The 111752-nt window shown below is 40.3% G+C and overlaps 1 protein-coding gene and 1 pseudogene across 1 annotated transcript; one reads left to right on the top strand and one right to left on the bottom strand.

Moving 5' to 3' along the window:
- Window positions 1–3235: 3235 nt before the first annotated feature.
- LOC143742397 (uncharacterized) lies at window positions 3236–11304 on the bottom strand. Its single transcript, XM_077235253.1, has 4 exons — window positions 10923–11304; window positions 4022–4171; window positions 3621–3799; window positions 3236–3376 (listed from the first exon to the last, which is right to left on the bottom strand). The coding sequence occupies exons 1-4, from the start codon at window positions 11005–11007 to the stop codon at window positions 3236–3238; spliced, it is 555 nt and encodes a 184-aa protein (XP_077091368.1). The 5' UTR covers window positions 11008–11304.
- A 2587-nt stretch (window positions 11305–13891) lies between these two features.
- On the top strand, window positions 13892–64510 carry LOC143742486 (uncharacterized; annotated as a pseudogene).
- The last annotated feature ends 47242 nt before the right edge of the window (window positions 64511–111752 follow it).

The following is a 111752-nucleotide window of genomic DNA, read 5'->3' as shown; positions in this document are numbered from 1 at the left end:
TAGTTCCAGAAATCGAGTATTACAGTAAGAAATTTTGATAGAGGACATCGAAGACACTGACACTGCTTTTGAATATAAGTTGTATTGAAGAAATATAAATTGATAGCCTATATGTTAAATTCACATTCCTAGAGTTTCCGTAGAATATATAAATAGAACTGCAGATTAGGCTATTCATCTGTTACAAGATCACATGTTAATAAATTAAACGTGTAGGTGTTACAAGACAGAAGGGACTGACACAAGGATGCAAGTAATATGATGTTTATTGAGCAACCAGGTGAAAGTTCGGTGGTGCAGGTGAAGGAATGAGGGTGAGAAGAGTTCCAGACGATCAACCACGGATAACACAGTTCGAATACTTGCAGTTGGTGATAATGAAGACAAACTGGAATTTGCGAAGACTCAGGACAATGAACTGATGATTAGGATCAAAGTTGTTGACTCGGAGAAATCACACGGAGACTTGTAAGCAGATATTGGAGTCCAGGAGGTAAGCACAGCGTTAGCGTCTTGATGCAAACGATACCGGACAAAGAGTGAGAGTGAGAGTGAGGATTATAAGCAGGAGGTGATTTGCAGTACTGATGATGTGCAGGTGTGTGATGTGCAGGTGTGTGATCAGTACTCAGGAGAGGGAGTGCGCTGTGATTGTGTGAGGGTAGAGCCTGGCGTGGTTGTGACAGTAGGCCTACCCTATAAGTGATGCAGGTTTGTGTTTACTTATCTAGTGGCACAAAATAAACGAACCCTTAAGAATCAAAAAAACAAAATCGCCCTTACTAAAACAACCTACAGATTATTTATATTTATTTTTTCTGCAGGATATTTGCAGGTATCCGAATGAAGAAATCATGCATGCCATATTGACAACATGCAGGACATTACATTATATATTTTTCACTTGTGCTGCAAGTACAAGGAACTGAAAATGGGACAGTAAATGGTAAACCAAACGAGGAGTAACAAGCTACTTAACAAGGGACAGGTGAATGAGAAAGAAACACATGGGAAAACTGGGTGAGTTGAAAATGAGCAAACAGAAGGTGAAAACAATGGAAACAAAGACAAAACAGAATAGTCTTGGCAATGTGCACCTCATGCAGAAATAAAACAAATGTAGAAGAAGGAAAGTTGTCTTCCTGCAGGGTTTATTTCCTGCAAATGAAAAATAACTTTAAAAAAATGAACAAGAAACAAATAAACCAACACGTTTTGGATTGAATAATGTAAAGACAATAAAAGTCTGATATTTTGCAGTTTTACCATTTTTGTTTAATTAGATTCAAGTACAACTATTTTTTTTATATATAATAGCTGTTGGTAGCAATAAAACAACTAACATTACATACAAATAAATAAATAAATAAATAGTACTACTAGTAGTAGTAGTAAGGGTAAGAATATTATAGGCAGTTATAAAAAACAACCATTACTCACCATTTCAAATTTGTAAATGTATGCAAACATCCAAGACATTTCAACATTCAAGAGGTGAGATACTGTATACACTTTTACCATATATATAAATAATATGCCAATCCAGCTTGTAAACGCACCCTTTTCTACATTTTGCCCTTTTGATAACACTACATGCTCTCCATTACATAGCTTGACATTCTCAGCACTGAATCACAAATGCAAAGCAAACAGTAAACATGCACTACAGATTTTTATCCTTTCCACTGGCAAGAAAACCCTTGGTTTTCAAGACTTCACAATCTCTTAACAAACGATTAAAGAAAATAGTTAATTTCTGTCTTTTTTCTTGGCCCAAACCACTAACAGCCAGAAATAACATGCTTTGCCCTCAGATTAGGGAGTAGCTTGTTGATTGTGACTTGATGTGCACAGCAAAAACGTCAGTGTTATTTCAACTCACATAGTGTTAAATTTAACACTTTCACAGAGTTTATATAATTCTCACCCATCCAGAGTTAAATTAACACTTTGGATAGTGATAATATTTTAACTCCATAATAGTGTTCAAAATGTAACACTCAAGGGTGTTATTTCTTAACACATTTATTAGTAATTTTTACACTACACTTGTGTTATTCCTTGGTGTTAATTCCTAACATTCAGTCACACTTTAATAGTATTTTTAACTCTTAATCGTGTTACTCCCTTACTCTTAAAAGTGTTAATTTAAATCATTCTGTGTTATTATAATAACACTAGTGTATTCAAGATAGTTGTTACAATGTTCTGAAAATGCCTTTTCACTATAGGAAAAAATAAACGTACAAAGAATTCAACTTTTTTTTTTTAATAAAGGCAAAATATCCAAGCACCATACAATTGAACTCTATATGCACATTAACAGAGAAAATAATGGTACAATGTAAAGGCTATCATCTTTACCATAAGCACTTTGTAAGTCAAAAGGCTTATAAATTTGAAGAGAGTCTGCTTTCATCACATCCGTTTCATCACTTTCGAACACATTGTAGGCATGAAAGTGCTCATTAAGTGCTCTTCATCTTCTGAAATACACTTGCTTCATCGGGAGAGTGAACAAGAAATGAAATGGCCTCCCTGCAGGCATCTCCATCTAGTTGCTCAGGCAGTGTGGTTGCTGATCTTTGGCGCTTTGGTCCTTGTGGTTGATACACCGAGGCTTCCTTGAATGGCCGTTTTCCTGCAGTCCTGGAAATGGTTTTGAGGCGCCATGCTAAATATCCAGTGCCCTTTTCCCCATCATAGAAATGCTCCTGTTACATTTAAATGAATAAACACAAATAAATCACAAAATGATCTTACAGAAAGTGCAGATGCAGCATTGTGAAACAAAAGAACAATTACTTATTTAATAGATTTTCTTTTTTCAAATTAATTTGCAATATCCTTATAACCCAAGTAATTTCAAATCAGGGCACTATTATCAATATTGTTGTTGAATTATCAAATCTTTTCACTTTTATAAGCAACTGTAATTACTTTATAATGAAAACTACAACACCAAAGCCCTTTTCTGTAAATTGGGTGCTGTGTTTTCTTAAGGTTTTAAACTTACATAGCCATTTGGAGAAAAAGGATCCTTCAGTGAGGGAAAGAGAGTAATAATTCCCAGGGCATACTTCTCCTTCTGCTGACGGGAAGGAAACCTGCTATAGAGTGAAGAAAGTCAATCTTTAATAATTCCTCTTTATATAGTACAATAAACATTAGTTATATCATAACAAGATTACATCCTTTTTTTTAAATTCCTTTGTAATAAAAACCTTTTTAAATCTTACACATGTCTCTCAGTCATATCACTCGCCAATAGGTTGACAAGCTGTCTCCGAGTGCGGTGCATTAGTGAATTTTCTGACTTGTACTCTTCAAGGATATCCTCTCCTCCAGGCTTCTTAAGCAAGGCCTTTTCTACCATCTACTCACATAACAGGAAAATGAAATTTAAGTTTTAGTGTTCAATTCTTTCTATTAAATAAAATCAGAAAAAAAACATAGCACAACATGTCTGTATGGTAAAAATCTAGGAAGGGGCAAAGTAATAACATTTTCTTTGATAAAGAGTTTGGAACCAAATGCTTCAATTGTTGATAATCTTAATTTAGCATGACACCTTAATTTGATTTACCATCAATTATAAGAAGTTTTCAGCTCTCAATTACCTCCTTTGCCGCCTCTGACACAGAAGCCTTTGTTGCAGAACTGCTCATGTGTTCTTTGCTGGATACATTTCTGCTTGTTGTGGGAATACTCAGTTCTCTACGGTCACTGTCACTTGAAAAGAGGGATGTGGTATCCGTGAGGGAAGATGGTGTTGAAGATGGTGGTAAAGGAGAAAATTCTTTAAAAAGAGAGAATTTGATTAACTTAACTTTTTGTGGCTTTACCCATTTTAGTATAAACATTTTAAGTTGCCCTAAAGTATTTGGATGATATTTTTAGTAATCAGTAACAGACTTGTTCCATCATTGCCCACTGCCTTGTTCGTTCCATAAAGAAAGGTCAATGTCAGCTGCATCAAAGAGCCCCATCCATAAACACAGGTTTTCTTAATGACACCTACCTTCATCTGAAATGCTGTACTGACGTACTGTCAGGCACATGTCTGGATTGGCCTCCAACAGCTCTAGAAGAATGTCTTCCTCTACTGCTGTGTCAGTTTCATCAAAAATGTAAAGTTGAGCCTCATCAGGAAGCCCAAACTTGTTTTTGACTATAAAAAGAGAGAATGTAACAAGATAAAGTCACCTGGAGCAAGTTTTAAATCATCCTACTTAACTCTATTTCCTTGACTTGTAAATGTTAAAGGATCTGCAGCAAAAGTATACTGCCATGTACTAACTAATGTTGATGATTACACTATGAACTGTCAAAAGTAAAGCCCTGCAATTAAAATAAAATGACAACATTTTAATAAACTGTTAAATACAGTGTTAGGATTTTGAGATATTTTGTTGGTATCAACTGTCCTTGTGTGAAGGTTTGTCTTGTTCTCTTTTTCTCTCTGTATGTTAACAAGCTTGTTTCAGATGGGCGTTACCTCTGTTAATCTGTGGAAGACTGTGATTGGACCAGCTATGCACCTGACCTGGATATAAGGACCGCCTCTGACACTCTATCAAGGCCTTTGAGCCTCGCTGATTTTGTGCTTCTGTGTTTTGTGGTTGTACCGTTTAGGTACTTCTCGTTAGCTTTGTTTGTGTCACCATTGTTTGATTGAGTAAGAGTGTCGTGCCAGAGAGATTATTAGTGTTTAGTGAAATTGAGTAAGTGTTTGTTGAATGTAATACTATTTCGGGTTTTCTTCTATCTGATTATTGCCTGATTGATTACCTCTTTGGATTCTGATTCTAACTTGTCAACCTGATACTATTTTAAATGTGTGTAAGCATTCTTGTAATTATTACCATACCAAGGGATGTAGGGGGTTTGACGCCAATTTATTTATATCTATTTTTCACTTTGTATGTGTAAGGGAGTTAGGTAAGTTAAACTGTATTTTCATTTCTTCTTTCTTTTGTTAAAGTTTATTTAGATTCTAAAAAGTAAATTGTTTTGTTTGTTATTTTGGCCTTGTCTGCCCCTGACGATAACCCCTTATGGTCAATAAAAATCATATTACTCTTTATCTCTCTGGTAGTGTGACTCTCTTCCTTTTTCTGTTGCGGCTGACCCCTAGAGGTCGTAACAGAAATTGGGGGCTCGTCTTAAAAATAAGTTTTATTGAAAGAAAAAAAAAAAAACAATTGGAGTTTCGCCACTGTGTGTTAAGAAAAAAGGAGAATTAGGAACTCATGAAATTTGCTTTGTATAGTGTTGTTTGGCTAGTGGTTTTCACTTTGAGGGGGAGGGAATTTGGTATGTCTTTAAAGTTTGCACTAGATAAATTTGCGATTCAACCTACGTCTGAACAGTTAGATATTTGTCGTAAAGATGATTTGGTCACGATTGCGGATTTTTATCAAATCACAGTTCCTCGTGGTGCAGTTAAACAGGAGATTAAGGAGGTAATTTATAAACACTTGATGGAGCGTGGAGTTTTGCAAGAGCGGAGTGAGTCGGCGGGTGTTGCATTTCAGTTGCCGGTTTCTACGAGTGAGGGTGAGCAACCCAAACCTAATGAGCTGGCCAGCATAGATCCCGTCGATTTAGCTTCTCCGCGAGATCCTTTTCTGGCGATCAGACTGAAAGAGTTAGAGGTGGAACTGAGCAGACAGCATTATGAGAGTCAGCTGTTGCATGTACGCACAGTTGAGCTTGAAACCAAGCGAGATATCAAGCTCAAGGAGCTGGAGCTCAAAATTAAATCATCTGTTTTCCCCTCAGCTGTTGATGCGCCTGACATGAACGTGAATGTATCGTCACCTATGATTGTTTCCACTCCGAGTCCTATTCCTGCACCTCGACGCAACTCACAAGTAAGTCAACCTGAATTTGATATTAGTCGTCAGATATCACTAGTGCCACTTTTTCGAGAGACCGAGGTTGACACTTATTTCAACGTGTTTGAACGAATCGCTGGCACGTTGAAATGGCCGCGGAATGTTTGGCCGCTGTTGTTACAATGTAAACTTGTGGGTAAAGCCCAAGAAGTCTGTTCAGCGTTATCGCTTGAGCAAAGTTTGGATTATGAAGTAATGAAAAATGCCGTTTTGCGTGCGTATGAATTAGTCCCTGAAGCCTATCGGCAGAAGTTCCGGAATCATGTGAAAACCCCTAGTCAAACATATGTTGAGTTCGCTAGAGACAAAGCAAGTTTATTTGAGAAATGGTGCGCCGCAAACAAAATAGTCACGTTTGAGCAGCTTAAAGAATTAATATTATTGGAGGAGTTCAAGAATTGTTTACCAGAGAAAATTGTGGTTTACTTAAATGAGCAGAAGGTTTCCGCTCTTTCCGCTGCTGCAGTTTTTTCTGATGAGTTCGTACTTACGCACAGAGTAGTGTTTTCAGCCACGAAACGTAATCTTCCTGATCGTGTTCGTAGTTCTAAGGATTCCTTAGTGGTACCTAAGAACGTTTTGAGAGCAGACTTTACGGAAAACCGTGAATGTTTTTACTGTCATGACGTCGGACATCTAATTTCTGTATGCCCGGTTCTGAAACGTAAAACTGGCAAGAAAGTAAACACTTTCAAAAGCGTTGCATTAGTAGAGCGGCCTATCTTTTCCATCGAGCCAGAGTCTCTGGATTATACGACCGCTGAATCCGCTTTTAAGCCGTTTATCTTTGATGGTGTTGTGTCATTTAATGAAGCAGATTTGGAAACGAAACCTGTTTGTATACTCCGTGATACTGGTGCTGCGCAATCCTTCATTTTAGAGAGTGTGTTACCATTTTCAGAACTTTCAAACTGTGGTTCCAGTGTGCTAGTGCAAGGCATTGATCTTACTGTAGTTAGAGTTCCTTTGCACAATGTTTATTTACGCTCCGGGATTATTTCAGGGAACGTTAAACTGGCAGTTCGGGCTGAATTACCTGTGAAAGGTGTATCACTCATTCTAGGAAATGATTTGGCAGGTGATAAAGTTTTCTGTTTGCCTGAAGTGATAGATGTTCCTGATGTACATAATGAAGATGCACTGCAGAAAGAATTTCCCCAAGTATTTAGTACGTGTGTAGTAACTCGAGCTCAAGCTCATAAGCTAAAAGAAACTGTGGATTTATCTAAAACTTTTCTGTGTGCTGATAATTCTCGTGAGACAGAGGAAAAAGTTGATGCAGCTGAGTTAAAAATGTGTGCACTTCCCAATGTTGATTTTCCATTTGGAAGAACTTTGTTAATTGAGGCACAACGTGCCGATCAAACTCTGTGTCATTGTGCTGAAGCTGTTGTTGAGCCGAGTGTTTTGCCAGAGTGTCCAGTGGCTTACTTCTTTGAAGATGATGTTCTTATGCGTAAGTGGTCTCCAGGTCATGTCAAGGAGGACTGGGGCACTGTTATTCAAGTTGTCGTTCCAAAACCTTATCGAGAACAAGTGTTGAGTGTAGCACATGACCATGAACTGTCGGGTCATGTAGGAGTTCGAAAAACGTATGATAATCTGTTGAAACACTTTTTTTGGCCTTCCATGAAATCAGATGTTTCAACATTCTGTAAATCTTGTCATGCGTGTCAGTTATCCGGTAAACCCAATCAAGTTATTCCTTCAGCACCGTTGAGGCCGATACCTGTGCTTGGCGAACCGTTCGAGCGTATTTTGATTGATTGTGTTGGGCCACTACCCAAAACAAAATCTGGAAATTCCTACTTGTTGACATTAATGTGTATGTCGACTAGGTATCCTGAAGCAATACCACTACGCTCTCTTAAAGCTCATGCAGTTGTTAAAGCAATCATTAAATTCTGCACCACTTTTGGAGTACCGTAATACATTCAGTCCGATCAAGGAACCAATTTTATGTCTAGGGTGTTCGCCAAAGTAATAAAAAAATTAAATATTAAACATCAAGTATCTAGCGCTTCTCATCCTCAGTCACAGGGGGCAATCGAAAGATTTCATCAAACTCTCAAGTCCATGCTTCGAACTTTTTGTGTTGATCAACAGAAAGAATGGGACGAGGAAATCCCACTATTGTTATTCGCAATTCGTACCACGACTCAAGCATCTCTCGGATTCAGCCCTGCTGAATTGATTTTTGGGCATACTGTGCGTGGACCTTTGAAAATTTTGCAGGAGCAGATCCTTTCATCTGATCGTCCTACTCCTGCAACGAACGTCTTAGATTACGTTAGCTCGTTTCGTGAGCGACTTCATAAAGTGTGGAAGTTGGCAAGACGTTCTCTTGATTCCGCTCAAGACCAAATGAAAACTCGATATGATCAAAAAGCTGTGCAGCGATCATTCCAAATTGGAGAGAAAGTTCTCGTTTTACTTCCTATGCCTGGTTCAGCGCTTAAGGCTAGATTTACTGGACCCTATGATATTAAAGAGAAATTAAGTGTCACTGATTATGTTGTTAACACCCCAAATCATAAGAAAAAGTCACGCGTCTGTCATATCAATATGCTGAAGGCATATGTTACGCGGTCTAATTCTGAGACTAAGATCCCTGTTGTCACTGTTGCTCCAGTAGATGTATCACCCTCAGAATATTCACCAGAAATCGATGGTTTGAAGATGAACAGTGCCGCGTTCACAACCGCTCGGTTGCCTAATTCAGAAACTTTGTTAAACTTTTCAGCAAGATTGTCGCACTTGTCTTCATCGGCCCAGGCTGACATTTTAAATTTGATAAAGAGGTATCCGACTTTGTTCAGTGACTCGCCTACAACTACACACGTGTTAAAACACGACATTGATGTTGGTTCACATGCGCCCGTTAAGCAAAGTGCTTACCGAGTAAATCCACTTAAGAAGGAACTGATGAAACAAGAAACTCAGTATTTACTTAAACACAATTTGGCAGCCCCTAGTTCTAGTCCATGGTGTTCACCATGTCTTCTCGTCCCTAAGCCCGATGGTACTTCAAGGTTCTGTACAGATTACAGGAAAGTTAATGCGTTAACTAAGGCTGATTCCTTTCCACTTCCGCGAATGGAAGATTGCATAGATCGTGTGGCTAATGCCAAATTTGTGACTAAACTCGACCTACTAAAAGGTTATTGGCAGGTGCCGCTCACGGAGCGAGCGGCTGAAATTTCTGCATTCGCCACCCCTGAGGTATTTCTACAATACCGGGTTATGCCTTTCGGTCTTCGAAATGCTGGAGCTACCTTTCAGCGGTTAATGTCTATTGTGTTATCCAACATATCTAATTGTGAAGTTTATTTAGATGATGTTGTGTGTTATGCTAGCACTTGGGAAGAACATATTAAGGTTTTAGAGGAAGTCTTTGGACGCCTTAAAAATGCTAATCTTACCTTGAATCTAGCAAAGTGCGAATTCGGTTGTGCTACAGTCACCTATTTGGGTAAGGAGGTTGGTAGCGGTCAGATTTGCCCTTTGAATTCAAAAATTCAAGCTGTTCTTGATTTTTCCATTCCGAACAATAGAAGAGATCTCCGTCGATTTCTCGGAATGACGGGTTATTATCGATGCTTTTGTAAGAACTTCTCATCTGTAGCTAGTCCTCTTACAGAATTACTGCGTAAAGCAGTCTCATTCAAGTGGACTTCTGAATGTCAGTCCGCTTTTGAAGCATTAAAGACTCTGCTCTGTAGTGCTCCTGTACTTGTTGCCCCTCAGTTTGAAAAACCATTCTTGCTAGAAGTTGATGCCAGTGGCACTGGTATCGGAGCGGTTTTGTTGCAGACCGGTGAAGATGATTTGAATCATCCGATTAGTTTCTTTTCAAAGAAATTTCTCAAACATCAAATGAACTATAGTACGATAGAGAAAGAGGCTCTTGCCTTGCAACACTTTGAAGTGTATATTGGTTCGAGTGTATCACCTATTACCATTTTCACTGATCACAATCCTCTTACGTTTCTCCAGCTAATGTCTAATAGCAATCATCGGTTAATGCGATGGTCTCTGATTTGTCAAAGCTACAATATGAAGATCTGTCATAAGAGAGGTATCGAAAATGTACTTGCTGACTCACTGTCCCGTGTCAACTAGTAAAACATTATGTTTTATTTTATGGGTGGGGGTGTTAGGATTTTGAGATATTTTGTGTGTTGGTATCAACTGTCCTTGTGTGAAGGTTTGTCTTGTTCTCTTTTTCTCTCTGTATGTTAACAAGCTTGTTTCAGATGGGCGTTACCTCTGTTAATCTGTGGAAGACTGTGATTGGACCAGCTATGCACCTGACCTGGATATAAGGACCGCCTCTGACACTCTATCAAGGCCTTTGAGCCTCGCTGACTTTGTGCTTCTGTGTTTTGTGGTTGTACCGTTTAGGTACTTCTCGTTAGCTTTGTTTGTGTCACCATTGTTTGATTGAGTAAGAGTGTCGTGCCAGAGAGATTATTAGTGTTTAGTGAAATTGAGTAAGTGTTTGTTGAATGTAATACTATTTCGGGTTTTCTTCTATCTGATTATTGCCTGATTGATTACCTCTTTGGATTCTGATTCTAACTTGTCAACCTGATACTATTTTAAATGTGTGTAAGCATTCTTGTAATTATTACCATACCAAGGGATGTAGGGGGTTTGACGCCAATTTATTTATATCTATTTTTCACTTTGTTTATGTGTAAGGGAGTTAGGTAAGTTAAACTGTATTTTCATTTCTTCTTTCTTTTGTTAAAGGTTATTTAGATTCTAAAGTAAATTGTTTTGTTTGTTATTTTGGCCTTGTCTGCCCCTGACGATAACCCCTTATGGTCAATAAAAATCATATTACTCTTTATCTCTCTGGTAGTGTGACTCTCTTCCTTTTTCTGTTGCGGCTGACCCCTAGAGGGCGTAACAACAGCCAAAAGTATTTAAATAGGTCAACCACAGATAATCATGTACTGTGATTTGTTGCAAAAGTGGCTACATATTTTGTTTGGCCTTTAAAGGATGGCTATTTACCTTCCCTGGTGAATTCTGAATAGGTGAAGCCTGAGTGCAATTTGATGTACTTCTTGACACTACGGTATTTCACCTTCAGCAACATAGTGACATCCTGAAACTGCACCTAGTGGAGAAAAAGTGAGAAGTGGTTCAATCTTAACTGCAAGGATATATGTTAGCTTATGTTTAAGTGGCAAACAAGCAGTGAAAATTGCTAATATAATATGCAATGAAACAAATTAAAAAAATATTCTGGTTTGACACATGATGCCCTGGCAACTTTTTTGAACTTCATTCAGAAACCAAGCATTATTAAAAGTTGTTTCCTTGTCATTTTGCGAACAGACCTGATTTTATTTTTCATCTGGATCATGATGTTGCGGCTTCGGCATACGTTTTACCCATTTAAGAAAGTAAATCACGGCAGAATTAGTTTATTTTGGGTTCATGATTACCACTTGCATGCATCCACCATAGCCCAAAACTCTATTTAGAGAACACACATTTTAAAAGTTGTTTGCTTGTTGTCTTGCGGATGGACCTGATATAGGCTACCGTAGTTCGAATTCAAACGTTTTACAAATCTTCATCACGATGTTTGTATTTCGGCTTAGTTTTATCAGTTTATTGCAATTAAAAAAACAGTTAAATCTGAACCTCAAATAACATTGGCGCTGGAAGCAGCACATATGTTGGCGCCGACGAAAAATTTGAATTTTCCCTGCACGCAGACATGCAACGCATTTTGAACCTAACGACGACACCACATAAAATGACTTTGATTAAACGTTACTATAAGCACACTGACCATACAGTGGTTTTCTTAAATGTAACGTTACAAACACTGTTAAGCACAAGTTGTTAACGTTATATTAAAACGCGCTGGCGTAATTTTACAGTTTTTCAGTTGCTGAACTAGCCTAATTTGACTGTCGATTTGCAAACGTTAAGACTAACATTCTATAAAAGGATAAATGTGGTTCTCACCCTTCTAACCGAATATTCCTAACAGAAATGTCCTCTCACACACGTTCTCTCACACAATGTTCTCAACCATCACCTAACATTAATTTAAAAAAATAAACCGACGACGACCCCCACCATACGTTAACTTAATCCACACGTTTGCAAATCGACTGCATCACACTCCACTTAACGTTAAAACATGGTTTTAATACCGACTAACGTTAACAGCCTTTATAAGTTGATAAATGTGGTACCTTTTAAGCCGAATATCCCAATCGGTAAGTGAAGAGACGAGTGATTCTCCCACTCGTCAATGAGCGCGAAAAAACCGGATGTGGAAAGTAACTCAAAATTAGTGTATGCTCCTGACTCCTTGAAATGACGCCCCCCACAGAGCTTTTTCAGCACTGCAAGTGTTAAAATAACACACAAATCAACACCCATTCACTCGGAATAATTTACACTGGGAATTTAACTCAAATTAACACTACAGATTTTGCTGTGTGGCCAGATGTGAAAAGATTTTAAAATTGAAACACATTCAACATTCCATGACACTGGAATATTCATCAGTTTGGGGTCATTTAGGCCCCGTTTACACAAAGGAAAGACACAGATATTTCCCAGTGGTTTGGCCTGTCATTTACACGAAAACCCCGTTTTTATCACAGAAAAGATTTGTAAATATAGTGCCACCAAATATGTTTTTAACATTTTGTGAGTTGCACTTTGTCATTGAACATTTGTAACCTGGTCTTTAAAACTGTCACAGTGAAAGGATTTCATGAACTTGTATAAATTATCTGGAACATCATTGGTTGAATCAGGACAGTGGAGATTGATAAGATCAAACAAGTCACTCAAAGCCATTTTAGGATGTTTGGATGTCTGAGGCTGGCAAGTATGCACAGTATTGATTCTTCATTAGTGTTAATGGCATTTGAATATATTTTTTCCTCACTGATAACACTCCTCTTTCTCATGTGCTTCCCTCACAAACGACACTGTGGTTTCTGCAATGTAAGTATTGCACTACATGAGACATAAGAAGTGTGCTTCAAAAGAAGTATGAGACTAGATAGACTACATAAAATTATTAAACTGTATTCTCACATGAGTCTCTGGAAAGTTCTCCTCATAAGCAGAAAAGCTTTCCTGTCAGAAATGGTGCTTTTATTCCACATTAAAACATATTTTAACATATAAACATATTTACAAATGTATGCATAAAATAGCATGTTTTTTAGACATCATTTGCGTTAGTTTTAAGTACTTTTCACTTTTTTACTTTTATATTAGCTGAAAAAGGAACATCTGCACGTGACAATTAATAAGCGCAATTTTAAGAAGAGTAACTTTTGAAAAACAAAACTGTATTCTTCTCACATGATCAGGAGAGTTCTTGTAGATTTTCTGACATTTTCACCACTATCATCACTGAAAAAAGTATGAAATAATGAACATACGAGGACATGTTAGACATTGCTTCTTGACAGCATCTGGACATGAATTTATAACCGAAAATGATTTTAGGCCAACATAAAAACCTGGATTACTTAAATTATATCTATATGACTTCAGTCACAGTACGATGTTTACAAGCAAAACTCTTTACTTCCAAAACATGCAAATTTCACCATTCTGATTGTTCACTGAATGATCTTATCTTTTTTGTGCCTGGAGAAAGAGCAGACTTATGTGGATATGTAATTCTCTCTCTCTCTCTCTCTCTCTAAACATTTTTTTATTTCCATTCACCGCCGTGCATAGAGCCTATTGGACTCCACTTCGCTCTGCTCTGACAGTTATAGATTGTGAAAATGCACTGTTTGTGCAGTTATTTTAATTTTTATATATTTATTATATTTATTTATTATAATATATTTATTTATTATATTTAATAAGAATTATGTCTTATTTTCGCTTTGAATGTCACATTTCACTTCTGAAGGCGGGGTTGGCCTTAACGTCACAACTCGACGTAGCCTAATTAATATTTATGAGTCGTGGTCATCAGATTTGGCGGTAATTTCGTTGATGTGAGGTGAGTTTTCTGCTGTGGCATGGAGTCAAAACTGGAACCGTACTTAGATCTTATACAAAGAATGATAAATGATGGACGCACAGACGAGCAAGTGTCAGATTTTCTTCGATTTGAATGTGACGTTTCAAGGGGCGCATCAAAAGCTAACAAACGGGGGTTAAAGAGAGTGCGTGTACAGGATTCCCAACTAGAGGTAGATGTCGCAAAGGCAATTACCGAGGTAAGCAACATAAAAAAATGTAGTAGGCTGTTACATTGCTTTGCATTTTCATAATCATGAACCAAAACGACCAGCTACAAGTAGTAGACTGTATAGGCTACCTGACCCTAATTAGGTGTTCAAGCACAAAGTGATGAAACCCTATTGTAATTGTACTGATTTTTATTATTATTAGGGGCTCAAGTACGAAGTGCTGAAAACCTATTGTAATTGTTAGGATTTTTTTGAAAAAAAAAATCCCCTAAAACGCATCGTGCAGCCCAAACTCGGCCCAAACTTGAAACTAGGCCAGATGGTAGGCCTCAATTTGGGGCGAACCTATCTGAGTATGACCCCGATTGGCTCATAGGTGGCGCTAAAGCAACCAAAAGTACAAAATTTCGCATAACTCCTAGACCATTTGACTTAGAATCAAGGTCTTTACACCGCTGTGATCCTTGGCTCAAATCGGACAAGTTGTATATCTCCAGTTTCGAAAAATTTTCTGCTATGGCGAATTTTGTCGAAAACCTACTTTTGCGAACTAGTCCACTGGAAAAGCTAATGTGGGTTCCGGTTTGAGTGCACGCTGGCGCGTTTAGTTGCCGCTACTCACCGGTGAATTTTAAATGTTTTAAGCTTTGATTTTGTACTTGTATTACTGGATTATGGATTTTCACTCATCCAACCATTAATGCTTAGTGAGAGAACACGTATCTACCTCCGGCTTCTACTTTGCTCTGTTCCTGAAACTGCTTACCATGGGGACCAACACTATCTACGTTTGGTTTGCACTCATCTGGATTCTATCAATAATCCTCCACCAACCTGTTGCTGGTTTGTACCAGTATTCAGTCGCCGAGCTCCTCTGGATTCGCCATCTACCTGGATCTCGATCGGCTCCACTACATCCCGATATGGACAGCGTTCATCCTTTCCGCCGGAGATATATCCACCGCGGGTCACGTAGGAACTATCACTATGGAAACTCCACTGCAATTAAATCCTTCTGGTCCACGTTCGTCGTCGTCCTCACAGGAATTCCAGCCAGGCAGCTGATCATTCTTCGCTGGCCAGCCTAGCCAGGTCGGCTAATACCACGTATGGATGTGGCAACACTACCGTCAACTTTGGCTTCCTTAATATCCGCTCTCTCACTGGAAAGGGTCATTTCATTCACGATCTCATCAATGATCGTGACCTTGATTTTATGTGTTTATCTGAAACCTGGCAACAGCCAAATGACTTTTCCCAAATTAATGACGCTACTCCTCCGGGGTTTGTTTATCATTGCAAACCACGCGGTTCTCGCGGAGGAGGTCTCGCGATAATCCATCGCGAGAAATGGAAAGTCTTGCCGGTGTCTATTCCTGATTTTAATACATTTGAGTCTTTGGTTTTTAAATTACAAGGACCAACCCCAACAATCATCACATCAGTCTACCGTCCCCCTAAGCCACACAAGAACTTTTTGCTTGAATTTTCGACTTTGCTCACTTACTTATCTACACTCTCATCTAATGTAATAGTGCTTGGGGACTTTAACATTCATTTGGACAATAGCAATCTTCTTCTCACCAAAGACTTCTCATCTTGTCTGGACAGCTTTGGATTTAGTCAATACATTAACTGTGCAACTCATTCCAAAGGTCACTGTCTGGATTTACTGTGCTGCTCTGGACTTACTCCTTTTAACTGTGCAGTTGACAATCTCCTTATCACCGATCATTTTTTTATTTCTTTTGGTGTTACACTTCAGCTCTTCTCTACCAAACCAACCCGGTCTATCTACTTTAGGAATATCAAGGACATTAATCCTGATACCTTTTGCTCCTGTATTGATAATATTCCTCTGCTGGTCAATAACTCCTTACCGGATGACCTGGTTACTCACTATAATGATCAATTAGCTTTTATTCTAAACTCTCTTGCTCCAGTTAAAACTTGTTCGGTTTCTTTCACTCAGTCTGCTCCCTGGTTCACTCCTCAACTCCGGACTCTGAAAACTAAATCCAGATTGCTCGAGCACCTTTACAGGAAAACTGGTCTCACTATCCATAAGGAAATGCATAAAGCTCATATATCTTATTACAAGGACTCAATCGCACAAACTAAATCACATTATTACTCTGGTCTCATTACCTCCAATAGAGGCAACACTAAGTCACTGTATTCCATACTTAATAAGATTCACCAGCCTCCTGATTCTTTTCCTTCGCACATGTATTCTACTGCCACTTGTAATCACCTCTTGATATTTTTTAATGATAAGATTCGTAACATCCATTGTCACATTGATCCTAACATCCTTCCGTTTTCTTCATATGATCCTCCCCAACCACTACAATTATTATCCATTTTAAAACTTCCCAGTCTCTCTGAGATCACTGAAACAATTCGTAAGTCAAAGCCTTCTACCTGTCTGTTAGATCCCCTTCCTACTAATTTGGTTAAATCATGCCTCCCCTCCCTGCTCCCCCTTATTTCCATCATTATACATGCATCTCTTACCACTGGTATTGTTCCTTCACTCTTCAAAACTGCTGCTGTCACTCCGATACTTAAAAAGCCTGGTTCAGATCCAAATATGTTCAATAATTTTCGTCCCATTTCTAATTTACCCTTCATTTCTAAAACTTTAGAAAAAATAGTTGCTGCTCAACTCCACACTTACCTCACCCACAACTCGCTCTATGAACCTTTTCAGTCTGGATTTCGACCACTACATAGCACAGAAACTGCACTCCTCAAAATAACTAATGATCTTCTCATTGCAGCTGATTCTGGTCTGTTATCCATCCTGGTTCTCCTTGATCTGAGTGCGGCCTTTGACACAATTTCTCATTCCATCCTCCTCCATAGGTTATCCTCCATTGGCATTGTTAACACTCCTTTACATTGGTTTCAGTCCTACCTATCTGGCCGCACTCAGTTCATCACTATCAAATCCTTTAGTTCCCAGCTGTCTCCAGTTACCTCAGGTGTGCCACAGGGCTCTGTCCTGGGGCCCCTCCTCTTCATCACATACATTTTACCACTTGGCAATATTTTCCGTAGATTTAATATTCAATTTCACTGTTTCGCGGATGACACCCAGCTCTACCTTTCCAGTAAACCAAATTCCATATTTCCTCCCTCTTCCCTCATCTCCTGTATACAAGAAATCAAATCCTGGTTAAGTTCTAATTTCTTAAAATTGAACACCGATAAAACAGAACTTCTTGTCATTGGCACTAAAAATACACTCTCTAAATTTGACAGTTTTTCTCTCCTTATTGATGATACCGCAGTTTTCCCCTCCCCTCAGGTCAAGAGTCTGGGTGTCATCCTCGACAGTACATTATCTTTTCAATCTCACATTAATAGAATCACACGGTCAGCTTATTTCCATCTCCGTAATATCAACCGTCTCTGCGCCTCCCTTACCATTGACTCTGCTTCCATCCTTGTTCACAGCCTGGTTACTTCGCGTATTGACTACTGTAATTCTCTTCTTTTTGGTCTCCTTCATAAAACCCTACATAAGCTCCAGTTGGTCCAGAATTCGGCAGCACGTGTTATAATCAAACCTCCCTTTTCTCACCATATTACTCCTATTCTTCAACAATTACATTGGCTACCGGTTCAACGTAGAATTGAGTTCAAAATATTCGTGCTTACTTACAGGGCCATCCATAATCTTGCTCCTCCTTACATCTCTGATCTCCTCCATGTTGTTACCCTGTCCCGTACTCTCCGATCCTCTTCTTCCACTCATCTCTTTGTTCCTTGTGTCTGCCTCAGTACTATTGGGAGCAGAGCCTTCTGCTGCTCTGCACCCAAACTGTGGAACTCTCTTCCATCTCACATTAGGAACATAAACTCGCTCACAGAATTCAAATCCATACTCAAGACTTACCTGTTCAAAATATCTTATTTACTGTGAAATATCCATTGTCCTGTTTACTTGTATTTGTGCTATGCTTTATGTTTTATTTTATTCTCTTGATTAATTTTACATATTCTGGTGTTTTTTTACTTTGTACAGCGACCTTGAGTGTCCAGAAAGGCGCTTTTAAATAAAATGCATTATTATTATTATTATTATTATTATTAGTCCCTGGTTTTTCACCCAATTGGAACCAAACCAATCTAGGGCAATTCTCTGGACTCTCTAGATCAATAATTATCGGAAAAAAGTTGAACTTTTGCATTTGGGGTGGCTGTAACAGGGTCATTTAGAAAAGGGGCATGACAAACTACACTCAAAAGCCTATAAATCCTAAAGGAAAACAAAGAACTTCACAAAAATTGATGAGCATATGTGTCATAAAATCCTCAACAAGCATTTAAAATTCCAGACAGATCGGACAAAATATCCCTCTATAACAGTTAAAAAGGTGAAAATTAAATGAACATAATGGCATATTAAGCCAACAAGTGGTATTCTACTCCCCCCTGCTGTTTAAAATAGTCATTTTGTCATGCTACTAACTAATATTATTCTATAATTCTTATTTAGACTATATAAAATCACTATTTTAACAATTACACTCACATTTAGTCAAAATTCATCTATTGATGTATTGCTTCTGACTATTGTAGCACATTTAGAAATGTGAATCCTGAAGGAGACTTGCAGTAAACATTTTGTTTTTCCATCACATAGTTCAAATGTCTGTATGTAAAACAGAATATGTGTGTGTAGTCCTAGGTTTCTGAATAAATGCTGAATAATCTGATTAATAGTTTACAAAGACATTATGTTAAATGCTTATCGACCATTAAAGTATATTTTCATAATGACACATCCCAATAGCATTGAAAAAAACAACCGCATTTGTCTTTGTGTGTGTGTGTGTGTGTGTGCTTATGTTTGTGTGTGTGTGTGTGTGTGTGTGTGTGTGTGTGTAAGTGTAAGCATATATCTACATACGAGTGCAAAAGCACCTGTGAAAACACTTTATTAATAAGTATAATGACCAGCAGAGGGCAGTAGAAGACCACTTATTGGCTCACTCTCATTTTTACAGAATTGATTTTCACCAGTATTCTGCACTAAAGCAAATCTGTTTTTCCATGTTAACTATTATAACACAATCATTTTTTGTCAGAGTTTATCACTTCATTTTTATTGACACTTCACATCAATGCAGCAATGTGGCAAATCCTGGTAAATCACGATAGAAACATGGTAAATCATAGTAAATAATACTATTACATGGTGTATCATGACAAATCATGCTAGCAATGTGATGAATCATGGTAAATCATGCTACAATCCTGGTAAATCATTCTGGAATGTATTATATCATGATAAATCATCCTATAACATGGTAAATCATGGTAAACTGGTAAATCATGCTAGAATCATATTAAATCATACTAGAATGTGTTCAATTGTGGTAAACCATGCTAGAACAGGGTAAATCATGGTGAATCATACAGGAACTTGGTATATCATGGTAAACTGTGGTAAATCATGCTAGATTCATAGTAATTCATACTGGAGCATGGTAAATCATGCTAAAACATGGTCTATTCCATCTATGATATCAGTGGTTAAATGCTTGCTACATAAAACTGAATGTCTTTTGATGCTTGTGTGGTTAAAAATCTTCAAAAAAAACATTTTTTAATATGTTATATTAAGCATTTTATATGCAGCAACGGGCTATCCTTAGTAGCATGCATACTGTAAACATCCTTTATTCATATAAAATACCCCAAATCGGACGAAAAACACACAAAGCACATATACTTGAAAACCTAAATTTATTAGCTTATTGTTTCAGATGAATAGATGTGATTTTATCTTGATCTTACTCGAAGCTCAGAATGAGGAAGTGTACACAGGACCGCATCACAGGCTTATGGTGATATGGTCATGTTGGTTGGTTCACGTGAGATGATTGACAGCTGAACAACGAATGATAGAGCGCTGATATAGCTAACGCAAATCAGGAAGAGGAGAGTGATAGAAAACAAAACTGTATTTATTATTTTAATGAAAGAATAATACAATGTTTATTTATTAAAACAATGCATATGAAAATAAGTAATATGAAATAGTAAGAGAAAATTAATCAATGAATTTATTCATTAATTTTTTTTTTAAATAATCACATTAAATGAAAATACATAATTGTGAAGTATTAAGATTTCAAATGACATAATCTAGAAATAAAATGTAAAATAATACATATCAAAATAAAAAAGTTAAATAGTAACCAAAACAAACATAAATTAAATAATAATATTTTTTTAAACAGAGTGTATGAAAAATATCCAATAGTGATAAATATCCATTAATTTATTTCAATTGTTTGCACATATGAAAGTAGAATAGTATTTGTGTTAATATATGTTGAAAACTATATTGCATATTACATAAGAATAATTTTGAAGTATGAAATAATATGTTAAATTATAGAATATAAAAATTAAACAAAAAATATCAACAATAAAAATAAAGCATTCATTCATTCATTCCTTTTAAATTAATCAAAAACATTTTGAAAGCAACAATAACATTCAATAAAAAGTATAGTTGTTAAATAGTACATTAAAGAGGCAATAACCCGTAATTTTTTTTTTACAAAATATAAAAATTATTTTAAAACCTAAAAATATATAAAAATAAAACATTCATTCATTAATGAATTCTTTTAGAATGCATTGAAAAAATGTTTTGAAATAAAAAATATAATTTTCAATAAAGTATAGTAGTTAAAATACATTAAAGAAGCAATATAGAGTAAAAGAGAAATTTACTTAAAATGTGAAATCACATAATATAAAAAAATGCTTACTCATGTAAAGTATATATCATTTCCTATATTTCCAAAGCTGAAAGAGAAATGGGATTGCTCCTAGCTAATGCTCAAAAAGAAGAACACACTCAAGGTAATATGGATGCAAAACAGGCTTTAAGAAAACTAGGAAGTGTGTTTTTACATAATCGAGAGGTCTCCGCTCAAGAGAGTGTGTATCGACTGACTAACATGAAACTAAAAGAAGGATCAAGGAAAGTGGTGTTTATTCCAACTGGTACGAATCAAATAAGAATGAGTATAAAATTGTTTTAAATATCAACAATAAAAAATAAACCATTCATTCATTAATTCATGTCTTTTGAATGCATTGGAGATTTTGCAATTTTAAAAGCAAAAATAACATTCAATAAAGTTAAGTAATGCAGGCCTACATCAATAACAATAAAAAAAAAAACATAACAATAAACAAGAACTTGGGCAAGTGGTGACAGGGAAAGTGAAACTGAACATGATAAGGAAATAAACAGAATACTATTGTGACTTAACATACCACATGACATCACATACCACCAAAAAGTTGTGCTCGTGCTGCAAAATTTTCAACAAAGGCAACAGAGGTTTGCAATGACCAGACAATGAGATCCATTATCTGGCTAAATGTAACAAGACAGAGGAGATAATGGAGGAAGAAGCCAGACAGGATCTGATGGAGGGAGGAGGTTAAGGATGACTTACAGGAGATGATGGAGGTAAGAGGCAGGGTGGAACCAAAAACCAGACTGACATAGGTATAGTTGTGAACAGAGTAGATCCTGGCTAAGATGATGATGATGAAAGAGACTTAAAGCTGTGACCAGCTGTAGGAAAACAGACTTGGAGCTGGGCAGGACCAGCGGTGATGAAGATGACATGGAACTGGACTGAAGCAATGGCAACAAAGACATCTAATGACTGGGCTGAACCAGCAGAGATGAAGATACCTTGTAAGTTGGCTGAACCAGTGGAAACTGAAGCTCTTTTAATGTGGCATAATCCAGCTAATCCCATGACAATAATTCAGTGGGCGCTCAGCTCAGGACAATCGTCAGTGATGACAGGGTGGTCGTGGCTTCAGTCTATGCAGGACAACACCACTACAATTCCATCAATGAAAGACATCACTGGCCTCTGTCAAACACAAAAACTGGAGATAAGCATTTCAGAAAATTCAACACATGGCAATGTAAAATGACTAGATTATGTTGATTTCCTCTTTTCAGAGCCAAGAACAGAAAGCTAAAGCTGCAATGAGCTCAAAGTCACAAAAATAAACTGGGAACAGTGGGAAAATTTACCTTGTACTGTGATGATCTGAATTGACGCTGGACTGAGCCACACAGATGTAGTTGATATCGAAAGCAGGAATCCATGACTTCCCTTGAGTCAACAGTCGACAATGGTGATGGTGGTGTGATGATCTGGACATTGTTGTCTGTAGTCAAGCTGTTTCCTTGATTTGCAGAGTGTGATCTTCAGCTGGTTCTGGAGTTGAATTTTGTCCTTATAATGAAGATAATCTGGTCATCAAAGTAGAGTAAGACATTTGATGTATCTATAGACAAAGAGGATGTGATTAGGATTTTTTTTTACACTTTACAACATATACAAATGAATTATGTACTTATAAAACATTGTGCTTAAAGCAACCATTTATTAATAGAATATCCTTATACCACAAACATAAATAATGAAAGTTATAACCAATTTAAAAGATAAAAATAGTCTTACCTGTTTATCAATACTTGAAGTGTTGGAATATGATGAGAATGAAGCAGCGAAGCTATTGTAATATTTCTTAAAGTTCATCTTCGTCTTTCCTTTCTTCTTTATATATCTTCCCATTTATTTTTTTGCTGCAAATATATATATATATATATTTTTTTTCCTTTATTTTTTTATCTTTTTTTTTTACACCACCTTTTGATTTATAAATTAGCCAACTGTATGATGCAGGTCTTCATACAAATTCATAGTAAAATGACATTACACAGATATTTTGAAAAATAAAATACATAAAATAAATAAATAAAATGAATGAATGAATGAATGAATAAATAAGAAATAATAAAATGTTTGTGTGGGTGTTAAGGCCATTTAATAAATAAAAAAAATATATATATATATATTGACATGTATATTTAAATAATGAAATATTAACAGTTCATTATGATAATTAAACAGGAATATGGAAATATATTGTAAGTGGCTTTAACACCCACCAACAATCCCAATGATTAATTCTGCCTTCACGTGCTACCGGAAATGTCCTATTTCTGTTTTCTTAAGTCATGATTATGAGTTTAAAATGTTCATGTGATTTGTTATACAGAAAAATAGTATTTTTGATAGAATCTATAGTGATTTTTGCCTATTTAATTTTGATCAACATTCTGTTGTTTAAGATTCAATTTTTTTTTTAAATATTGTTACATTTCCAACAATTTTTTATTTACTTACATTCATTCTGATAGCACGTGAAGGTAGCATAATTTCCCACAGAGGCCGTCCAGTGTTCAGCATCCACCTCTGTAACCCCCCCCCCCCCCCTTCTGGATGGACGTTTTATTATAACAGCCACTTCAGCTCAACGCAGTCATGATAACTGAAGTACGTGGGCATTATGTCAATCTTTATTTTATCCAAGTCAATATCTTTTACATATACATGGTCAATTAATGTGCCATTTTCAGTTGTTGCATTTTCAACTATTTGTGTGAAGCCAAAATGCTGCATGAGATCATGAATAGTTGATTTACTGAAAATGTTTTCATTGAAATCTCCTAGAATTATTTTGCAACCTGGTAAGCAGTTTATTTGATTAATTAAGGTAATCAAGTTCTCTCTAAATACTGGTATGTTATATGATGATGGTCTGTATACGACTGCCACAGTTGTGTTTAACTCTTGTACATTGCACATTAGACATTCAATGTTAGTACATGGTAAATCAACTAAAGCAGCTTTTAAATTCTCTCTGTGATATATGCCAACTCCACCATGATTTTCCTCTTTAAGTGTTGCAAAAACATCTTCACTTGTGTCAAATGCAAGACTTCGTGGTTTGTTATGGAAATGATATCCAGAAAGACTGATATCGTTCTCCAAATAGTTTGGCTTTAGCCAAGTCTCTGTTACACAAATCATATCAGCTTGATAATATCTGTTATCTTGTCGAATATCTAAAATATGTGGAATGAGCCCTTGGACATTGTGTAACATCATTTGAAATTTTACATTTTCTGTGGTTTCGCATGGATTAATGAACAAAGGCATTGCCTGTAGAGCTTCCTCAATGTTGTCTTTTGCATAAATAGCTTTTTCTTTGAAATCTTCTATTATGAGTCCATCAAGAGAGGTCACTCGACTTAATGCTACATACGCTTGTCCTGGAGCAAATATCTTTTTCAATGAAACAACAGCTTTGTTCACTGTCAGACCTTGTACTTTGTGAACTGTGGAAGCCCATGCTAATTTCAAAGGAAACTGTCTTCTGACACCACCACTGGTTGTTACTTTCTCTTCTTCAGGCTCGATTGGTGTGCTTTTCTCCAGTCCAGGTTTTAAACATGGATTTTTATCTCTAGCTTCTTTACCAGCTCGTTCATCATCAAATTCAATGTATATTTTTGATGGAAATATTTCATCATTTTCATAACAGAAATGTTTCAGTGTTCCAAACATCCCGTTTACTAAACCATCTGATAAATTGATATTTTTCAGTAGCATTACTCGAGCATCGATCGCTAATTCAAGGGATTTTTCCAAATAACTGTTGTGAACTCTGAGATGAAACCCATCCTTTTTTTCCATTCGGCCAGTTTTAGCATTTCTCTCAAAATCTTGGGCGTTCACAGTAACCGTGTCAGAGCATATTTTGTGCACCATTTTTAGGTTATGTTGATCAACCTCACTACTAGTTGCATAAATATGTATATCTGTACTCTCATCACCATCACCTGTTTCACATGTTTTAAGCATAGCAATATCTTCTTCAAGTATTACGTCATCTTTCTTACGTTGCCTTAAACGATTTAATAATTCTGCAAACTGTTTGTCCTTCTGGCGCATAATCTCTGTAAGTTCAACAAACCTGAAGTTAGTTTCCCAAAGATTCACACTGTTCACTGGTTCGGTGTAAAGTGGTTTTCCTTTCACAGGAGACAGCTGATAAAAATCTCCAACTGCTATGACAGAGACTTTTTCAAATGCAGAGTAATCACCTGTTTGTTTGATTTGTCTCAATCTTCCATGAATATATGCTAGAAGTTTATGATCAACCATTGAAATTTCATCAATTATTAATATTTGCAGTTTTCCAAATTTGGCTCTCAAGGAATTAATTTTTTCATCTCCAAGTGGCTGATATGGCAGTGAAGCATTTATTCCGATGCACAGACTGGAATGTAGTGTAGACCCGTTTATCAGATAGGCGGAGACGCCGGTGAGAGCTGTTAATAGCACATGTGTCTCATCTGGGTTTTCTGTTAACTTTGAAAGTATGCGAGAGGCTTCATAATAGATGGCTTTAATCAGTACTGACTTTCCAACACCTCCTGGACCAGATATGAACACATGAAATGGATCTGGGTTTTCACCATGCACTTTTGCTAAACACCATTGCCGCACTTTGTAAAAGATTTGTGACTGCTTTTCATTCAAAGAACGCAGTAAATCCATGGCATCTTGCTTTTTCATAGCAGATGGATTGTTTTCTATTTTAGAAGTACCCACATTTGGTAATAGATCAGGAATGATATCATCACCTTCTTCAGTTTCTATTTGGTCTTTCTTACTCTCCAGACATTCGAGACGTTCAAGTTCTGCTTCTGGACAGATTTGGGCCCAAGCATCTTCCATTGGTCCATGTTGTTCTAAATCATCTTGAGCTCTTTGTATTGTGTCTGCTTCTTTCTCAAATTTTGCCATGTTAGCGTCCACTATCATTTTCACTGACTCAAGCTCATCATTTAAAATTGTTACAAATCCAGTCTCATAAAAATCCTTATATGTAGTGAAATTTGTTGGTTTCAATTGATCTCGTACAAAATGAGGTAAAAATAATTCTAAAATACTTTGATGATAATTTTCTGAATTTTTAGTGGGTGAAAAACGAGGATATCGCACAATGGCAGAGTCTGTACGAGTTCTTTTTCTCACAAACCCCATGTCATTTTCCAGTCTTACTCTATCTGAACATTTTTCAGAAGCACCCAAAACTCTGTAGTCTGATGCAAAGCTTGCTAAACACATTCCACTGAATTCTGTTGTATGTGGACGGGCTCTGTATCTGTCTGAGATGCTTTTCATCCATATGCCATCACCGTCATCTTCTCCACATTCAGCTTTTGTTTGTATGGTGTTTAAGGGTAAACTCATTCTTATTTGATTCGTACCAGTTGGAATAAACACCACTCTCCTTGATCCTTCTTTTAGTTTCATGTTAGTCAGTCGATACACACTCTCTTGAGCAGAGACCTCTCGATTATGTAAAAACACACTTCCTAGTTTTCTTAAAGCCTGTTTTGCATCCATATTACCTTGATTGTGTGCTTCTTTTTGAGCATTAGCTAGGAGCAATCCCATTTCTCTTTCAGCTTAACAACACTGGTTTTCTTTCTCATTTTATTGTAAGCCATTTCAAATGTCTCTTGATTTATACCAATAGATGCAAACATAGAGTCAACTGAGTCAAAGACAGCATCACTATTCAACAAACATTCTCTCACTCTTTTCATTATAGCTTCAGCTAAGTCCTTTGATATTTGTTGACAGTTGTTTGCCTTTTTGCATTTACCTTCATTTTTTTCATCATCAGTTTCTTTTTCATCCTTATCACTCTTGCTGCTTCTCGTAATGAAAGTATGTTTGCTTGGTGGACGTGGAAAGTTAAATCTACTCACAGTTCCTTTCTTTTTACATGTTTTTGAATGTCTTTTGCTGTGTTGTTGGACAGTGCTCACAATCTCATGCATTTCTTCCTGCTGTTCAGGTGGCATTTCACAAGTGACGTATTGATCAACAAATGCTACGACTTCATCATCGTCATCTCTGTCCACTTGAGGTGCATTTTCAACCCAAAAGAGACAATGTGTGTGAGGGGATCCACGCTGTTGAAATTCTATTCGATAGAAATAATCTATTATTTTTCCGATTGGCTGGGCTGGCGACATGATCACATCTTTTAGAAAGCAATGAAATCGATGATCAAACATTCTGGCAGCAGTAACAGGATTACGTTTGAGCATCCCACATCTATCGGACCAGTCCAGTTCATCAATAGGAGTTTCACAACTTTCTTGTTTCACAATAGATTGCATTAATTCTGACCATCGTAAGTCCGCTGATGAAAATGAGCAAAACCATGTTGGGATACCTAATTGTCTCACCATTGCAAACAAATCTTTTTGAACACTTTGCCAAAAAACAGGACTCCCCTTCACTGGCTTCAAAAATTTATAACCCTGATCAAAATTTAAAATCTTTTGCAATGACTCTTTGTTTGTCAGCATTTCTGCAGTAATTTTTGTTTTGTTGCTTGTGTCATGACCTTTCCTCAAAGCAATAGATACATTTGAGATAACTTGATTAAGCTCAGACAAATATTGTCCATAAAAGATGTAGTCTAAGTTTTGAGCAAAACGTCCATCGGCATTTAGGATTCTATTATTTAAATATCTAGACAACGTTAATATTTCAGGTCGTTGATCATGAAATGTACCTGTTCCTTTTGGGAAGAGAATTGGAAAACATTTGGCTTCATTAGTTTCATCCATTAACATTCTCACTGGATTATTGCCCTCTGCTGGTGCAAGTGACATAATTCCATCAAAATGTTGATCTAAAACCTCTTGTGCAATATCCACTGGCTGTAAACATGAATCCATAAACAAACCGTGTTGTTGTCGATCATGAAGTGTTTCATCAGTGATCTCTTCATCTTCATCTTCATTCTCAATATTGTGCTCTTTATCAACAGACATGTCCTGACATCCACCCAAATCATGTTCAGTGTTTTCACTTGTATCATTGACCTGTTCTTCTGTTTTACTCAGAGGATTAATCCAGGTTTCATTAAACTCTACATCTGTATACCATTTGTTATTTTCTTTTAAGTATGCCAAAGCAGTTTTGACATGATCAGTGTGCACAAATTTATATTCATAATGTCCTTTATACGTTAATTTCCTCTTCAGTTTTACTCGTATCATCAAATCATCATTTTCTGATCTTGGTAAAACATTCACCACATCTGTAACATTAGATGGAACACAAGTCACTGGTCCATGAACACCATTCTGTCCTCCTCGTGGTAATGCCAGCATCTTCATGAAGGGAATATGCTTTGCTATTAGATGTTCTTCAAGAGAGTTTAAACAGCTCAATTCAACAGGAATTGGATCCAGAGCGAGATTCTTTGCTACACTTTCAGCAGGCATTTTACCTTCACTTATTTTTCTATCACATGTGTGACAAATCCACAGACATTCAGCTGGAGTATTTTTATAAACACAATCTTTACTGCAATTGTCATTACACTCATGCAGATAATCTACTGTTATACATTTTTCTGCAATACATCCAGCATGGACTGATTTTTGTAAATATTTACTTATTTTACAGTGTTTGACCTGCATTTTAAAGCAGCAACGATGACAAACTGAACAGACATACTCAGGACCTATAGATATTTTTTCTTTAAATTGTTCAATTACACAGTCAATCTCTTTCCTTTTGATTTGAGCTTCTTGACGAGTTTCAGCATTTCTAAGTTTGATACTACTGGCAAAATTAGTATCATTTTTATATTTTTCTGTGTTGTAATCAATTACCTTAAACTTGTGCATTTTATTTTCATTATATTTTTTAACACTGGACTTTTTGACTGATTCTCTGTGAGATTCAATTTGTTTGTATTTGTCAACACTGGACTTTTTGACTGATTCTCTGTGAGATTCAATTTGTTTGTATTTGTCAACACTGGACTTTTTAACTGATTCTCTGTGAGATTCAATTTGTTTGTATTTGTCAACACTGGACTTTTTGACTGACTGTTTATGCATTTCGTTTTCCTTGTATTTATGAATACTATAGTTTTTCACAGACATTTTGTGTTTCTCATCTGTACTATACTTACATATGCTATATTTTTTCACAGCATTACAATGCAAATGATTTGAATTATATTTATCTGTGCTATATTCTTTTACTTTGTCTCGAAACTGTTCATTTTGCTTGTATTTTTCAATGCTGGATTTAATTTTTTTCTGTCTATACATTTCATGTTCCTGATATCTTCTCTTTGTCTCCATTTTTTTCCCCTCTTTTAAATTCTCATTAATACTGTATTGGACTTTCTGTCTATAAAGCTTACATGGGTCTGAGTTAGCATTTAACGATTCATGAAACATTGAATCTACTAATGATGATTTACAAATGGAAACACAGCTACCATCTGTTCTTTTTACACATACAACAACTTCATAGTGACAGCTATTTACATGTTTCAAGTAAATCCCATTGAAACGACAGCTATGTCTATTTGATGCGACAGTTAAGGCTGAATATTTAAGCCATTTCTCTTCACTGAATGTAAATATGTCCACACCAATTAAATCACTGGCTGCTTGTATTTCCAGCTCTGTTGCCCAAGTTCCGACATACTTCATTCTTGAACTGTCAATGTAGTTTGCAACAGAAGAGTGTTCTCGTCTCAGATACTGACTGTACCTTCCTTCATTCTGGAGTATGTGTGTTACAACAGCGCGTCTCAGTTTTCTGTGTTCTCGTTCACTTCCACTTACAGCATAAGCTACCGATCTGAAAAAGCAGTTACCATCACCTACAATATCTTTGGTTTCACAAGGTTCAGCCATTTCAACAATCTCATCTGGATTGTTTTGATCTTTTACAACATGTACAATGTTCAGCTTCAAGCAAATACTCTTTTCTTGCTGTACTGTTAATGGTCTGAACTGAAAAGAAACAGTGTTAGTTTGTGAAATAAATTCAACATCAGCTTCATTTTCACTTCTTGGGTATAAAGACATTATTGTTTTCTTTTGTGTACATATTTCATTCACAACTTGATCTGTGCTTATGAAATCAGTCAAAGAAACACTGTCAGTTTGCGAAACAAGTTCAACCTCAGATGCATTCTCATTGCTTGACCAATCAAAAGACTTTCCTAGATTCTCTTCTGTACATGATTCATTAACAAGTATTTGATCTGTGCTTACGAAATCAGTCAAAGAGTGACTGCAACTTTCCATTTCTGAGTTTACACCTTTATTCACTATTTCGGCATCAGTATTTTCCTGCACCACTGGATGGTACACCAATTGATCATGCTGACTGTGTTTGTCAATCACATTTGCCTGGACACCAGTTACCTCAAATGGACAATTATATGCCATCAAGGACACACCCAGTCTCCTGAAATGAATGACCAAAGAGTCTATGCTGGGATGAAAAACCACTACACTCTTACCACGATCGGAAACTGTTCCATCACTGAGTCGTGCATGTGGATCAATCACTGCATACCACGAACCTTGTCTGACAGCTGCACACATGGTCTGCCTAATGTTTACCAAACACGCATCATACCTCTGGAATGCTTGATTTAATGCTTCATCAAGTGACATGGCAAAGCCTTGCAGACCTTCATCATATCGATTAATTCCAAACAACCCAGTAAATGGCAAAGAATAGTTTATTGAAAAACAACAATTATTCAGTGTGTGTGTGTCAGGCAGCTCAGCAACTTGTATGAAGCCGTGCAAATGATCGTGGATTTTCCCAGCATCTCTCATGGCACTGTACAGGTTATCTCCAAGCATCAGAACATCATTCAGGTGACTCTGAGTCCATCGCAACACACTTTTAACCTTACACATCAATATTGCAGTTAAACTGTTTGTTGCACATTGCCTGCCACTATTGACGCCAAAACACATCGCTGCCTGATGGAAAGAGCCTCTGATGAAAGATTTCGGTGGACACAAATCAGAAACAACTTTCATGGTCATGTTAGTATTTTTTGTGACACGTATAGATGTAGAGGGAATTTCAGGTTGAATTTCAAAGAATGAAGTCAAGTTTTGTTCAAAGTTGTGATGTACACAACGTTCAGAGTTCTGTTCAGAGTTGTGATGTACACAACGTTCAGAGTTCTGTTCAGAGTTGTGATGTACACAACGTTTAGAGTTTTGTTCAGAGTTGTGATGTACACAACGTTCAGAGTTTTGTTCAGAGTTGTGATGTACACAACGTTCAGAGTTTTGTTCAGAGTTGTGATGTACACAACGTTCAGTTAATTCTGCCAATTTTTTAAGAGGTGGCAGAGCCTCTTCAGGATCAGCAGCCATCCGGTCCGCCATCCTCTTCTTCGCCACCTGGGAGCGGCGAGCTTGCTTTGTACGTGGCATCTGCACACACAAAAACACAATAAGATACATTTACTTACATATTCCTGCATTCTAGTTGATAAACAATATATTAAAAACTTTAAAAAACAAATTAGTGTTAAAATCACATTAAAACAAATTAATTAATGATAATTTATAAACAGTATTTTAAGATTCTCAGGTGGTACAAAAAACTAATCAAATGTAAAATAACAGTGCATTGTTTTATAAATATGACGTACATTACAGATAGTTACAAAGGTTGTTCAATCAAGAACAAGTAAATCAGTGTTTCCCCTAGGATTTTTTTAAGGGGGGGGGTTAGGGGGGCTGCTAGTGTTGCAGAGCGGGCGTGTTACGGATACGTGGTGTAAATCTTTTTGCAATCAAAAAGCATGTCTAATTAATTGAAATCATGTATTATGAATCATTAAACTTATACAACATTTAAATATATATATATATATATATATATATATATATATATATATATATATATATATATATGAAAAAAATGTCACTATTTCTGTGTTGTGTTTTTTTCTGGTAATAAAATGAAGACATAAAGCACAAATTTTATCATCAATTTTAATCATTTGAAATTAAATAAACTTTTTGTCAAATAACATGCTGCACAATAAGCTTTACTGTTAAAATTAAAACATGGATTATTCCTTCATTTCAGTTTTGATGATAATTTATTTGGATTAGTGTTAGTGAATTATTACATTGGGACATATCTAAATTCTATTGTACAACAGTAATATATTTATGTCAAGTTAACCCGAACTCTTATTTTGACGGGTTGCCGTGAAGACCTTTTGAGTTTCTGTGCGTTTATGTCATGATGATATTTTCTCTCAAATGAAGCTGTTAAATGATCACGAAGTTAATTTCAGAGTGGATCTAGAGCCTGGAGAGGAAGTTCATGCATTTGTGTCTTCATATAGGCCAAAAAACAGCGCAAGCGTCACATGTGCTTCAGTGTGTGTGTGGTAAATGAAACTGCGCGTCGGCGGCACCATTCATTCACACAGAACATGCAGGATTCGTATTTAAATAGTCTTTGTGTTTTAATTTTCACACACACTAGTCTACATCGCGATTTGATTTCAAGTGTACTGAACTGCTTTCTATTTATTCCTCAAATTTACAAATTCCGTGAAATTCCGCGTTAATACAGTAAATTCCTTTTATATGACTGGATTTCGTCAGCATTTTAGGGGGGGCGGGGGGTCGTTTTGGGGCGACGGGCCGCCCCCCCAAAACAATGGTAGGGGAAACACAGTAAATTTTGTCTTTTGACTAGTGTTATTATAGAGACAGCCGGTTTTGTCAAGACTTGAACACAGCGCGCGAGCCGTCACGCTTGAATAGTTTAAGATCACATTACGTTCACATTTGTGTGAGCGCGCTCGACTGTGCATACAGCATAGAAAACAGCCCACGAGTCTTATCAAGGTTAAAAGGTTTACAATAATCTGAACAAGCTTTGAATATATGCACAACACACGGCACAGAAAACACAGCGTGAGTCGTCTGGCACTTGAATTGTTTAGTCATGTTGAAATGTTCACAATAGAATCAGTGACAGGAATTGAAATTTTAATTGTATGACAAGTATTCGACTTCCCGCCTCAAACATTTGATTACTACATAATTACATTACACACACAGCACCTACCATACACCGCGTGTCTCACCTTTCCAGAAATTAGACAAAATGGCTTCTTTCTTTTTCCAGTGTTCTTCTTCTTTTTGTAACATTCCGACAGTGTAGACGCTGCTGAGCGTATTACTGCCTTCCACAGGTCAAAGTTTGAATTAAATTCTTAAATACAATCCTGTATCATGCAAGAATTGGAGAACTGCCTTGGAGATCAGTTTATGCTCGTCACTGTGTCCAAACAAAGATAAAACAAAAAAAGCCTTAACTCCATGTCCTGACAGTTTACTAAAGAGTACATTTCTTTCTGCCCCATACTTTCTGCATTGCAGGAAAGCATGCCATACTGTCTCAAGACTCCCACATTCACACAAGCCAGAAACATGCTTCCCTACAATGCACAAAGAATAATTTAACCCACAGGGCCCCAACCTCAATCTGCACATTTTAACTGACTCCCTGCGGAACTAAATGTTACATCTTTTTCCGGTCAAAAGAGAAAGACAATACAGTATCTGGTGGTGGAATTAAAAAAAATTACATTGAAAATGAAAAAGCTGTTGTCAAAACAACACTTGCAGTAAAAAAAGCATATTTATTTAGCCTTTTTGAAATTTAGGCAATAAAGTTAAAACAAAACATATACACATATAAAATAATGAGTTTATACTTGTATTTTTTAGGGGTCTTTCAAAAAAAATTTTTTTGAGAATGATAGTTCACTGCACTGTAAAACCTGATGAGTTAGTTCAACTCAAATCGTTTGAGGAAACCGATTGCCTTAAATCATTTAAGTTTATTAACTCAAACAATTTAAGCATAAAAAAATATTTGATTTGTGTCCAAGTAACTCAATAACTTTATGTTAAGATAACTTGGGTAAATAAAGTTAATAGTACTAATTCCATTCAGTTAATATAACTTAAATCTATTAAGTATTTTTGACTCAAATGTTGCATTTATACAAACTTATTAAAAATGAGTTAATCTAGGTTATCTGTTTAAAGTAAGACTAACTTAAATCCCTTTTCTTTACACAAATGTTACCTCTTAAGTTTAATTTACTCAGTTTATTTCCACTAAAGCAAGTTATTATGTATTAGTTGTGAAAACTTTAAACTCTGTTGTGGCTACTCAATTAATTTGAGGAAACCGATTGCCTTAAACCTTTTAAGTGGCATTAACACAAAAACACACGTTTGACAACTTAAACTATTTATTTAGTTGAATGCTGAATAACATATCAATGTTAAAACATCAGTTTAAAACATCAATGTACACAGTTTAAAACGAAAGGGTTTGTTAGAAACACTATGAAAATAAGACTCACATAAAAATAAAAACAAAATTAAATATATAATTAATGCTATTCCCATGTGTTAATGAGTGTGAAGACAATGAATTAAAGCTAAATAAATTATTAAAAATTAAATATAAATTATTAAATTAATAGATATATTACAAAAACTAATAGAAATAACAAAAGACCATAAAATTAAGAAGACACCACAGAATACCACACAATGCAGACACACATTGTAGTACAAAGAAAACCAGAAAACTTGGTTAGCAAGCAGAAAAGAAAACCAGAAAACAAACCCAAGCTTAGTCAAGTTATAACTATCAAGTTATTTGCAACTATATTGTCGATTTATGTAACATACAGTGTGCTACTGTATACTAGTATGTTTCAATTTGCAAAGTTTGAGTTTATCATTAACAAAAAGTTACAACATTAAGGCAACCTTTAGAAAGAAAGAACATTTACCTCAAAATGTTTAAAAGAAATATAGAGAAACTCTTTAGAGCATCTTTTTTGTTACTAAATTATAGCTTGTGTTTCTCACTTCAGCTTAAGTAGAAAGCCAACCAACCCAGCTGTAATTATGTACACAAGTATCTGTTTCAACTCAAAGAAATCTAAACAGAAACATTTTTGGAATGCAAAGCAAAAAGATACCTTTCAGAACACTACTGATCTTCAACAAAAGAACATGTTAACACTCTAGCTCATTTCTCAAGGCTTGTAACTTAGGTTTGAGCTGCTTTCTTCCATCATCGAGGTTTAAGAGGATAACCTGGATGAACTCAAAGAAGCCACTTAGCTTCTCAGGATAGCTCAAATGAAGAGCATAGATCATTCCAAACAAAATCACCAGTGAATCAGTCCAAGATCTGTGAGACATTACAACCTGATCCTCAAGGACAATTGACACGTGGTGACTTTCAAAGGGAACTCCAGCAGGCACCTCCTCTTCATTCACCACTGCCACCAGAGCCACTGCTCCATCCTGGATTGCCTCCAACTCATCCTGAAAAGGGAATACATGTTCAGTGTGTGGGAGTGTAATTGTTAAAATCATAAACCCAGATAGCAAAAAATATCGGCACGGCTTCTTTTTGCCGCCGGCCCCAAACTGTCGGCTATAGGTGCGCCCCGCTGGCGGAGATGAAACGTTTGCCGCCGAATACGTCACTCCCATTTCTTGCGAGATGCCGCCGGCGAACAGCCGCCGGGCCGCCGACTTCATTCTCTCTGGCGGTTGCCGCCGTCTAAATGAACCACGGCCGGCTGGCGGCAAGCCGCTTTGAAATCGACCAGCCATGTCATTGGCATGAGTGGAACTGACAGCATTTTAACTTTCACATTTAAAGCGATTATAATTATTATGTGAATTATATCAAATTTTGTTGTTGTTGTTGCTCCAAAGTCATTAGGGTTTATAACAGATTTGACTCAGTCTGATTCCATGATAAGGTTTAGGAAAATACATTTAAATTACGTTGAAACTCTGAAGCGATTCAGTGATATGCCTATGTAAAATATATAGAATTATTTTAGTCACTTAAGGTGTCAATTCTTTACATTTCTTTGATTTATGCACAATTGAGATGCACAAATAGTCCAAAAAGAATTCCTTTTGTAAAACTTACTTGGCAATAAATATCTTTCTGATTAGGTTTTAAAATAAATATTTCATTCATGGTATGAACAATTTAGCAGAATAAATGGATGAAGTTAGACTTTTCACCAATGCCTGAAATCAGTGAACAGTGAAAGACATCTGCAACTTGGCCAAAAGCTTGGGTATGCTTTAGATTTTTTTTATTAATTTGCAACCATGGTAATATTTATAATAAACATGAAAATCCCTGTTTTGACCTGAAAGATAAAGTGAAATATTTAGAAATATTTTGTCTCTCTGTCACCCCAGGAAATTTCGTTTATGTCTTTCATTTTTTTACAAGCTCGATTTTTTTATTTATTTGACCTTTTACAGGTATAAGGGATTCATTTGCAATTGCGAGTTTTGCAATCTGTACAAATGTTTAAGAAAGTATTAAAGCACAAACAGAGAAGTACCTCCACCGGCCGAGAGGGGCACATTTTTTATTTATTTATGAGAAGCTTCAGAGAAATGTAATTTGTAACACTTTTTTGGATTTTCAGCTTGGTGTAGGGGATAAAGCATGTTTTAGAGACATGTTCCTGAAGACCATTGTTCAAAGTAAGTTGGATATTTTTTTTAGATTTAAGTAGATGTGTATGTCCTATTGTCCTCATGCAATTCAAATTAAATGACAGATCTGTATTTTCTATATTAGCCATCCGGAAGGACCCGGCAACCCAGGATGCACTGATGAGGCGGTCCAGGTTAACGTTACGCGTTACCTGAAAGGAGCATCTGACCGTGAAGGCAGAAAAAGGCGCCGCACAGCTGAGAGGGACCCACAGCCGACCACTTAAAACTAGACTGACTACTGACACCCCAGAATCACTGACAACTGGAATCCTTTCTTTATCTTGCAGTCAGTAGAATCAAGACCCCTAAAGAAGTCAGAAGTGTCAGACTACACTCACTCACTGTGGAAATTACTTTCTTTTTTTATTTTTCAAATAAAGCTTGTAAATCCTTGTGCCACAGGTCAGCATTGCCGTTATAATGGCCTATTCTACTCCAGAGCTTTACTATAAATTACTACCACTTATCATATTGTTAAAAATGGCTTGTAAATGTAGTTATACTTTTATTTATTTGGTATCTTGCACATTATTTGGTATCAAATATCCTCTTTACTTGTCATAATGTTTACTGGTAATTTTTTACCCTAGAGCTGTCCTTTTTATATGAACACTTATTGTAAGTGTTGTAATTTGCTTGTAAGGCTGTTTAACCAAAATTGAATTGGAAACCTGCATGTTAGTATATTGATTTATTTATTTTTCTGTTATGTTTCAGTGATCTGAAATATCTTGTTTAAATGACAGTTACTGTACTTTGAAATGTGGAATAAAAATGCCAATTGTAAATTTGTCTGGTTTGAGCAATCATTATTCTTGCTAAACTGCATGCTATAAATAAAAAAAAATATATATAGCCAGAATAAGCGGCGGCAGAGCGCTCGAAAATAGTGTTTGCCTCCGGCGGGCCGCGGAAGGACGGCCTTCAATATAAAGGCGGCGGAACGGCGGTTGGCCCGCTGGCCGGCCGCTTAACGAAGGCGGTATGAAGGCGGCTGCCGCTTTTAAAAAGCGGCTGCCGCCGGCGGTGCGCCGTCCAACGTGTTTGCGATGTCGCCATTCTGACGCTTCTACTGCCGCCGGAGAACCGACGGTGGTCCGCCGACTCATTGCTATCTGGGAAGCTTACAAAAAGTCTTAAGGTATAAAAGAAAACATTATTACACCACTGCTTTCAGATTTTTACATGCAGAAGTAATATTAAAAAAGGCCACCATGCAAGTTTAACCAAAAAGATTCTGGTCCATAATTCCATGTATTATTTCAGCAATGTGATGTTTCACTACTAATATCTTGTGACAAACTGAGACTACAAGATTATTTAAGTGGTTTCATACCCTCAATTTACCTGCCCATATAATCAGGAAGAGTTCTAGTCCAGGTATTCACTTGTTACCAAGGTTTAACTCAGTATATCTGATAAAGTTATCAGTTTACAGATAAGGTTTTCTCTTTTTTAACTTCTTCAAGACATGATAAAAGTTACCCTGATTTTATGTTAAAACCCATTGATCTGGACTTAATGTAGAAGCTGTCTGAGTTTATAAAAGCACAAACAAAATACAAAGAGAGATGAGTAGAGATGAGTGGTCTATGGGGTTCACAGTTTTTTTTTTATAAACTTTTAACTTCTGTTACAAATTTGGAAACAGATAATGTGTTAAATGTGTCTATGTTTGTGATGAGACCTGATTTTTAGACACTTTTTAAACATTTGTTTTACCTGAACACCACTTAACCCTTCGGAGTCTTGGGCTATTTTGGCCGTTTTTGAGTACTTTTATTTTTTTTAAATTTTGCAACATAAAAAAATGTTTACCATACCAATGTTTGGTATAATTTTTTTCAGCACAACATCACCTATATGATCAGACAATTAGTTTTTCACTTTGATGTACACCATCAACATACTGGACCCAAAATCACACAAAAAACACAAAATCCGAATAGAAAAATTATAGCTTTTCTACTACAAAAAACACAAACATGCTCAATGAAGCATTTTAAAAGGTTTAAAATGTAAACACAAGTTGTAAATGTCAACATATACAGGTACAATTCAGATATAATCAACCTATATACAAAAAAAAATATGATTTACAAAAAAAAGCGTGTGTAGCCATAGGCTTTTTTTCTTTCTTTTTAGCTCAGCCACTTTTTAAAAAATGTTGTGCACACAATTATTCAGAGAGCTATATTTAAGGCCTTGCATTCCCAGAGTATGAGGGTTCGCAAATAGTGCAAATACAACATAAATTTTTTTAAATTGAGATAAAATTAAACTATATGCAGCAAAAAGCAGGTGTGGCAATAGGCGTTTTTTCTTTTCTTTTTTGCTTAGAAACTCTACAAAACAATTCATGTACAATTACACAGATATCTACATTACAGGGATTTCATTCCTTGAGTAAGAGGGGTTCCTCAATAGTGCAAATATACCATACAATAGGTAAAATGAACACAAAATCAAATTATACATACAACTATTTACAGCAAATATCAGGTGTTTTTTATTTTTATTTTTTATCTGTGCCTCTCCTCAAAACAGTTTAGCTAAATCTACTCCTAAACTACCTAAACTACTCCTAAACTATCTACACTACTCATAAACTACTCTCAAAATCTACTCAAACTCTTCCAAAAACTAGCAATAATCTCTCTATATATATATATAACGTATATATGTCTATCTTTATCAACTCCGTAAATCCTCTGCCTTTCAATTTTGCGTCTTAGCTCAGTTGGCTCCTCCTCCATTCCCTAAAATGTGCAGCCTGAATAGCAGAGTCAGCAGATTCACACATTTTTCTCCGTTTTGTTTTATGACAAAAACCGACGAAGTTATTAGAATAAATGCAACGCCTGTCGCATCCCATCTTGCGTTCTTTTACGAACGCGTCAGTATTTTTTTATATAAAGTTTAAATGATCATATCTCCGTTTTTACTTGGTCTATCAACACAAAACAAAAAGTAAAATAGAATTTCAAGCCAGCACTTTCGACAGAAGTGGACGGCAGCGCTCAACGTGACTTTGTTTTTATGCTTCGACGTCTTAAACTGGTCATGTAACTTGATCACGCCGGCGTGATCGGCGACCCCGAAGAGTTAAAGTATAGTCTTGCCCAAGTTGTATACAAGACTCCCATGTGTGTATATAATTGACTTATAGAATTTAGAAGAACTATATTACTGCCTGACTGTACATTTTATAGTGTTGATAAACAACTCTGACCAGCCTTAATAAAAAAAGAGCAATCCACAATACCAGAGGGCTCATATAAACTGAACTTAACTATTTAAATAATTATTTTGTCCCATCTCATTCATATAATTGACTTAAGGCTACTTCAGAATAAAGACAAGCACCATTTCATTAAAGGAATACTCCACCGTTTTTTCATATTAAACTGTTATTTCCTTAACTAAGACAAGTTGATGCATACCTCTCTCGTCTCAGTGCGTGCACTAAATTGCTTTGTCTTGCAGCGAAACTTTGTTAGCACTTAGCTTAGCCCAGTTCATTCAATAGGATCCAAGCAGAGAAGCGACCAAACACCTCCACATTTTCCCTATTTAAATACAGTTACTCGAGTAGTGTAACTTGACCAAGAACGGTGACACAAAATAAAACGTTGCGCTTTTCTAAGTGTGTAAAATGGAGAACAACACGAGTGATGATATTACTGCGCCAAGTAGAAGTGCTCCCAAGCACTTGCTATGGTATTCTGCCATACAATATAGTTATCCATTTTACACGCTTAGAAAAGCGCAACGTTTTATTTTGTGTCACCGTTCTTGGTCGAGTTACACTACTCGAGTAACTGTATTTAAATAGGGAAAACGTGGAGGTGTTTGGTCGCTTCTCTGCTTGAATGAACTGGGCTAAGCTAAGTGCTAACAACGTTTCGCCGCAAGACAGAGCAATTTAGTGCACGCACTGAGACGAGAGAGGTATGCATCAACTCATCTAAGTTAAGGGAATAACAGTTTAACATGAAAAAACGGTGGAGTATCCCTTTAAGTGGAAGACCCTAGCATCCTTTTAATGCTCTGTCGCACTACGCAGCAAAAAATAGATAATGTTGAAAATTTCTCTAAAGGCAGCCAACAGGGTACACAACGCAGTAGAAGGCGGTTTCAAATTTTTATGTTCAGTGTTTTCTCTTTGCAAAATAGATGAAGGTATTGAGCTATAAAAACAGGAAAAGGAGAATACAAAAATACCTTGCAGGTTTTGAAGACCTCTGATGAATCCTCCTTTAAGTACAGCGGTAGGCCAGCCAAGGCTGCTGTTCGAGCTGCAGTGATGTTGTTCTTGTCCTGTTGCACAAACAAAGACAAGGTATGCATGTTGGGGGCTGCAGTTCTGTTCACATTCAACATCAATGTATGCATTAATTCTTTAAAAAAGAATTACCTGTTCCTCATATGCCCTCAAAACGTCTTCCATCTTCTCGCCAAAACTTCCAGTCTTCCTCTTTTTGTAGAGCTTCAACAGCTGAGGTGTGTACTTGTCAAGTGCAGCATAGAAGGAATACGGTAGATTTTGATTGGTGATCCTGTGGAATTCACTGTAGAGCTGCATAGAAAACAAAAGCCTACGTTTTTATTTATTTAAATCAACTCACATCATTCATAAACTTCAAGCCATATAAGACTGTAAGGGAAACAACTTAAGACAAATAGACAAAACCATATTAACACTAATCATTTTAAGCACTTTATCCAGATTCAAACAGTGCTGCAATCATGACCTTGACAATGTGTGTCTTTTTTTAAGTTTTTACTCACTTGGGCTTCACAAAAGAGTGCAGGCCATCGGTCTTTCAATTCAGCAATGGGAGGAGCTGAATTCACAATTTCTTCACGCCTGAGTGCAAAGGTACGCTGCATATGTAGATTGATGATAATCATGTCTCTATCAGTCACTGTCTTCTTGAACTGCTCCACCATCTCAAGCCTCTGGTTCTCCAGTGTGTCCTTAGTTTCTCCTTGGGGATAATTGGGCATGAAGTTTATTTCTCCTCTTCTGGGTCTTTTGATGTTGTCCCTGGATGCTGCACCTTCTGGACAGGTCCTACTGCGTTTTCTCGCATTCACAGCCACATCCTTTATACCAGCCCTGCTCAGTTTGGTCCTGTAGTTGCCCATCTTGAAGCGCAGGCTGTTTTTCCAATCCTCATACCCTGTTTCGGAACCTTTTTCTTTTAGACAGGGGTGTTTTCTCACCAGAGCCTCTGCAGCCTTGACAATATTTTTGGTACTAGGATATGCTTTATGCTTATATATTTCAGCAGCCATTCCATCCAGTATGTTGTGTTTTTGATCCCTAGTCAAGCTTACAGTTTTCCCCTCTGTGACAAATGCATAGTTGCCCTCTCTTAGAGCATGCTCCACCTCGTAGGAGAATGTTGGAATAACAAATATCTCTGGCCATCGGCAAAGACGATCTGGTGAATCGGTGTTATCAGACAGTAACACTGTATCGTCTGTGCTGGTTGAACTGAGATCTGGCTTAAGATCTCTAATTATCTTAATGGTTGCCTTGGATGGTAGGTCCTCGATGTTGACTAAATTGCATAGGGCATTGTCAAATTCTGGGTCTTGAAACTGAAGCCGAAGGTTATAGGCAAGGTTCAACTTATTTTTTATCTCAATTATGAGGGCATTTACAGTCTCAGGACGAGAGGGCAAAATAAGCCTCTCAGCATTGACATCATCAAGGATGACCCTTAGTCTCAGGACATCAGTCGCTTCCATTTACACTGTATTAGGGAAACCTGTAATATAAAACAGACAGAGATACTCCAGGTGCTGACGCTGTTTTTCACTAGCTGGCTAGACCACCACACATTATCTATCTGTAGCTTCATTAACCATACAGACAAGAGAGTGGTAACAATCTAAAAATCACACTCACCCAAAATGTCAAACTATTTTTTTTTAAAAAGTAAGTATTGATTAAACATTTTAAAACAGAGTATGGTATAATTGGGACACCCTACATTTAACCACACCATTGCATCCATTTACCTTTGTGATGATACATTGGTCATAGTGTAAAATAGACATTACCTTTAATTATGTTGTCCAGTGTGTCCGATAAGGTGATCACTAGTGTTCATTGAAGGTCCAGACAGATCTTTAGCCTCCCTCAGGTCCCTGAGAAGAAGGCTAGGGATGGGCGACTCTCTTACTCGGACACTGGAATGAAATGCTTAGTTGTCAGTATTAGCTTGCTTGAAACCCTGTAGGCAAACAGTGGCATTCGGTCAGTTAGCTGACATACAGATTTCACTGTATGGCCCTTGCTTTTATGATCCGTTAGCTGATATGACCGCAAATGCTCAACATACCAGGTCTCATAGTCTTTCAGTAGAAGTAATATGTTTCTGATCTCTTTAAACACAGGCAAGGCAGCATGTTCCCCAGTGCAAACAAACATGCCAGCCACAAAAGTTATGCCTTCAATGGTTACCTGTTTTGTGCCATATACACTGCTGCTGTCTGTGATGCTCGATATTAACGCATGTGTATCAGTGGGCAAGGACTCAACATAGACAGACTCCACTTTTGAAGTCTGTACTGGTGGCTTGAAAAATCTTGGTGATGACAAATAGAATGCCATCATGTTTTGGTGTCTCTCTGCCAAAGTTTTCAACACATTTTTGTAGTTATGAGTGTCACGAGCAACTGCTTTGAAGACTTTGTGCTTCCCCTCAAATCTCATTGTCCACAGATGCACCAGAGGACCAAAGCACTTTATGAGATGAGGATAATGCTCAATGTAATGATGCTTTGGCCGTAATCGTAAGTTGGGGAATACTTCCTGAAGCAGCTGCCTGTGATCTGAAATCTTACAGGCCAGGTACTGGATGGTATCATCTGTGAAAGTATGAGACATGGCAAGTTCAACTAGATCTTTTAATTCCATTAGCACCTCCCAGAATTTGTCGCCTTCAGGGACTCTGGAGCCAATGAGAACAGGTAGCAGTCTAAGCAGAGCGTGGTTCTCATGCCCATTCCCGCCGATTGTTCCTCGAGTGGCAAAACTCTGGGGAATTGGGTGAGGGCGGTTAACCTTATCAGAATGTTGGAAGGGAAATGACAGTATTGCCCTGTTCAGCTCGTCCAAAGTGAAATACTTTTTTGCAATCAAACCCTTCAAAGAATGTGCCAACTCAACAGGAACCACACCTTCAAACAGGTCATGAAGAATGTCAGGAGGAAATCCTGTGATAGGATGGAAATAAGAGAGATGATCAGAGAAAACACAACTGTGTTTTACACCGTAGTTCTCTTCACTGTCATTGTTCTGCATTTTTTGAACGAGGTTATCATGCATATTTTTGGTTCTCATCTCAAAACTACCAGTGACTGCATTTGATGTTTGCATATCTGTCTGGGTGGCAAGACAAAATCTGCAAAAATATGTAGCCCTGAAACTCTCACTGAAACCAGCTAGCCCATGGGCAGCAAGGTTATCAGCCGCAACAGAGTACACTGTGCCTTTGAGACAGTGACCAAATGTCTCAATGTAAACACCCTCTTTTTCAAGAGTTTTTAGGTCACTCAATAGAGGCGCAAAAACCTTTTCATACCCAAACTGCCGTACATCATTTGAGTTGCACAAAAGAGCCAACTGAGTAGAGTGGAGTGCTGAGCGATACTTTACTGGCAGGTTAGCTAATGTCCAATAAACTGCACATACTTTGTGTATTTTTTTTGATGTTCCTAGAGGGTTTGCAATTTCAAAATCATCAACATAAAGAATAATTGATAATTGTTTACCCTCATCTGAGAGAAGCTTATTTCCCTGGAAGTAGGAGCCATCACAGTATGACGAATACTGTCCAGGCAACTGTGAGGTGGTTTCTTGGACTTTCTCAAGTACATCTGTTTTTTTCAACAACAACTGCAAAGATGTGAGAATGGGCACATACACAAATGTACGCTGTGACGACTCAATAAGGTACTCTACAGGCTTGGCAAATGGAAACTTTTCCTCATAATATGACTTTCTCCTCTTTGCTGTTGACAGTGGTCCTTCAGAGGTAACAGATTTATACAAAATATTACTCTCTGAAACTGCCTGGAAAATCTCACTAACAAGCGTGTCAGTAAAGGGGCAGTTATGTTTTTCCAGTATTTTCATTAGAGATTCTCTGAAAACTGGTTCTGACAGTGAAAACAATTGATCAATATGCTCAATGATTTCTTGTGTTGCCCTTGTGGATACATGGAGAATAGTCTCCATTTTCAAGAAGAAGGCAGCCAGATTGTACTGTAACTGCTCTGTTAATCCTTCGTCACTACTGCCTGCTGCAGTTTCATTTTCATCTGAAATCTCTACCTGATCATGTTCAGTGTCACTATCCTGGGAAACATTCGAGACATTTTGCACTACAACTGCCACATCATAGTCGGATGCATGTTGGTGTTCTCTGCACTTGTGTGAATTGTATGTTGAATAAACATTTGTTTGAAACTTGCAGGCCCTAAATGGACATGGCACTGTTTCTTTCCGTCTTAGATGCCCCCTTAGATGAATAAACATGTCACTCTCAACAAATGGCTGCTTAAAATCACACACAGGGCAATGAAATGCCAGATCTATAGTCAAATCACTGTTGTCTCTACCTACCAGTCTTTTCTCAGAATGACAAATGTACCTTCAATGAGTTATAAGTGCTAAATGTACACATGCAGTTGTTATACAGGCAAGGTAATGGTGAAATTGTGGAATACTGGCCATGATAGAGTCTGTAATGTCTCAATAACTGTATTTTTAAGGCACTAGAAAAAACACACAATTTTTATTTCCACATAATTTATACCAGTCAAGTCAGTTAGCCCAATTTTGTCAAAGTCTAGGCAGTGGACTAAATGTTAACCTTGCTATTTGCTTTGATATAATGTTCACAGATGTATTTAACTGATAACGTTTTTTTTATTTATTATTATTTCCCGGAGAACGTGACGGAAAGCGCCAAAATCGAGCCAATGAGCCAATTTGGGCCCAACCTAACCCTGCAGTCTAACTGTTAAAGCTGAAGCCTGCATTAACGTTAATTCACATGTTAACTAAATCCAACATATTTTCATGCACATTCTCTCTCTAAATAATGTTTAACAGTTAGCTAGGTCATTCCCTTGTTGTGCGATTTTATATTAATTAACCTCAGTTAACGCCTTAACTTCTTTGAAGAAGAAAAAAAAAAGGCAAGGGCATATTAGCTAGCGAGCCAAACAGTTTGCTAACGTTAACATAAAACGTTCACAAACTAAGTTAACGTTAATGTTACTTAGCCAACTTAACATTGAAACGAGATATTTTTATGAACCACTAAACCAGGAATCGTTGCAAGCTAACGGTAGTGCTAATGTTTGCACAACTCGGCAAATTAGCTAACTTAGTAACATTCCGATTCAAACAGCATAGCAAACAGTTTGCAAACCAGTAAGATTAATAAAATAACAGAACATCATTAGGCTACCTCGCGTGGATGGATGACAAAGGTGTAGAGGTCTCCTGCAGCAAATAAATAATGTCACTGTCACCAGCAAGACACACACACAGCAGAAGTGCAGGGGGTCGTTGCGTGCTTCGCCGTTATTCCAGTGCCGCGCCCGCGCCCGCGCCCGCGCCCGCGTGCAAACAAGTAGAAGATTCTGGTGGTCACGTCTTCTCTGTTCGGCGCTGCGTGCTCAAAGTCAGCGATGTCCAAATTAACTGTTCACTGAGCAGAATTCCCAAACAGGGAGTTTAAGTCTGCAACTAAGGACTATTTTTATGTTCAGGTCTAAACCATCATAAAGTTTCCTAGAGTCCAAAATGATAGTCCAATAAACAGTACAAACCCCCCCCCCCAAAAAAAAAATATATATTAATTTTGCTTTTAGACAAGGAAAAGCAACACATTCTCACATGTGAGAAGCTGTAACATAAAATGATCGTTATTTTTACTTGTAAATACTTACACATAGACTAGGCTACTTATCAAAATAGCTTTTATATGACTTACATCAAATCTTTATGTTTTGGGGCTTAAGAATTATTGGTCTTTTATAATAGACATTCTTTAGTTTACTTGGGCACAATATGATGCATTTTGAACATAAAAAGACTTACATTTTTGTGATGATATAAAGTCAACTTAAAAAAAATAAGTCAATGGAACAAACTGGAATCATATTACTAATACTTAAACTTACCCACAAATTTAAGTGCACTCAAAACAACTAAGTTATTACTTCATCAATTCATTTTTGAGTTAGGTTAAATTCATGTGAATGAGTCACTCCAAATTATTGTGCGGTTTAAGTTATGTTAAATTACTTATTTTATTAAGATGGGCTGTTAGGTTTTACAGTGTGGTAATATAGATTAATATCATTTGTTTACAAATAAATATATGAAATTCGTATGGACCATTAAGACTTATTTTCACAATGACATCCCAAACACATTAAAAACAAATGTGTATTTTTGTGTGTATTTGTTTGTGTGTGTGTGTGTGTGTGTGTGTGTGTGTGTGTGTGTGTGTGTGTGTGTGTGTGTGTGTGTGCGTGCGTGCGTGCGTGCGTGCGTGCGTGCGTGCGTAACAATGTAAAGAAGACATGAAAAAATGCTACATAAAACGAAAAATTCTACGTCTCAGGAAGATGTAAGTGGTTTTATAAAGTCTTAATATGAATTCAAAAGCACCTGTGAATTACACTTTATTAGTAAATAGAATGACAAAATTACAGCACGTGGCAACAGAAAACCACTCATTGGCTCACTTTTATTTTAAGTGTTAGTTTCCAAGGACACAAAGACAAATATTTTTTCCAATTTCATTGGCAACATCATGTAAAAGGTTTCATTTCTTAATAAACTACTTAAGCAGAAAGTCTATATGTCCACTGCAGCATAACTGTTGTAAAAAACATTTTTTTATCCACCTTATTCCTGCGCCCCATGACGCTTGCGCAAATTATGGGTGTAACTTCCGTTAAGCTGTAAACAATCAGTGAAAGGCTCTCTCTATGAACGCAATACCAGCAATACGTTAAAAAAGTGGCACAATGAGATGATATTAATCGACTCACCCTACAACCATCGAACATTAAAATTACATTTAAAAGTTTAAAAGAATCAACAAGGTATTTTCAACAGACCAAAAATAGCCCCAAAAGTGCGAGTCTTTGGTAAATATCACTGTAGTAGGCAAATATATTGTATAACAAGCCTTAATCAAAAATGTTCATTTACTTCAGCATTACGTGACACTATATCAAAGTGATTTTCGTCATTTTGACAGATTATAATTTGCATTTACCTGTGAAAACGAACCAGGAAAGAGACGTGAGGATTTGAGGAGAATAACGAGATTCTTCGTGCATTCCAGTGAATTATTATCGTAAATTAAATTAGGGAGAACAGACCACAAATGTACCGTATGTTGTACTTTTTCATACTTTTACAGCGGATTGCAAAGGAAAAAATTAAAATCATCATGAGGAAAAAAAGCAGTGACTGAAAAGAGCTCTTGGCATTGATATTCTTAACATGTCACGTTAAAATACCAAATATAACGTTATTCTTCATGATGTCTGAAAATAAATCATGAAGGAAAATTGACAGCTCATCCAGTCAAACTGACGGATCAGCTTTATTTGTAGGGCAACCTTATGATTTGAAATGATTCGTTTCAGCCTTTTTGAATGGAAATTCCCCATACCTGAAGTGCCACCCATAATTCAAAACGTTCAAAACAAATATATAATGGTTTTAGGCTTGCGCGTGCGGGCAAACTCCAGGAAAGTGTGGCCGTATAAGCTAGCAACTGTTTGTTGGTTTTAAACTACTGTTTAAACAACTGTTTGTGCGTATTTTATATAACAGGCCGGTGAAAGACTGCGCACAGAAAATAAAAAAATAAGCTATATATTACAACAAAGTGTAATCATGTGTTCTATATAGTTGAAAGCTATCGTGCAAGTAAGTGGAGTTCGCGTCACGTGATGTTCTTTTTTTTTCTTTTTTTTTGGGAAATGCCGTATTTGGGGTTGCGTGGGTGCCTCCGTAGACTCCTAATCAGTGGCTCTCGAAAATGGGCGTCAACTTCTGAGCCAGGATGGGACAGAAGATTGGTTGAAACGACTGACGTCAGCGCGGTAGCGTAAAAGCAACGAATGGGATGACGAGGAGTCAGAAGTTGAACTTATATTAATGCGTTTGGGAGTTTAAATTAAAAGCAACTGATACGTTTCGTTCGTCGCTTGGAGTGGAGAAATTGTTCGGTTTTATCAGGTACGTCCCTTTATTGTCAAAGTCAAGATTGTTAACATGGAATAGTGTTATATTTGTAGGTTAAGAGCGAAGCTATTTGTAACATTTGTTACTGGGAGGTTCAGTAACGTTATTTGGAAAGAGAGAAAAATGACCGTGTAATACTAAATGTGTGAAAAGGCGCGTCGACAAGCGTTGTTGTGTTGTGGGAGAAGACGTTGTGTGTAACGTTAGCAGCTAACGTAAAGTGATAGAAGGGAACTGTATTGTAAGATGCAAGTGAACGGTATTGGTTTCATTGAACGTACTATTTGGAGATGTATTTGTGAGGCCTTTTTGGAGTGCGTGGAACTCAACTGTAACCGAATTGCAGGGATGGGAACATGGCAAACTGATGTTTTGTGTGTGTTCAACAGAAAAATGGCAAGTCCGAACAAGCGAGTATATCATGAGGTGGAGGGGTACGTACATGAAGTGTCGCCGGTGGTGCAGGCCAAGTCGGGCAACGCGCGCTATTTTACTGCTCTACTGCAGGAGGCTGACAAAAACAGTCGTGTTGTCGTGTTCGACGTCCAGAAACACAACTGTTTGCAGTGTGCTGAGAGAGATCGGTGAGTAAGAAGTGTGTGTGTAAGAAATGGCGGGCTTCAAGATGGTCAAAGACACATATTTTTATGCTGCCTGTTTGACTATTTTAACCTTTGTGCATCCTTGTGGACATTTTTGTCCTTTTCAGTTTTGTTTTTTTGATCACTTTGCCTGTGTTAATGCATAAAATTTGGCGCAGGTGTGTGTTTTTATTGGAATTTTACTATTTCACCATTTTCTTAAAAAAAATCTTTTTTGCACTAGGTACACAAAAAACTCCCACTCATCGCCTTTTGGACATGAAACCCATTAAAACTGCAATTTTTACTGCCAGGTTCAGTTAACTATAAAATTATGCAATCTTTGTTAAGAGACTTTCATTCTGTTGGCAAGGCTTCAATTTTAATTTCCTTTTTTTTTTTTTTTTTCAGATGGTCCTCTTTATTTATTTAACGTTTTGCCCTTTAAAACTAATATCACTTTATTCCTTTTTCTGCTTCGGCATATTATAGAGCCAACTGGATAAATTATGCAACGATATTTGTGTGGGTGTGATGTTATGGATGTCAGTGTGGTTAGTATGTGTGTTATAAAAAAAAATGTGTGTGTTTGTAATATTGAGAGAACAAAACTGCAAATAACAAATCCAATCAGTGTGTGCACAGGTGGAGTTTTACTGGCACCCAATGGGGAAAATGTTACTACCCCCAAACAAACTCGTACTGAAAGCTCCTTTTTTGAGATATCATCCTCAAATTTGGAAGACAACCTATTTGTCACGACCGCTAGTTTCCCCGTTCACACACAAAGGTCGAGCTCTCCCGAATACTGACGGGTTCTGGAACTACAAATCCCACCATGCTTCACTCAGGCACTGATTACACCCTCACCTGTGGATAATGATCACGCTCACAGCTGCACCTCATCCCCAGCCTTATATATTCTCACGCTCACTGCTTTGTCACTGCGAAGTATTGTTTCACCATTGTGTTCAATTCCAAGCGCTTTCCCCGATTGTGATCCTGCCTGTGTGTTTGACCAACTGCCTGTTCTCTGGATCTTCTCCTGTCTGCTGCCTGCCCACTGACCCTACTGCCTGTTCTCTGGATCTCATCCTGTCTGCTGCCTGCCCAGATCTCCTGCCTGGTTTCCTTTATGCTACTGTCTGTTCTATTCCATTGATTCTCGCTGGTACTGGACCCTTGCCTGTTGACTCTGCTTTTCCTCAATAAACTGTTGCAAATGGATCTGACTGTATCTGATGACTCACAACACTATTTAGATTTATGGCTTTGATTTTCTTGCCTTTTTAACCTGATTTATAAAATATATATTTCATATAAAATATTTCTACATAATTTTCATAAACTTATACCTATATACTTTTTTTTTGATTTATTATTATTTTTTACTTCAGCAATAGTCTGCGAAGGGTCTTTAAAATGATACCAAACTTAAGTCTGTGCTCCCAAGCATCACATTTTTATGACAGTTTTTTGAGAAACATTTTTGTCCTATGCACCTATGTGTAACTTTTTTTTATTTTAATTTATGCACAAGGCTTAAATTAACTTTGTGGTTAGACTGACTGCTGGGATGTTGAAATATGGTCAGTGTTCAAAAATATTTAAATTGTCGCTTTGTAAGTAATGTTTCTTTGAAAACCAAGACAAAACTTAAAACATTTGATTTTATGCATGGATGCATATATTGGAGGATGAAATGTAGTCTGTGCAAAAGCAACATAACAGTCTGCACCACCAAGATGAATGTGTATAAAGGGTGTTAATGTGATTTTTATTTAAGCTTTAATCAAGTTCTATACTGTATGAATCGACATCACAAGGTCATTGAGCGGTTATTACATGTAGAGGATTTAATATTGGATGTGTAGAAATTAAGTGACGTAAATTGAACTGTTATGAACTATAGTCAATGGAACAGGAATGTGAAGGGGGAATGCAGGTTGTGTTGTGCGTGAAAAGCAAATACTAAATGAAGATGTCTTGTGTGTTTTGCAGATCTCCTATGAAGCTAAGTGGTGTAGGGTTTTCACCCTCAAAGCAGATAAAAAACACAAACGACATACTCGTCAACAGCAGGTCAAAGGCGTCGATCGTTCAGCGCTTGCCCTTTGCGTTTGAGGACAAATTGATTCCAAGCAGCACACTCAGGGTGCTCGGTGACATCATCAAAGATTTCCGAGAGTTTCAGAGGGTAAGTGTAAAACATTTGTTTTCGAAGTTCCAAAAAAATTGCTCGTATTCACATTAAGTTGCTGTCGAAATCAATGGAGGGAACGAAAGCTCTTACATTTTTTTAAATGTTTTCATGAATCTTGTAACTGTACATGAAGGGACAATGGCTATGGAATGACACAATGTTTCTTTTTGGGTTAACTACCTCTTTAAAGGAATACAACCAAAAATTTAAATTCTGGCAGCACTGACTCGCCCTCTTTCTTCAGCTAAACACAAAATAAGATATTTTGAATATCGTCGACAAAAAGACAGTTTGTGCACAACATTGACTTCCATATTAGGGAAAAAATATATACTATGGAAGTCAATGGGGTCCATCAAGTCTTTGCTTAGTCACAATCTCCTACATCTTTCATTTCCTTGTGTTCAGCAGAAAATATATTTCATACAGATTTGTCATTTACTCACCCTCAAATTATTTCAATTATATTTTTTGGGTGAGCTAGGCTATTCCTTTAAAGAACTGTATAGTGAATTATTAAAATAGGGTGCCGAGAGAAACGGTTGGTGTGGAAAAAGCTGTAAACTTCAAAAGGTGCTGCACTTTAAAAAAAATAATAATAGTGGAATCATGTAGGCATAAGACAAAAGTTGTGTAGGCCATTAATGAGACTACAGATATTATAACAGTCTAATTGGAGACAAACATTTCATGTTGTGTTACTATGAATATACATAAAGTAGTGTCCCAACAGTGATTATTTGTACGTTTATTTTTGTAGGTCACGGTCAACATCAAGATGATGCGGGCTTTGGAGGAGAAAGAGACCGTTGTTCGGGGGCAAAGGGTGCGGCGCAAGAGTGTCGTGGTTGCGGACGCCGATGATTTACTGTTGCTCACTCTGTGGGGTCAGCATGACCTGGTGCAAGGCTGCTGGCACAGATTGGAGAACGTGTCTGTGAGACAGTTTAAAGGAATGGCCACGCTGACCACCACCGTGCAGACGACCATCAGCCAGATAGGAGATTGTGGTGCAACTAAATCATTCACAAACACTGACCTGCAGACCATGATGGGAGAGATAGTGGATGCAGATGTGAAGGTGGAGCACTTTTGCCCTAAACACCACTTGTTAGAAACGGTAAATTCAAGTACACTGATGACTCGCTGCAACGAATGCCGAGCCTTTTGCAAGACAAACAAAACAACAGTGGAGTTTCGAGGCCATGTCACCATTATGGTAGAGTCTGCACCACAAAAGATTCATCTAGATGATGTACAGATTCGCGACTTACTGAAATTGGAGGCAGGTGAACCGGTCGATTCCGTACCTCTGGTTGCAGACATTCTTGTGCACGACGAGATGTCCATCCAAACATGGAGGGAGTTTGTCACTCAAATCACCTTTATTGACAAAACTGCCAGCATCAGTTCAGGGTTGTCTGTAGCAGTGGAAGACGCGGTACCCAAAGTAACACCAGTGGAAGACGCGGCACCCAAAGTAACACCGGTGGAAGACGCGGCACCCAAAGCAACAGAAGATTCTGCCATTGAGATAGAGGGAGAAGACGCTGCAGACCTGGACGCTTTGTTTGAGGGACTGTGAAGGACCACTGGCTGCACCTCTGGCAAGGTGCTGTTCAACTGTAACCGTGCCCTTGATGCGTCTCATCTGTTACAAGTGTCCATTACTCGGTTTTATTTATTTTTATTTTGTCATTTTTATTTTTGAATAACTTCTGCATGTTCAACACTGTGTGGCTTGATTGTTTTAAATAAGAAATTGTTGCCTTATTTCTTTTTTTAATTGTTCTTTTAATATATTTCAATCAAAGCAGACATTGAATCTGTTAGTGTACAACAGCAATATAATCTACAGCAAAGCTGACTAAAGTAACAAGAGTGTTGTCAAAGAGTGCAATAAAAAATATGTGCATTCAGCAAATGTTGAGTTTTTCTTTCTCTACTCGGTTTGTATATGTTGCAGGTTGTACAAACAAAAGCAAATTACAGCTTATGGCAAGTATATTGTGTGTAATCATTTTGCTGCTGATATTTCTAGACGTAAAATGAGACAGAAAATGCTCACTGCAGATGTTGACGGATAATATTTGGGTAAAAAAATGCTTAGTAAAGATACCTTAATAATTTAGTACAGTTAAAACCTATTATAATAAAGACCCAATACATGATCATCTTTCGTGTAGCATAGAATTAGTGAAATGGCAATAAACAAATGTTACAAGGTGTTAACTAGATGCAAAAGTTTGTTACTAATAATGAATGATTAAGTACTATTGATTTCAGGACTCCAGATGTATTTGTGGCTTTTGCAAATATTTAGGGTAGGAAAAAAAATACAGAAAAATGTGAAAGTCAAATAATACTAGAACATTGAAATCGTAGTAAACCATGCTAGTACATGGTAAATTATGCTACAATCATGGTAAATCACTTTGGAACATGATAAATTATGGTAAATCATACTAGAACATGGAAACTGTGAACCATGCTAGTACAGGGTAAATCATGGTAAAACTATAGTAAAACATGCAAGAACATGGTAAATAAGACACCATGCTACGCATATTTGCTTACATTCTGTTATTTATTTAAATAATTATTGAAAACGGAGATCAGACCATTGATGTTCACCTTATCCATTTAATCTTTAATAAACATATTTCATAAATATTTAAAAACATAGGTGGCACTATAATTGGTAAAAAAAAGCTTTAAAACCATATATCTCCTATGGTAAATTGCCTGTGTTGGCTGTAAATGGTATTTTTTCTATCTATTACGTTAGTGGTTAAATGCTTGCTACATAAAACTTAATGTCTTTTGATGCTTTTGACCTTAACTGCCTTAAATGCTTGAACACCACTAAATGCTGCTCGCAGCTTTAATTATAATTTGTTTTTGTTATATTTACAGGTTGCATACCAATCATAACACTTATGTGTATTATTTTTCTTTTAAAAAAGAAAAGTTGAAGCAGCACCACAAAATATCAAGGATGCGTGTGTACTCCGAATTCCTATTGGCTGAAGAGTAACGTTAGCCTATGTGTCTACAATCTTTCTCTGTGTAATTTCTCGTTCAATCATACATGCTTATGCATGACATAGGATTACCAGCATTACCATTTTTCTTTTTAGTGATATAAATTTGTGATCTGCAAGTTTCTTATTTTTTCCATTTAGACTGGACCAACCTATGGAAGGAAAATGATGACTGGGTAACTGGTTTCAAAAGGAGTTAAAGCGTCAGAAGGCAGAGTGGGACAATTTCTTCGAAGCATTAATCAGCCCTATCATATAGCTCGATACAATGTAGGTGTTGTAATATTATATTTTATAGATGTGTATTATATTTTTATTCTGGCAAAAATAAATTGTGTTGTCTGCTATTTAAGTTGGTTTAAAGGAACACTCCACCGTTTTTTTCAGTGTATGCATTGTTTTAGTTTGGCGTAGCTTAGCATAATAAATGGAATCCTTTTTTGCCAGCTAGCATGTCGTGAGGTAAAGAGATATCACACTTACATCACAGTCTTAATCTGCATTGCTATTTGTACTCATTGTGAATACGCAGGCCACACAAAGCAAATTTTTTTTTAAGCACTTTTACTCATGACATGCTAGCTGGCAACAAAGGATTCCATTCATTATGCTAAGCTAAGCTAGCAGCCAAACTAAAACAATGCATGCACTGAGACAATAATGCGTTTGCCCACCTATCTAAATGTAGGAAAGACTTAAGGCTTATAAAGGTGAATAAGCCCTATTTCAAAAACGGTGGAGTGTTACTTTAAATGGCATGCATTAAGGTGACTACAAAAAGAATTCTAGCATTAATGTAAAACTGTAACAGAGAAATCCTGTAAAATTGTGTTGATGTTACATGATATTTCTAGTGTAGGGAATACATAGTTTTTGCTGTCTCTGTGATTTCTTTTCTCTTTTTCACATGTGAATATAATATTTTGATTTCAAAGGGATGTCGGAACATAAATCCAGTGCCTTACAGCGCTGACTACATGGGTCACAAATTACACATAGACCAAAATGAAAAGATGGTAATGTTTGGTGTGACCCATATAGCAGCTATATATGGATTCTCCAGTAAAATTGTTGGACACTCCACTATGCCAGTAAAAAACAACTTGGTCATATATCAAGATGTTTACAGGTAACTTGAAATTTTCTGTCTGTGTATTTTTTGGGGGGTCTTCTTGGGTAGTTTGAAATGCTTACATAAATTTACAATATCTGGGCTGGATTTCTCGATAAAGCTGGATTTCGCTAAAGCACGTTTGAATTTAGCAGTTATGCACTGAACGTTCGAATCAAACCGGTGTGATCGTATGCACAAAAGAGTTTGAATCAACCCCGTTTCGGGGGTGGAGGGGGGACAAATTGAAACTGAGGGGGCATAAATCAGATTTGAGGGGGCAATGCCACATTTTGGCCCTTGTGTCGGGCCAACAAGATCTAAAAATTGCTGCTTCTGACCTAGTAGCCAGTGGACTAAAGTTTTTTACGATTGAAACCCTTCAAACTAAATGGCTCCGCGGAAGGTGCCGTCTTTTATTTAGCACAACTATTCGCTGTATCTTTGCCATAGATTGCCTTTAAATAGACTCCTAAGCCTTTACTGCCTAATGGTTTGCCAGCCGATGAAGTATTTACCTTTTAGATATTTTATTAAAAAGCTGACAACCATCAGTGTAATTACAATTTTATTCTTTGCACGAACAAAATTAATTTAGCCTAATTGAACACTGGTTTTATTACAACTTCAGAATTATATTCATATAGACTGAAATGTAAAGTGGCTTTTTGCAGTGGTGGCCATTAGCAGAGTGAAACTGTCAACAGTGATAAGTTAAAGCTAAGAGTGGTCCACTCCAGACCAACCTTACAAACGAATGTCTTACAGAAGGTATACTTAACTAAGAACGTTTCAGGAATCACGTGATTTTCATTACACAAGAGTAGATGTTAAAACTTCATGCTGATTTGTACTCGGCTTTCGCCAAGATAATCAACACTAAGACGTAGCTTTACAGTAAACTATGCTTCACCCATTTACGCTTCTTTCCATATGGTGGTGTGACTCTCCTTCTGTGCGGCGTTAACGACTGCACTGTACTTGGCGCGTCAGCACACACGACGCCTGCAACTACAGTGTGGTCTCCCTAGTGGACCAGCGCGAGAACCGTCTGGATTGAGCGGAGTATGGGACATCTCTAGGGTCTTCAAGTGGGCACCTTCCGTTCTCAGTGTTTCGTCGACTAGCCCACGACACCTCAAGAGGGCTCGACAGTGACTCTGGTGTCCCAGAGTCACCCCCTCCGTCCCCCACTCAACTAAGCCCAGCTTACTGACCTTTACCTCCCTCCTGCTGCTGAGACCTAATCACAATCTCTCCGCAACCCAACCATACGCGCCAACCCGTTTGACTAAGGCTGTCGAGCCCCACTGGTGCGTTAATACTGCACTTCATATAAAAAGAAAAAGTGAAAGTGACACGTGATGGCCAAGTATGGTAACCCATACTTGGAATTTGACCTCTGCATTTAACCCATCCAAGTAAGTGCACACACATTAGGAGCAGAGTAGTGAGTAGTGAACACACACACACTGCAAACGTGGATACACACACCCGGAGCAGCGGGCAGCCTTGAGTGGCGCCCGGGGAGCGATTGGGGGTTAGGTGCCTTGCTCAAGGACACCTCAGTCATATTCCTGCCGGTACTGGAATTGAACCAGCAACCTTTGGGTCACCAGTCCAACTCTGCTACCATTAGGCCATGACTGCCCCAAAAAAATATGGTTCAAGATGGCGCCGAGTATGGCTGCTGCGTTGCGAGCTCCGTCACAACATGGTAGTTTTTTGTTTGTTCTGTTTACAGTTCTTTTGTTTTTTGTCTCGGATGTTGTCTGTCTTATTCAGTACGACATACAAACACTTTTGGACATTGGTTCCGCAATCGAACACCGAAAACCGGACTTTCATTTCTTCAGTGATGCCCCGCTGTTTACAAACACGGCAGCGGAGCCCTTTGTCTGGGCAGCTTGGCCGCGGAAACGCAGCCGGAGAAGGGGAAGAAGAGCCGGCGTTCTCGTCAGAGTAAGACGGCGTGCAAATCGACCCCCGCTTCCCAGTATTCTGCTAGCAAACGTTCAGTCTCTAGACAACAAGCTCTGTGAGTTGAGAGCGCGGATCTCTTTCCAACGGGAGACGAGGGACTGCTGCATTATCTGCCTTACAGAAACTTGGATGTCTGCTGAGATTCCAGACTCGGCCATCGAAACCGCGGGGTTCTCAGTGCACCGAGCGGATAGAGTTAAAGACCTCTCAGGTAAAAGCAGAGGTGGGGGTGTATGTTTTATGATCAACAAATCCTGGTGTGATCAGAGGCACGTACATTCTATCAAGTCTTTCTGCTCTCCTGATCTGGAATTTCTCATGCTTCTGTGTCGACCATTCTGGCTACCGAGGGAATTCACAGCGGTCATTATCACGGCTGTGTACATTCCCCCACAAGCCGACACAGACCGGGCACTAAAGGAACTGTATGGGGAAATAAGCGAGCAGGAAACCGCGCACCCTGAGGCCACGTTCATTGTGTCCGGGGACTTTAACAAAGCCAACTTTAAGAAAATAGCACCTAAATACCACCAACACATAAACTTTAACACACGAGGGAACCGGGTTTTGGATCATTGCTACTCCCCTTTCCGGGATGGCTACAAATCCCTCCCCCGCCCACCTTTTGGCAAATCGGATCACTCTTCCGTTCTCCTTCTGCCCGCTTACAGGAAGAAACTGAAACAGGAAACACCCGCCCTCAAAACGATCCAGTGCTGGTCGGACCAATCAGACTCTATGCTTCAGGACTGTTTTGATCACGCGGACTGGGAGATGTTCCGGTCGGCCTCTGATGACGACATCGAGGCTTATGCTGATAGCGTAACCTGTTTCATCAGGAAGTGCGTAGAAGACGTTGTTCCGATCAAAACAATACGGATTTACCCGAACCAGAAACCATGGATTAATGGCGATGTTCGTGCAGCACTCAACGCGCGGACCTCCGCTTTTAACTCCGGGAGTGCGGAGGAGCAAAAACAAGCAAGTTATGCCCTCCGAAAAACTATCAGAGCAGCAAAACGCCAATTCAGGGACAAGATTGAAGGACAGTTCAACACCACCGACTCTAGAAGCATGTGGAAGGGAATTAATAGCATTACGGACTATAAAGGAAACATAAACTCCACAGTGAACAACACTGCCTCTCTCCCAGATGAGCTGAACACTTTTTATGCTCGATTTGAGGGAACTAACATCCCCCTCGCGGAGAGAGTTCTCGCGGCTGAAGCTACAGAGGTTAGTACACTCTCCGTCTCTGTAGCGGATGTAACCCGATCTTTCCGTCGGGTGAACATCCGTAAAGCCGCGGGTCCAGACGGTATTCCGGGCCGCGTCATCAGAAAGTGCGCGAACCAACTAGCTGGTGTTTTTACGGACATTTTCAATTGGTCCCTCTCCTTGTCTGTAGTCCCCACATGCTTCAAAACGTCCATCATCGTACCTGTACCGAAGCAAACCAACATCACCTGCTTAAATGACTGGCGCCCTGTTGCTCTGACCCCCATCATCAGTAAATGCTTTGAGAGACTAGTCAGAGATTACATCTGCTCTGTTCTACCTCCCTCACTGGACCCACTGCAGTTTGCATACCGCAATAACCGCTCCACTGATGATGCTATTGCATCTACAATACACACTGCTCTCTCCCACCTGGAAAAGAGGAACACATATGTGAGAATGCTATTTGTAGACTACAGCTCAGCATTCAATACCATAGTGCCCTCCTTGCTTGATGTGAAACTCCGGGCTCTGGGCTTAAACAGCTTGCTGTGCAGCTGGATCCTGGACTTCCTGTCAAACAGACGCCAGGTGGTTAGAATAGGCAGCAACATCTCCTCATCACTGACCCTCAACACTGGAGCCCCACAGGGCTGTGTTCTCAGCCCACTCTTGTACTCCTTGTACACATATGACTGCGTGGCAACTCACAGCTCTAATTCCATCATCAAGTTTGCTGATGATACTACGGTCGTAGGTCTGATCACCGACAACGATGAAACGGCCTACAGAGAGGAGGTGCTCACTCTGACGCACTGGTGTCAGAGGAACAACCTCTCCCTCAACATCAGCAAAACCAAGGAGCTAGTGGTCGACTTCAGGAAGAACGACAGAGAACACAGCCCCATCACCATCAATGGAGCACCGGTGGAGAGAGTCAGCAGCTTCAAGTTCCTCGGTGTCCACATCACAGAGGAACTCACATGGTCCGTCCACACTGAGGCCGTCGTGAAGAAGGCTCATCAGCGCCTCTTCTTCCTGAGACGGCTGAGGAAGTTTGGAATGAACCGCCACATCCTCACACAGTTCTACACCAGCACCGTCGAGAGCATCCTGACTGGCTGCATCACTGCCTGGTATGGCAATACTACCAGCCGTAACCGCAAAGCCTTGCGAAGGGTGGTGCGCACTGCCAGCCGTATCATCGGAGGTGAGCTTCCCTCCCTCCAGGATATTTATGCCAGGCGGTGTGTGAAGAAAGCTCGGAGGATCATCAGAGACTCTAGCCACCCGAGCCATGGGCTGCTCTCACTGCTACCCTCAGGCCGGCGGTACCGCAGCATCAGGACACACACCAGCCGACTCCATGACAGCTTCTTCCCACAAGTAATTAGATTTCTAAACTCTTGATCCCTCATGATCAATAACCATAAACATTCTAACTGTCAACACAGCACAACATAACCTACTGCATTTACATAATATATATATATATATATATATATATATATATATATATATTTGCACCTTACGAGTATCTATTCTATGTATAATTACCTCTTTTTGTATTTTTGTATACTGTTGTATATTGTAAATTGTTGTATATTGTATATTGTTGTATATTGTAAACTGTTGTATATTGTACATTGTATATTATTTATTGTTCTGTTAGTGTATATGGTACTGTGAGTAATTGTGCGCTCATTAGATGTGTAATCTATGTAAATCTGATGTTTGCTGTAATTGTTTTCGTCACATCGTGTCATACTGCTATGTTGCTCGGAACTGCACCTAAGAATTTCACCCACTGTTGCACTTGTGTATATGGTTGTGTGACAATAAAAGGATTTGATTTGATTTGATTTGATTTGATTTAATATGCAGTTTCAGTGGCAACGGTTCCGTATTGCATACCACCTACCGCAAAACACAATATCTGCCCAACCACCCGTCATTCACGCAATATACACAGGAACGTAATGACTGTAAATACTATACAACCTATACAAATAAACCAACAGACTCTTCAAGTTTTCAAGAATTCTACGAAACCGTAGCATGGCGGCCTGTACACATAGCCAGCTAGAATCTTTCCGTCTCAACCACAGCCAGTTGCTGCTCCTTTCTGCTGCTTCAGACGTATTAACGTATTAACTGCTTCAGACGTATTAACATTAAGGTACAACTTAAGGTATAGTTTAAGAAATCCAGCCCTGTAATGAAGCCCATCTTAACTATGCATAGATTAATGGATAAAAAGAAATGGCAGATTGTAGTCCAGAAACAGGCCATAATCATATTCATCCAAAACTTTTGAGAAAAAATAGTAAGTTAATGAAATAAAATTTAAGTTCAATAATAAATCCCAGTTGTTTTTGTTGTTAGAGGATGTTATGGATAAAGATCATAAACATAAGTTAATTATCGTAAACTTTACTTGATTCAACTGTTATCTGTGCATTTGCCCTGAAAATTTGATTATATTCAAACATATTGATTAATGTGTAATGTGTATTTTGCTATCTTACCTATATGAATATGCCTTTGTTGTCTCGCAGAAGTGCTGTGCTAGAATATGGCATTTGGGACCAGGTCAGGGTGGAAGGAGTTTTTCTTGACACTTTTCATACAGGAGAAATTGGCAGACCACCGGTACAACACAGAAAGGCAGCCATATCGGCAAACATCCTCAACTAAAGTTAGTATGTGAATGCTCCACATTTTAGGTTGCACAAACTATGTTGTTATTTTTATAGTAAAAAGATGATTTATTGTGAAGATCAACTTTTTTATTTTTTTACTATTTACAAATCATTTTTTCATTTGGAATATTCACATTTTTACAACTACATCCAAATATGCTTTTTGATTTTTGAATAAACTAATTACAAACATAAATCTAATTTTGTTTCAGACAAAGTATTAACTTATCTCAGGTAAAATTTCTGATCTGTATGTGTAGTTGGACTAACAGCAAAACATTTATAGCCCACAGCCTAAAGCACAAGTGCTACTCTTCAGCACAATGGTAACCACAAAATGCAGTCACAGAAACAACTCTAAATGTCCAACATAACTGAACTTTAAACATTATCATAAACTACCAACATTGAACCCTCAAAAAACATCCAATAACCCTAAATTTACTCTCCTAATGCAGTCCCTGGCAAAGCATGCTGGGAAATACAGATCCACTGCACCTGGCAGCGTTTTGCATCGTAAGCCTAAGTAGAGCCTTTGCCACCAATGGTCTCTACGATCAACTTAGCTCACGATTATAGACGAAGCCCTGGGTGGTGCATCTGTAGCATGCTTTGCCAGGGACTGCATTAGGAGAATACATTTAGGGTTTATCAGTAAAGGGAAAGATGTTGGTAGTTTGTGTCAATGTTTAATATTCAGTTGGACATTTAAAGGAGTTTCTGTCATAAAATTTTGTGGTTACCATTGTGCTGAAGAGTATCGCTGTCAATTGCGATTTTCACTTTGAATTAACTCATGAGCAGGTGCACATGTGTCGAATATGTCCATCCTGAGCATTAATGGAAATTTTATGTTAAGTCAATGTAACTCAATTAAGTTAAAAATGACTTTCCCCCGCTTTATGTTTCAACAAACTGATTGAAGTAGGTCACAACAGCGACATTAGAATTTGTATGTAGAATCAGGTAGAAATACCTCCTTAAAGCAACCAGATTTAAGATCCACTGCTCTAGTGGTCCAAGATTTTATGTAATAAACTAACTTCCTTAACTGTATGTAGCTGTTGTGCTAGTCTATTTTTTTTTCCTTTTAAATAAACAGAATCACACAATTTGTAAGAATATGGCCTGAATTAAACAACTGAGTGAATTATCCAGTGAAAGGGGCACTGATGCAATTAGTGAACCAGGAGGAACTGGACATGGAAGATGGCCTGACACGTTACTGCGTGTCTACACTATCTTGTCAGGTTGCTACAGTTGGTGTTGACCGTGTGGTGCAGTCCTGGAATGCTCACCGGATTCCAGGTAAAACAAAGTTTAAGTGTGAATTATGTAATAGGCTTGTGCAGGTATCAACATTTCATATCACAATAATTACTTAAGGTTCAAGTTTTTTAATAGTATTGCAACAAAGAACAGATTTAAAAAAAATGTCTTTGTTAATGACAAGTTTCAATTTTTGTGATGTATGTTAAAATATCACGCAATATACAAAAAAAGTACAAGTTTCAGATTTAAGAAACAAAATTAACCTAAATAAGCTAAATACTAATTTGAATAACCCTAATGCAAACATTAAATGAAAACAACACTTTGTAAAAAGATAAAATGGTGGTTGCTTGCCCATTTATGATCAGTCAGATCAGATCAGCCACAACTAATACATTTCAGCAAAGAATTTATTAGCAAAGCAAGGGCATATTCTAAAATGCTTAACATGTAGCTAGTTAATCGTGTAACATTTATATTCTGAGCTCATATGCTTGCCTGAACGTAGTATGCTGTATTAAAGGGTGTGTATTGAATTTTGCCTTTTAATATAACGGTCTTAATGCATTAAACCTCAAGCCTTTTAGAATGTCCCAAAACAAGTCCACTGTGGATTCTCTCTGGGTCTATACTCAGTCAGCTTGTGTGCATGTTGTCATTTTACTCCATTTAATACAGCCAGGAGGGTGTCCAGCCTTTTGTGCTATCTCAGTTGAAGTGGTGTGCCAGATGGACATCTTTGAGTATTACTCCATGTCTGTGTATTTTTGTAAAGTTGTAGCCGTGAGTGTTTTAAGATGGAATGAAATTACAATTTGTACTTTAGACACATAATGTAGCGAATAAATGTCAGTTTGAAAACACTGAATGGACCAATTAGGTGTATCTGGAGTTGACCCTTTTCATTAACCATTTATGACAGTTAATGTGTCTGTCTCCCTTTTGCTATTTTTAGTTCAAGAACATTTCCTCTAAAAATTGTAATGATGAAAATCTTTGGATGCCAATTATTCTACAGCGCATTTAGGAAAATCTGACACTTTTGGCAAATATTATTTCATGATAGCCCCAGTTAATTATCACAGTAAATCTTACAGAGCAAGGCATATGTAATTGTGAATAATTCGACTGCCACTGTAAAGACCACAGGCCTTAACTGTCTCAGAGTCAAGAATGCCTCCGATCTGTTAAAAGTCCCTTTCCTTATCAAATTACTGAAATTATGTTGATAAGATACATGTTCTTTTGTCTAATTATTATTATTACTATTTTCAGCAAAGGCATAATTTCAGCATAATTTTCCTAATGTTTTGGCTCATGGAGGATGCCAAAAGAGAGTATCTGTGGATCTTTTGACAAATGCAGTGGAGGCTGCAGGCTGGTATGACCGTGAAGCAAGATCTTCATTGACACGAGTTTCAACTTTTGGGCAGAATCCATTTCAGTCACCAGAGGACCAGGATGCTGTGGAGAGGCAATTTTCTATGCAGTTTCCTGACATTTCATCTCTTTTTGAACATGCTGTCAATTTCCACCAAGTTCAAAATGTTTTGAAAATCTTAATTGATCTTGTTCGATTTCATGCTTAAGTTTGCCTTCCTGTCCACTGAATTAACACAAAGCAGTTATTAGTAAAAATGGGGGAAACTGGATCAAGTTCCTGTTGAATAAAAAAAATGTTCTTGATTGGCATGCATTGTTTCTAGTTTTTATTGTTTGATTATACAGCCAGGACTGGACTTCCGTCTGGGTTCCACCCAGTAGGTGATCCTGCCTTTACACACACACACACACACACACACACACACACACACGCACGCACGCACGCACACACACACACACACACACACACACACACACACACACACACACACACACACACACACACACACACACACACACACACACACACATATATATTTTTTTATTATAAAAAAACAAAAATTCATGGTATAATGTAATCTGCTTATTGTGAGCCAAAATGACTAAATTGGTATTCAATCATTATATGACTTGCCACCAACTACTGGTGTTTTTTTTATATATATTGAAAGTAGTGTTTCATGTTGTCCCTTCACATTTAATAGACTCTTTGAATGAAATTGCTATTCAAATTCACAGTGCCTCCTTTGAGCTGCATCAGACAGTGTGTACTGTACATCTAAATGCCAGGTCAGATACTGCTTCTGTGCCACCTATACTGCAAAGCTGGGTGTTTGTTCATACAGAGTTCACCAGACAGCCTAAAGCCTCTTACATTGTTGGTTTAAATTTCAAAAAAACAATTCGACATTTGCTCACAATGTTTTTCTTTCAAAAACCTCATTTTGCAGGACAATTGTCTATTACAGTAACGGAGGGTGCCAATAAATCTGTGGTGATGTCCAACACGCTAAGAAAAGTTTATTTTCATCACACTGTAAAGAGGAAAAGCAGATGTGTTTTGCCGCATACATATTACGTGTGTTTGTTTTTATTTGTGCTGTATTATGATTACACTGGGTCACCAACTAAGAAATCACTGTAAATTAACACATCCTTCTTGACTCTTCAACCGAGTGTAATGGTATTTAAGAAGCCTTTAACATTATGTGCTCAACATCAAATCTGTAACATGTAGCCAACATTAAGAATAGGTTTGTGCCGGTGAGGACATTTTCCCATTGATTAGTTAACTTATGACAACACCAGTGTTATTTGTTAATCTCTTCTGTAGATTTTGATCTTTATAAGTTGTTATGATATATTGTTATTTAAAAAACAACAATAAAATAGTACAATAATAAAAAAAAAACTCGCATATACTATAATCAAACTAATAAGACAGGTGACATAAAATACCCATATTATAACAAATTAATAAAATATATTTGGAAATCGCCTTTTAAAACGAAGGCTCGGTTTGTGGTTCACAATTATTTGATTTAAGACAACAAAAACAATAAAACAAAGACAAAGTCACTTATATTAAACACTTTTTTAATTGTGTATTTGTTAACTGAAGTTATATTGCGCTTTTAATTGCCTCCGCTATCGTCCAGTCAATCATTCTCGCGGGTCGCGGCTATGATTACAGTTTCAGTAAAAATGTATTTCACCATCATCGGTACCCACCCTCAGCCTGCTTGGCATTACAGTATTTGCAATCACAATCCCGTGTCAAAACGGAGCATATACTGTCTAAAAGAAAAGTTCTGACTGCTGACTGAACATTGGTCAGTGAGCCTCTCCCGCTCGCCGCTGTCAAGCGCAGCTTCACCAAACAGATTTAACTCCGCACAGCTCAATAAAACGGGCTGGTGGCAGACTAATATTTAATATTTCTGATGTAAAGATTTATGTGAAACGCGTAAAGTTGCACAGAAGAAAGCCCAATAGGACCTGCCCTGTACAGTTTAAGAATCGGTAGCCATAGTAGCTAGAGGACTATTATTTTGTTGAACAGACCTGAGCGACGACTGATGACGTCACATGCTCAGATTTGCTTGACCAATCGGCAAAGAAATGCCATGGGTCTGCGGAATTTGCATAGCGTATCTCTGCCTTACCTCGTGGGTATAAAAGGAGGACGCCGGCAACATGCAGATATGTTTTCGCTTCGGAGCCAAGAGTATTTCTTCACTCCACAGTCATCGCTGACTTCGCTCTACGAGACAAGTTTCTCTCTCCGGTGTTGGTGTGACGGCGATCTGCAGCGAGCTCACAGTGCCTGCTGATCTGTGCAGTGATCTGCCAGTGTGTGTGTGTGTCTCCCTGTGTGCTTCAACATCGCAGAGTTTTTTTTTTTCTCCTCTCATAAAAGAGCTCGCACACGGCACGTCTTTTTAAAGACGGCTCGCCCGTGCATTTCTGGTTGCAGCGGACTGGTATCGGACTCTGATGGGCACGAGCGGTGTCTATTGTGTTTGGGCTTTGATCATGCTTGAACAGCGCTCGTGGGTGACTCATGTTCTCGCTGGGAACGCAATCAGTCGAGCTTAAATTCCTGTCTATGAAGACAGCGCTCCTGGTTGCACTGGCCTCCATCAAGAGGGTAGGGGACCTGCACGCATTCTCCGTTGACGAAGCGTGCCTGGAGTTCGGGCCGGCTTACTCTCACGTGATCCTGAGACCCCGGCCTGGATACGTGCCCAAGGTTCCTACCACTCCCTTCAGGGACCAGGTGGTGAACCTGCAAGTGCTGCCCCTGGAGGAGGCAGACCCAGCCTTGCACTGCTCTGTCCAGTACGCGCTCTCCGCGCCTATGTAGACAGGACGCAGTGTTCAGGACCTCAGACCCGCTCTTTGTCTGTTATGGTGGGAAGCTGAAGGGAAAGGCTCCTTCCAAGCAAAGGTTGTCTCACTGGATAGTGGACGCCATTGCCTTGGCATACCAGCAGCAAGGTCGACCGTGCCCCCTTGGTGTGACTGCCCACTCCACCCAGAGTGTGACTTCCTCTTGGGCTCTAGCGCATGGCACCTCGCTAACAGACATCTGAAGAGCTGCAGGCTGGGCGACACCTAACACATTCGCCAGATTCTACAATCTCCGAGTGGAGCCAGTGTCCTCTCATGTACTCGCTTCAACCAGCTAGTACTGGATCGGCTCAGGTGTCTTCGCTTGCTCGCCATTCCACTCCACGGACTGGATACGTGCGATATTTCCTCAGGTGAGCTTCTCCGAAAGCCCTGAGTTCCTCCAGCACTCCTGATGTCGGCGCCAGTGTCTATTGCCTGCGCGTCGGCTAGGTGCCTCCCGTGTGCTAGGTCCCTCCTCTGAGCGACCCCCACATGTGTATTTCCACTGTAAGCCTCCCTGAGCATGTGTCTTTCCCTTGGCAAGCCACCTTGCCACCCCTGGGGTTGAAATATTCCACCTGCGGCTGGACACCCCAGTGTTCTCCATATGCATCCCTTTGGGTCATATGTGTATTTTCTAAGTCCCTCCCTCTGGGTTGGCAATAATTGCATATTTCCTCTAAACTATGGGATATGCTCCCCAGTGTACCTTGGTATTCCTGTGCTAGATAGGAGTCCTTTGTCCGTGCCAAACTTACGACAAGGATCTCAGATTTACGCAGGGCACTGGAAGACAGCCGAGAAGGTGGCGTGATTAGACTGGTAACCCCATTCGTCGTCATCCGACGTAACTCGGAGTGACAACGAAAGGGAACGTCTCGGTTACGTTTGTAACCCTCGTTCCCTGAGTAGGGAACGGAGACGTTACGTCTTCCTGCCACTTTCCGCTGTACCGCGGGGATCGCCTGAGCTCAGTCTTGGCTCCTCAACGAAGAAACATATCTGCATGTTGCCGGCGTCCTCCTTTTATACCCACGAGGTAAGGCGGAGATACGCTATGCAAATTCCGCAGACCCATGGCATTTCTTTGCCATTGGCTCGTTTTGTAATACTCGAAGTTGATAGGCTTTCTAAGCGAAACCCCATTCGTCGTCATTCGACGTAACGTCTCCGTTCCCTACTCAGGGAACGAGGGTTACACAAACGTAACCGAGACGTTTTCTGTTCTTAAACCCTCAACGAAACTTAAATGAATATGTCTCGAAATAATTTGATAAGGTATCATCTCGGATCACCAGGAGTACAGCTGCGCTTACCTGCCGTCGTGAATGCAGTGATACATTTAAAGGATTAGTTCACTTTCAAATTCAAGTTTCCTGATAATTTACTCACCTCCATGTCATCCAAGATGTTCATGGTTTTTTTCAGTTGAAAAAAAAAATACATAGGTTTTTGATGAAAACATTCCAGGGTTATACTCCTTATAGTGACTTCAACAGCAATCAAACGGTTTAAGGTCAACATTGCAGTTTCAGTACAGCATCAAAGGCTCTGCACGATACCAATCGAGGAATAAGGGTTTTATCTAGCCAAATGATCTGTTATTCAAAAAATAATAAAAATGTATATGCTTTATAAACACAAATGCTCACCTTGCACTACTCTGCGATGCGCGTCTATGACATAATCACGTTGAAAAGGTCACACTTGATACCGACTCGGTGTTTACAAATGTGGAGAAGGAGGACCGTTTAAACCTTATTGTATGTTCAATGACTTTATGCAAATGTCTTTGTTTCAGTTTATTGTTTAAAATGGTCAATTCGTGTGCGTATCCTGGATATTTAAATAATTTGAAACATATCCTTTTCAACATGTTATGTGACATCATAGACGCCCATCGCAGAGTAGTGCAAGGCGAACATTTGTGTTTATAAAGCATACTGATACATATTTTAAATTTTGTTTAGAAAATGATCGTTTGGCTAGATAAGACTCTTTTTCCTCGTCTGGTATCGCAAAGAGCCTTTGATGCTGCACTGAAACTTACATTTTGACCTTCAACCGTTTGATAGCTGTTGAAGTCGGGTTCATTTATCATGGGCTCATTGCATTTACGACTAGCAAAGCAACATAGTAAAAATCTAATAGTATTTTTCAAATAATAGCTAATTACAGATTAAATATTTTAATATTTGACTATTCGTGCACATCCCTGGACAAAAGCCATGAAATTGTACAATGAATAAAGAACAGCAAGGACTGAATTAAACATATTGTGTCATTGTATTAGGCCAGCAGTGAGTACACAAATAAAACAGTAAAAATACAAATATTTTAAAAAGATCACCTTACCTTATTTTATCTTATCATGAATGTCCTTCATACAGCTTATTGGCTGACTCAGGAACACTCTGTAGGGTCACACGCCTTGAGGTGACAATAACTTCGAGGAGGAATCAACAGCCGTAACTGTGAAAAAATAAATAAAAACAGTAACAGATATCAGAAGCAGCAATGTAGGCAAAGCCCATGAAATTGTACTCAAAGAACTGCATGGTCTGCATTAAATGTGTTGCGTGATTGCATTAGGCTTGCAGTGAGTAAACAAGTTAAACAGCAAGATTTTAAAGATTTATATGTGTACTTTACCTTATTGTAACATGAATGTCCTTGGAGTAATGAGCTGCTTTCCATCAACAAGGTATGCGACGAGGGGGATGTAGTCATTCAGCTGTTCAGGTTGGACAGCCACAGTTACTGCAGGGTCTTTTTTGGCGAGCTGGTAACACCTTAGATGTTCCATGAAGCCATCTGTGAACAGTTCAATGATGAAAAGTATCCGACCATCCACTATACAGATCTCGAGTACTTTCTCAAAATCTGGTAGTCCACTTGTGTGCCCAACTGAGATCACCATTCCTTTGGAATATTTTGTCCCATTTAATACACAGTGGATGTGAATGAAACAGTGTCCAGACCTTTAAACTTATTCCATATTGCCACCCTGATAGTAGCATCCAAGATGTCCACAGAAACAACAGATACATGACCAGTTTTAATGCTTGGTTTAAAAACGCTTGGCATCTCCAGATAGTATGCCAACATTAGTTGATGTCTTATCGCCAACATGTACAGGACATTTTTGAAGTTACCACCACAACGGACCACCTTTTTAAAGAAAGAATGTTTTGCCTCAAATCTTAGTGTCCAAAATTCAATTAGGGGACCAAATTTTTGGATTAACATAGAATAATGTTCAATGATGATGTTTAGGACGCAATTTAGTACATGGAAAAACTTCTAAAAGCAACTGTCGATGGTCAGAGATTTTGGCTTGCAGGTAGCACAGGGTTTCTGTTGTGAATGAGGAGCTGGATAACAACTCAACAATGTCTTTTAATTCAATAATTATTCCACGTTTTTTTCCCCCTCTGGAATACAGTGGCCAACCAACAGTGGAAGAAATCTCAGAAGTGCCCATTTCTCGTGTCCATTGCCACCGATTGTTATGTATTATTGAAAGTCTTTTTGTATTGTCTGGGGTCTGTTAATTTTGTCATAGAATTGAAAGGGGAATGTTTTTATTCTCTCGTTAAGGTCATTCAATGTAAAATACTTCTTAGCAATCAGATCTGAGAGGCATATGCAGAGCTCCACGGGTACAATTCCTTCAAATGCATCATGTAGAAAATCCGGTGGCAATCCTTTTGCAGCATTAAAGTGAGCCGGTCTGTTTAAAGGACAGAGGCGAACATTCTTGGTGTTCTCAAGTTAAAAACCCCACTTCTGACATCGATTCTGACATCGAATCTACACGATTTGCCGTACAAAATCTGCAAAACTTATCAACATTGAAAGACTCTTGAAATCCAGAAAGTGAGTGTGCACTCAAAATGTCTGCAGATACATACAAAACTGTCCATTTGAGATTAGAGCCAAGAATCTGAACAAACACACCTTCTCTCTCAAGGAGCTCAAGATCCCTAATCAGACTGTAGAAGCTTGCTGCAACCATATCCTTTTATGCATACAGTTTTTCACAACACAGCTAGTAAAAATGATGATAATGTTGAGCGAAGTCGTATGGGTAAATTGGAAGTCCCCCAATATACCCCACAAATGTTGTGTTGTTTTTTTTAAGTACCTAACGGATTACAGATTTCGAAATCATCAATATATAGTCCAAGAGCTATACCCTTTTCTTCAGAGAGAATCTTGTTTTCTTTAAAATATTCTCCATCTCGAATTGAACCTTAATTACCTTAATGTTGACTGGATCTCTCTAGTGTCTGAAGTACCTCTTTTCGTTCCAAAAGTTTACTGAGCAAATCTAAAATAGGAAATAAACAAAAGTATGATTTTTTTCTTGTGCATTTAACACATACTCAACTGGTCGAATAACAGAATTTTTTTTTATATAAAATGACTGTCTTTTGCGCCCCGTGGCAAGAGGCCCCTCCCTTTGAGAGCAATCTGAGTGGGTTCAAAGTTTGTAATTCTTCAGTCAATGAAGTTGCAACAGAGGCATCAACACTGCAATTATTGTCTTTCAAAATATTATCAATGAGTCTTTATGTTTTGATGAGCAAATTCTCCAATGTCAAATAACTCATCAACTATTTCCTGTACTGCTGAATTTGATACATGTAAAAGTGTTTGCATGCGGAGAAATAGAGATCCCAACTGATTTTGGATGGCCTTGCCATTTTCAAGTTCAGATCCAGCCGCCTCAAATACAGAATCAGTTTCAAGTATACCTTCAGTGCAGGGCCGGCCAGAGGCATAAGTGAACTAAGTGGCTGCTTGGGGCCCCATGGCCACCAGGGGGCGCCCCAATCGAGTTTAAAAATATATATATATTTTTTTAGATTACTTAAACAAGTGACATAAATGAATGAATGAATGAATGAATATGAATGAATGAATGAATGAATAATTCAAGACAAGAAAATTCTGATTTCATGATCAATATACCTGCCAACAACTGCTGCTGTGTCTGCCAGCGTTTAAGTCATGCGCATAATCTAGACACCTCACGAGTGCATAGACAATTCGTGCGCAACTGCGCATAGTCACGGTATCGGTTTAAGTTGGAGAAAATAGCCGTAGGGGAACTTAACCTTCTAGGTGTAAGGGTAGCAGTTTAAATAAATAATAAACATAGCAGTTGGAACTCTTCTCCACTTTATTATACCACACATCAGATCACTAACTCCAAAAACCCGCGACACTCCAGTACCAAGTGCGCACGACCCATTCCTATCTACGGCAAGCCCCGAGGGGAAAAATAGATTGCATACACACATACAACGAGCGCCAGTACATCATTACCGCCATTATAGTAACAGACTTTGTTGGATTCTGTCATGTACAATCCCACAAATTCTGTTACAATAATAATAATAATAAAAAAGATTTTGAGGCCAGTTACACTGTATTGAGACAGTTGAGAAATAATAATATTTTTACAGCTTTCAACAACAATAATTGTCATTGTTGAACCCTTGCTCTTATTATGTTTCTGATTTCTAAGTTTTGTCCTTATTTCAGTTATGTATTACAGTTTATTTTAAGAAGTTTCAAAGAGTTAGTAAAAGAGTAAAGTAAAAGTTAAAACTTTTTTATTTAAGTAGGCATCTATTTTTTATTAAGTATTTGTTTTGTATTAATACATAACCTCACTGTATTCATTTATAATGTATCATTATTGCGTGACATTTGTGTCAATAATCGTCAAGCACAGGTGACTTCGCGTAGTAGGAGGGGGCCCACAAATCAAATTCTGCTTAGGGCCCCTAAAAGGCTCGGACCGGCTCTGCTTCAGTGTCTGAAACAAAGTCGTCTTCAACAACAGGCACAGAAACTGCAAGCTCTGCCACAAGCTCTGGTCTGAAATTTGATCTGGTCTGATTACGTGACAAAGGAGCGCAGTGAAAGGTAGCGGGAGTGATTGACAGCTAATATTAACAAATCTAAAACCTGGTTAATCAAATATTAACCAGATCCGTTAATGGTTTGAACAGATATGTCATAAATTAACTACACTGCAAAACATTCACCAATATACTTTATTCTACTAAAAAGATAAATTTGTAAAGATAAAGCAAAACACATTTTGAATGGCAGTAATAACCTGATATCAAATCAATTCATTAATTCCAGGCCTAATCACCCATTTTTTTAAATCAATAAATAACTTATATTGATCAATTTGAATTCAAATGAAACGCCCCACTACACACTCTCAGAGCTTTTGCTTGGAATATATCAAGCTGTCTAATTACTGACAGGGTGCTGCCCCATATACCATACAGCCATAATCAATAGTTGATCTTATCATTGTTCTATATATCATCATCATAGTTTCACTATCAGCCCCCCAATCAGACCCAGCCACACACCTTAGGACATTAATTATTTTCCAACATTTAAGCGAAACCATTTCAATATGCTTATTCCATGTCATTCTTTCATCTAACCCCATCCCTACAAATTTTAAAAGTTTAACTTTTTGTTTAACAATGGTCGTATTATATATTTATAACAGCTGTGTTGGCATTTTCTTCTTACATCCAAATACCATATATTTAGTTCTCTTACGAGAGTACCTCTCGTACTGCGTAATATCTTACGCTATGGGGAAAACCTCTTTTCCACGAGATATTGAAGCCAAAAATTATCCTTTAATTTTGATTAATGTAAAACGCTGTGCGGCAGCGTGCAGACATAGGCAAGACGGCTCGCGCGCCTATTGGCTGCCCTGCGGCCACAGCAGCAAGCCTATCGAGAGAGGCCCTGCGTGACGTGACATCCAATGGGGCTGCTTCGCGCCCATTTCGTCGCGTCCCGCCAGAATAGGCGTGGCCTTGGCCTATAAATACGCTCGACAGGCTGATACAAACTGATTTTCAACTCTTCAGCGAAGCACTACTGCATCGCTGGATCCGGTGTGAGAAGCCGCGCCGTCTGATTGTACGCCTTCAGCGGGACGAGCCTTCGAGCCTGAAGTCGCTGGCCTGCACCTCGCCGCCTTCAGCCGCCATACCTGCTACGCTTTCCGGCGTTCATATCCTTTTCACTGCTGAGTGTGTGTTCGCCGCTGCGACTCACACTCTATCTCTGTTTCTATCTGTTCTAAAAGAGCAAGCGTCTTTTTAAAGATGCAAAGATCCTGCGGCTCGTGCCGAGCCACACTCAGCGACGGGGACCGTCATGTCATCTGCCTTTCCTGCCTGGGTGAGGATCATGCGGCTCTCGCTCTCGTCGAGGGCGGATGCCCTCATTGCGAGCTAATGCCTATGGTGACTCTGAGGACTTGCCTGGCATCCTTCTCAGAGCTTGCACTTCAACCCGCTGCGACGCCGCGCCGTAAAAAGCGCCGCGCTCAGCGCGTTCCCGAGCCCTCTCCTGCCCGCCTAAGCTCGCCGGTTCGCCCGCTAGCTTCGCCGGCATCGCTCGAGTCACTCACCGATGGACAGCGGCCGCCGTCTGCCACCGCTTCCGCCATTGAGATCGACGAAACAGCCGAGGCTTGTTCTATCCTGGCGTCGGACAGCGAAGATTGGGCGAGCTCTGTGGACGTCCCCTCCGCTGTTCGCGAGCCTTCCGGGAAAAGAGCGGGCATTGAGTCTGAGTTGATGCGTCTGCTCTCTCAAGCCGTCGACAACCTCGGCCTCGACTGGGAGGCGCCCGCGCAACCCCCGTGCAACCGACTGGATGGATGTTTCCTCAAGAAGGACCACGCCCCATCACAGTCCAGACCCGCGCCTTTTCTTCCTGAGCTTCACGAAGAAGTCGCGAGGTCTTGGAACGCCCCCTTCTCGGCCAGAATGCGTACATCTGTCTCTGCTGCATTCTCCACTGTGGACGGTGCGAAAGACAGAGGGTACCTTTCTCTTCCTCCTGTGGAAGCAGCGGTAGCATCACATCTCTGCCCGCCCTCTGCTGGACGGCGAGCACAGACGGTGTTGCCATCTAAAGCCTGCCGAGTGACGTCAGCCATGCACGGTTGCGCTTACACCGCCGCCAGGCAAGCTGTGTCGGCGCTACACACAATGGCCATCCTGCAGATCTTCCAGGCCGACCTTCTCCGAAAAATGGACGAGGAAGTCGTGGGATCGATCAGCGTTGCGGATTTAAGGAGCGCTACAGACCTGGCTCTTCGCGCCGCTAAATCTGCTGCACAGGCCGTTGGGCGGAACATGGCCTCTCTCACCGTGGCTGAGAGACACCTATGGCTAACGCTGTCTGAAATGACGGATTCGGAGCGCTCTGTGTTTCTCGACGCGCCCATTTCGCCAGTGGGCCTCTTCGGATCTGCCGTCAAAGATTTCGTGGACAGATTCCAGGAGGTTCAGAAGACATCGCAGGCTATGAAGCACTTCCTCCCGAAGCGCTCTAGCTCCGCAGCAGGTCGCTCGAAACAGCCGTCTGCCCGTAGCTCACAGCCACAGCCTGCACCACCCGCCGCCGCTTCTCAGCGCCGCCAGGCCCGAGAACAGAGACCGCGCTCTCGCTCTGCTGGACGCCGCCCCCCTCAGCGCGGGCCCCGGCCGAGGATTGAGATCAAGCCCGAGGTCTCAAAGCCTTCCTAGCCATCCTAGGAAAGCGACGGTGTTCAAATCACGCTGCGGCCGGATTTTCACCGAAACATTTCGCTCGTCCAGTTCCATGCGATGTGACTGTTCCAGTGTATTTAGCAGTCAACAAGTCGGTTCATTTGCCCGCTTGCCTGCATTGCCTGCACACAACAGCCGTTTTTACGGCTACCCAGATAAATCCAATAAAGAGTGTATTTTCTGGTGTCCCGGCCATAGCCGATGGTGTTATGAGTGTTGTAAGAATGCCCACGTCACAGTGCCCATTCCCACACACAGACACAGCCCGCCACAGTTCAGGGCTAGCACAAATAAAATCGACTCATGTCGATTGTGCAAATGTAGTGAATGTGCCCACGACACAGTGCCCACAAACACTACACAGTGCGTGTCCCACGGTTTCTGTAAAAACGAAACCAACACATATTCAGTCAGCGCAAGCCGACGGTGTTTTCAGTGCAGTAAATGTGCCCGCTGTCCCGCGCCCACATTCACTCACAGACACGCTGAACCCTACGGGGTTTGTCCCGCTCGTTCTCTCTCCACAATTTGTCATAGAGAAAGCGAGTGCGAACAGGCTGCCCGCCGTGATCGGCGCGCCCCCCGCCTCGCACACTTTAAACACAGTGTTCATGTCTCAGGACACCGAAGCTCTGCAGTCGCCGCTGTGCCGCGGCCAGAGCCCGGATCTCATTCTGCCTCTAGCTATCCACGCGAATGCATGGGCAATGCTTCCCGGGGTATCAGAATGGGTGTTGAACACTATAAAGAGAGGCTATTCGCTACAGTTCGCTCGACGTCCCCGCCGTTGCACGGCGCGTGTCGAAACCACGGTGGACAACGAAGTATCTGATCTACTTCGAACCGAAATAGCGAAACTACTGAGCAAAGGGGCCATAGAACCTTTATCTCAGGCTCAGAGCGAAGGGGGTGTATACAGCAGATATTTTCTGGTACCGGAAAAATACGGGGGTCTCAGACCCATTCTAGATCTGCGACAATTGAACAAAGCGCTTCTGAAACGCAAGTTCAAAATGCTGACAACCAGCAAAATCCTCGCGCACGTGCGCCAGGGAGACTGGTTCATGTCAACAGATCTGAAAGACGCCTATTTCCAAATACAGATTGCGTCACGTCACAGGCGATTCTTGAGATTCGCCTTCGAGGGCCAGGCATATCAATACACAGTCCTACCGTTCGGCCTGTCTCCACTACCCCGTATATTCACGAAGTGCATGGACGCGGCTCTCGCACCTCTGAGACTTCAGGGCATGCGAATTTTGAACTACTTGGACGACTGGTTGATTCTAGCTCGATCACGATCAGAGCTCATAGAACACAAGACCGCATTACTCAAGCATCTCGAGAATTTGGGTCTCGCAGTCAATTGGGCGAAGAGTTCGCTGTCTCCCAGCCAGAAAATCTCCTTTCTGGGAACAGTGATGGACTCGCTGTCTATGACAGCACGTCTATCGCCGGAGCTAGGACTGAACATTCAGCGCGCCGTGAAATCCTTCCGCCGCGGCTCCATAGTCCCGCTCAAACGGTTTCAGAAAATGCTGGGCCTCATGGCCTCAGCATCTTCAGTATTTCAGCTGGGCCTGCTTCGCATGCGCCCACTGCAGTTATGGCTGAAAGCACGAGTTCCGCCCGGGGCTTGGGCCGCTGGTCTGTTTCGCCTCAGGGTCGACAGGAAATGCGTCTCGGCTCTGAAACCTTGTAAAAAAGCTGACTGGTACCAGTCAGGCGTGAGTCTGGGGACTCCCTCGAGTGTGATGGTGGTGTCCACGGACACCTCCACCTCGGGATGGGGAGCGCTGCTCGAGGGCAGACCGTTCTTTGGCCAGTGGTCAGAACGGGAGAAGCTCCTACACATAAACTGTCTAGAAATGCTGGCAGTAGACAACGCGCTAAGGCGCTTTTGTCCCCAGATAAAAGGCCGCCACGTCTTAGTTCGGTTGGACAACATGTCAGTGGTGGCGTACATAAATCACCAGCGCGGCGTCAGGTCCCGAAGCCTTCACAGGCTGACGAAACGCCTCCTGGACTGGGCTCAGCACAACCTGCTTTCACTGAAAGCAGCGCATGTGCCTGGTCACCTGAATCTGGGACCAGACAGACTGTCCAGAAACAATGTCCCAACAGGGGAATGGTCGCTGCACCCGCAGATGATCCAACTGCTGTGGGAGATATTCGGCAGAGCGCAGGTGGACCTGTTCGCGTCCCAGGAAAACGCTCACTGTCCGAACTTTTTCTCCAAGAGCAGGGACGCGCTGGCCCACGTATGGCCCCGACGCCCCTTCTATGCTTTTCCCCCCGTCTCGCTCCTGCCTCAAGTGCTGGAACGAATCAGGGAAAATGGATGCCCAGTGCTGCTCGTGGCTCCGCTATGGACGAACCAAACCTGGTTCCCAGTCCTGATGCAGCTGACCAGCACTGCCCCGTGGCCGATACCGGTGAGGAGAGACCTCCTCTCTCAGGCAAAGGGCTCGATTTGGCATCCTCGCCCGGAGTTATGGTCCCTACATGTGTGGGCCATCAACGGGTACCCGCTAACCTCCCGGAGGGAGTGTTAAACACGATCACGCAGGCTAGTGCCCTGTCTACTAGACGGCTCTACTCCTCGAAATGGTCAGTGTTCTCTACCTGGTGTCAAGCTCAGGGCTTTTCACCCGTAGACTGCGGGGTTACGGAAGTGCTCTCCTTCCTTCAGGAGCTGCTGGATAAGGGTAGAACCCCATCCACGCTCAAAGTATACGTGGCGGCCATAACGGCGTTTGCAAAACCGACGTCTGGCCAGTCACTGAGGAAGAACGACCTCGTCGTGCGATTCCTCAGGGGAGCTCGGAGGCTGAATCCTTCCAGACCTCCCTCAGTCCCTATGTGGGACCTTTCTACGGTTCTGGAAGCCCTGAAAGGTGCCCCATTCGAGCCAATCCATTTGTCAGACATGAAGCACCTGTCTTTCAAAACGGTATTTCTTGTGGCTCTTGCTTCAATGAAGCGCGTGGGGGACAAGCTCTTTCAGTAAGCGCGTCCTGTATTGAGTTTGGGCCTAATGACTCAAAAGTTATACTCAAACCAAGGCACGGGTACGTGCCAAAATCCCTCAACAAACCGTTCAGGGCCCAGGTTATTTCCCTGTGCGCCCTCCCGGTGAACAATGAGGAAGCGGATGCTAATCTCCTTTGCCCCGTCAGGGCACTGAGAGCTTATGCGTCCCGCTCGTCTTACTTCAGGCAGACCGAGCAGCTCTTTGTTTTGTTTGGCGGACGCTCCAAGGGACTGGCCGCATCAAAACAGAGCCTATCCAGATGGATAGTCAATGCCATAGCGCTGGCTTACACTTCTAAGGGCCTGCAGTGTCCTTTGGGTGTCAGAGCGCACTCCACGAGAGGCGTGGCCTCTTCGTGGGCGTGGTCTAGTGGGATTTCCTTGCATGATATCTGTATGGCGGCGGGCTGGGCCTCGCCGTCTACATTTATAAGGTTCTATAACCTAGAAGTTCCCGCCTTACAGGCCAAGCTGCTGTAAATGGCTAGTAAAGATGATTCGTGCTAAGGTTCATGTCTTTCTTAAGGTTCTACTTCCACAACCCTTTTTGATGGAGAAAAAAAACACTGTGTCCCCTCTGCATCTGCTATGCTACGTGACAGCAACCTTTTCCAAATGGCTGGCAGAATGATCATTCTTTTGTCCTTGGAGGTCCTTGTCTTTCTGGGCTGAGCTTATCATTGGTAATCCTCCTAACTGGAGGTAGTTCAGACAGTGCAGCTTCAGCTCTGGAGCTGCAGGATTGCCCTGATTTAGACCACCAGTTAACCATTAGTTCGGTGAGTACTTGCACTTTGTTAAATATTTGTTATTTTTGTAAAAGCATGTCACTGAATCATTTGAAAAGATTTTCAATTTGTGGTGTTCTTGCAGCTCAAGAAAACAGAACTCATTGAACAAGGAAGTACAAGATTAACTGATCATTGCCTATTCTGGGATCTCCCTGTTCCGTCGTCTTCTAATCGAGACTGGCTGTTTCAACATCTGTTGTCACATGCCATAAGTCTTGCTATTTTGTTTTAAAATGATATTTTAATAATGATATATATATATATATATATATATATATATATATATATATATATATACATTATATTATATTATATATAGTCTCTATTTAACCCAAACCTAGCAGCATGCTGAAAATAAACTTTTTATGTTTTAGTACAATACCTAGGTAGGTACTAAAACATTCTAGTAACACCCTAGCAACCACTTAGAATATGAGCAATGGCCTAGTAACTCCCTTGCAATACTATAAAACCTATCTGTCTATGTACCTTTCTTTTTGCTTTGATCACAGGAATAAATTACACTTTACTACATATTCACATAGAAAACGTCTCGGTTACGTATGTAACCCTCGTTCCCTGAGTAAGGGAACGTTACGTCAGATGACGACGAATGGGGTTTCGCTTAGAAAGCCTATCAACTTCGAGTATTACAAAACGAGCCAATGGCAAATAAATGCCGTGGGTCTGCGGAATTTGCATAGAGTAACTCCGCCCTACCTCGTGGGTATAAAAGGAGGACGCTGGCAACATGCAACCAGCCGCAGGTGGAATATTTCAACCCCAGGGGTGGCAAGGTGGCTTGTCATGTGGGGGTCGCTCAGAGGAGGGACCTAGCCGACACGCAGGCAATAGACACTGGCGCCGACGGCAGGAGTGCTGGGGGAACTCAGGGCTTTCGGAGAAGCTCACCTGAGGAGAATATCGCACGTATCCAGTCCGTGGAGTGGAATGGCGAGCAAGCGAAGACACCTGAGCGGGTCCAGTACTAGCTGGTTGAAGCGAGTACATGAGAGGACACTGGCTCCACTCGGAGATTGTAGAATCTGGCGAATGTGTTGGGTGTCGCCCAGCCTGCAGCTCTGCAGATGTCTGTTAGCGAGGCGCCATGCGCTAGAGCCCAAGAGGACGCCACACTCCGGGTGGAGTGGGCAGTCACACCAAGGGGGCACGGTCGACCTTGCTGCTGGTATGCCAAAGCAATGGCGTCCACTATCCAGTGAGACAACCTTTGCTTGGAGAGAGCCTTTCCCTTCAGCTTCCCACCATAACAGACAAAGAGCTGGTCTGAGGTCCTGAAACACTGCGTCCTGTCTACATAGGTGTGCGTCTACATAGGAGCGCGTACTGGACAGAGCAGTGCCAAGACTCGGTCTGCCTCCTCCTGGGGCAGCGCTTGCAGGTTCACCACCTGGTCCCGGAAGGGAGTGGTGGGAACCTTGGGCATATATCCAAGCCGGGGTCTCAGGATCACGTGAGAGTAGGCCGGCCCAAATTCCAGGCACGCTTCGTCAACGGAGAATGCGTGCAGGTCCCCTACCCTCTTGTTGGAGGCCAATGCAACCAGGAGCGCTGTCTTCATCGACAGGAACTTAAGCTCCACTGATTGCAAAGACTCAAAGGGAGCACTCTACAGGGCAGTTAAAACCACTGAGAGGTCCCTTGAGGGAACGAGAGGAGGAATCAGTCTCCTCACTCCTCTCAGGAACCTGACGATCAGGTCGTGCTTCCCCACAGATTTACCCTCGACTGGATCATGGTGTGCGGCAATAGCGGCAACATAGACTTTCAGGGTGGAGCGAGACAGCCTTCGCTCCAACCCTTCTTGAAGGAAGGAAAGCACGACACTGATCAAACATCTCCGGGGGTCTTCTTGGTGGGAAAAGCACCAGCTGACGAAGAGGTTCCACTTCAACGCATAGACGTGTCTCGTAGACGACGCTCTAGCGGAAGTGATGGTAGCCACCACCGCTGGTGGTAGGGTACTCAAACCTGCCATGACGAGGGTACCATAGGGTGCCCCGTCCCTGAGAAAGGAGGTCCTTCCTCAGGGGAATTGGCCAAGGAGGTGCTGTCGTGAGGAGTACAAGTTCTGAGAACCTGGTCCGGGTGGGCCAGTACGGCGTGACCCGAATGACCTGCTCTCCCTGACCTTGCGCAAGGTCTGCGCAAGAAGGCTCACCGGGGGGAAACGAATATTTGCTGCCCTGCAGCCAGCTGTGCGCCAGTGCATCCGTGTCGAGCGTGCCCTCAGTCAGGGAATGATACAGGGCGCAATGGGTCGAGTCGTGAGAGGCAAATAGATCTATCTGTGCGTCCTCGAACTGGTCCCAAATCAGTTGAACCGAATGGGGATGGAGTCGCCAATCTCCCGGGAGGGGCTGAAGCCGTGAGAGCTTGTCGGCTGCACAGTTCAGGGCTCCGGGGATATAAATGGCATGAAGCGACCTCAGATGCTTCTGACTCCATGTGAGGAGGTGGCGTGCGAGTTGCGACATACGGCGGGAGCGTAGACAACCTTGACGGTTGATGTACGCTTCAGTGGCAGTATTGTCTGATCGGACTAGTACGTGTTGACCGTTGAGCACGGTCCGGAAGCGGCGCAGAGCAAGATGTACAGCCAGCAACTCGAGGCAATTGACGTGCCATAGGCGCTGGGGTCCTGGCCAGGAGCCCACGGCCGCATGTCCATTGCACATGGCGCCCCAGCCCGTGGTAGAGCCATCTGTCGTTACAACAACATGTCGGGAAGCTCATTCTAGGGGCACTACGGCCCGTAGAAAACTGAGGTTCGACCACGGGGTGGAGGTCTGACGGCAGGTCGGAGTAACTGGTACTCGGAGGGTGCCGTGTTGCCATGCCCACCTCAGGACTCGGTCGCGAAGCCAAAGCTGAAGGGATCTCATATGAAGCAATCTGAGTGGCGTTGCCGCGGCTGCAGATGCCATATGCCCCAGGAGTCAGTGGAACTGCACTCTTGCTCTCGAACTGTCTCAGGCAAGTCAGCAGGGACTGCGTCTGCTCGCTCGTAAGCTGCGCGGTCATGGCGACCGAGTCGATGTCCATACGGAGAAAGGAGATCCTCTGCATGGGGAAAAGTCTGTGGTCTGTGGCGAGGGAGAATGGAGACATGGAATTAGGCGTCCTTTAGGTCGATCGCTGCAAACAAATCCTGGGGCCGCACATATTCGAAAATGCGTTTGGCGGTGAGCATCTTGAACGGCAGCCTGTGAAGGGAGCGGTTCAGCACGTGCAGGTCTAGGATTGGTCGTAACCCACTGGTTTTCTTTGGGACAATGAAGTACGGGCTATAGAAGCCGGAATTCATTTCCATTTTATTTCATTTGGAGGGACAGTCTCGATCGCACCCTTCGCCAGTAGGGTAGCAACCTCTGCTCTCATGATAGGGGCATTGCCACCGACCATAGTGGAGCAGTCTCCCCTGAAGTGGGGAGGAGACCGTGCGAACTGAATCGCGTAGCCGAGCCTGATTGTCTGGCGCGACCCAGCGGGACAGGTTGGGAAGCTCTAACCAGGCTCCCAACGACTGTTCCAGCGGGGTCATACGAACCACAGACTTCCCATCGGTGGTACAGCGAGGCGGAATGACTGGCCCAGACGTGGACGGCATAGCGGCCCGGTGTGGGGGCACAGTCATTTACTGCACCCTGACAGAGGAGACCAGGTAAGGACGAATGTTCCACGGGGGTCTGCTCTGCCAGGGGGCTGGCGACAGAGGAGGATGAGAGTGGCATGGACCGGGGACGGCGCGCACTGTCATCCGGCTCTGGGACAGAGGAGGACGAGGGGTGCACGGCCCGGGGGCGACCGTGTCGTCCGAGAACTCTGTGCTCTGTGTTCCAAGTCAGGGATGGAAATGTTACTTCTTTCTTTAACCACATTAGGGTGCTGCCCAACCGGGGGTGAGCAGCGGGGAATGGAGAACAAAAGATTCTCCCCCGGCCCTCCACCGGGGGAATGAGTGTTCCTGCTACCATCTCCTGAGATGTAACATTCATCATTCCTGAGCAGCCCGTCTCAGGAGCGCCGCTTGGCACAGCGTTTAGCGGGGGCGGGGCTGAAGAGGGCTGAGGCACCTTCTTACAGCTTCCTCCGCGACCGGGCCCGGGTGGAGGCTGCTGCTTGGGCCGGGCGGGAGGGGCGGGAGCCTTAGGAGGGCGCCCTCGGCGGCGAACAGACTGAATACTCTGCCCGGTCGGCTGGGTGGAGGCAGTAGCGGGCCGTCGGGACAGAATATGCTTAATCACCTCAGTCTGTTTCTGGGCGGTCGAGAACTGTTGGGCGAAATCCTCGACCGCACCACCAAATAGGCCGGCCTGGGACATGGGTGTGTCGAGTAGGGTTGTAACGGTATGAGATTTTCACGGTATGATAATCGTCTCAGAAAATATCATGGTTTCACGGTATACAGTATTAAAGAATCATTATTATTATAATCATCAGCTACAATGACCCTAAAATGAATGATGGTTTTTTGGTTGAACATGGTTTATTAAAACAAACTATTTTTAATTACATTTTTTAATGAGTCTATGATCTTTTATTTTGACAGGTTGTACTAAACTCCTATGAGTTTCAGTCAAGAGTGTATTTGACGATGATTCTTTTAAATAAAATTATGAAATGCTCATTTATTTCTCTCAGAGCAGCTCTGGATATGTTCATGTGTTCACGTCCTCATATAGCGAGTGAGACGGCAGACGCTTTAAACACCATGAGCGTCACACTTACTACAGAATATAGATTTACAGTATAGCAGTTTTTTTGACACACACTCATATAGCGATTTGATTTATTGCACAGCTATATTTTAGATTTATTCATCCATCTATCAAATCGCGCATTTCTCGTGACATCTTCGTCAAAACGGAAATAATACGGCCTTAAGTTATAAATGGAACTTTATCTGCAGGGAGGGATGGTGTTCGCGAATATGGGAGAACATGTTCGACGTATATACTCCTTTTGCAGCCACTCTTCATCCACATTTCTGGACACAACTGGATATCCACCTTCAAGGAAAACCCCGCGTTCGTTTTTCGGATACCCAAAGTATTCCCACACTGCAGATTTCAACTTTTTTTCGGCGGGGGAAAGAGATTAGAATTCGCAACCTCTGTCTCAGACATTTTCTCCGCTGTACATGAATGGGTGGAGTCTAAGCTCAAGTGGAAAGAAGTTGCATATGCGCAGGTGAGATCTGGTTTAATTTTTTTTCCAAAACCTTGGAATATCGTGATAAACCGCGATACCGGTATACCATTACAACCCTAGTGTCGAGCAGCCGGGACCACTCAGCATCCCGCATGTCAGCCAGGTTCAGCAACAGATGTCTCTCCTGGACCACGGCTGTGGACATCACTGGACCCAGGGAGCGTGCGGTCACCTTCGTCGCCCGGAGAGCGAGGTCGGTGGCAGCGCGCAGCTCATCGAAGAGCCCTGGGTCTGTCCTACCCTCGTGCATGTCCCTTAGCATCTGGGTAGACCTGCAGAGTGGCCATGGCATGCAGAGAAGCAACCGCCTGTCCCGCCGCTCTGTAGCACTTCGCCACTAACGTAGACGAAAACCTACAGGCCTTGGATGAGTGCTTAGGCTCGCCACGAGAAGAAACACTCTGAGGACACAGTTGCATCACAACAGAGCGTTCAACCGGGGGGGGAGCCCAGTGTACCCACAGGCAGCTGCCCCATTGAGGGGAGGAAAGGCAGATGAAACCAACGAGCGGTCGCGAGAAGACATGGGAGTCTTCCAGGACTTCGAGATTTCATCATGCACATCCGAGAAGAAAGGTATTGGGGCAGGCCGCGGACGGGAACCAGCAGCTGCACCCAAAATCTAATCGTCCAGCCGCCGGGAAAGCATGGCCGTCATCTCTGGATCAGACTGAGCCACAGCCGTATTCACACCCGAAGGTGGCAGCTGTGACGAGTCGTCACTTCCAGACGAATCAGACCTGCCTTGTGACACTGCAATTGACATTGCGTCTTCCTCTGGAGTGCCAAAGGAAACCCGTGGGACACCCGAAGATGGTCCCGCGGCAATCCCCTGAACACTCGCGGGTTGCAACACTGAAGAAGGTGCTGTGGGGCACGGACAGATAGTATGCGCTTTGGTCCACACAGTCACCCTCAGATCACCCTGGCCACCAGCCAAAGTAGAGCCTCTCGTGGAGACACTAGATCGGGGTGTGGATGAGGGGACTCACTCTTGCGAGATCATTGAGTCTCGATTTTAGTGTTGCGATGGTCATGTTCCCTAAGAGAGAACATGAGTCATCCACGAGCGCTGCTCTAGCGTGATCAATGCCCAAACACACTAGACAGTGCTCGTGCCCATCAGAGTCAGACACAAGTCGACCGCAACCAGAAGTGCTGAAGCGCCCGCGGAGAAACACACTAACTGGCAAACCACGCACAGATAAGCAGGAAGTGTGCACTCACCGGGAGATCGCTGTCACACCAACACAGGAGAGTTTGCTCGTCTCGTAAGAAGCTGACAAAATCAGAGATAGCTTAGGTAGTGAAGAATTAAACTTGGCTCCGAAGCGAAAACATATCTGCATGTTGCCAGCGTCCTCATTTTATACCCACGAGGTAGAGCGGAGTTACGCTATGCAAATTCCGCAGACCCATGGCATTTCTTTGCCATTTGCTCGTTTTGTAATACTCGAAGTTGATAGGCTTTCTAAGCGAAACCCCATTCGTCGTCATCCGACGTAGCTCGGAGTGACAACAAAAGGGAACAGCCGTTTTATATTGTTGTAATATTTTACATTATTACTTTGTTTTTATTATATATTTTTTTTACATCAAATAAATGCAGCCTTGGTGATCAGAAGAGACTTAAAAATCTTAATGATCCAAAACTTTTGACAGGGTGTGTGTGTGTGTGTGTGTGTGTGTGTGTGTGTGTGTGTGTGTGTGTGTGTGTGTGTGTGTGTGTGTGTGTGTGTTTATGTTTGTGTGCGTGCGTGCGTGTGTTGAATTCTAAAGGATCATGTGATAGACTGGATGTCACATGTGACACTGAATACTGGAGTAATGATACTGAAAATTCATATTTTCATATCATAATATATCACAATATTTCTTTTTTTCTGTATTTTTGATCAAATAAATGCAGGCTTGATGAGCAGAAGAAACTTCTTTCAAAAACATTACAATATATATATATATCATCGTGTCTGGACCGCTTCCCACGTACCGACTAGGACAAGAAAGGTTCAGTAGATTATTTGCTCTAAATGAATGGTTAATGTCATGGTGTAATGAACAGAAACTGCTCTTTGTAAATAATTGGAATCTGTTCTGGGAGCGACCTAGGCTCTACCGTGCTGATGGCCTGCACCCCAGCAGAATCGGAGCGGCTGTTCTGTCGGACAACATCTCCAAGACGTTACACACCATATGACTAGTAAGTCAAAGTCCAAATCACAGTCTTTGCTGTCCCAACTTAATTGATATAAGTAGTGTAGAACATTCTATAGAAACTGTGTCTATTCCTCGCTTAGTGAGGCCAAACAATAAATCTAGTGTAGGATCTAGCAAAAATCTTATTGTAATTAAACCAGAAAATCTAAATATCAGTGAACAAAAACAATTTCTAAAGCTAGGTCTTCTAAACATTAGATCGCTCACACCTAAGGCGGTTATTGTAAATGAAATGGTCACAGATAATAGTTTCGATGTACTTTGCCTTACTGAAACCTGGCTTAAACCAAATGATTATTTCGGTCTAAATGAGTCTACTCCACCAGGATACTGTTATAAGCATGAGCCCCGTCTGATCGGTCGTGGCGGCGGTGTTGCAACAATCTATAGAGATATTCTTAATGTTACTCAGAAAACAGGTCACAGGTTTAATTCGTTTGAAGTACTTGTGCTAAATGTTACGCTCTTAGATGCAAGAAACAAATCCATATTATCTCTAGCCTTGGCTACCCTATATAGACCTCCAGGGCCCTATGCTGACTTCCTAAAAGAGTTTGCATACTTTCTCTCAGATCTATTGGTCAATGTCGATAAAGCAATAATTGTTGGAGACTTTAACATACACGTAGATAATACAAATGATGCGTTAGGGACTGCGTTTACAGATTTATTAAACTCCTTTGGGGTCACGCAAAACGTCAGTGGTCCCACTCATCGTCTAAATCATACACTAGATTTAATTATATCATATGGAACCAATCCAACTGATATAAATATTATACCGCAAAGTGATGATCTCACTGATCATTACATGGTAACTTGTATAATACGTACTGCTGAAATTTGTCATGTTGCGCCACGTTATAGACCAGGCAGAACAATCCTTCCAACCACTATAGATAGATTCTCAAATAGCTTACCTGATCTATCTCAGCTGCGCAGTGCACCCAAACAAACAGATGAACTAGAGGAAATGACTAGCAGTTTGAGCACCATGTTCTCTAGTACACTAGATATTGTTGCACCAATTAGATTAAAAAAGGTTAGAGAGAAAACTAAAGCACCATGGTACAACAGTGCTACGCATGCAATCAAGAGAGAAACTCGTAACTTAGAGCGTAAATGGAAACAAACTAATTTAGAGGTCTTTAGAATCGCGTGGAAAGACAGTATGTCACGTTATAAAAAGGCTCTAAAAGCAGCCAGGGCTGAGCATCTCCGCAAACTAATAGAAAATAACCAAAATAATCCAAGGTTTTTATTCAACACCGTGGCTAGACTAACAAATAAACAAACATCACCAGAGCAAAATATTCCATTACAATATAGTAGTAATGATTTTATGAATTACTTCAATGAGAAAATAGAAAGCATCCGAAACACAATTGTAAATATACAATCCTCTATGATGTCTTATGATTCAGCCTCAATTATGGCCCCTCTAGAACAACTACACCGCTTTACAACTATAGGACAGGAAGAGCTAAATAAACTTATCATTGCATCTAAACCAACAACATGTTTATTAGATCCAATACCCACTAAACTACTGAAAGAAGTGTTACCTGTAGTCGAAGAGCCTCTTCTTAATATTATTAACTCGTCTTTATTTTTAGGTCATGTTCCAAAAATATTCAAGCTGGCAGTAATAAAACCTCTCATTAAGAAACCGCAATTAGATCCAAATAACTTAGCAAATTACAGACCCATCTCAAATCTTCCATTTATGTCTAAAATACTAGAAAAAATTGTGTCCGCTCAATTGTGCTCTTTCTTACAAGAAAATGATATCTATGAAAAATTCCAGTCGGGATTCAGACCGCATCATAGCACAGAAACTGCGCTAGTTAAAATTACAAATGATTTACTTTTAGCTTCTGACCAAGGCTGTATCTCAATACTAGTTCTACTCGATCTTAGTGCTGCGTTCGATACTATCGATCATAAAATACTCTTGGATCGACTACAAAACTACACTGGTGTTCAGGGACAGGCATTAAGCTGGTTTAGATCGTACTTATCAGACCGTTACCGTTTTGTCTGTTTAAATGGGGAAAAATCAAAGATAACGTCAGTAGACTATGGAGTGCCGCAAGGATCGGTGTTAGGCCCTCTGCTATTCTCAATATATATGCTGCCACTTGGTAATATTATAAGAAAACATGGAATTAATTTCCACTGTTATGCTGATGACACTCAATTATATATCTCATCACGACCAGATGAAAACACTAACTTATCTAAATTGACAGAGTGTCTAAATGATATAAAATGCTGGATGACGTGTAATTTCCTGCTATTAAATTCAGATAAAACGGAGGTACTACTTATTGGTCCAAAAAACTACCCACAAAATCCCTTACAATACAACTTTAATTTAGAAGGATGTCCTGTTACTTTATCCACTACAGTAAAAGACCTGGGTGTAGTACTAGACCGCAACTTGACTTTCGAAAATCATATTTCATATATTACAAGAACAGCCTTTTTCCACCTTAGAAACATTGCTAAGCTACGCAACATGCTATCTGTTTCTGATGCAGAAAAGTTAGTTCATGCATTCATGACCTCGAGACTAGATTACTGTAATGCTTTATTAGCTGGCTGTCCTGCATCCTCAATCAACAAGCTACAGTTAGTGCAAAATGCAGCTGCTAGAGTTCTTACTAGATCAAGAAAATATGATCATATAACACCTATTTTATCATCTCTACACTGGTTACCTATTAAATTACGTATCAATTACAAAGTATTCCTACTGACCTATAAAGCCCTAAATGGTTTAGCTCCTGTGTATTTAACAGACCTTCTATCGCCATACAATCCATCGCGCTCTTTAAGATCACTAAATTCGAGGCTTCTGGTCATTCCTAGGATATCTAAGTCCACTAAAGGAGGGAGGGCGTTCTCGCATTTAGCTCCTAAACTCTGGAATAGCCTTCCTGATATTGTACGAGACTCAGACTCGCTGTCCCAGTTTAAAACTAGATTAAAGACGCATCTCTTTAACCAAGCATTCACTTAATGCTTAACCTTTGATACTACTGCTGAATCAGTTCGAATGCATTAACATTATGAACATCAGCTATGCTAATTATTTCCCATCTGCCTTTCTGCTGTTATCTCGGGACGCTAGTCCCGAGGTAAATAGCGTTCGTCAGCTCCAGTTTGTATGCAGCCTCTCACGGAGACTTCAGATGCCCCAACGCCTGTGAAGAGACGACTCGACGCCTGTGAAGAGACGACTCAAAGCCGGCGATATGTTATGCCATAAATTAATACTTGATTAACTAACTGTATTTTTCTATGTACATTTCCGAAATGCAATTTCTGTAAAGCTGCTTTGAGACAATGTGTATTGTGAAAAGCGCTATACAAATAAATTTGAATTGAATTGAATATATATATATATATATATATATATATATATATTATATATATACACTCACCTAAAGGATTATTAGGAACACCTGTTCAATTTCTCATTAATTCAATTATCTAATCAACCAATCACATGGTAGTTGCTTCAATGCATTTAGGGGTGTGGTCCTGGTCAAGTCAAGTCAAGTCACCTTTATTTATATAGCGCTTTTTACAATACAAATTGTTTCAAAGCAGCTTTACAGAGATAACAGGAACGTAAAGTTGTAATAATATTGTTAAATTCAAAATTAAATGTTAAATGTCCCCAACTAAGCAAGCCAAAAGCCAATGGCGAATAAAGGCGAAAAAAGGCGACAGTGGCAAGGAACCAAAACTCCATCAGGTGACAGAATGGAGAAAAAAACCTTGGGAGAACCCAGGCTCAGTCGGGGAGCCAGTCCTCCTTTGGCCAACAAACAACAGTGTATGATTATGATTTAGGCAGCATAATAGGTCAGAAGTCAGATTGGATCAAAACTTTCACAATATTTATCCAGTTCATCTGGTTAGGGGTCAGAGTCATCACGCCGGTATGGAGATGAGTTTGTTGAGGTGTCCATGAGGCCTTCACAGTGTTGATGGGGCTGGCACTTCAGGGATGTGTTGTCATCGTGTCCATGTGATGGTCCTTCCTCAAATCTGGATATGGCCTGGATCCGGCGGTTTGCTGTAAACCTCGGGATAAACAGAGAGACTAATATTAGCGTAGACGCCATCCTTCTTATGATGTACAAAGTACATCAGGATTTATGGGAAGTGTTCCCGGTTCCGGCTGATCTAAACTATGCAGCCTAACATTGAATTATAGCAATCTATAATGTGTTATGTGTATGCTAAGCCAAAGAGATGCGTTTTTAGTCTAGATTTGAACTGACAGACTGTGTCTGCTTCCCGGACCATGTTAGGAAGATTGTTCCAAAGTTTTGGTGCTAAATAGGAAAAGGATCTACCGCCAGCAGTTGATTTTGATATTCTAGGTATTATCAACTGGCCAGAATTTTGAGATCGGGTGAGATGGGTTAAGAGCTTGCTCAAGTACTGCGGAGCTAAACCATTTAGTGCTTTGTAAGTAATCAGCAATATTTTAAAATGTATACGATGTTTAAGTGGGAGCCAATGCAGTGTTGACAGAACCGGGCTAATATGGTCATACTTCCTGGTTCTGGTAAGAACTCTAGCACCTGCGTTTTGAACTAGCTGTAGTTTGTTAATTAAGCATGCAGGGCAACCACCCAGTAGGTCATTACAATAATCTAGCCTTGAGGTCATGAACGCATTAACTAATTGTTCCACATTTGTCAATGAGAGCATATGACGTAATTTAGATATATTTTTAAGATGGAAAAATGCGCTTTTACAGATACCAGACACGTGACTTTCAAATGAAAGATTAGTATCAAAAAGCACACCCAGGTTCCTAACTGATGACGAAGACTTAACAAAGCAGCCATCAAGTGTTAAACAGTATTCTAGGTTATTACGTGCGGAAGTTTTTTGTCCAATAATTAGAATCTCTGTTTTTTCAGAATTTAGTAGTAGGAAATTACTAATCATCCAATTTTTTATATCAGCTATGCATTCCGTTAATTTTTTGAATTGGTGAGTTTTGTTAGGTTTTGAGGAAATATAGAGCTAAGTATCATCAGCATAACAGTGAAAACTAATTCCATGTTTCCTAATGATATCTCCTAACGGTAGCATGTACAGAGTGAACAGCAGCTGTCCTAGTACTGAGCCTTGTGGTACGCCATACTGAACTTTTGACCGATAAGACATCTCTTCATTTACTGCTACAAACTGTTAACGGTCAGATAAGTATGATTTAAACCATGCTAGTGCAATTCCACTGATGCCAACATAGTTTTCTAGTCTGTTTAATAGAATGTTGTGGTCAATGGTGTCAAATGCAGCACTAAGATCAAGTAACACTAATAGAGAGATACAACCACGATCGGATGATAAGATCAAATCATTCATTGGTCAAGACAATCTCCTGAACTCCAAACTGAATGTCAGAATGGGAAAGAAAGGTGATTTAAGCAATTTTGAGCGTGGCATGGTTGTTGGTGCCAGACGGCCCGGTCTGAGTATTTCACAATCTGCTCAGTTACTGGGATTTTCACGCACAACCATTTCTAGGATTTACAAAGAATGGTGTGAAAAGGGAAAAACATCCAGTATGCGGCAGTCCCGTGAGCGAAAACGCCTTGTTGATGCTAGAGGTCAGAGGAGAATAGGCCGACTGATTCAAGCTGATAGAAGAGCAACTTTGACTGAAATAACCACTCGTTACAACCGAGGTATGCAGCAAAGCATTTGTGAAGCCACAACACGCACAACCTTGAGGCGGATCGGCTACAACAGCAGAAGACCCCACCACTCATCTCCACTACAAATATGAAAAAGAGGCTACAATTTGCAAGAGCTCACCAAAATTGGACAGTTGAAGACTGGAAAAATGTTGCCTGGTCTGATGAGTCTTGATTTCTGTTGAGACATTCAGATGGTAGAGTCAGAATTTGGCGTAAACAGAATGAGAACATGGATCCATCATGCATACCACTGTGCAGGCTGGTGGTGGTGGTGTAATGGTGTGGGGGATGTTTTCTTGGCACACTTTAGGCCCCTTAGTGCCAATTAGGCATTGTTTAAATGCCCCGGCCTACCTGAGCATTTTTTCTGACCATGTCCATCCCTTTATGGCCACCATGTACCCATCTTCTGATGGCTACTTCCAGCAGGATAATGCACCATGTCACAAAGTTCGAATCATTTCAAATTGGTTTCTTGAACATGACAATGAGTTCACAATGAGTTCACAGTCACCAGATCTCAACCCAATAGAGCATCTTTTGGATGTGGTGGAACGGGAGCTTCGTGCCCTGGATGTGCATCCCACAAATCTCCATCAACTGCAAGATGCTATCCTATCAATATGGGCCAACATTTCTAAAGAATGCTTTCAGCACCTTGTTGAATCAATGCCACATAGAATTAAGGCAGTTCTGAAGGTGAAAGGTAGCCTGGTTAAAACCAGACCCTTCTCAGTCCTAACTGAGTTAGGGTCTGGGGAAGGTTCATTCACAGCTCACTTCCAAAGGGGCGTCGCCAACAGACGTCTCTCAAATGCCTCTGGGTGCAATTGGATAGATCTAAAACTAATCAAAATCGATCGTAATCTTGTAAAGCCCGCCTCAACGTTTGTGATTCGTGCCTCGATTTGGAAACGGACGTCGCTCAAATGCCTCTGGGCGCAAATGGATAGACCTAAAACCAATCAGATCGATCGTCATCTTGTAAAGCCCGCCTCAACGTTTGTGATTGTTGCATCGATTTGGAGAGATTGGAAATGAGTTTGAATAGGCTCTTCGCCAGACTAACTTGCAGACTAACTTTATATATATATATATATATATATATATATATAAATTTTTTTGGACCTTGGTGAAATTTAATTCAGGACCCCTGCTCTAATGTATCTGTATCTAATTGATCATTTTCCTTGTTTTCCCTCTTTTGCCCTGCTGTGAAGGTCAAAAAGGACCACTGCAAAGAGTCATGGTGATGAACCTGGGAGCCCCCCATCAACACCATCACCATCCAGAGAAGACGAGGTGCTCAGAGAGGAGCTTCTGTCATCCAGTTGGTCTGATGCAGATCCACTGGATGAGAACTACAAACCATCTCCATCGTAATCATCCAGTGAAGATGAGTTGCTTGCACTAGAGTCCCAGTCATCCTGCGACAATACTCCAGAGAAGCAGCACAGTCATGCATCATCCAGTGAAACTGACACCAGAGAAGCTGAGAACCAGAAGGCCAAAGGTAAAGCAGTTCAAAAAAGTACAAAGTCAAAAGGAAAAGGGAAGTTTAAAGATGACAAAAAGATTACTGTTAGAAATAGAAAAAAGAAAAGAACCACCGCTCATCCGTCAAAAAAGTCTTGTAGAGAGGTGCTGCTACATTAAATCATTATACAAATATTTTTTTGTATATTTCTTTATAGATTTTTTTTGTACAGTTCTTTAAAAAAAATCTTTGTACATTTTTTTGAAATCTTGATGTAATTTATGTGTTTTGGTTTCAGTAGACCCTGTGCCTAAGGCTATATTTTATATATGCTATGTTGAACTACATTTCCCATTTTCCCTATCCCTGTAGCCTTAGCCATGTTAACACAGGTGTCTGGCATTATGCAATCAGGAGAGGTGATTGACAAGGGCTTTTTTTATATGGCCACACTCACTCTGTTTGTATGCCTGAAGAAGGTCACAAGACCGAAAGCTTGCTAATAAATTGATCTTGCACAGTGTTTTGAGTGTGCGGCTGCTGTATTTTTACAATTTTCCAAAAAGATTACTGTTAAAAGAAGCATAAAAAGGATGGTCCCAGAGCCTGGGACAAAGTCCATTACTGTGTATTCTGTGAAAAGACTCAATTGAAGATAGCTAGACCTCTAAAAAGAAAACATACTATAGAACGTGATGTCGCCTATGCTTTTAGTTTCCCAGTTGGGTCAAAACAAAGGAAGATTCTGATAAAAGGCCTTCGTAATAAATGAGACTGGCAACACAATCACATGGTCTTCAAGGAAGGAAATGGTGAGATTGTAGTATGGAAACGGCCCTCTGTGAAGGCAGACGTAGAGAGCTACCTACCATGTTAACACTGTTATGCAATGTTCAAGAGGACTGAACTCTGGAGACATGAGAAGTCATGTAGAGAACGGAAAGAGGAAAGACAGAAAGGCAAAAGAGTGCAAAAATCTTCCTCACATCTACTTACACTCAAATCAGGCCAAGGAGTACAAAAGATCATCCACTCTATACTACAAGATCATGTAACCTCTCACATCAGAAGTGATGAGATGATTTGTGCGTTTGGAGATGCATTATTTGCACAAAAGGGCCGTTAAGAATCTCAGCAGAGATACATTGCACAAAAGCTGAGAGAACTAGGACGGTTTATGTTGGCTGCCAAGGAGATTGATAAGCGTGCCAAAACTCTAAAAGACATTTGTGATTCAGCAAATTTTAAACTGGCAATTGAAGCAGCCAGACACGTGTCAAACTATGATGTAAACAAGAACGAATATGGAAAGCCATTTACAGCTGTTAAAATTGGGGTTTCACTCAAAGGGGCCACTGAAGCCTGGATAGCCCACTGCTTGATGGACTCTAATGTCAAAACTGAGAAGGCAAAAACGTTCAAGGAGTTGCTGGAGAACTCATGGTCCATTCATGTGTCGACTAATGCTCATAGCTCATTGGAGCAACGTCAGTGGGGCAAAGAAGACACTGTACCTCTGACAGAGAATGTTATCACTCTCCAGAACTACCTGAGGAAAGTTGAGGATGAGGCAAAGGCATAGTTAACAGAGCATGTTAGTACTACAGCATACAGGAAGTTAAGTGAGAGCCTTCTTGCACAAATAAATGTGTTCAATAAGAAGCGTGAAGGAGAAGCATCACGTTTAACCCTTGAGACATATCTAAAAGCAGACACCGGTCCTGTTAATAAGGACATTTATGAGACTCTATCGCGGAAAAACAAATGAGCCACAGACTGACACGTTTGGTGACACGCGGAAAGAGAGGCAGATAGGTGCCCATCCTTCTTCTTGAGCGCACAAAAGCTTTGCTTGACTTCCTGATTGAAAAACGGAGGGAAGTTGGCATACTTGAGGAGAACCCCTTTCTGTTTGCCAGGCTTAGCACAACAACCAATCTCCGTGGGTGTGACTGCCTCAGAAGATATGCAGAAGAGATCAAGGCCAAAAACCCAGAACTGCTGAGATCAACAAAGTTAAGGAAACAAGTTGCTACCTTATGTCAGCTTCTCGACCTCAGCAATCAGGAACTTGAGCAAGTTGCTCATTTTATGGGACATGATATCCGAGTCCACTGCGAGTATTATCGACAGACAGATAAAACGTTCCAAGTGGCAAAGATTGGCAAACTTCTGTTTGCGATGGAGCATGGAGCAGAGTCACTGAAAGGGAAGAGTTTGCAAACACTGGACTCCGTTATCAGTGGTAATTAAATTATTATTATACAATTTTAAAGTTCTCCCTCCTCCAATTACACTGTCTTCTATCCGTCTTTCTTTCTGTCTGTCTTCATTTCTCCTTCTGACTTTCTGTCTACTGTGTGTGCATCTTTATTTATCTGCATATTTTAGACTATCTTTTAATATCACTGTAAAAGTAAGTTGAGCAATTTCCTACTGTGAATATTTTCATAGGCAAAAGACACGCAGCCACCCCAACTAAAGATCTGAAAGGTGTCAAAAAGAGAAGGACGTCAGATGCAGGAATTCAACAGGAAGCTCGTGAAGGTATGTTCTAAAAATCACACGAGTAGTCATATTAGGAACGCTATGCTCTTTTATTTTAATTGAAACTTTGAATCTTGTGGAAACAATAAGCCTGATGCGTGATGTTTACATTGTATTACGATTTGTTGATTTTGTGTATGGTCAACCTAAATGTGACAAAAAGGGGTTTAACCTTTTTGGTCTTTTTTGAGAGAAAAAATACATTTTGAGAAAACAGAATTCATAATGTTTCATTTACATTTATGGATGCTAACCGACCAAAAAAGCTTTTCTATACATGTATTTGCATTTCAGAAAAAACTTATGTTGTGAATGATTGTCTGTATGTTTCTGTAGGGTCTCAGCTCAAATGAGGGGAATGTATAATCAATAATTAAAAATTCACAATTAATAAATGATCGTACGAGTTATGAGTTATCACCTACAATTTTAAATCGCCCAAAAGTGGGATATATATTGTCCATGTATCTTTATCTATATATATATAGACAATTGACCACAACAAATTATAATCAATTATGAATACATATATAGATAGGCTATATCAATTTTTTAGAATATCCTTTAAACAGAATTAGTGCGCCTCGCCATCTGTTCGTCCACTGAACCTACCGGCGATTCTCTGATCAATTTCGCGAAAACGATTGTTCTGATCACTATCAGGAAAAGCTATCCCTCTGTTTATGAGGAATAACTTTCTGATAATATTACTAATTAAAGTATTTATCAAGCTTGTAGCTTAAGATCACACATTTAAGAGGCTTTGTTCGATGATCAACCGACAGTGACAATAAAGAGTATAATGGGGTTTAATAAATGAACCTATAGCACAAATTACATTTAACACCGAATATTTACAGAATAATGAATAACGGAAGTAAGGAAAGGAAGAGAGAGAAAGCAGATCACAGAAATAGCAAACTTCACAAACAGTTAACCCTGTAGAGCCAGCAAAAAATCACAACTAATAGCACTTAATAGATTTGAAGTATGGAACAATACTTGCATATGGGTCTCTGTGTCACTGAATAAGGCTGCTTGGACGCGCGTTTCGGTCCTCATTGAGTACTTGAGCGCTTTCTGGGGCGCTTTTCGGAGCGCGTGTATCTCGCAGGAAGTTCAAAACGTTACGTGTAGGTGAGTTGCTGGAAATCAGGCTAAGTCCGTTTCACCCGGAGGTCGAAATGACTACGGTACAAAGTTTAAAACAAAGAAAAGAGCTAGAACGAAAATAAGAAAAGCTAGAACTCTAACACAAAGGAAGAGAGAAGTGAAGTCGTCCAAGGATCACGAAGAGAAGAGGGCAAGGAGTTTGGGCCATCATCTTTTCAAGGAAGACGGTCCATGCCTCCTCGGGAGCACACTGACCAATGACATTCGGCAATCTTTGGCGGGAAAAGATTTCGTTGTTTCTTCAAAAACCTAATTTGCATGGTTTATGGCGGTATCAGACTTCGCCCCTTTGTACTATCAAGAATGGGAAACATAGTGTAATACATTTTATCATAACCTATTATATATTTTTAGCTAAAGCAGACCGATAGGATTCATTTGGTACCAAGAAATGTATGTTTAGCATATATAAAGGTGTGTATATACTCTTAGAGTTTGATATGAGCACTTAGAGTTTAGCTACATGATTATAAAATCATAACTAGGCTTGGTACAAAAGCAGAAACACAAAGGCATACATGAATATATTGTATACTTTTCAAAATTACACATATTTTAGGTTTCACTACAAGAACGTTTGGTTGTGTGTGCGTGTGCGTTAAGTCTTCACCCCGGAATTCTTTCCTGTCGTAAAGGGCTGTTGGGGGCGATAGGAGTTTATTTGAAGCACACGTATTCTGGTTTATTGCTGTTTGTGTGAACACTCTCATGCCGTAAAGGTGTCAATGGGCAATTTTTACCCAGACCATTTGGCGCAATATTTGTGAGTTACCGGGCCTCAGTCAGAGGTTAAAAGGTTTTTGGCATGTTGGAATGAGTGAGTCATTATGACACGGTCCATAAGCTACATTTCTAATGTATGCTTCATCAGATGGACGGCAGCTGTCCACCACAAGCTCATCAGCTCAAAGGAAAAAGAAGACTGTCTCAACACAAAGACAAGATGATGATGACTCAGCAGGATGGTCACTTGGGAAGAGACAATGTCAAACTGCAAGAACAAGACAGGAAGATGATGGTAATGCTGATAAGGATGATGGGAGTGATAACATCAGTCAAGGCAGGTAACACTCTCAGTGTGACTTTAATCTTTCACTGCACCATTGTCATGTTTGTGGGCAATTTCATTCAACTAAAACATTCTAATCTTGCAGTTATAGAGTTTTGCTGTAGTACTGGTGTATTTTTGAGATGCAGATGCAAGGACTTTGACTCTATCAAAACATGTTCTTTTATAGATGGACTGGTGCACCAGGAGATAGGTGGAGGACAAATGGAGAGAACTGCAGAAAAACATGATGGTAAGTCTGTAACTTTTGCACTAATTAAGTGTTCTTAAATCAGTGTTAAGTGTTTTTACTTCATGGAGGGGTCCATTTTGTTTTTCTACATTCCAAAATATCAGTAATCAAATACGAAGGTCTATCCTCAAAGCATATAAAAGTGTGTCTGAATATCTCCATACATGATAGATTACAAAACAACGGACATAATAATAACAAAACATTGTTAAATTTATGGAAAATTATATTTTGCTTTAATGTTTGTGCATTGTACTTTTAAAGGGAAATTTCACCCGTTGGAACATTAATCTTCATTGAAAGTGGGTCATATTTGTAGTCAAAATGTAACATAAATTTAAAATTTGGTGCCTATTTGACAGAGAAAAGACAGAATGTGACTTTAAGGCGCATTTGTATGGAAGACAACTCCCACAATGCACAGCTCTGCAAGCCACTCCTATTAATCCAGAACACCGCTCAGCTGTACGCTATTGTGTACATACATGCAACGTTGGTATAAGAAAGAAAATAGAAAAACTCCCTTTTTTAGTCAGACGTCCGTTTGTCCCTGCAGGCTTTGGCTGTCACTTCCAGTTTAGGATTCTAAAATATGTATCCAGGACGCCGCTGTCCATATAACGTTATGGTACGAAGCTATGGTGGTTCACCACACAAACGTCCATATCCTCATCTGATGCAGAAATTTCGTCCAGAAGAAAAAATCTTTGAAATTCTCTGCAGCACACAGACTCCATTTCTGTGTCGCACAGCGAGAGCACAGGCCCCACCAGTCCGTCCCAGCTCGAGCCAGTCCGGCCTCCTCGCCAGGCTCATGGCCGCAATTGAGGCCGAGGCTGTAGCCGCAGCCTCCTCACCGGGCTTCTCGCCGCAGCCGTCTCCTGTTCCTCCATCTGCCTCTGCTGCTCTTCGCTGTATTGTGGCTCATAAAGGTAGCCTCGAACATCGGATTCGAGCATCACACTTTCAAAGATTGGTTACCTTCCACTATTGTTGTAACATGAAGCCGGCCTCGCTCCACAGCGTCTGTTAGCTTAGCTTCCAAAAAGATGGCGGCTGTATCGTTTCTTTTCGTGTATTTTCGTGTCTGCTATTGAAGTCCCTCACACTGATCTGTAATAGGTCTGTACTCTGTAGCGTGAGTAAAAAATGAGGAATGAGTGTTTGTAGTCTTACACCCTCGACAAAGATATAGCACTTCCTTCTTTCAATGACGCAAAATGACGATTTTTACATCATTAAAAGAAGGAAGTGCAACACTGAAATCCGTATTTCTCCGGTCTCAGGGGAAACTGAGGGAATGATGCACGGCCATTCAAAAATATGACTGGGTTTCTAACAATACAAAGCTTAATGCAAATGGGTGAAGTGTCCCTTTAATGTGTTTCCTAGATGTAAGGTGACCCTGAGTGCTTAGAAAGACGCCAAACAAATAAAATGTATTATTACTATTATTATTATTATTATTATTGACTGGCTGGAGCTGACAGCATCGCTAAACTGCACTCTTGAACTAGACACCACATAAAACATTAACACTTCCCTTCCACCTGAACTGTGCTTTTAACGTTGATGATTAGGTCTGGACATGCATATATTATTGTCAATAGAAATGGAGAATGTAACCAGTCACAGCTTTTGACTGCATAATTTGAGATGCACCTTTAAGGCTCTACTGTCACTGTTTGTAATATGTAGGTGTCAACATTTTGGTTGAGTTTACTGTTTTCATGCTGCACAGATGGACAGGAGCTACACTCAACTTCAGGAAGCTCATCTGCTGAAAAACCAAAGAGGATTACAACATCTAGACTGGATGATTATGGTGATAATGAAGATAGCAGTGACTCTGAGCATGGTAAGCACAAGTACACATCTCATTCTGTGACCTTTCAGTGCTTTTTTATCATTATTCTTATCCTCTTAAACATGCAGAGAGGCTACACTTTATCAAATGGTGTAGTTTTGTCTTCACCTCATTACTGCTAATGTTGTTTCTTAAACAAGGTTTACTGATCTTGGCCTAGTGAGCCAGCTCTACTGTTATCATGCATGAATTTAATTTTAATACTTTGTTGAACAGTAATCTATTACCATGTTAACAGAAATACAAGAAGGTCATCTTTCAACCTTGCATTTCTAATGGGAGATTTGATTTGTTTTCACTTCGATTCAGAATAAATGACAATATATCTGCCGTAGTTTCCAGACTATTGATCGCACATGAAAAAAAAAACGCTCCAACTAAATTTAAAAATTGTACATATAGGCCCCCAGTTGTCTATAAGCCACACACAGAGTCACAGTTCAACCTCGCCGTGATAAACCTTTTGGAGCTCCCCAAAGATCTACAGATGCAGCAGATAATTTTTTTTTTTCACTAAAATACTTCAGTTAGTGAAACAAGCATGAAATTTGGCATAAATCGTCTCCATAAGCCAACCTTTGAAAATGAATGACTGGGTGTCCATTCAAAATTTAAAAAAAGTTTTTGGTTTTGAGCGTGTCTGATCATTAGTTTATGCATTTGCTTTGGCTTTACAGACTTAAGGTAGAGTAAACAAGCAAAGGTGAAAGGATTAGAGTTTAATATTTCATAGAGCAGACTATACACAACGATGGAGTCCAATATGGCCCCCACAAATCTTGAAAATGTGTTTCAGGATTCTGTAGGCACAGAAAAAATGTAAAATAGTTTTTCTTGGAATGACTGTCTGAATCTATCAGGCTACACCTGTCTATGCACAATTCAGGTGGTGGTTTATTACATGTATTATTATATGTATAAAGAGTGAATGTCACTGCACAACAGGTTACTATTTGACTTCACTGCTGTAACTCAGCCTGGGCTTCAGTGTCAGCTGATCTTTACTAATGCTGTACCGAGCTTTACTTTCTGTACAATAATAGACTAGTTGTAGTTTTAGTTTAGTGTCCCAAATGCTGTCTAATGGCCCCATATCAGTTAGTTGGTAGAAAATCATTCTAAGATCTAGTTATACTGATTTGAGGGTGTGAAAGCTAAAGCAGAGCCGAGGGCAGGGGCTCATGTTCTTATCCGGATGGTGCACAGATCACACGGGACTTCAATGGCACTGGATGAATGATCGGGCAAGGTGGTGGATAACCAAACTTAGTTCTATCCCATACATCAATCAGACTATTTTTTTCATCTAGGAATTTTTTGTGGACACCCAGATTTTTTGACAGTGAGGGTTTTAGTAAACACTTGGACCAAATGTCATGCTTGTTTCACAAACTGAAGTAGTTTTCTACTTATCTTTTGCACTAAGAGGGAGAACCTGCGCTAAATCTGCCCACACGCGCCCATGGAGCTGCAGCCTCTCCGCCCGTAGGTACCAGGGAGGAGACAGCCATGTCAACACTCACTGCAAGCAGAATAAAACCATTGAAATGCAGAAAATTTACAGCTAAACACACTTCCTGCTCAGCTACTGTTCGGATGCTCTTGCTTACTGCTCCGCGCATTGCTCTATCGCTTTTATATTTCATCTCATTTTATCACCTAATTTTAACTTCAGCAATTCAGCACAGTGCTCAAACACTTGGATTACTACAAAAAAAGCAGAATTATTTTAATCAACCAGCCTCCCACTGAAATTTTACATTCCGGGGAAGAGAAAACACAACTGCCTACATTCATAAGGATAAGAAAATGCCTCTTCTGGAATCTACTTGCTGCTCTATCTGCCACAGACTTTTACAAAGGATTGCAGTTCTTGAAACAAAGTTAATTGCGGGACCACCAAACCAGACGGAACACACAATAGAGCTTCGTCATGGACGCCCTCAGCATACAGCCGGCGAGTCCCATGAATCTATTGCTCCTCAACAGGCCATACTGAGTGTAGAGAAACAAGCCGATTGACTTACAAATCGATGGTACAAACAGGGAGCGAGACCCAAAGGCACTCGAGACATCAGATTGTCACGAGCATCACATATTGCTGCAGTAGCATCCTTTACCCCAGATACAGCTCTGACAAGGATTGCAAACACTGGTCTCCTACCCCCGCCTATACATCTTGAGAACAGATTTGAAGTATTAATGAATGAGGAATCCCCAAATTTGATGAATGTAATCGAACACAGACTGAATCAGCCTGCAGCTAACACTGATGCTAACTGGGGCTCAAGGTCGAGTAGACAGCGGCACTCAGCTCACAGTGCAGCCGAGCCCAGGACTCTGATAGTGGGTGACTCCATAATCAGAAACATTAGTAGCAGGGATACAGCTAAGTGCTGCCTTCCACAAGCAACAACATCTGATGTAAACAGGGAACTTCAGAACATTCTTATGAAACATAAGACTGCAAATCGACTCATCATTCATGTGGGGAAGAATGATATTTATAAAGACCAGTCGGAACTCCTTAAGAAGGATTTCAATTAACTTTTTGAAACGTTTAAAAGACTGTAAGTTCAAACATTCATCAGTGGACCACTCCCAGCAAGAGGAACAAACAAGTTTTCATGGTTGCTTGTAGAGATGCGCGGATGGGCTATTATTTCATCCGCAACCGCATCACAAAACTCATCATCCGTCCGCATCACAAAACTCATCATCCGTCCGCCATCCATCCGCATCAACGTTTTTGACCAATTTTCCCACCCGCCATCCGCTGATACAAGGCGCTGCTGATGACAGCCGCGAGACTAGAAACCGCCCGCCACCCGCCCGAATTTAATTAAAATATTATTTTTCGTCACGTCATCCACCCGATCCGCGGTTTATCCGCGGCTATAACCGCCAACCGCGCATCTATAGTTGCTTGGGCTTAACCTTCTGGGGACTAAGCCCTTTTTGGTCCGTTCTCTCTATTTTTACATTTGGGCTTATAAACCATATGTAATAGAGATGGAACACCATGTGTTTGGTATCTATGGATTCAGAAGACCCTAAGTTAACATAATCATGCATTTACTGTGTTTATAAGGGACGTTTGAGTGAAAAATGTACAATAAACTTCAAAAATTTCAAAAACGAAAATCGGATGTTTGTCATTTATTAGTGAAAAATCACACCTCACACAACAATAGTGAACAGTTTTTGAACAAAAAATACATTTTTCAAACCCTTTGGTTTAAATTTTTTTTTTAATTTTGAAATCAAATGTGTAAAGAACAATTTAAAAAATTACTTTATTTGCAAACAGTCCCAGGCGTTTTTTCTCATGCATGCCAGAGAGCAAAGCAAGCCCTCTCCAGGAAGTTGCAGAGGGTCACCTGGCAAGCCCCACACTGCCAGGGGGTCTTGTTGTACACCCTGCTTGCCTTGCAGTGCTCACAGTACTTTCGTGCATCTGCAGGTTTGTGTGCAGGGTTTGCTGGGTCCAAGGGGGCAATGGGCAGGGGTGTGTGGCAAGTTGTCCTGTCTGCAGCCACTGTTACCTCTGTTGTCACCCCGGCAAGTTGAGCACAGAGCTCCTCCATAAAGGCTCTGTGTGTCAGCGGTGTTGTCTTCTGCTCTTTACACAGTTCTTTGTGGAGGATGTAGCTATTGCATGCAGCTGTGTCCAGAAAGTGTTAGAACATAGTCTAATACATTCCCAAATACGGTTTGTCCAGGTGGCCCACAACTGCGTCATAGGAAAGTCCAAAGCCAGTGGGGAACTTTGCCTTCCCCGTGTACACGGTAAAGCTAGACGTGTATCCATTTGAAGAGTCGGCCAAGATGAACAGTTTGAATCCCCACTTAGTCGGTTTGTCCTTTATGTACTGTGTCATTCCTGTTTTGGCTTTTGTTGCCACCATCCTCTCATCTATTGCGAGATTTTTGTTTGGCTGGTAAAAAGGACTTGCATGCTGCCCTGATTTCTGTCATCAGAGGCTTGAGGCAAAACAGTGGGTCATGGTCTGATGTGCCCTATTTGCTGTCATTCACAACGTCCTCAGCCGGATCACTTATGTGCACATTTGGGGAAATCCTGAGCCACCTATCCCTTGGCATCACTTTCTTTGGAAATGGCACTGAATTTTTTTTTATTTTTTTTTTGCCTCCAGGAAGCTTTCACTGATCAAAGGTTTAGCAGTCCCATGAAAATAACAAGTGCAAGATATTTTAGGAAGTCTGTGGGGGTGACATCAGTCCATTTGAATTGAAGTCCTATCCTCTTTGTAGCTTGCTTATTTGTGTTACTGCATAATTGTCTGATGACATTATTGCTGAAAAATGCTTGAACAAATCAAGTGGACTGTACACTTTGGATTTATCGAGTTGCACTCCTGGGGGCCTGGCAGGTGCAAACCTGGGGAGAATGGGTGCCACATCTTGATCGCTTTCGGTTTTCCAGTGTTCTTCAGGTGCTGTACGGTGTGGGGAGTGTGATCTTGAGCAGCTCGGTGTGGGCCTCTGAACACTCTGTGTAGATTGCCTGCGTGTTGGAGTTTCTCTCCTCGGTGGAAGCTGAGGTGCTGTTACCGGTGTAGGTGTCGTGCATGGCAGGCTCAATCTTCTCCTCGGTGGAAGCTGAGGTGCTGTTGCCGGTGTAGGTGTTGTGCATGGCAGGCTCAATCGCCTCCTCGGTGGAAGCTGAGGTGCTGTTGCCGATGTAGGTGTCGTGCATGGCAGGCTCAATCGCCTCCCCGGTGGAAGCCGAGGTGCTGTTGCCGGTGTTGATGACATACTTGGGTCATTATCATTACTGAAATAAATGTAAAAGGAGAGGGCAAATACACAATGAAACTGGAAGCTTCTTTTTGTGTCAAAATTCAATGTAGAAAAATTAACAAGTCCACTATAAACTCACGTAACCCTATGAAACTCCACTGTCCACTAAAAACACATTTCATCACTTTTGAACAGAGCTTACAGGGAAGGGGGAGGGGGATACTGTACTCTAAAACAAACATTTCATGTCTCAATCTCTCTCTGACTAAAAATCCAATATATACACACTCAAAATGTATGAGACAATAAATTATAATGATAAAGAGGTTATTTGAAGTTACATACCAGTCCTCAAATGGATCTTCCCCATTCTGGTAAAATATCTCATCGTCTGTGTAAAAGCTTTCTGCTCCGGATTTATCGTCGATCACTTTCCAGTAACTGTTCCAAAGCTTCATCTGCCGTAAATCTTTTGCTGCTCGCCATCATAAAAGTGCTAAAATACAATAATGATGCTGTTTATGAAGTTATCTCTCTCACTCATATGGATCTCTGTACGCTCCGTAATACTCCGCTCCGTTCGCTTGCTGTCACCTTAATCACTCTACGCCGTCTCCTCACCCACTCTACGCTATTTCTAACTATGGTCCCCACCCCTTGTAAGGCTACAGAGTGCTCTGATTAGCTAGAATATGTCATGGTAACCTTCCTCTGATTGGGTAAAAAAAATATTCCTCTCCACGGCAATTTTTCCATTGGTCGTTGCGAGTGGAATCTGTCTAACAGCATTGATTTCATTGGCCTTTTTACACAGTGGTAATACGCTACAAGGAAGAGTGTATATATACAAACTTGGTTCAAGAGTGCTAAAGGACAATATCTACTTCTCCCTCCATCATCCTTCTGCAGTGTGTGCCAATCCACTCAACCTGAATGGCATACACACACCTGGATACATTATGAATGACCACAGGACTTCACTGAATGGACAGCACCTGAATGGACATTTGGTTGACACATCACACAAGGACAATGATAACACCAGTCAGCCACAACAACCTCTGCTCACGGACACAATCTCAACTGAGCACTGCCCACAGAGCTCACCTCAGACAGACTGTGACATACTAGCACTGCTCCAAGATTCAGCACCCAAGGACGACTTTCTGGAAAACAGCCAGGGAAACCAGGATAACATATCACAGCCTCCGATTACACCAGAGCAACAGCTGCCCTCACCAGACACGTTATCCCTCGGTCCAGCATCTCCACTTCTGTGCTTCTCAGAGAAAATGGAACAACTGCTGTATGCTGGAACCAAACTATCCCACTCTTTCGCTGCAAGCCCCCAGATACCAACCAAAAAACGGAAGGGCCCGCAACCACCAAAGCCTGCGGGCCCAGCTCGCCCTCCCCCACCTCCTGTGAGAGCTCTTTGGCTTCTGCCACAATGCCAGGGCCCACACCCTCCTCCAGCGTCTTGAGGTGAACCAAAAATAACTGATACCAGCTCTCAGTGATATGTGTTGGGTCCCCGCTATGATAACAGTAACTTTCTCAAATGTCACAGAACAAGCGGGAACCCAGCGTGCCTGTATCTTTCTCTATTGCTATTCAAATACATGATAGAAAGTCTAACGCCCGTTTCACACATACTCCGTTTCCAGTGCGTATGCGGTGTGTATTTTTTTACGTACACATGTTAACAGGTTAGAGTTTTCACACTGCACGCGGATGCGGTCCGGCAATCCGTTCCAGGTGCGGTGCGTATACAGCAGTGCAGAGATCGTTTCCGCACCGAGTCTATTTTTGCTGTGCTGCACCGCACTGAATTAAAGTGGCAGCGCATTGTTCACATTAAAATAGAAATAGATTGACAAGAAACTTTATTAATTTCATCATGTACATCATATTCATCATATGCTAGTTTATTTTTATTTTTTTTGAAAATGCTTAGTTTTAGTTTAGTTTTTAGTGTTAGTTTTAGTCTTTTTTTCTAATTTGGGTTATTTGTCAAGGGCAAGATTCAAAAAGGTCCGAAAAAGTATTGTGTAATAATAACTCAACAAAAACATCATACAAATTCAGAAATATGTTTTCAACAATAACACCAGTAGCTACATAAAACGTACATATGGGCACAAATATGTAAACAGTCTACAGAAGTCTCTGCTTTCAGAGTGTCAGGAGCTCAATCTCTTTACCTCTACAAAATCCACTCGCCGTACCAAAAAACTACATCTTCTATACACAATTCACAACCTATACAAATCCCACAGCTGTACAATTTTAACACCCTATACTAAATTTACCCTATACAATAGTCATCTGGATTGAAGCAGCAAACATTCAGTGTAAGAGTAAAAAAATTACATAAAACTATTTAATATTTGAATCACAGCTTATATCATGTTTTGACATCAACAACCCAACTGCATTTTACCGCAAACTTTCTAAAACCGCAATCGCTTCTCGGGTCGATATTTACACACTGACAAAATTGTATTCAGAATTTAAAAAAAAATTTATACCACTTTTTAATGTGTGATTGTGTAAAGGTATTCACGAGATACCAAACTTTTGCAAACTTGCTTTCAACAAACACTCGTTATCATGGAGACGTGGAGTGCACGGAAGGGAGGGGCTGTGTGTACGGAAGGGAAGGGCTGTGTGTGTGTGTGTGTGTGTGTGTGTGTGTGTGTGTGTGTGTGTGTGTGTGTGTGTGTGTGTGTGTGTGTGTGTGTGTGTGTGTGTGTGTGTGTGTGTGTGCGCGTATGTGAGAGAGACGCGTGAGTGACAAAGAGCAGGGAAAGGAAATGCAGCTGAACAAATGCGCTGCGTTTTTTTAAAATGAGAAATGAAACGCAAATGTGGCGGCCGGTGCGGCGGCCTAAGACATTGACAAAGACGAAAACTAAGGACATTTATTCTTTAATTTTATTTTCGTTAGTTTTGCCAAATATACATTACAGTCTTAGTAAGTTATCGTTTTTTTGTAATGCCTCGCTTTTATTTTTATTTCAGTTAACGACAATGTTTTTTCCCACCTAGTTTTCATTTTTTCGTTTGTTTTCATTAACGATTATAACCTTGCATACAACCTGGACTTTATGTTGCTAAATGAAACTTGGCTAGAAAACAGCTATAGTGCATCAGTCCTAAATGAAACATCCCCTCCTAACTTTACTTTTATGAGTGTCTGCAGAGCTGTCAGAAGAGGTGGAGTCTTAGCTGCTCTTTTTAAAGATGTCTATCAATGTAAGCAAATATCATTTGGTAATTACCCGTCTTTCGAATATCTGGGTATTGTGTTAAAAGGAGCTCCACAAATTTTACTTATCATTATTTACAGGCCTCCAAAATACTCTCCAGCCTTTGCTGAGGACTTTACAGAACTGTTATCAACAATTTCCTCAGAGTTTGAGTGGTTTGCCATTGCTGGATATTTTAACATTCACATAGATAATGCAGAAACCAATATGGAAAAAGAAAGCAAAACTGTTTTAAAAACTTTTGATCTGACTCCGCATGTACATGGACCGACACATAATCGTGGACACACTCTAAATTTACCTATCAGTAAGGGTTTAAACCAGGGCTATTCAATTAGCTTCATTCGAGGGCCGGATTATTAAATCGAAAAGTTGAGGTGGGCCGGTGGGTTTATCATTTATTGAAACATAACAGTATCAATAAGTAAGCCAAAGTAAACACAGGTATTGTATTTACTTGGAAATGTGGTACCCAACAGTATGCAGATTTATAAGACCATAATAAATAACTTATTTATAGCTATGTACAAATATATGAATTATACAAGATCATAGCTATTTGTAAGAATTATTTTATTAATAATTATTATAGGCTTAAATTAAAATGTTCTGACAGTGAGACTTCGTAACCATAGGTAAAACCCACATACAAAAACCATGTATGGCTAATCACTACCAGTGTCTAAAAAATGCCTAATTGGGGTGACAGTGGCTCAGTGGTTCATGTAGGTTGTCTACAAACCGAAAGGTTGGTGGTTCTATCCCCGGTTCCACCTGACCAAGTGTCGAGGTGTCCATGAGCAAGACACCTAACCCCAGCTGCTCCCGACGGGCTGAGAAGTCAGCCTTGCATGGCTGACACCGCCGTCTGTGGAATGACTGAGTGAATGGGTGAATGAGAGGCAAATATGTAAAGCGCTTTGGTGGCCTTTGGGTCTGTGAAAGCGCTATATAAATGCAGTCCAGCCCATGCCTAAAAAGGTAAAAACCGTACACAAAATTAATTATATATTCCTCTAGCCCCCTAATAAATCTAATGCAATATAAATAACTATAACATAGTATTCAATATAAATATTCCACATCTCTGCCCAAACCATGGTAAATTACTACAGTACATTCACGGTAAATGTTTGTAAGGGTGGTGATTAGGGGATTTATAGTCTTCTAACTTCGTTCATGGCACAATGTTTCTGCTATTTACCTCATCAGTCATGTTGGGAATGTTGAGTCTGTTTTAAAATCATTGAGTGATTTATAATGGAGAGATGTGTCAGATTGGAACGCTTCTCACTGGATGTCGCAACGCTGTTTAATAATAGTGTCCGGGACCGGATGTAAACGCAACTCCTTTAAGCTTGCATTATCCACAGGGCCGTGTTGCATTGTTCAAAGTAAACTAATGAAACAACTGAAAACAGCGCTATTTGATCTCTATTTGTTTTTACTAACCAAGAAACCGCTTCAGATGATTCAGTGAGAGAACGGTCTGAACTAATCTGAATCATTTCAGACCGTTATGCAAGCGCATTTGGCCAATTCATGGAAAGGAAATAATCGAACCAAAGAATGATTAATTCACAAATGATTGATATCGCTGGTTCAGTCGACAGAAATACCGGACACACATAATAACTGCTGCTGAAATATTCGGATCAGTCCAGATCAGTCGGAGCGCTCATGGTTCACACACAGTGCCTATAGCCGTAGCCTACAGCTGCAGGCGCCACTGCGGCCACGTGCATATCTAACCAAATTTAGCCGCACCAAAAGGAAAAGATGAGGAGGTAGGTTGGGGTGCCCCTCGGGCCGTATAGAGATGATTGGCGGGCCGGACCTGGCTGGCGGGCCGCCAATTGAATAGCCCGGGTCTAAACATTTCATCGATTGTTATTAAGGATGTAGCACTGTCTGATCATTTTTGTATTTTCTTTGATATATTGATCTCTCCTGCCATTGAAGCTAGATCTGTGTCTGTCAAGAAGAGATGCTTAAATGAGAACACTAGTGTACTATTTATGAAGGCTATATCTTTAACACCAAGCATATCTGCTGACTGTTGATTTTCTCCTTGATTCTTTTAACTCAAAAGTTAAGAGTGTAATTGATGATATTGCTCCTGTGAAAGTCAGGAAGAAGAGTGGCAGACAAAAAGCACCTTGGAGAAACTCAACAGCAGTGCAAAATATGAAAAGACAATGCAGAAAAGCAGAGCGCATGTGGCGGAAGACAAAACTTGTTGTCCATTATAACATCTACAAAGACAGCATCCATGCTTTCAATAGGGAACTAGCTAGACAGACTTCTCAAATATTATAAACAGCAACATAAACAACACACGCACTCTTTTTGATAATGTAGAGAGACTGACAACCCCCCCCCCCCCCCCCCCCCCCCCAAGCCAGATTCCCAGTGAAATGCTGTCAGACAGCAAGTGCAGTGAGTTTGCTTCCTTCTTCTTTGAGAAAATCGATAATATCAGAAAGGTTATCAGATCATCCTTGAGCTGTGCTGGGGTCA

Source organism: Siphateles boraxobius, unplaced genomic scaffold, assembly GCF_051911475.1.
Source record: "Siphateles boraxobius isolate OS27281-9 unplaced genomic scaffold, OSU_SipBor_1 19, whole genome shotgun sequence".
NCBI lineage: Eukaryota > Metazoa > Chordata > Actinopteri > Cypriniformes > Leuciscidae > Siphateles > Siphateles boraxobius.
This window is presented reverse-complemented; position numbering and strand designations above follow the sequence as displayed.

Coding starts and splice junctions, on each gene's coding strand:
- LOC143742397 (XM_077235253.1), bottom strand. CDS start 11,007: ATGTTGCTGAAGGTGAAATACCGTAGTGTCAAGAAGTACATCAAATTG. Junction 3,800..4,021: donor GTACAGCATTTCAGATGAAG/GTAGGTGTCATT, acceptor CTCTTTTTAAAG/AATTTTCTCCTTTACCACCA. Junction 3,377..3,620: donor TGTCAGAGGCGGCAAAGGAG/GTAATTGAGAGC, acceptor TTATGTGAGTAG/ATGGTAGAAAAGGCCTTGCT.